Source organism: Eleutherodactylus coqui, chromosome 5 (genome assembly GCF_035609145.1).
Source record: "Eleutherodactylus coqui strain aEleCoq1 chromosome 5, aEleCoq1.hap1, whole genome shotgun sequence".
Lineage (NCBI taxonomy): Eukaryota > Metazoa > Chordata > Amphibia > Anura > Eleutherodactylidae > Eleutherodactylus > Eleutherodactylus coqui.
Genome location: NC_089841.1, coordinates 17,517,741 through 17,661,919, shown reverse-complemented (window position 1 = coordinate 17,661,919; position 144,179 = coordinate 17,517,741). Strand labels below are relative to the sequence as shown.

The 144,179-nt window shown below is 44.6% G+C and overlaps 3 protein-coding genes across 3 annotated transcripts in view; 1 reads left to right on the top strand and 2 right to left on the bottom strand.

The window, feature by feature from the left end:
• LOC136629017 (oocyte zinc finger protein XlCOF22-like) overlaps positions 1-12,813 on the top strand; it is a 23,098-nt gene extending 10,285 nt beyond the window's left edge. The window contains exons 2-5 of the mRNA XM_066605130.1: positions 336-479; positions 962-1,141; positions 1,224-1,347; positions 11,248-12,813. Coding sequence (XP_066461227.1) covers positions 402-479; positions 962-1,141; positions 1,224-1,347; positions 11,248-12,578 — 1,713 coding nt within the window. The 5' untranslated portion in view covers positions 336-401 and the 3' untranslated portion in view covers positions 12,579-12,813. The remainder of the gene's footprint in view (positions 1-335; positions 480-961; positions 1,142-1,223; positions 1,348-11,247) is intronic.
• A 10,290-nt stretch (positions 12,814-23,103) lies between these two features.
• LOC136629004 (oocyte zinc finger protein XlCOF6-like) lies at positions 23,104-42,780 on the bottom strand. Its single transcript, XM_066605106.1, has 5 exons — positions 42,640-42,780; positions 27,414-27,558; positions 27,036-27,215; positions 26,830-26,953; positions 23,104-25,651 (listed from the first exon to the last, which is right to left on the bottom strand). The coding sequence occupies exons 2-5, from the start codon at positions 27,489-27,491 to the stop codon at positions 24,150-24,152; spliced, it is 1,884 nt and encodes a 627-aa protein (XP_066461203.1). The 5' UTR covers positions 27,492-27,558; positions 42,640-42,780; the 3' UTR covers positions 23,104-24,149.
• Positions 42,781-61,205: 18,425 nt separating this feature from the next.
• On the bottom strand, positions 61,206-133,844 carry LOC136628710 (zinc finger protein 850-like). The gene is made up of 41 exons (XM_066604813.1): positions 133,767-133,844; positions 133,637-133,667; positions 133,516-133,526; positions 133,396-133,407; positions 133,227-133,238; positions 133,026-133,037; positions 132,752-132,763; positions 132,578-132,631; positions 132,454-132,480; positions 132,330-132,356; positions 132,048-132,059; positions 131,661-131,672; positions 131,288-131,341; positions 131,179-131,190; positions 131,065-131,091; positions 130,913-130,924; positions 130,789-130,800; positions 130,661-130,672; positions 129,890-129,901; positions 129,807-129,835; positions 122,670-122,748; positions 122,136-122,258; positions 121,729-121,793; positions 120,805-120,878; positions 117,508-118,448; positions 117,292-117,395; positions 110,178-110,351; positions 107,275-108,169; positions 100,763-100,774; positions 100,697-100,708; positions 100,534-100,545; positions 89,266-89,344; positions 88,507-88,571; positions 87,886-87,988; positions 86,599-87,274; positions 68,919-68,934; positions 66,529-66,708; positions 66,323-66,446; positions 66,175-66,239; positions 62,779-62,881; positions 61,206-62,324 (listed from the first exon to the last, which is right to left on the bottom strand). Exons 1-41 carry the CDS (start codon positions 133,842-133,844, stop codon positions 61,219-61,221), a joined length of 5,478 nt encoding a protein of 1,825 aa, XP_066460910.1. The 3' UTR covers positions 61,206-61,218.
• Between the last annotated feature and the right edge of the window lie 10,335 nt (positions 133,845-144,179).

The following is a 144,179-nucleotide window of genomic DNA, read 5'->3' as shown; positions in this document are numbered from 1 at the left end:
GCTGCTGCATCACATTGTTGACTCATGTTCAGTCTATGATCTATTAGTATACCCAAGTCTTTTTCACATGTGCTGCTGCTTAGCCCAAATTGGGATGCTTTGTGATTACTAGTTAAGATGGCGTGTTTTTTTGCATACTTAACATAGTTTCCATTTGTTTTGTTGTGCAGAGTTTTACCAATAGAATTTTTTGTGCACCGTTCCCTTTTACAATTTTCAAGCTTCTCCTGTAGTCATGTCACTCAAATGTTTCCCCCTTATTCTATTCGATAAATAAATTCTTAACATGGCAATATATGTGTTTTTTTATATTTTCTCATCTTCTCTCCATTCAGGTCGTACAATATAAGATCCTCTGATATCTTCTATGTAAGATATTTTTGCTGATTGACCCATTCAGGATGGAGAAGGACAGAAACAAGATGGCGGAGAGTATATTAAATCTCACCCTAGAGATACTCTTCCAGCTTACTGGGGAGGTGAGAGATTCTGATGATGTCACATTACATCATTCTTATCTATGGTAATAACAGATGATGTCACTGGAGGGGAGAGAGATTCTGATGATGTCACATTACATCATTCTTATCTATGGTAATAACAGATGATGTCACTGGAGAGGTGAGAGATTCTGATGATGTCACATTACATCATTCTTATCTATGGTAATAACAGATGATGTCACTGGAGAGGTGAGAGATTCTGATGATGTCACATTACATCATACTTATCTATGGTAATAACAGATGATGTCACTGGAGAGGTGAGAGATTCTGGTGATGTCACATTACATCATTCTCATCTATGGTAATAACAGATGATGTCACTGGAGGGGGGAGAGATTCTGATGATGTCACATTACATCATTCTCATCTATGGTAATGACTGATGATGTCACTGGAGAGGTGATGGACTCTGGAAATGTCTGTAGTGATAATTATTAATGTCTCCCCATATACAGGATTACACAGTAGTGAAGAAGACCTGTAGTGATGACTGTCAGGCCCCTGTGTGTGATGGATGGGGAAGACCTCTGAGCCCAATCATGGGGCCCCCACCTCACCCCCTGATACATGAGGACATCAATGTACAGAAGATTCTAGGACTCACTAACAAGATGATTGAGCTGCTGACTGGAGAGGTGACGCTGCAGGGAATGCTGGGACATTATACAGTAACAGCACTGGAGGCTTCTGGGTGATGACTGTATATTGTGTTGTCAGGTTCCTATAAGGTGTCAGGATGTCACTGTCTATTTCTCCATGGAGGAGTGGGAGTATTTAGAAGGACACAAGGATCTGTACAAGGAGGCCATGATGGAGACCCACCAGCCGCTCACATCAGCAGGTAATGGATGTGCCCCTGTCGCTTCAGGGCAATAGTTGATTAGAATCAGTATATAATCAGAAGGCCTACATATCAGCATCATACATTTACATATCACTGATATATAAGCATGTTGGCAGTACAAATGACGCTAGTCACTGACTCTGCGGCGGACGGCTGCTGTCTATTCTAATAGCAGGAGAATCGGGCTACAGAAGATATAAAGTATAATAAATATTCATCTACCATTGTATTATTTTTATTCCACATTTTGGTTTTATGTGCCTGTGATTTCTTTCATCAAGCCTCATTGTCTTCATTCACTTTAATGGTTATTTTATAAGTTATTACTTGTTTTCAAAGTAGTTTCCTTTATTTTTATTCTATTCTATTTTACTTTATTTGATAAGTTTTATGTATTTTCTATACAATTACTGTGACCGTATGTTTTCTAAGTGTTCATCCATTCCTTCTATCAATTTGATATTGATAGATTGTTTTAGTGTATTTATTGACATCAATAAGGAAATCTACAACAACAAGCTATCTATAAAACATAGTTCATGCAAAGTATATATACATGACTGAAACTATACAAAATGGAGGCTACAAGTAGGCATCTTCATCACTATTATCACAGGGCGTGACACCATAGATTACATTTTTTTAGCCATCTACAAAGACAATAATCTGGCACCTAGTTAGTTGAGGATCCCTATCCAATCAACAGTCCCCAATGATTCTTCCTTTACAGGTGAATGGACTCTGATGCTTCATCTTTTCGAATATAATATTGGAAAAATGGATTGATTGGCGTGAACTGTTGAGTCAACTAAATAATAATAATTTTATTTATATAGCGCCAACATATTCCACAGCGCTTACAAAACGGAAGAACAGATACAAAAAGCAAAGATACAAAAACCACTGTTACATGTAGTAATCGATTGATGGAAACAGTAGGGGTGAGGGGTCTGATCCAATGAGTTTACATACTACGAATGGTGGGGTGATACAGAAGGTAAAGGGCTGGAGATGTGCATGGTATAGTGAGGTGGAGAGTGAGGGATGCTGAACATAATGGTGAGACTTAAGCCATATGACAGCAGAAACGGTGTGACTGCAGGGGGCAGCTGATGATGGCTAGCAGTGATTGCAGTCAGAGAGGGCAGGGAGCATGTTATCAGGCGGAGTAAAGAGGGGTTTGGTTTAGGATATATGGTATGCCTCCCTGAAGAGGTGCATTTTTAGAGCACGTCTGAAGTTGTGTGAGTCAAGGATTGCCTGGATAGTTTTGGGTAGCTTGTTCCAGAGGACTGGTGCTGCTCTGGAGAAGTCCTGGAGGCAGGAATGAGAGGTTCAAATTACAGGTGCACCTAATCTGATTTCATTAGCAGAGCAGAGGGCGCAGACTGGGTGGTGGATTGAGATGAGGGAGGCAATGTACGGCGCCATGGTGCTATGGAGAGCTTTATGAATGAAGATAGTGAATTGAATTCTATATTTAACATGCAGCCAGTGCAGTGACCGGCACAGGGCAGAGGCATCCAAGTAGCAGCTGGACAGGAAGATGAGCCTGGCTGCTGCGTTCAGGATGAATTGGAGGAGGAAAGAGTCAGTTGCAGGGGAGGCCAATCAGAAGCAAGTTGCAAAAATTGAGCCGAGAGTGAATGAGGGCAGCGGTGAGCGTTTTTAGCATGCCCACGATGAGAAAGGGGCTGATTCTTGAGATGTTCTTGAGGTGCAGGTGACCTATTCGGTTGAGAGATTGGATATAGGGGGTAAAGTAGAGATCAGAGTTGAATATAACCCCAAGACAACAGGTGTGCTATCTGGAAGCCATGGATGGACTTGTTAGGATGAGGTCGGTGAGTAGAGGGTGAAAACACCAGTAGGTCAGTTTTTGAGAGGTACAGTTTTAGGAAGAGGGGAGTTAGAGCTAGCAAACGAGATGCTGAAGGAGCGGTCAGATAGGTAGGAGGAGACCCAGGAGAGAGCAGTGTCTTTTAGTCCAATGGAGGAAAGCCTACTGAGGAGTAGTTTGTGGTCAACAGTCCCAAATGCTGCATAGAGATCAAAGAGGATCAGTATGGAGTAGTCGCCCCTCTATTTAGCTGTCAGGAGGTCGTTTGACACTTTTGTAAGGGCGGATTCTGTCGAGTGCAGAAGGTGGAAGATGGACTGTAGGGGGTCAAGAAGAGAGTGTTCTGATAGATTGCTTATAAGGTGGGGGTAAACCAGGCATTCTAATAGTTTAGAGATGAAGGGGAGATTTGAGATGGGTCGGTAGTTGGCAGCATCAATCAAGTCAAAAGTCGGTTTCTTTAGTGGTGGGGATATGATAGCATGTTTGAATGAGGAGGGAAAAATGCCAGAGGTCAGAAAGAGGTTGCATATAGTGGTGAGGTGGGAGATGATAGCAGGGGAGAGGGACCGGAGGAGGTGTGAGGGAATAGGGTTGCTAGTGCAGAGCAGAGTAAAGCAACCTGGAGACTTCTTCCTCTGTCATTGCTCTGAGTACAGAGAGTGAGCAGGAGGTAGATGCAGTACTGACTAGACTAGGGTTGGGGCTAGTCTGAGATTGAGAGATTATTTCCTGCCAGATGTCGTTGATTTTCTTTTTGAAGTAAGCGAACAGCTCTTCAGCACTGAGATCCGTCACCTAGGGCTACAGTTTAGGGATGAGAAGGGAGTGAAAAGTGTCAAAGAGTTGTTTAGGGTTCTGAGATAGTGAGGGGACGAGAGAGGTGAAGTAGGCTTGTTTGGCATGGTGGAGGTTGTAGATTCTGAACATGAATTTGAAGTGGAAAAAGTCTGCTGACTTTTGAGACTTTCTCCACAGTTGTTTAGCATACCAAGAGCACCGCCAGATGATGTGCATTTAAGGCGTGAGCCAGGGTTACCAAGGTCCGCATCGGATAACTTAGGTCACAATGGGTGCTATGTAAAACTGTGTGATAATGACAACATTGAATTCACCTTAAGACATACAAAATCCTTGGAACTAGGTATTCTGTTCTGAAAAATTTTAAAAACGTACTCAAAATCTTTTTGACAATAAAAATCAGCTGATTCACTCATGGAAATACAAAAAAAAGTAGGAACACTGTCACCCACACACAAATACCCAGGGTCATTCTTTTGTATGGTCCATAAAAATAAAAATCTTTGTTAACAGCCATTACCAAAAATATCCCCATAGTAACTCCTTAACAAATACAACCGTACTTCCTACAGATCCTTCCAAGAGTTCCATCTGGTCCAGATCTTCTGTTTCTGATACTCCCACCCTTCCAATAGCATCTTCCAGAGATCCTTCTCTAACCTCAGTATACTCCTTAACCTCCTCTACCTCTACACCAACTGATGACATGGACAAAGTGTCATTCATGACCAATCAGAGGGCCCTTGAACCTTCTTCCTCTGTGCTGACTCTTCCTCCAGTCTGCACACAAGCCCATCTCATCCATCATCTTCTTCCTTTCACATCTGCCATGAAAACTGTAAATTTATCATGTTTCCATTCATAGTTTTTTTTAGACGTAAATACGATGACCCTTCCTCGCTAAAAAATTCAGAGTTAGACTCACCAGCTGTAAAACCTTTACAGTACATTCCTCCACCCTCCCAATACAACCTATCCTGAGAGTCTCCACCTCAGCCAATACCCTGCCAGTGGGAAGAGCCAAAATAACCCAGTTTTATCAACAAGTGCCTTTTGAACTGTAATGCTACGACAGATAAACAGACGTGAAAGCAGAAATCCAACAATAACTGACAAACACCTAAAACACTCACCAGAACACCAACACACAGCAGATGGAATAACGAATAAATACAAGGTAAGAGTGATTTGGCCAAAGTACAGAAGCTCACAAACCCACATCAAGGGTCACTACTCTAACAAGACAACTAAAACCCCAAGGGAATCCTACCTGCAAGTGGGGCGCTCGTCCCAATAGGGATGGCCGCATGTTGGAACCTAGGGGCCTGGCTTACCCTAGATGGAAACTGGCAGAAACACAAAACAAGGGAATTACAACATACAAATTGAACAGGACAGTTCACACCTAATATCTGGTCGCCTACAACAGGCACTGAACACATCGGTGTTCACACCAACAGACGAGGGAATCCCACCCAGAACCTAATGAATTTAAGCAACACCAAAGCAGTATATGCCTGACTCCAGCAAGAGGGGCTGGTATTTATATGAAGCAGACTAGTGTTGATTGGCTGGAGAACTCCATACCATCAGCCAGCCAAATCAACCACACCTGCAGGAGTGTGCTCCTGGAAACCCAGAGAACTAGAGGTCCAAGCAGCACAATGTGACACGATGAAGGAAAAGGACAGAGAAACGCCTCAATAAAAAGACCGAGCAGAACAACACTCTGAAGAAGTAAGCAATGAGAATTCACGAGATATGAAATTTCCAACTTGTCAAAACATATCCTAAAGAGCAAAGAAATTGAAGTCTTGAGTAAAGGGCTCTCAGCACTTCCAGAGGTCCCAACGTATTTGAATTATTTGTTGACTTTAACCGACTCATTAGAAAATTAAATTTTCCCTGAAAAAGGTGGAAGGCGCTCCCAACCAAGCCCCAATTCTCGCAGATAAACTCACATTAGGATCTCTGACGCCATATGTCGAGTTTGAGGATGTGTTGGACTCACTGCTTCAGGAACCAATCTCTGTTAATTTAAAACAATCGAGTAATTTTTATCTGTTGTAAAAAAGGAAAACTTCGGCAGCATCCAAGGTGCAAATTTAGTATCCAAAACTTTATTTCCCCATCACAAAAGAACAGGCAACGTTTCGGTCATGTTCTTTTGTGATGGTGAAATAAAGTTTTGGATACTAAATTTGCACCTTGGATGCTGCCAAAGTTTTCCTTTTTTACAACATATGTCTTTTTTGGTGACAAGGATCCAATCACCTGTTACTTCGGCTATTGCATATTTTGCGCCCAACCCCAGGTGGGGATTATAATTTGTGCTGCTGTCGGCCTTCTCTCTTTGGAGTAATTTTTATCTGGTGTAAAATAAGGGCCATTTTATTTAACAAAAATAAAATAGAGAAGCTCACCTTTGCAGAGAACTTGTGGGGGGGATCAAGAACTCGATAAGAGTTCAAAACACATTCTCTGTGTTGCGTCTTATGAACGCGCAACCTCAATAACATAAAAGAAAGGCACAACCGTGCAAAGAAAACACAAAATAAATGGGGAAATACTTTCCCTATACTCCCCTAGCCCGGGAGGGAGCCCTGCCTGCTCGGCAGACCGACCGCTCTGATAAGTGCGAGCCTGCACTCGTGCCTTGGCCACTGACCAGTCCCTGTCTGGGAGCCCTAGCACAAAACAAAAGGATAAACAAAACAAAACCAAACAGCAAGCACTTAGCTGATACTGGAGAGCTTCCACCACGCTGTGTTGCTCCGCCACTGTCCAACATGGGACTGAAGTGAATTGACCAGCTCAGAGGTCAAAGCTAGCATGGTTTAAATAGCAGCTGAGCTAGTCAGCAGCAGGTGCTGAATGACATCACTCTTGCCTCTACCACACCCCTCAGCTCTAGGAGAGGTAGGAATGCTGCTAAACCCTGGTCTGGCCTGAATGCAATGCGGGAACCTCAGAACGGCTGCAACACTCTGATCCTGACGTTATGCTACTTATGGTTTAATAAAGCAGGACACTTCCTTTTAATCAAACAATTTTCCTACACTGTTATTTGTATTTCCATTTTATTTAAACTTTTCACAATAGGGTTCCTTATGATTCTAGAAGGATGTCCAGAAAAAGCACAGATTTCATCACAACTTCAATAGGCATCTAAATAATCTCCTTAAATAATTGGCTGCAAATAAGGAAATTGGGATAAAAAGTGCCGATAATGGTGGCCCACAGTAATTATGGATATAGAGTATGATTTGGAGGCTTCGAGAATCCTGGGCGACTTGGAGTAATCCAACTATGAGCATGAAAAGTCCCTTCTGGCTTATGTTCACAATCACCTTACAAGAAATGAGAAGAACATTATTAGTATCAGAAATCCGGAGGTAAATTATTTTTCATTGAGAATACTGAATAGAAAAATTATTTTGTTTTGGCATCCTTGGACATTAACCCCTTAATGACACGGCCAATTTTGGCGTTGAGGACCAAGTGATTTTTGGTATTCTTTCATCTCCATTTTTCAAAAGCCATAACTTTTTTATTTTTCCGTGGACGCGGCTATATAAGGGCTCTTTTTTTGCGTGGCGAGCTGTAGTTTTTATCGGTGCCACCTTTGGGTACATAGACTATATCGTAAAACTTTTATTATTTTTTTTATTATAGCAGGGAGAGAAAACGCATCAATTCTGCCATAGATTTTTTTTTTACAGCGTTAATCATGCAGCATAAATGACACACTAAATTTTTTCTGCGGGTCGGTACGGTTACAACGATACCAAAATTCTTATATTTTTTTAGGTTTTTACACTTTTTTGCAATAAAAACTTTTTTTTTTCTAAATTGCTGCATTCAAAGTCCTGTATCTTCTTTGTTTTTCTATGTACGGAGCTCTATGAGGGCTTATTTTTTGTGGGACGAGCTGTAGTTTTTATTGGTACCATTTTGGGGAATGTACGGCTTTTTTGATCACTTTTATTGCATTTTTTGGGAGGCAAAATGCTAAAAATTGGCATTTTGCCTCTGTCTTTAGCGTTTTTTTAACGCTTTTTGACGTACAAAAAAAAAGCGTGTTCAACGTTTTGTACACGTCGTTACGAATGTGTCAATACCAGTTTCTGGATGAGGATCCCCTCATGCCTTACTGTTTACCTTGGATGCTATTCATTTCATTTTACCTTCAATAATCTGTTCTATCTGCAGTTGAAAGCTACTGTTATGTGGATAACATTTTCCCCAACTTACGCAAAGTTATAAATGAAGTGCCTTTGAGGAAAGAATCACAGAATAGTGTATTGTGTTTTTTTTTTTTTTATAAGAGATTCATTGATTATGTTTTAATCATTTGGGATGGCTTCACATCTGACCTCCAACTTTTTATTAATAGTCAAAATGACAATCAAGGGGGGCTTGGGTTCTCGGGAACTTGAAGTGCTTGAAGGGGTTCAAAGAAGGGCAACTAAACTAATACATGGAATGACGGGACTGGAATACCCAGAGAGGCTATCCAAATTGGGACTATTTACTCTAGAAAAAAGAAGGTTAAGAGGCAACCAAATAACCATGTATAAGTACATGAGGGGACAACACATGGATCTCTCCCGCGATCTGTTTACACCCAGGACCACGACGGTAACAAGAGGACATCCGCTACAATTAGAGGAAAGTAGGTTTCATCACCAACATAGAAGGGGATTCTTTACTGTAAGAGCAGTTAGACTGTGGAACTCTCTACCGGAGGAAGTGGTGATGGCAAAATCCATAGAGGAGTTTAAAAGGAGACTTGATGTCTTTCTGGAGAAGAAGGATATTACAGGATATAAATATTAGGTTAAGTGTCAATCCTGGTATATAGACAGGTAGGAACTATTAGGGGTTGATCCAGGGAACAGTCTGATTGCCATTAGGGAGTCGGGAAGGAATTTTTCCCCCAAAAGGGCTAATTGGCTTCTGGCCCTGGGGTTTTTTGCCTTCCTCTGGATCAACACAGTAGGATAGACAGGCTGGACTAGATGGACATTGTCTTCATTCAGCCTTACATACTATGTTACTATGTTATGTTACTATGTATGACATCATTTTTCTGTGTATCTCGGACAACACCACTTGTACTAAAATCAGTGGATTCTAACAGCCACCTTGCCTTCTCCAGTTGACATGCTAAAAGATGAAAGCTGAACATCACATATAGACCGTTCAGGAGTAACTCTACCTCAGATCAGGTTTTCATACAACAATCCGACATTCTTAAACAACATTTCAGTAAGTAGGAATATTCAGAGGAAATAATACAATCCTTTTTTTTAAGAGCATTGCTTCAGGGTTGCAATGCGTGACTGCAGAGCTCTGAAACAATTAGGGAGCACAACTCCAGGGAGCTTTTCATCAGCCGATACAACTCTTAGCACTCACAGTTAAAGACTATCATCTCCAAACACTTTGAGATATTGCGAGGAAATCCATTCTAGAACAAGATCCCTGAACACCCAAGGGGGATTTTCAGAAGAAACAAACCAAAGAAAAACATTTCGACCTTCTCTTGTCCCCACAGATGTAAATTATTTCTCCATTATAAGGAATATTTTAGAGGGCCCGAAAAGGAGCTCTTTGAGATGAGGGATACACAATTGCAAATGCTGCTCTAATATTCACCACAAAAGAAAGGAAATCACAATTTTTTTCTGTAATGCTCTTGTGGCATCAAATATACTGGAAGAACCACAAATAATCTTAGAATTAGGGCTAATAAAAACAATTTCCATCAACACGGTGTATCCTGACATTTCTTCTCTGATTCCTCTTGCTCGGTCCAGAATAGAATACAAATTCATCTACCATTGTCTTTTTATCCCACATTTTGTGCCCGCGATTCCTTTTCTTGAGCCTCATTGTCTTTATTTACTTTTCTAATGGTTATTTTATAAGTTTTTTCATGTGTTTAAAATGGCTTCTTTTATTTTCATTCTATTTTCATTCACTTTATTTTCTAAGCCCAAGTATTTTCTATTACAAGTGTGAAAGCATATTTTATGAGTAGAGATGAGCGAACGTACTCGTTTAGGGCGTTTTTGCACTCGAGCACCGCTTTTTCCGAGTAACTGACTACTCGGACAAAAAGATTCGCGGGGGGGGGGGGCCCCGGTGGGCGGCGTGGTGGAGCAGGGGGTAGCAGTGGGGAACACTCTGCAACCCCCCGCTCCCCCCCCCCCCCCCCGGCACCCCCCGAATCTTTTCGCCCAAGTAGTCAGTTACTCGGGTAAAGCGGTGCTCGAGTGCAAAAACGCCCTAAACGAGTACGTTCGCTCATCTCTATTTATGAGTGTTCATTCTTCCCTTCTTTGCTTTGAAGTGCACACCCTTCCCTGGAAACTGCTTCTTTCTGGTTAAGTGCTAATGCATGCTCAATATGGTGTTCACGAATGTAGGGAAACTATAGGGTTCTTGTCATTAGAACACATGACCATCCCGTAAACCGTATGTTTCCGGTCCCGTGTTAATGTGCAGGGATCGTGGTGAACACAAGTATGCACGGCTCCCCTCCTCCCATTAGCACCAATTAATACAAGGTAAATCTGTTTTTGATAAAGAAGAAAGTTTTCTCCAAAATGCGTTGCATGAATTCCTGTTTCTGTATCCACAAATAAAAAAGCTTTATTTCACAACATACGGATCAAGAACTCTGATTTTGGTGTCCAAACACCCTTTAGGCTGACCTGGATACCAAGAGGGTTTCATGCAGTTCCGAAATACCCACTCCCACTCCCCCCACTGCAATAAGTAGGTTTGTTGTAATTTCTCTATCTATTGCTTATGTGCCTGCACTCGGAGCACTGAAACATTTTTTTTCTTTGGCTATTTGATCATTGAATGGAGTTGGAGGCTGTTGGAATATTGTTCTTCCCACCTATTTCCATTCAGAGAAAACGTGGAGCCATTCATAGATGAAAGACTAGCTATTTACATAGGCCAGCAGTTGCTTGGTTTTTAGGAAAGCTCACTTGTCTTGTCAGCACCGATGTTCCTATGGGCCATCCGATGTCTATAATGGCTCTTTTGAGCCCTTTTTTTTTTCGTCTAGCAAGTGTTGGCCTGTGTAAAAGTTCCCTTAAACTATCATTACATTTTGCTACATGTCTTTTATATAGAAATTATGATATATAGTAATTTATATGGAAAATGTTATAAAAATTCTGTATCATTTTTCAGGTTTATATTATTTAAAAAATAATCAGCTTCATTCTTGGCAGATGACGGTATCGGGAGCTCAGAGGAACATCTTATATCTGCAGAAGATTGTGGTGTCACCGACGATACATATGAAGAACCTGCCATTATCCCAGATATCCCCTCAACCCTTCACAGTAAAGATCCATCATCTGATCCTCTTTTACAGATCCCATCTTCTCATTCATCACAGACTAATAAGCAGAAGAAAAATCACAGAAGGGGAGAACATCAAAAAGCTCACACAGGCAGGAGGATATCTTCATGCTCAGAATGTGGGAAATGTTTTACCAAGTTAGCAAATCTTGTAAGACATCAAAGAACTCACACAGGGGAGAAACCATTTTCATGTTCAGAATGTGGGAAATGTTTTAGAGAGAAAGCAGTTCTTGTTGTGCACCAGCGAAGTCACACAGGGGAGAAGCCGTATTTATGTTCAGAATGTGGAAAACCTTTTACTGTAAAATCACATCTTGTTGTTCATCAAAGAATTCATGCAGGAGAGAAACCCTTTTCATGTCCACAATGTGGTAAATGTTTTTCTGTTAAATCAGACCTTGCAAAACATCAAAGAATTCACACAGGGGAAAAACCATTTTCATGTTCTCAATGTGGGAAATGTTTTACCCAATTATCACATCTTGTCAAACATCAGAGAAGTCACACAGAAGAGAAGTCATTATCATGTTCAGAATGTGGAAAATATGTTTCTACTAAATCAGCTCTTGCAAACCATCAAAGAATTCACACAGGAGAAAAGCCACTTTCATGTTCAGAATATGAAAAATCTTATACAAATAAATCAAGTCTTGTACATCAGATAACTTGTACAGTGAAGAAGCCGTGTTCATGTTCAGAATGTGGGAAATGTTTTAAATATAAATCATGTCTTGTTACACATCAGAGAATTCACACAGGGGAGAAGCCATTTTCATGTTCAGAATGTGGGAAATGTTTTAACCAGAAATCAAATCTTGTTGCGCATCAGAGAACTCACACAGGAGAGAAGCCGTTTTCGTGTTCAGAATGTGGAAAATGTTTTATCCAGAAATCAAATTTTGTTGCGCATCAGAGAATTCACATAGGGGAGAAGCCATTTTCATGTCCAGAATGTAGGAAATGTTTTACCCATAAATTATATCTTGTTACACATCAGAAAATTCACACAGGAGAGAAGCCGTTTTCATGTTCAAAATGTGGGAAATGTTTTACACAGAAATCCAGTCTTGTTACACATCAAAGAACTCACACAGGAGAGAAGCCGTTTTCATGTCCAGAATGTGGGAAGCGTTTTACTACTAAATCCGAACTTACAAAACATCTAAGAACTCACACAGAAGAGAAGCCATGTTAAAGTTCAGAATATGGAAAATTTTTCTCAAGGAAAGGTCAATTTGTTAGACATCAGAGGGGAGAATAATAGTAGAAAAAAATAAACCACAAAAATAAGTAAAAGCAGAGCACTAAATGATGAATAAGAAATTTATGTAATTACTAATAAACATTTTAGCCAGAAAGCCAATGAAATCCAGATAACACTCCTTTATATCTACTATGTACAAAGAATGTCTCAGATTGATGCATATAACTGCGTCTCAAAGTTTGTTGCTAATTGTTAATTAAACTTTTCAATTAAAAAAGTGTACGTTTGTATTGGGCCAATACTTTCTTTAGACTTTAAGGTTTCTTTTCAGAATCTATAAATGTGAGGGAGAGCTAGTAGGCATTCTGGGGTACATTTATTACTGTTGCACCAGAATTCTAGGGTAAGTTACTTCTTTTTTGGGCAGAAATCAATTTCAACAAATTTACTTTTATCAAAAAGAAGTTGCACCTCTCACTCACTTTTTCCAAATTGTCAACAAAATGGGACAGGTTTGAGTAGAGTGAGGTTTGTAGACAGTTTGAAGAATTTAGACATTTCAAAAAGGTATTACATTTGTCACAAAACTCACTCCAGTAGCCTGACAACAGGTAGATTAACTGAAGAGAGGAGAGCAATGTCTGGTACAGACAGTGCAGCATGTGCGAAGGTTATGCATCGACCCAGTAAGCATTGAGCAGAGTCTGAAGGAGGCTTATCAGCCCTGTCACATCAGTAGGCTATAGGCTAAAGAGCACGCTGCTGTTTAGCACACAATCTCCTAAATGAGGGTAGGGAACTGGCAGCACAAATCTCAGATTACCATAAGCAGAAGCTGGGATGTTACTACTTCAAATGAGCAATCAGTCCTGGTCTTCAACACATATGATGGGCTGAAAGATCCAGTCAATCAGCAGGTGCCTTTCAGTTAAAACATGCATCTAATTGGATGTATTTTCCAACCAATCACGTGTGCTGAAAATTAGAGCTGACTGCACAATTGTATGTTGAATTCACATTCAAGTTACGATGGCCCAGAAGAGGCGATCATAATTTGAACATGTATTTAGTTTTGTGTGTTAGAAAACTACTTTTTTGTAGTAATATACACTGCTGCCATTACTATTCAAAAAGAAGACCCTGCAAAATTGCCACTTCAGAGAGTCCAAAAAGATATAAAAACTGCAACAGTACCAGATTAGAAACAGAACATCAGCAGCATCCATATACTGATATCTATGACATTGTCATGTAGGAGCTCTACCCATTTTAGCTTCTTACTCTTACAAAGTGGCAGATTCCATTAGGAAATATATAGGGGTCCACTGGTTCCACTAGGGAGAGCGGTGCCAGTGCTTTCCCTCTCTTAGCCAGCTCCCTCCCTTCTTAGAAGCAGGCGCAGTACAGCAGTAGAGGGGTAACAGGTTTTATGAACATTTTGTGGTTACTTGTGCATTATCAATTCTGCAGAAATTGTTTCATGCAGTAATTAAACCAAATGGAGTAATCTAACAAATGCATGGTTTATATAAATGTGATCTTTTGGTATCATTCGGTGGCTAGTATGGGAAATGGCAGAAAAAAGGTGTTTTTGCATGTTCAATCGACTCATTGATGGTCACATGGCACACAGAGAGAGGACAGAGAAAGGGGAGTGTTAGTGCATGCTTGGGAGGTTGGAGAGAGCAGCAGAAGGCTTGGTGCAGCTGTCTGGGGGATGAGGACTTGCTGTGGTGCTTAGTGCTTTTTAAGCAAATGCTGTGCTCAGGAAAGATTTTTAGGCTGGGTTCACACAGGGCGGATTTGCCGTGGAATTTCTCCGTGGCAAATCCGCCTGTGGCCGCTAATCTCGGTATTAGCCAGCCATGTGGACGAGATTTCTCAGAAATCTCGTTCACACGGGACGGCCAATCCGATGCGGTAAGCCCGGATGAAACTGCGGCTACGGCCGCCGCAGCCGCGGTTTCAGAGTATGCAGCATGTCTGTTTATCTTTTCTTTCCGCCGCGGCCGCACTCTCCTCTATGGGAGCACCGGCCGCGGTGGAAAAGCGAGCGGCCGGGCTGCTTCAAAGCCGCTGCGGGTTTTTCCGCGGCGGTTCTCTCGGCGGAAATCTCGCGGTTTCGGCTGCTGCCAAACCGCGGGATTTCCAACGGGAATACGCCCTGTGTGAGCCCAGCCTTAGAGGTGCCCGGTTGCAATAGGTCATGCTGCTGAATCACAGAGACTACAGCTAAGCTCACAGCTGCTGAAACCGCTATAGAGAGCGACACAGCTTTTTGGATCGGAAACCACCGAAGTTTTGAAGTCTGTTTACCACCAACACAGTACCAATGATGTCAGAGGTTGTTAGTGAGGACAGACCTCAATGAAAACCAATTGTATGTACATCAGTAAATTAGTGACAGACAGTAAGCAGGCCAGCTAGGAAGGGACAAAGACATATCAAGCCATATAGTCAGGCAGAAGTCCATTTGTTGGCTATTGTACATTGCTGGAGATGAGATAAAGCTTTGCTGGAACCTTGTACCAAAAATATATCCGGTTGTTATCTGCGGACAGAGTGCTCGCACAATTCCTTTGTTAGACAGACTGTATACAGCAAACTGTCACCTCTGAGTTAGTACTTTCTGCAGAAACATCATAGAGTTTGTTGTACGCAGAATCTTATTGTAATTGTATTCATGAACGATAAATTGCTTAATGTGTATATTAAGTCTTATGATAGCTAGCGATAGTCAGGACTGTAGGATATAATGTTAAAGATATGCAAGATTTACCGTTCACTATCTTTGCTTAAAGGGGTTGTCCCACGAAGCAAAGTTGGGATAAGCACTTCTGTATGGCCATATTAATGCACTTTGTAATGTACATTGTGCATTAATTATGAGCCAAACAGAAGTTATTCACTTACCTGTTCCGTTGCTAGCGTCCTCGTCTCCATGGTGCCGTCTAATTTTCAGCGTCTAATCGCCGGATTAGACGCGCTTGCGCAGTCCGGTCTTCTTCTTTTCTGAATGGGGCCGCTCGTGCCGGAGAGTGGCTCCTTGTAGCTCCGCCCCGTCACGTGCCGATTCCAGCCAATCAGGAGGCTGGAATCGGCAATGGACCGCACAGAAGACCTGCGGTCCACCGAGGGAGAAGATCCCGGCGGCCATCTTCACCAGGTAAGTAAGAAGTCACCGGAGCGCGGGGATTCAGGTAAGCACTATGCGGTTTTCTTTTTTAACCCCTGCATCGGGTTTGTCTCGCGCCGAACGGGGGGGCTATTGGAAAAAAAAAAAAACCCGTTTCGGCGCGGGACAACCCCTTTAAGTATATTTCCCTGCCATTATTAGTTGTAATATAAATCCACATTGTTGTATGTTTGGTGTTGCCTCATATCCTGAGCACTGTGTAGCCTACCACCTACCATCACACAACTACAGGAAATAAGTATCACAGATGTCTTGGTTAAACAGTTTGTCTGAGACCTCTTATTTTTATGTAAACGTACATCCATGGCAAAGATAATAAACCAACTAATACCACTCCCAGCCACCCACAAATCCCCGGTCCACAGCTCCGGGTCTCCTCTGACATACTGGCTGCAGCAGCCTGAGTGATAAAGGCAGATGTTGATGCAACAAATTTCACCAAGAAGTAAGTCATCTCCTGAAGTTACATATAGCAGGAGTCTTTGTTTGTAAGAAAACCTTCAATATTAGAGACCAGTTGGCTCAAAACTATTTAGAATTAAACAGTAATAAGTCTGTTCAGGCCACGGGGGATTTCACCTGGTGCAGTTCTTGTGTGGGATGCCAGATTTGCAAAAGTCAAAATAGAGTTAGAAGAACAAAAACTTTTAGATCTAATAGTTATTAAACAGAATACCAGCTTAATTTTAACTATTCTTATGAAAACACACCATTAGAGATGAGCGAGTATACTCGCTAAGGCACATTACTCGAGTGAGAAGTGCCTTAGTCGAGTATCTCCCCGCTTGTCTCTAAAGTTTCGGGGGCCGGCGCCGGTGACAGGTGAGTTGCGGGGGGAGAGAGGGAGAGAGAGATCTCCCCTCCGTTCCTCCCCGCCGGCCCCCGAATCTTTAGAGATGAGCGGGGAGATACTCGGCTAAGGCACTACTCGCTCGAGTAATGTGCCTTAGCGAGTATACTCGCTCATCTCTACACACCATGTAACCGGGCTTTGGTACTCAGGCTGTAACAAGTCTAGCTCATTGTGATTAACCAGAGATATTATCTACTGATGACAAACCAACAAGGAATATTGTAGCATTGGCCTTCCTTTTTCTACTCTTGACAAAACCTGTTTGATCGTCAGCTATTAGATCTGAGATAAGTTTACCAATCCTCGTGGCTAATAATTTGGCCCATATCTTGATATCTAGATTCAATAGAAATATTGGACTTTAGTTGTTACATTGTGTTACCTTCTTTATGAATTAGTTATGTGAGCTTCCTGTGACTGTCTTGGAAAGAGGGTTTCCTGTAAGATTGCATTCAAAATAAGCAACAATTGGGGTGTCAACGTTTGTTGAAGGGGTTTATAGTAATTCAGAGTCAGGCTATTTGGCCCTGAACTCTTACCTTTGGGGAAACTGTTTATCACCTCACAGAGTTCCTCCTGGCTGATTGGTGCTACAAGGGTCTCTGCTGTCTCTGGACCTAGTGAAAGAAAGTTGAGATTTTTTAAAAAGCGATTTGTCTCCCTAATTTTGTGCTCAAACGATTGTTGAGTTACACTCTTGTTTAGGTTGTATAACCTCCAAAGCAATCACCGAAGAAGAAGAAGAATATTTAAACCAACTAACTTTATTAAAGATCATTAAAAACTCGACAAAACAACACATATAGCAAGAATAGGAACCCTCGGAAATTTGGTATTCCTTGGTTCCAAATAGAAAACCCATATACAAGAAACGTATAGTATCTCAGATGATGGATACTGAGGGGCCGCTGTTTAACTTTCTAACTATAGGCCTCTCAAGTGATCCCAGTATAACATAGAGGGAGTATAGAGGGAGAAGAACCGAAATGCATAGAGCTTCTTCCAGCTGGTCTAAGACTCCCCAATGCAATGATCCCAGTGATCTTCAGCAATCTTCAGTAAGGAGGGAGGTCCAGTTAGCAGAGCCAGAATTGTCTCTTCTAGGCCCATTATTGTGTGTTCGTAGTGCTGGGGCCCTGTCTTCCACTCCTTGCTTTCTTCCAGAAACCATCAATGACCTCTCATCCAGTTCTCTCAACAGCTGTAAATTTCCCTGCTGTTAGGAGACTTTGCACCTCAGCAGAACCTTTCCCTGCTGGCTGCACAAGCTGCAGCAGGCAGAATCAGGCCAGGATAACAGGGCCGTGGACCCACCGCAGATGTCTCCTACCTCCTTTCCAGGTCAGCGCCCAGGCAAGGAAGCTCCATCTTGACCACTGGTGAGCAAATCTTACCTTTCACGGCTCCCAAATCTCCATCGCTTTGTGATCTGGCAGGCCTTCCTGGAACTCCAGTCCTCAGCTTCTTAGACTCCACTAGTCCGTGATCCTTTAGAGTGGCCAGCTGAGACATGAAGCCTCTCTTTTTGCTTCCCTGTAATCAGAGAAGGCGCTGGTGTTAGAATCTAGAGGTTTAAGGGCCCAGGAATCGAGACGCCAGCAGGATAAAGTTTTCGGGCTAAGGAGCTCCCACTCCATATGTCTGCCCTCATTGCAAGTTAAGCCACACCCTCATTCTTTCTACATATCTAAGGTTACACGGACATTTGATCATATAGACAACATAGGAGGATCGACATTTCAAGGAATAATTTAATTTGATCGTATCATTGTCCACAACTATTTCTCTTTGCTCGTGTTGAATATTTGCACAACATTTACATCTTTTTACTTCGCATCTAAAAAATCCCTTTTGATTTGATGGGATGTTTAATCCTATAGTTGTTATAAGTCGCGGACATGATGGGGGTAAAAGATTTTTAGGATTCTTATTTCTGAAAAAAATGACCCTATGTATTTAAGAAATCTCCTTACATAGAAATGGGTCATCTTTTAAAATGTTTCAATGTCTCTGTAGAATTTTTTTCAAAGAGATATGTTTGAGTTAAAAAGAGTACTAAAAAGTGTTAAAAGAAGGGGTTTCCTTAGAATTTTTATGTCTGTAGTACAACGATCACTGTAATGCTTTATTAAAAAAGACTCGACTAATTTGGGCGGATATCCTTTCTCTAAAAAAACATGTTTTGTTTTTTTCTAATTTTTGACTGTTCTTTAAATACTTCAGTAGCGAAACAGTTTTTCCTAATGTGTTGGAACTGCCCATGGGGAATGTTAGGCCCCCTGCACACGGGAGAAATTCCGTGGCGAGATTTCCCGCAGAATTTCAGCTCGTGACCACTGCCATAGAAATTGCATTAGAAAACGCAATCCTAGGCAGGTGAAATCACACGCAGAAAACAAATCGCAGCTTGCTCTATTTCTGTGCAGGTCTCGCAGAGGCCCGCACAGAAATGTCGGAGGTGACAGGATGGCTCCTCGCTGCGCATGCACCGGCTGGCCAGCAGCCAGCGCATAGCAGAGGGTGAAGACGCTGGGAGCGGGTAAGCCGCAGGCCTCTGTAGGGGCACGGGACTGCATCCCGCTGTGAGAATTCTCGAAGCGGGATCCGACCCGGCCGTCTGCAGGCGGCCTTAGTCTTTCAATGTTTGGCATAGCCACTAGAAAAAAGTAGCTGTTTGCATTTATTAGATTGGAATATGTCATGGTGTGTAGTTTATCATCCATGACATACAATTCCAAATTCAAAAAGGTAATTTTATTTGGTTCATAATTTCCGATGCCCTCAATACCCCAATTGTTATCATAGAAACAAATGTCTGGGTAGTTTAAATCTCCCTTGATCACTATGTCATGCTTCTTTGAGAGCTTGGTCATCTGATGTAGAAAGAGTTCATCAATATCTTCTGCTTGTCCAGGTGGCCTATAGTAAATGCCTACAATGGTGTCCTTTCTGTTGTTCTCTTTTTGTATTCTTACCCAAACAGTTTGTACAGAACTACCAGCTCTGAAGCTTAAATCTCACTGGAGATTAATGTTTTCCTAACATACAACACAATACCTCCTCCCCTTTTTTAGGTCTGTTTCTTATAAATAAGTTGTATCCTTCAAGCCTTGTAATCCAATAATGTGTATCATTCCACCAAGTTTCCATGATGCCTATGACATCATATTTCTCTTTTTGTGTTAGGAGCTCTAATTTTTCTTCTTTGTTTCCCATGCTCTGTGAATTTGTGTAGAAACATTTTAGTTTGTGATCAATGTCTCTTGCTTCTCCACTTGCCTTCTGAATTTTTTGTGTTTGTTCTTTCTTTCCACTTCTAATAACAAGGTTTTCGAATGTATTAATTAGCTGTGTTTTTTTTTTACCTGGCCTTTCACTTCCTTTCCCATATTGTTTTAGTTTAAAACTCTCCTATTGAGTGAAGCAAGGCGCCCACCAAATATATGCTTACTTGTTTTTGTAAGTTGCAACCTGTCTCTAGGGTTCCATCATTTGGGAATTCAACAAAATTTTCAGATTCAGTCATGTTCCCATTCCAGATTATTAGAAAATCATCAATAAAATGCTTGGAAAATATTATCCAAGGGTTACAGACACTCTCCTCAAATGCTTCCATGAATAGATTAGCAAAACTAGGGGCAAAGTTAGTTCCCATAGCTGTTCCTCTAACCTGCATGTTAAATTGTTTATGAAGTATAAACTAATTACTACATTAAATGAAGTTAATAGAATCTAAAATAAACCTCTTTTGTTGGTGAGGCTAAGTGGGCTCCTCCCTCAGGAAATATCTTATTGCTAGTAAACCTAGAGCATTGGGTATATTGGAATAAAGAGCTTTGACGTCTACTGAACACCATGCATGTTTTCTTACATATATCAATCAAATGTTCTGCATCACTTAGATAGGCAGGCAAGTGTCTTACAAACTGCTGTAGATGTTGATCCACATATTCTGAGAGTCGACAGGTGACTTAGCCTACACTTGATATTATTGGTAAGCCTGGAGGACTAAAGATGTCCTTCAAAGGGGAACATTTAGTATCCCCCAATATATTGTGGGCTTTAAACTGACAGAATATTTTGTCCATGAGGACAATGCCCCTCCCTTCTTTGTCAGCTTTTTTTAAGATGATGTCTTGATTATGGATAATTGTTTGAGAGTAATTTCTTGTGTTTTAGTTCAATTTTGGTGCTTTGGATATTTGCGACCACAAATTTCTTTGAAATCCCCCCAAACTCTCTGATAGAATGTTTCTAAGAAAGGTCCCCTACTTTCTGTGGGGTAAAAAAAGCTAGTTGGTTTTAAAGTAGTTGTAATAGGATCTTGTATTCCTCAGAATTTGGATCAAAAGGGAAAATGGATGCAATAGAGGGACCCTCAAATTTCTTTAAGGTAAAATGATGACTCAAAGTAAGCTTCCTAACTAATTTTTTGTGGATCCACCAACAATCTAAACAGATCAGGAGTTCAAGTGGGACTAAAGGAAAGGCCCTTTTTGAATAATTTTTCCTTACTTGTTAAATTACATTTAGAAATGTTGAAGATGCCTGATGCACGGGTTATGTCAAAGTTTTCATCTTCGTGACAAAGGTGGTTGCAGCACTTACCCCCTAAATGGTGGTTAAAAACCAACCCGCCGTTGCAAGCTGAATGCAGAGCTGGATCCAAGCTCCAAAGACAATAAGGCAAAAACGATAAGTATTCAGCAGCAATCCAGAAACCTTCTCTCAATCCATTGATGTCTTTAATGATCACTGGACATGGTTTTCATCTTCATTGTCAGGAGTCTAGGTTTTTTGTAGACACATTTTCCAACTCTTTTCCCTTTTCTCCTTGATTTACTCTTTTGCCGGATTTGGGAATGTGAGTAAGAAGTGGGTAATATTGGGTGATCTTGGATCTGACCACCAGTAGAGAAGGAATGAGCTTGGGGGGTGTACTGGAAAATGAGGGATGATAAATAAGGGTGTTGGTTGATGGTGTTTAGGCAATATGGAGAGTAACTGGGAATCTTTGGGAGGAATTGGTAAAAAGCAACTGTCTCGTGTTAAATAAAAAAAAAAAAATCAGTAGGTTGGCAGAGGTGGATCTTTTCTAAGGAGGTAGGAAAAGGAGAGGAAGGAGTGGCAGTGAGGGATGATCCAGATTGACCCTGCCGACAGAAATAGGAGCATGTGCCAGTGGTGTATAGTAGATGGATTCCCGGTTGAGTCACAATGAGGGAGCTTGGGGTGCATGGCCCAAGTAACCAGGAAATTAAATTTCTGTAGAACCGGGTATCGACTTAAGGGAATTGGACGGAAGTAGACTGGTGGTAGGTGAAATTGTAGATGTCCAAAGGTTTAGGAGGGGAAAGATTTTTGTTTTACCAGACCATGAAGAAGCAGAATGTGTTTTGTAATCTTTAAGTGTAAGGGGAACAGAGGGTAAAGAAGTTCTATCTTTATTTCAATATTTCTAGGGAAAGATCTCATTTTTATCAAAATCCCTGAAATCACATTTTTTAAACTTTCCAAATTTTCCAAAACAAAATATTCGTCTCAATTGCATTCGTAAAGCCCAAGATAAAATTAATGTCATCGGAACTATTTTGTAAAACTAAATCAGGAGGGACTTACTTAAAATTCTTATGTTTTTCAATAATTTTAGCCACCTTATGGTAAAGGTTTTCAACATTAATATCCATTCTTTAGAGAAAACCTTATCATCTGAAAAGACGGTTCTGTTTGGGATGCTTAAACTTCTCGGGGCGATCTGGCTCACCCCATAAGTACTGAAAAAAAAGCGAGTCCATGATGTTTCTCCATAGAGTCATCACCACACTCTTTCAATTTATATTTTAGGATCCCATGTGTCTTAATGTGTTCCATAAGAGCATTCCCCCATGACCAGTCATCATCAAAACAAGGAGGTATAGATGGAATGCCTATATAAAATTAGTTCTTTCTATCATTAATAAAGGATGCAATCATCCTCTTCAGAAGGGTTTGCCATTCTCTCTTGAGGAAATCTATATCCGATTCGCTGTGTCCAAAAAAATGTACCAAATCCTATAAGAGCAAGAAAGATATAAATAGGACAGTGCTTCTGGATCAATTAAGCAACAGAATAATTATGAAGTCTGGTGTGAACACCTGGACCCAGAGGCAGTACCAGCTGTCACACCTCCAATCCCTGTAGGCCTAAGGGACAATCAGGAAATATCCACCCTTGGAAGAGCCTCAAGGAATCTCTGAAATCCAGAAAAGAGCTTGGTGTTATAAAAAGCAGTGAATTAATTTAAAAAATCCTGCACTCAGGGTCTATCAGCGATAAGGTTTCACTAAGAACTTTAGAAAGATACTTACTTCGGGGAGGAATCTCATAAAAAAAACAACAAAAAACTGACCCCCCCATCCCCTCACCCAAATGACGATGCCAGAGGTGTACAACCAAACTCACAAGAGGTCCTTTATTCAGATGATGCTCAAACAAACACAAGGAAGGATAGCATGCAATACGTTTTGGGGGTTACAACTCCATTTTTGTATTATTCTGTTGCCTAATTTATTCATAGGCGCTGTCCTGTTTACACCTAAATATAAATTTGGGTTAACTGGCGAAGAGAAAAACATTCAAAACAAGCATCTCATCATCCCAGTGACGACTTCTGGGACCTCTGCCAAACGCCAAAGTCTTCAAGGACAGTTTGCACAAAATATTCTTCATATCAGTATTACAAAATAGAAGTATTGATAAAATTAGGGAACAAATATAGGCTGAAAAACATATATTTTAACACAGGCTTCCCCTGCAATCAACATGGTGCCCCCACTTCCCTTTACACACTGGCTGCACCCACCCCATGGACACCCATACTTTCATAATGACTCCACCTCACGGATCTCACACTTCTCTTCCTATACACTCAGTCTGCACCCCAAGGCCCCATCACCCTCCTCCACACACAGGCTGCACCTCATGGCCCCCATCCTTTTAACCAGGCAAACTTCACCCCTCATAGGCCCCCATCCCGTGAGCAGGATGCAAACCAAGGGCCCTTCATCTCCTCCCTTTCTTATCATGGAAAGATATACCCCACATGCCCCTCATCCCTTTTCTCCACATACAGACTGCACCTAAGAGACCCCCATCACCCTACTCTATGCACAGACTGCACCTTATTGCCCCGGTGCCCTTTACAAGCAGATTACACCACACAGGCTCCTCCTTCTTTACACACATCATTACTTATAAAGATAATGGATACCAGCTCTCCCTCATCTCCATCAGTTCTAAGAAAATATCATCTAAAAGAAAGAAGAAAGATCGGCCCAAATACAAACATGAGAGTTGTATAGGTAAACGTTTATTAACGATTAGTAACAAGTTTCCTGACGCAGTTATATGTATCAGTGTGAAATATTCTATGTACACAGGTGATATAAAAGGTGTGTTATCTGGATTCCATTTCTTTCTGGATAACAGATGTCTATTTTAGGGTTTGTCAAAACAGGTTTAAAAAAATGGCTTCTACACTGTGTGAGTTTTTTGATGTTTAGCAAGAGATGCTGTCTGGATAAAACACTTCCCACACTTTGAACATGAAAATGCCTTCTCCCCTGTGTGAATTCTTCGATGTATTACAAGAGCTGAATTCACTTTAAAACATTTCCCACATACTGTACAGGAAAATGGCTTCTCTTCTGTATGAATTCTCCGATGTCTAACAAGATTTGCTAACAGGGTAAAACATTTCCCACATTCTGAACAGGAAAATGGCTTTTCTCCTGTGTGACTTCTCTGATGTCTAACAAGAGCTGATTTAGCTGTAAAACATTTCCCACATACCGAACAAGAAAATGGCTTCTCTCCTGTGTGACTTCTCTGATGCTGAACAAAAGCTGAGTTTACTGTAAAACATTTCCCACATACTGAACACGAAAATAGCTTCTCCCCTGTATGAATTCTCTGATGCTGAACAAAAGCTGATTTCACTTTAAAACATTTCCCACATATTGTACAGGAGAATGGTTTCTCCACCGTGTGAGTTATTTGATGTCTAACAAGATTTGGTAACAGGGTAAAACATTTTCCACATTCTGAGCATGAAAATGGCTTCTCCCCTGTGTGACTTTTCAGATGTGTAACAAGAGCTGCTTTCTGGACAAAACATTTCCCACATTCATAACATGAAAATGGCTTCTCTCCTGTGTGAGTTCTCTTATGTGCAATAAGTGTTGATTTATGTGTAAAACATTTTCCACATACTGTACAGGAAAATGGCTTCTCTCCTGTGTGAGTTTTTTCATGTCTAACAAGATTTGTTAACAGGGTAAAACATCTCCCACATTCTGAACATGAAAACGGCTTCTCTCCTGTGTGAGTTCTCTGATGCACAATAAGTGTTGATTTATATGTAAAACATTTTCCACACACTGTACAGGAAACTGGCTTCTCCCCTATGTGAATTCTCTGATGAGTATAAAGACTTTTTTTTAAGCTAAACTGTTTCCCACATTCGGTACATGAAAACGGCTTCTCTGCTATGTCAGCTCCCTGATGCTGAACAAAGGCTGATTTCACTGTAAAACATTTTCCACATAATGTACAGGAGAAGGTCTTCTTCCTTGTGTGAATTCTCAGATGTGCGACAAAAACGGCTTTCTTTCTAAAACATTTCCCACATTCTAAACAGGAATATGGCTTCTCCCCTAAATGAGTTCCCTGATGCTGGACAAAAGTTGATTTCATTGTAAAGCATTTTCCACATAATGAACAAAAAAATGTCTTCTCGTCTGAGTGAGCTCCTTGATGTTCTCCCATTCTGTGATTTTTCTTCTGCTTATCAGCCTGTGATGAATCAGAAGATGAGACCTGTATGAGAGGATCAGATGATGGATCTTTGCTGTAAAGGTCTAAGCGGATATCTGGGATATTGGCAAGTTCTTCATATGTATCTTGTGTGACGCTACAATCCTCTGCTTTACAATCGGCAGATATCAGATGTCCCTCTGAGCTCCCGATACCGCCATCTGCCAAGAATAAAACTAACATTACTATTTTTGAACAATATAACCCTTAGGCCTTAGTCAGACGGGCGTTTTTTGCCGCGATTTGCGCATGCGCATGCGTCCGGTGATTTTATAAAACCATTGCTTTGCAATGGTATCGGACACATGAGCGCTTTTTATGTGCTCGTCCGATAAATTATAGAACAGAAATCGCAGATCGCACCTATCTGCGATCTGCGATTCCTGTTCTCTTCTCTATATGCGCTCAATGGGGCCGGCGGCAGCAGCGCCGACCCCATTGAGAGCATATACTAGACAAATCATTCTTCTCTGCCACAGCTGTAACAGCTGTGGCAAAGAAGAACGATGTTTGCCCATTGAATTCAATGGAGCCGGCAATACAGCCGACTCCATTGAAAGCAATGGGCTGCCGGCGTGCGCGGGATGAATTGTCAGGAAGGGCTTAAATATATAAGCCCTTCCCTGCAATTCATCCAGAAAAGTGTTAAAATAAAAAATATATATATACTCACCTGGTCCCGGCAGACGGAGTTCCTTGCGGCCGGCCTGCAGTGGGTGTGAAGGGGGTGTGAGTCATAACCTGCCCCCTGATTGGCTCAGCGCTGAGCCAATCAGGGGGCAGGTCTGACTCACACCCCCTTCACACCCACTGCAGGCCGGCCGCGCGGAACTCCGGCTGCCAGGAGCAGGTAAGTATATATATATTTTTTATTTTAACACTTTTCTGGATGAATTGCAGGGAAGGGCTTATATATTTAAGCCCTTCCCGACAATTCATCCCACACTCGCCCGCAGCGCATTGCTTTCAATGGAGCGGGCTGTATTGCCGGCTCCATTGAATGCAATGCGCTGGACAGCTCCGGCCCGTTTCTAATGAAACGCGGCTAGGAGCAGATTTTCGGGCGATTTTCGGGCACCGGTCACGCGATTTGCGGATGCGCATCCATCATGCGATCCGCAAATCGGCGAAAAAACGCCCGTCTGACTAAGGCCTTAAAGGGAAGCTATCATGTCCTCTATACTGTCCTCTTTCTGATTAGTAAATGTGTATTGGTAATATGTAGGCATTTTGATTATACGAGGACTCTAATCAACAATTGCTCTCCTACCCAGCAGTGTCCCGGGCACATGGCCAGCTTCCTTGCCAGATAGAGTTCACCGAATTACATGTCTATTACCTGGTGATGTGAGCGGCCGGTGGTTCTCCATCATGACATCCTTGTACAGATTCTTGTTTCCTTCTAAATACTCCCACTCCTCCATGGAGAAATAGACAGCGACATCCTGACACCTTATGGGAACCTGACAACACAATATACAGTCATCACCCAGAAGCCTCCAGTGCTGTTACTGCATAATGTCCCAGCATTCCCTGCAGCGTCACCTCTCCAGTCAGCAGCTCATTCATCTTGTTGATGACTTCTAGAATCTTCTGTACATTGATGTCCTCATGTATGAGGAGGTGAGGTGGGGGCCCCGTGATTGGGCTCAGGGGTCTTCCCCATCCATCACAGACAGGGGACCGGTGGTAATCACTAGAGGTCTTCTTCACTACTGTGTAATCCTATATATGGGGGGACAGTAATAAATATCACTACAGACATTTCCAGAGTCCATCACCTCTCCAGTGACATCATCTGTTATTACCATAGATAAGAATGATGTGATGTGACATCACCAGAATCTCTCCCCTCTCCAGTGACATCATCTGTTATTACCATAGATAAGAATGATGTAATGTGATATCATCAGAATCTCTCACCTCCCCAGTAAGCTGGAAGAGTATCTCTAGGGTGAGATTTAATATACTCTCCGCCATCTTGTTTCCGTCCTCCTCCATCCTGAATGGGTCTATTAGTAAAAATATCTTACATAAAAGATATCGGAGAATCTTGTATTGCAGAGACCTGAATGGAGAGAAGATGAGACAATATAAAATTCACACAGATTGCCATTTATACAATATATTTGCTAAAGAGAATAGGGGGGAGGGCATTTGAGGAGATATTAACCCCCTCCGGCTGCTGCTTTTTTTTTTTTTTTTTTCATTTTAATTTTTCCCTCTCTACTTTCAGATTAATCTACATGAGGGCTTGTTTTTTGTAGAACGAGTTGGATATTTAAAAAGTACCATATAATATAGTGAAAAACTTTTAACAATTTCTAGGCTTGGCAAATAAAAAAAAAACAACACAGTCACACCAATTAGATTTTTTTCTTTTGTTTATGACATTCACATTTCAGTAATAATGACGTTATCTTTATTCTGCAGCTCAGTAGGATTACGGTGATAGACAATTTGTTGTTTTTCTTTTATGTTGTACTCCTTAGAAAAATTAAATGTACTTTAAAAATTGCTCCTTGGTACTATCTTTTGCCCCTCCTATGTTAGTTATTTGTCCTTTGATGCAGCTGTGTGAGGGCTCATTTTTTGCAAGCTGACCTGTAGTTTTTATTGGTACCATTTTGGGCTAACTACAACTTTTTGATAGCTTTTTATGCTATTTTTGTCTAGAATCTGGGATTGCATTTTTTTTTCTTTTTTTAGACTGCGTTAACTGTGTGGGATTAATAATGTGATGATTTTACAATGAATGGGAAAACCAGGTTCATTTTTTTTTGCAACAATTTTGAAATTTTTAAGGAGGAGGTATATGCCTAATATAACATAATGTAATTGTAGTATACTCAAACAATATACCAAATTAGTTAAATGAAGATTCCATGGATGTTCTTCCGAATGATGAGAACTATCATATTACGTATAAACATCTTCATCCAGGAGATTGCTAATTCAATAATGGCATACCCAGGGCCAACCTGCTTAAGGCTGCATTCCCACAAACGTATATCGGCTCGGTTTTCACGCCGAGCCGATATACGTTGTCCTCGTGTGCAGTGGGGGGGGGGGGGGGGGGGCTGGAAGAGCCAGGAGCAGGAACTGAGCTCCAGTCCCCTCTCTGCCTCCTCTCCGCCCCTCTGCACTATTTGCAATGGGGAGAGGCGGGGCAGGGGCGGGGCTAAGTTTTAAGAATTAGTCCCGCCCCGCCTCTCCCCATTGCAAATAGTGCAGAGAGGCAGAGAGGGGACGGGCGCTTAGTTCCTGCTCCTGGCTCTTCCATCCTTCCCCCCCCTGCACATGAGGAGGACGTATATCGGCTCGGCGTGAAAACCGAGCCGATATACGTTCGTGGGAATGCAACCTAAGGATGAAGAGGAAGGGAGGGAGGGAAATCAGGATTGTGGGAGAAAGGGGGTCCTATTTCATGGTGTCAGTGCCTGGAAGAAGAGTACAGGGCTAGGTAGTTGTGTTTTTAACTAGTAACTTATACAGTGTTTGGGTACCGCTATTTTGGGAAGGGAGGGTATAGTTTATGTATAGGGTCCAAATTTTCTGAAAAACCTTCATGTCCATCTTCGACTGTTGATATTTATTTTTCATTAATTAAATAACAGCCTATTCAACTTTTCACTGCCGAAAAATCCAGGAAACCTTTTTCCACGATTGGGCGATTTGTTTTGTAACTAGGAAAAAAAGGATATTAGTTTCCTAGAGCCTGAGGGGATGTTCTCAGTCTGATCATTCAGTAAAGCCTCCCAGGGATTCTTACATATATTGCAGTTGGTTACTGAGTATATTAATGAGTAGTGTGTCAATCGGGGATGAACTACCTTGATAGCAGTTTGGAGAGTAGCCTGGCACTGCATGAGCTATTCGGGTGGGAACCAAGTACCAACGTAATAAAACTTTAAATTATATTTCTAGCATTAGCATGTTACGGGCACTTTTAGTAGTGGATCTCCAGATCCAGGACCAATCTTCACCTGAGAGGGTACTACCTATATCTTTTTCCCAGCATGATACATATGTTAATTGTGCATGATATGACGAATGGACAAGTCTAGAGTATATCTGTGAGATAAGGTCCTAAGGCAATAGGATTTAAAAGGGGGTTAAAGTCAAAGGGGATTTTGTATTTTTAAGGTAATAGTATATAAAGTGCTTTAATTGTAGGTATCTGACTATTTCAGAGGATGGCAGATTATACTTTCTCTGGAAGGTGGGAAATGAGGTAACACCCCCCAGTGAAAATAAGTGATATATTTTAGAGACCATTATCTGTCTTTGCTTTAAACGATTGAGGCAAATCATTGCCTGGAGAGAATAATGGGTTTTATAGAAATGGCAGGAGTGGTAAATGGGGAGAGATTAGGTTTCCAAAGTATTTAATGGAGTCCAAGATCGTAAGGGAGTGTTTTGTGATAGGGTTGGTGATAGTGGGTCTATGTATTGGTGGGGTCCATCATAATGAATCTATAGTAAGTGGGTAGACTTCGGTTGCCTCTAAGGACAGCCAGAGTGGGGCATTATTAGTAGTGGCCTATTTGTGCTGACTGATAATACTTTAATAAGTTTGGTACATCCAATCCTCCTTGCAGTCTATACTTATATAAGGTAGAACGCGGGACTCTAGGAATAGAGTTCTTCTAAGTAAAAGTGAAAGGCTATTTGTTGGAATATTTTCAAAATGTGCCCCGGCACATAAATTGGAAGGGTTCTAAAGGAATGTAGGAGTTTAGGAAGGAGTGTCATCTTCAGGGATTGTACTCCTCCTATCCATGAGATATGGTAGCAGTTCCAGCTTTCTAGGAGTAGCCTAAGCTTACAGAGGAGAGGGATATAATTCGGAGTATATAATGATGAATAAGAATTAGTTAGTCTTATGCCCAGGTCCAGTGACCCTAAAATCTTTTAAAAGGGGTAATTTTGTTTGAAGCTGGGAGACTAGATTTTGGAGTAGGGTGAGATTAAACACTTTAGATTTTGTGTTATTGATTGCCGGTCCAGAGATAGACCCGAACCTGGACAGGTCCGCCAATAATTTAGGGATTGTGGTGGGGGGAGAGAATACCATCATTAGAATATCGTCCGAGAACATACAGATCTTGTGATCAACCATTGCAATCTTAATGACTTTAATATCTGGGTCATTGCGAATTCTGATTGCAAGGGGTTCTATAGCTAAAATGAAGAACAGAGGGGATAGAGGGCATCCCTACTGAGTGCCTCGGTGAATTGTTATGGTATCTGAACCAAAGCCCTTGTAGCGGGTAAAAGCTTTAGGGGATGCATATAATACTTTTAGCCATGCAAGAAATCAGTAGGGAACTTCCAGTAGTTGAGCACCGAGAACAGAAATGGCCAATTCAGGGTGGCAAAGACCTTGTATACATCCAGAGAAAGCAGCATGGCACGAATGCCCCGAGACTGACAGATATGTGTAAGATGAGAAATTCGGTGAATATTGTTTGAGGCTGAATGACCCGGAACCCAACCTGGTCTCTATTAAACTTCAACTGTAGTCAGATGTGTTAGCGTTTTTACGTCAGGTTGCTAATTGGATGAAGTAGCTTCACAGGTTTCTTCATTTTACTTATTTTTACTTTTTTTTAGACCCTATACAAGATTTGAACTTGTGATCATTTTTTTTTGCTTGTAAACTATACTGGAATACTATAGTGTGATATACAGGACAGTATAAGATACTATACCATGCTATACTGTATTCTGAGAGACACATCTTGGTAGACAATGGCTCATGGAAGCCTTGATCTTCAGAACCCCCAGGCTGCCATGACATCCAGATGGCATCCCACGATTAGTGATGAGATTGTTGGAATAATCGGATGTGGAGTGATCGGTCTCATTTCCCCCAAATAATCTGTAATCTGAATGACCCGATCCTCTATTCCCATTAAAGTCAATGGGAGGAAAAAGCAAGTTCACCAATTTTGCCTCCACAGTAGGAGAACAAGAAACACAAAAAGAACATTTAAGCTCTATACAGCTGTTGTCTGTGGTCAGATTTGAATCTATGACCACAGCACAGCAAGGCAACAGCACTAACCACTCAACCACATCCATTAAAATACCACCACTACCTCAATATTCGCCATACGCCCACATTGTAAGTTTTCATGCTTTCAGCCCGCCCCCCACTACTACCACTCCACCCTATCTATTACAGCCATGACTTATTGCTTGACTTCACTGCTGTCGATGTATACACCCAACTCCACACCCCAACCAATCACTGGCCATCTTGTGTGGGTCAGAATAGGACTTGCGTTATTTGACTAGAGTAGAAGATGTGACATCCGTGCAGATCATGGGCTCATAATGAGAATGCCAGATTTCAATGCAAGCTTGTAGATTTGTGCATGCACCATATTACCACAGCTACATCTGGTCCTAACGCTCCACTACTCCACGGATTGGTGCAAAAGAAGATTGAGTAATGCTACAGATGTGAATATCAAGCAACAGGCGACTGGCTGTCAAACCCGGAGATCCCGACAAGTAAACAAAAAGAAGTATATTGTAAAGTTCTTGTATCTGAGATGTAAGAATGTAATATATGCAGAAAAGTGAAAATGGTCCCAGAAAACCCCTTTAATGGGTGCACTGTGGGAGTATCTCTATACTGAGGGTCCCAAAGCAACTTCTAGTCATGTGACCAACGACAGAGGAAGAAGTCTCCAGATTGCTTTCCTCTGTTTGCCCCACCACCTGCACTGGCGACTTTCTTCCCTCACACCTCCTCCGGTCCCTCCCCTCAGTCGTCATCTCCCACCTCACAACTACATTCAACCTCTCTCGGACCTCTAGAATCTTCCTCTCTTCATTCAAACATGTTCCCAATGCTTAAGAAATCGACCCTCAACTCAATGCTGCCAACTACCAACCCATCTCAAACCTCCCCTTCATCTCCAAAATATTAGAACGCCTTGTTTACTCCCACCTTGTAAGCTATCTATCAGAAAATTCTCTTCTTGACCCCCTACAGTCCGGCTTCCGCCGTCGACAGAAACCTGACTAAAGTGTCAAACGACCTCCTAACAGCCAAAGTGAGGGGTGACTAATCCCTACTGATCCTCCTCTATCTCTCTGCAGTGTTTCACACTGTCGACCATAAACTCCTCCTCAACATGCTCGCTACATTGGACTAAAGGACACTGCTCTCTCCTGGTTCTCCTCCTAGCCATCTGATCGCTCCTTTGCTGTCTCAATCTGCTCTCCTCTTCCCCTTGCTGTTGGAGGTCCCCCGGGGCTCGGTCCTCGGCCCCTTCCTCTTCTCCATCTACACAGCCCTATTGGACAAACTATCAGGAGCACCGTTCCTTTAAAATTCCGTCGCCTGTCTGTCTACTGTTTCTAATACTATGTCCTCACTCAACCTAAAAATGAACCTCCTAAAAAGTGACTTACTCGTGTTTACGCCCTCTGCTAACCGAACTCATCCTGACATCTTCATCTCAGTGTGCAGCACCACCATAGCTGACAGCACGCCCACTGTCTTGGGGTTATATTGTACTCCAATCTCTCCTTTAGACCCTACATCCAATCTCTTGCCTGAACATGGCACCTACACCTCAAGAACATCACAAGAATCCACCCTTTTTTTTTACCGTGGACACGTTAAAAATGCTCACTGTTGCTCTCATCTAATCTTGGCTTGATTATTGCAGCTCTTCTCTCCAATCCATCCTGAATGCGGCAGCCAGGCTCATCTTCCTGTCCAGGTGCCACAGGGACGCCTCTGCCCTGTGCCAGTCACTGCACTGGTTGCTTATCAAATACAGAATTCAATTTAAACTCCCTACCCTCATCCACAAAGCTGTCAGGAGCACCGCGCTCCCTCATTCAATCCACCACGCAGCCTGCGCCCCCTGCTCCACTAATGAAATATATATATGTTGTTTGCTCAGGTGGGCATGTGTTTATGTGAGGAATTTCTGGCTTGCAGGATTTTAATTAGTGTGAAGATAAGCCATTGTCCAGCTCCTGAGTAAACAAGTAGTCATTGTGTTTATGCAAGGCAAACAAACAATCACCTCTCCCCATTTAAATGAAGTGAAAAGCAAATGAACTAATGACCATTTTTATGCAGGCTGAAACTCAGCGATAAACGAACAAATAGTGCAGAATAGCTTTGAATTTACACGTAACGATTATCGCACAAATTCGTTAGTTTAAATTTTGAGCGATAATCGTGTGTAAATGGACCTTACTGTGACAATTAATCTTACCTTAATCCATTAAAACTATTGTTCTCTACTCTTAACACAACTAAACCATTGCAAAGCACGTAAAAAGTGTAAATAAATGACAGCAGAAAGTTATTATAATGTGATAAAAGTCAAGTTAAACTCTGATACATCTGTATTAGAGATGAGCGAGCACCAAAATGCTCGGGTGTTCGTTACTCGGGACAAACTTTTCGCGATGCTCGAGGGTTCGTTTCGAGTAACGAACCCCATTGAAGTCAATGGGCGACTCCAGCATTTTTGTATTTCGCCGATGCTCGCTAAGGTTTTCATTTGTGAAAATCTGGGCAATTTAAGAAAGTGATGGGAACGACACAGCAACGGATAGGGCAGGCGAGGGGCTACATGTTGGGCTGCATCTCAAGTTCCCAGGTCCCACTATTAAGCCACAATAGCGGCAAGAGTGGGCCCCCCCCCTCCCAACAACTTTTACTTCTGAAAAGCCCTCATTAGCAATGCATACCTTAGCTAAGCACCACAATACCTCCAACAAAGCACAATCACTGCCTGCATGACACTCCGCTGCCACTTCTCCTGGATTACATGCTGCCCAACCCCCCCCCCCCACGACCCAGTGTCCACAGCGCACACCAAACTGTCCCTGCCCAGCCTTCAGCTGCCCTCATGCCACGCCACCCTCATGTCTATTTATAAGTGCGTCTGCCAGAGGAAAAGCAGGCACACACTGCAGAGGGTTGGAACGGCTAGGCAGCGACCCTCTTTAAAAGGGGCGGGGCGATAGTCCACAATGCTGTGCAGAAGCAATGAGAAATCCAATCCTGTGCCACCTCCACCTGGAGCTGCACACGTGGGCATAGCAATGGGGAACCTATGTGCCACACACTATTCCTTCTGTCAAGGTGTCTGCATGCCCCAGTCAGACCGCGGTTTTTTATAAATAGTCACAGGCAGGTACAACTCCGCAATGGGAATTCCGTGTGCACCCACAGCATGGGTGGCTCCCTGGAACCCACCGGCTGTACATAAACGTATCCCATTGCAGTGCCCATCACAGCTGAGGTAACGTCCGATTAAATGCAGGTGGACTTCGGCCCACACTGCATGCCCCAACCTGACCGGGGTTTTTAATTCATAGACACAGGCAGGTACAACTCCTTATTGTGAAGTCCCTGTGGACCGACAGCATGGGTGGGTGCCAGGAAGCCACCGGCGGTACATAAATATATCCCATTGCATTGCCCATCACAGCTGAGGTAATGTCGTGCTTAATGCAGGTGGGCTTCGGCCCACACTGCATGCCCCAGTCAGACTGGGGTTCTTTAGAAGTGGACACATGCAGTTACAACTCCCTGTGGACCCACGGCATGGGTGGCTCCCTGGAACCCTCCGGCGGTACATAAATATATCCCATTGCAGTGCCCAACACAGCTGATGTAACGTCAGCTGTAATGCAGGTGGGCTAAAAATTCATTTGATTACACTGTAGGCGAGGGCCCCCAAAAATTGGGGTACCAACAGTACTAATGTACCTGAGAAAAATTGCCCATGCCCAACCAAGAGGGCAGGTGAAATCCATTAATCGCTTTGGTTAATGTGGCTTAATTGGTAACTAGGCCTGGAGGTAGCCCAGTTAAAATAAAAATTGGTTCAGGTGAAAGTTTCAACGCTTTAATGAGCATTGAAACATATAAAAATTGTTACAAAAATTATATGACTGAGCCTTGTGGGCCTAAGAAAAATTGCCCGTTCGGCGTGATTATGTGAGGTTTCAGGAGGAGGAGCAGGAGGAGGAGGAGGAGGAATATTATACACAGATTGATGAAGCAAAAAGTTCCCCGTTTTTGATGGGGATAGAGAATGATGCTTCCATCCGCGGGTGCAGCCTACGTATTGCTTACCTATCGCTGCTGTCCGCTGGTGGAGAAGAGAAGTCTGGGGAAATCCAGGCTTTGTTCATCTTGATGAGTGTTAGCCTGTCGGCACTGTCGGTTGACAAGCGGCTACGCTTATCTGTGATGATTCCCCCAGCCGCACTAAACACCCTCTCTGACAAGACGCTAGCCGCAGGACAAGCAAGCACCTCCAGGGCATACAGTGCGAGTTCAGGCCACGTGTCCAGCTTCGACACCCAGTAGTTGTAGGGGGCAGAGGCGTCACGGAGGACGGTCGTGCGATCGGCTACGTACTCCCTCACCATCCTTTTACAGTGCTCCCGCCGACTCAGCCTTGACTGGGGAGCGGTGACACAGTCTTGCTGGGGAGCCATAAAGCTGTCAAGGGCCTTAGAGAGTGTTCCCCTGCCTGTGCTGTACATGTTGCCTGATCTCCGCGCCTCCCCTGCTACCTGGCCCTCGGAACTGCGCCTTCGGCCACTAGCGCTGTCGGATGGGAATTTTACCATCAGTTTGTCCGCCAGGGTCCTGTGGTATAGCATCACTCTCGAACCCCTTTCCTCTTCGGGAATGAGAGTGGAAAGGTTCTCCTTATACCGTGGGTCAAGCAGTGTGTACACCCAGTAATCCGTAGTGGCCAGAATGCGTGTAACGCGAGGGTCACGAGAAAGGCATCCTAACATGAAGTCAGCCATGTGTGCCAGGGTACCTGTACGCAACACATGGCTGTCCTCACTAGGAAGATCACTTTCAGGATCCTCCTCCTCCTCCTCAGGCCATACACGCTGAAAGGATGACAGGCAAGCAGCATGTGTACCCTCAACAGTGGGCCAAGCTGTCTCTTCCCCCTCCTCCTCATCCTCCTCATGCTCCTCCTCCTCCTCAACGCGCTGAGATATAGACATGAGGGTGCTCTGACTATCCAGCGACATACTGTCTTCCCCCGGCTCTGTTTCCGAGCGCAAAGCGTCTGCCTTTATGCATTGCAGGGAACTTCTCAAGAGGCATAGCAGAGGAATGGTGATGCTAATGATTGCAGCATCGCCGCTCACCATCTGGGTAGACTCCTCAAAGTTTCCAAGGACCTGGCAGATGTCTGCCAACCAGGCCCACTCTTCTGAAAAGAATTGAGGAGGCTGACTCCCACTGCGCTGCTCATGTTGGAGTTGGTATTCCACTATAGCTCTACGCTGCTCATAGAGCCTGGCCAACATGTGGAGCGTAGAGTTCCACCGTGTGGGCACGTCGCACAGCAGTCGGTGCACTGGCAGATTAAACCGATGTTGCAGGGTGCGCAGGGTGGCAGCGTCCGTGTGGGACTTGCGGAAATGTGCGCAGAGCCGGCGCACCTTTCCGAGCAGGTCTGTCAAGCGTGGGTAGCTTTTCAGAAAGCGCTGAACCACCAAATTAAAGACGTGGGCCAGGCATGGCACGTGCGTGAGGCTGCCGAGCTGCAGAGCCGCCACCAGGTTACGGCCGTTGTCACACACGACCATGCCCGGTTGGAGGCTCAGCGGCGCAAGCCAGCGGTCGGTCTGCTCTGTCAGACCCTGCAGCAGTTCGTGGGCCGTGTGCCTCTTCTCTCCTAAGCTGAGTAGTTTCAGCACGGCCTGCTGACGCTTGCCCACCGCTGTGCTGCCACGCCGCGCGACACCGACTGCTGGCGACGTGCTGCTGCTGACACATCTTGATTGCGAGACAGAGGTTGCGTTGGAGGAGGAGGAGGAGGAGGAGGAGGAGGGTGGTTTAGTGGAGGAAGCATACACCGCCGCAGATACCAGCACCGAGCTGGGGCCCGCAATTCTGGGGGTGGGTAGGACGTGAGCGGTCCCAGACTCTGACTCTGTCCCAGCCTCCACTAAATTCACCCAATGTGCCGTCAGGGAGATATAGTGGCCCTGCCCGCCTGTGCTTGTCCACGTGTCCGTTGTTAAGCGGACCTTGGCAGTAACCGCGTTGGTGAGGGCGCGGACAATGTTGCGGGAGACGTGGTCGTGCAGGGCTGGGACAGCACATTGGGAAAAGTAGTAGCGACTGGGAACTGAGTAGCGCGGGGCCGCTGCCGCCATCATATTTTTGAAAGACTCCGTTTCCACAACCCTATACGGCAGAATCTCCAGGCTGATAAATTTGGCTACGTGCACGTTTAACGCTTGAGCGTGCGTGGCGGCGTACTTGCGCTTGCGCTCCAACGGTGCGCTTACAGACATTGGTGGATGGGGCCGAGGACAGCGGACGTGAGGGTGTGGGTGCAGGCCAGGAGACGGTAGTGCCTGTGCCCTGAGCGGGGGGTTGGATCTCAGTGGCAGGTTGGGGCACAGGGGGAGAGGCAGCGGTGCAAACCGGAGGCGGTGAACGGCCTTTGTCCCACCTTGTGGGGTGCTTGGCCATCATATGTCTGCGCTTGCTGGTGGTGGTGAGGCTGGTGGTGGTGGCTCCCCCGGTGATCTTGGCACGACAAAGGTTGCACACCACTGTTCGTCGGTCGTCTGCACTCTTAGTGAAAAACTGCCAGACCTTTGAGCACCTCGGCCTCTGCAGGGTGGCATGGCGTGAGGGGGCGCTTTGGGAAACAGTTGGTGGATTATTCGGTCTGGCCCTGCCTCTACCCCTGGACACCGCACTGCCTCTTGCAACCTGCCCTGCTACTGCCCTTGCCTCCCCCTCTGAAGACCTGTCCTCAGTAGGCGTAGCAAACCAGGTGGGGTCAGTCACCTCATTGTCCTGCTGCTCTTCCTCCGAATCCTCTGTGCGCTCCTCCCTCGGACTTACTGCCCTTACTACTACCTCACTGATAGACAACTGTGTCTCATCGTCATCGTCCTCCTCACCCACTGAAAGGTCTTGAGACAGTTGCCGGAAGTCCCCAGCCTCATCCCCCGGACCCCGGGAACTTTCCAACGGTTGGCCATCAGTCACGATAAACTCTTCTGGTGGGAGAGGAACCACTGCTGCCCAATCTGAGCAGGGGCCCGAGAACAGTTCCTGGGAGTCTGCCCACTCCTCAGAATGTGTCATTGTAATGGAGTGAGGAGGCTGGGAGGAAGGAGGAGCAGCAGCCAGAGGATTCTGAGTTGCAGCAGTGGACGGCGCAGAACTGTGGGTGGACGATAGATTGCTGGATGCACTTTCTGCCATCCACGACAGGACCTGCTCACACTGCTCATTTTCTAATAAAGGTCTACCGCGTGGACCCATTAATTGTGCGATGAATGTAGGGACGCCAGAAACGTGCCTCTCTCCTAATCCCACAGCAGTCGGCTGCGATACACCTGGATCAGGAGCTCGGCCTGTGCCCACACCCTGACTTGGGCCTCCGCGTCCTCGGCCGCGTCCACGTCCTCTAGGCCTACCCCTACCCCTCAGCATGCTGTATTACCAGTAATGCAGAAACAGAACGCTGTAATTAAATGTGCCGCTTATTGGCCTGTGGTTGGAGGCTGACTTCGCTTACGGAACGCCAGGAAATAATTTTGCGCAAGCCTGCTGTAACACTTAGCTGGCTGCGTATGAATTTGGAGGACTACTACACCCAGCAGAGACCCAGAACACTGAGGACAGTCACAGGCAGCCCAAATAGATTTTTTTCCCCAAATGTTTTTGCAAAGGCCCACTGCCTATATTCAATCAATATGTCTTCTGTCCCTGCCTAACCACCACTGCTGGCCCTGGAGTATGTCAAAGAACTGCAGAGTGTTGCACTGTGGACTGCAATACAGCGGTGATTTAACAGCCCAGACAGAGCCAGGAAATAATTTTGCGCAAGCCTGCTGTAACACTTAGCTGGCTGCGTATGAATTTGGAGGACTACTACACCCAGCAGAGACCCAGAACACTGAGGACAGTCACAGGCAACCCAAATAGATTTTTTTCCCCAAATGTTTTTGCAAAGGCCCACTGCCTATATTCAATCAATTCAATATGTCTTCTGTCCCTGCCTAACCACCACTTCTGGCCCTGGAGTATTACTGCAGGGCGCAATGCTCTGCACGGCCGATATACCCCCCCCCCCAAAAAAAGTGCAACACTGCAAAAAGCAGCCTCCACAGTACTACACACGGTTAATGTGGCCCTAAGAAGGACCGTTGGGGTTCTTGAAGCCTAAAATACTCCTAACACTCTCCCTATAGCAGCTCCACCAAGACAGCACTTTCCCTCCTCTATGTTAGAACAAATCTGTGGTGAGCCGCGGGAGGGGCCGATTTATATACTCGGGTGACACCTGATCTCGCCAGCCCATCACTGCAGGGGGGTGGTATAGGGCTTGAACGTCGCAGGGGGAAGTTGTAATGCCGTCTTTCTATTGGCCAGAAAAGCACGCTAACTTCTCAGAGATGAAAGTGAAAGTAACCCGAACATCGCGTTGTACTCGTTACGAGTAACGAGCATCTCGAACACGCTAATACTCGAACGAGTATCAAGCTCGGACGAGTACGTTCGCTCATCTCTAATCTGTATGTACTTTCTCAGCATGTGAAGTGGGTGGAACTCCAAGGGGTCTATATTTACTCACTTAACCTTGTGGTCACCTTCCACTTCGGTTCTTAATTGAGCATAAATTTCACCTCAATGTAGTCCACACACCGCCACCACGTATGGAGGAAAATAGAGCAAGACTCCCAAATACACTCACAGCTGAAGGGATAGTACCAGCGAGGCTATAGGCTCAGAAAAGAAATGTATTAACAAAAAGCAAAAACATCCAAAATAAAATGGCAAAAAGCTATAAAATAATAAGAGAAAAAATACAGAAAACCTAAAACTAACAGCGAGCCTTCAAAGTCTTCGTTCTGCAGAGTTGAGGTGAAACACCATATTTCAGCACTGGTTGCCCTCTCAAAATATTAACCCCTTCTTATTGTCCAAATGTTTGACGGTTCCAACAAAATTGACCATTAGCTCATCAAGCATATTCCGGGTCAGGACCGGACATGGAGGTAATGGGAGCGAATATTCAGCAGTCAGTCTCCCTATAACCCCTCACCATCAGGCCGTGGGATGTGATGGTCGGATGGACAAATGGTCATTTGTTCAACCTTCCTGCAGGTGACTAATGTGACACCTCTCCGGGGATGATAGCGCCCCCCAGAACTTCTTCCTGCAATAACAGTTCTTGGCCAGTTCAAAAAGATTATAGGATTACACTAAGTCATCCCCGAGGACAATAAATCTACACCAGGATAGTCATGTCACATTTTCATCAACCCTCCCATGTGCATTTCAATTCACCTTCCACCCTAAAGACTCCCCCTGTATCTCTAGTGCAGCTCCAATGACAACCCACAGCCGCCAAATGTCCTTCAGCTCAACCCGTGCCTCCTGTTAATCCAAGAATTATAACACATCCACCACAGAATAAAGAGAGGTGCCATAAGATAGTGGTGACGGTAGTGACAGAATAGTGACCGGTGACATCAGATAGTGGTGACGGTAGTGACATAATAGTGACCGGTGACATCAGATAGTGGTGACAGAATAGTGACAGAATAGTGACAGGTGACATCAGATAGTGGTGACAGTAGTGACAGAATAGTGACCGGTGACATCAGATAGTGGTGACGGTAGTGACATAATAGTGACCGGTGACATCAGATAGTGGTGACAGTAGTGACAGAATAGTGACCGGTGACATCAGATAGTGGTGACAGTAGTGACATAATAGTGACCGGTGACATCAGATAGTGGTGACAGTAGTGACAGAATAGTGACCGGTGACATCAGATAGTGGTGACAGTAGTGACATAATAGTGACCGGTGACATCAGATAGTGGTGACAGTAGTGACAGAATAGTGACCGGTGACATCAGATAGTGGTGACAGTAGTGACATAATAGTGACCGGTGACATCAGATAGTGGTGACAGTAGTGACATAATAGTGACCGGTGACATCAGATAGTGGTGACGGTAGTGACAGAATAGTGACCGGTGACATCAGATAGTGGTGACGGTAGTGACATAATAGTGACCGGTGACATCAGATAGTGGTGACAGTAGTGACAGAATAGTGACAGGTGACATCACATAGTGGTGACAGTAGTGACAGAATAGTGACAGGTGACATCAGATAGTGGTGACAGTAGTGACAGAATAGTGACAGGTGACATCAGATAGTGGTGACAGTAGTGACAGAATAGTGACCGGTGACATCAGATAGTGGTGACGGTAGTGACATAATAGTGACCGGTGACATCAGATAGTGGTGACAGTAGTGACAGAATAGTGACTGGTGACATCAGATAGTGGTGACAGTAGTGAAAGGTGACATCAGATAGTGGTGACAGTAGTGACAGAATAGTGACTGGTGACATCAGATAGTGGTGACAGTAGTGAAAGGTGACATAAGATAGTGGTGACAGTAGTAACAGAATAGTGACTGGTGACATCAGATAGTGGTGACAGTAGTGACAGAATAGTGACAGGTGACATCAGATAGTGGTGATAGTAGTGACAGAATAGTGACAGGTGACATCAGATAGTGGTGACGGTAGTGACAGAATAGTGACCGGTGACATCAGATAGTGGTGACAGTAGTGAAAGGTGACATAAGATAGTGGTGACAGTAGTAACAGAATAGTGACTGGTGACATCAGATAGTGGTGACAGTAGTGACAGAATAGTGACCGGTGACATCAGAGAGTGGTGACAGTAGTGACATAATAGTGACCGGTGACATCACATAGTGGTGACAGTAGTGACATAATAGTGACCGGTGACATCAGATAGTGGTGACAGTAGTGACAGAATAGTGACCGGTGACATCAGATAGTGGTGACAGAATAGTGACATAATAGTGACCGGTGACATCAGATAGTGGTGACAGTAGTGACAGAATAGTGACCGGTGACATCAGATAGTGGTGACAGTAGTGACAGAATAGTGACCGGTGACATCACATAGTGGTGACAGTAGTGACATAATAGTGACCGGTGACATCAGATAGTGGTGACGGTAGTGACATAATAGTGCCCAGTGACATCAGACACTTCTTCTATGGTCTAAATGGCGGATAGAGTTATGTCGCTCACCGGCGGATCCTCCGTGTTGCTCCCTACAATTTCTGCGTTCGCTCCGGACGTTCCGCAGGTTTTTCTCCTCTTCTACAACTTCTGACTTGCAGTGAATGTAATAAACAATGGCGCTGCTCTCCATAGACGGCGCTTCCCTGTGTGGGAGACTGACAACGACCTACAGATGACAACGTGCCGCCTTCTTCCAGTCACTGCAGAAAGCCCCTGAGCTGCCGTCTGTCGGAGATCCCTCAGTGGGCCCCTTCCTCACAGCCCCTATAGGACTCAGTGGCCAGTGCAGGGTTACAGTGATTAACCCTTAAACTCCTAATTGTCCCCCCTGTGGTGTGAGGAGCAAATGTCACCTCTCAGGCAGTGAAAGGGTTACAGCTGGTAACTTCCAGCAGCGACTCCCATCATCCACCAGGGGGCGCCGGCTCCTTCATGAGGGCCCATCATAAGGCCTGCGGATGGCAGAAGGTCTCACAACCCTCCCGTACCTCCATCGGGGTAGATGCTGGAATGGAGGGGCTCCTAGGAGGTCTGAGGACAGGAAGTCACATGGTCTGAGGTCATATGACTGAAAGGGGAGGAGCTTACTAATAATACAGTTCTATAGAGAAAGTACAGGAAAGATGCTAAGGAGCTGAAAGCTTAACTTGTCCTCCTTCTGGATGAGTGCGAAGCGAGGAGCCCTGATGACCTGCAGTCCTTCATATCTACTAGCCGGGGTCAGCAGGACCCTCTAGAGCCACATCTGCCCCCCTGCATGAGTGCAGAGCAAGGAGCCCTGATGGCCTGCAGCCCTTTATATCTACTAGACGGGGTCATCAGGACCCTCTAGAGCCACATCTGCCCCCCTTGATGTGTGCGGAGCGAGGAGCCCTGATGACCTGCAGCCCTTTATATCTACTAGACGGGGTCAGCAGGACCCTCTAGAGCCACATCTGCCCCCCTGCATGAGTGCAGAGCAAGGAGCCCTGATGGCCTGCAGCCCTTTATATCTACTAGACGGGGTCATCAGGACCCTCTAGAGCCACATCTGCCCCCCTGGATGAGTGCGGAGCGAGGAGCCCTGATGACCTGCAGCCTTTTCTATGTACTAAACAGGGGGGGATCAGTAGGACCTTCTAGAGCCACATCTGCCCCCCGGGCCGCCATCCGTGGAGCCGAAGAACAAAGATACCGGAGCTGCCACATCTGCACATGGCGCCCCCAAGTGGTGATGAATGGACCCCATCGACTATAACCTCTGATACAAATGCAAATGGTGCTTAAAGAAACAGTGTCACCTCCAAACATCAGAATAGTCCAGGTTATGCGCTTCCTGCGGTGATCCCCGGTGAGGTCCACGTCCGGTCTGTAAATGTGATTTTGCTCAAACCATTGCTCATGCACCCCCCGTAGACCTCTATAGGTGACTGTGTGCACAGAGGTCTGAAGAGAACCAGATTTTCAAATCGTCAGCAGACACCACGGGAATATGAGAGCGGGCGAATACAAAAAATGCATCCCCCAAGCTCCCTGAACAGCACCATACTGCTAATTTCACACATGTGATGTCCCCACAGAAGTGAGGCGCTTTTGTGTTAAACCCACCTTGCATCACTTCAGGGAAGTAGTGATCCTCCGCCACGGCTCTTAGCCATAACGGAGGAGCGCAGAGTATTGCCCATTGTTTTCAATGGGTAAAGCTCACATCCAGTTGCCATGGATGCCCATCGGCCTTCTTTGATTACATAACAGAGGGCCGATGACATCACAGGGGGAGTGTGTTCCCTCTGTGAATCCTTTATATGCCGTGATCTACATTTATTGCGGCATGTGAAGGCGTTAACAGCTGGGACCGTTGTTCTTACCTATCCCCACTATTGTAGCCGGCGGCCAGCAGATCATTATTGTTTTTTTCTCCGTGACAAATCTGAGGGCGACGGCTCAAGAATACGGATAGCTTACAATTCTATCGGACAGTGTACTTGGAGGGTATTTCGTTGTATTCAGGATATAATCATCATACCTGTGAAGAACTATATGGCACCCGAGAGGGTCGAGGACCTCATTTGGTCCACCAATTGCTGGAATGTGTTTGGGTTGTGGTTGATGAGCCGTACCAAATTCCCCACATTTTATAGAATTTATCTGGACGCTTTCTATGTTTATAGCGTTGGGTGCCTGGCCCCTATGACATTGGGTGTTGGGGGTTCTATCATCTTATAGAGTCTGCTGGGTGTCAAGTAGGGATGAACACAACAGTATTTATGTTCAGTTTTTTGTGAGCCCAAACCATAAGTTGGTCCAAAATACAGAAGAAGGGGGGCGTGGCCTAGCCAGCAGGGGGAACAGACACCATGTCAGGAGCTCCAGTGTGGGGGAGGCCTTTTTGAGCATTTCTGCCTTCCTGAACACCTGTGGGTCTCTTAGTGGAGGTGCAGGAGCACGGCCTTCCTTACCAGGTGCATCCCCGGGCTGGAGTTCAGGGCACAGCTGCCCGGAAGTGAGGGCAGCGGTCCGTCCGCAGCCAGGTCCAGCGGCCGATTACAGCAAGCTCCCGCTGAGAGGAAGCAGAGAAGGAGGCACAGCTGCTGGAGGGTGAAGAGGAGAAAGCATCGGAGGGGAGGGGAGAGAGTCCCAGGCCTGCCTGCAGCACCAGGAGGGCAGAGACTGCTGGAGCAGCGTGACAAGGGCTGAGGAAGTAGGGAGCTGTTTGAACTGAGGGCCTCCGTAGGGAGTGCTGTCCAGGGGGCTTCTAAGGCAGAGAAGGGGGCCATTCTCAACCCTGGGACAGTTAGCTGCTGGGCTCCGCCACATATATACAGTGGTGAGAGGAGGTCTCACGAGTGCTGCCTGAGACCCGAGTGGCTAGCAGGGAGACGCTGCAGCAGACAGAGGTGATTTCTGACTGCACATAACATCAGCAGCGGTGCGGGAGACACCCTGTGAGGAGCCCCCCAACCTGTATAAGTGGAAAGGACTGCATCAGAGGACAGAGGGAGCCCTCCATTACTGCCATAAGGCTGGGGGTTAACAGAAGCAGCTTCAACTCTGCAGGCTGCTCCCTCCCCCTCCCCTACCAGCTCCTGCCTGTCAGCACTGGGAGTGCAGTCAGAGCAGGGAAGATAACAGCTGGGCTCAGAGAAGCAGCCCAATACTGCAGTCACCCCCCTCCTCAGCCTCATACAAGCTAACAATCACCCCCCTCCTCAGCCTCATACAAGCTAACAGTCACTCCCCCTCTCCTAAAACACAGATATAGAGGAGAGCCCACATATCCTGAGTAGTTGAAGCTGCAGAGCACAGCTCCATCTCCATCTAGATCCTTACATTAAGGACATCACCCACGGACTAAAATCTATTACCTGTGGGAACATCTGAAGTCTGGGGTTGTCCCATTACTTACTGCTCTCCCCATCTTCCAGTCTCCCCCCAGTGGTAAACAGTTTAGTTGCTAAAATTAAATTCTGCTATAAATAAAAGGAAGAGTTCTGCCTGTCTATTAGTGGCAGTATTCCTTCCCAGACAAAGCAAATGAAGAACTGCAGATCCGTCAGAAAATTCTACACCTGGTGGGATCAACCTGACAGCACGCCACTTATTTTGGGTGCACCCATGCAGCTACCTACTGTGGCCATGTAGTCACAGAGCTTTGTTGCTCCGCACTATGATATTCAGCTACCAATAGTGTCAGCTTCGAGAATTTCTTGTAACTTCACCCTTCAATTTGCCTGCCACTCTCTTTTTGTGTGAATGGCCAGAGGAGGCCGCAGGAAGTCCAAATTTCCACCTAATTGCAAAGAACGTTCGTCATAGAATTCCTAGATATAGCAACCACCCATGCTAGTATGCAGGATAAGCAGAGACCACTGACAAAACAGCTAATAGGTGTGACACGGAGATCCTTCTCCGCATCCAGCCAAAATGACCCCTGATCCCTTCTCTCTATCTCCACATAGCCCCGATTCAGAGTCTCTTTCTCAAGATCTCTATGACCGTGAGGGAATAGACCTCACATCTGAAACCTCATCTGCTACGTCAGTGCCTGTTCTAACACACCAACCAAATTACTCCCCAGACGCCATACTCCTGTCAAGATATAAAGAGATGCTATCTAGTGAGCTCTCCACAACTACAGCGACCATAACCCAAACCCTCAGCCAGGACCTATCAGATATCGGGAGAAGACTGGACTCGTTAGACGTCAAAGTAAGCTCCACAGTATCGAGAGTAAACCAGAACTCAAAAATGGTGTCTGACCTACAAGATTGCAGGGAAGCCGCCAACATGAAAATCGAAGATCTGTAAAACAGATCCAGAACAGAGAATTTCCGGATTAGGGGCTTACCTGAAAGCATCACGGATATACCAAAAGCTGTCTCTGAACTTCTTCAATCTCTTATTCCAGACATCGGGTCTTCCCATATGGAATTGGATAGAGCCCATCAGGCCCTAGCAGCACAGTGTAAAAATGGTCCCTGGCGAGATATAATTCTGAAACCTTTACTACTACTCTATTAAAGAGAAGGTAATCCAAGCTTCCAGAGCTAGAAATTCCATCACCATCAAAAGCCATGAGGTTCTACATTTTTGTTGATATTTCCCAAGGGACAATACAGAGGCGCAGGGCGCTGAAACCCCTCTTGCTTTGTCTGTCAAATAGAGACATTCGCTATCAATGGTCCTTCCCCTTTTGTCTTTGCTTTTCCTACAGTAAGAAGCAATATGGATTCAACTGTTTCACAGAAGGCAAATCTCTTCTCCTTCAACTTGGCCTCCTATCAAATGAGCTTCCTCCACCTGAGACCAATCTCGCCACTTTGGAAGACTGCGACAAAACAGAAGGCAAGACCCACAACCTGAATTGCAATGGCCAGGCCTCACCAGGAGGGGTCTCTTCAACTTTGTTTCATCTACTGAGAGTTGACACTTTCCTGAACTGATCATCATGCGATATCAGTCAACTCTTTATGGTTGGGCATGCCCTACGGGTGTCCTTCTAGTTATTAGTTTTGATTAGTTGTTTACAGATGGGTTTGTTTCTTATTTTTTCTTTACATCTATACCGGAAGCTGATATAATTGCATTTTAAATGTCATATGTGCTCCAGGAGCATCTGCTCCCTACCAAGATGGATTGGCGGTCGATAGTTATATTCACCGTCTCTCTGTTCGTGGTCACATTTGTGACACCGAGCTGTGGAATTTTTCCCCGTAAACTTTTTGTTTATTTTTTTTATAGGCATTTGTTTCAAGAATCCTTCTATGTTGTGTTTCTGTTTTCTTTCCTATTGTCTTTTCCCCTTCCCTTTCCCCACAGAGCTTTAGGCTTTTTCCTTTATGGCTGGTTAACCTGGATGGATCTCTTCAAGGTATTACTGACCTCTGGCTTTCTACTATGTATCCTTATAGGCATTGTACTATCTGGCGCAAATATATCTACTAAACCTATTGCCTTTATTTCACACAATGTACAGGGATTAAATTCTCCTATCAAAAATGCAAGGCTTTTGAATGCTACCATAAGAGTTGGGCAGACGTGGTTTTCCTCCAGGAGACGCACTTTGCCCCTCCTTCCACTCCGGCATTCTTTCACCGCAGCTATCCAACACACTACTTGGCTTCTGCACGGGAGAAAAAGAGAGGTGTGGGGATATGTATATCCAGATGAATATCATTTGCACTGCAGAAGATCCACAGAGACCCTGAGGGTACGTTCTTAATAGTCTCAGGCACACTTAATGGCTCTCTCGTTACACTGGTAAATTATTATGCCCCAACACTAATCAACTTCCATTCTTGCATAATCTACTATTCACTTGGCTCCCTCGCTTTGAAGGCCCAATTATTGTGGATGGGGATTCTAATGTAGCTCTGCATATTTCCCTTGATAAATCAAACTTGGATAAATCTACACTCATTCCCCCATCAGCTTCTGCTCACCGTTTTTTGACCATGTAGACATTTGACGGAACTCACATCCCTTGGAAAGAGATTATACTTATTATTTGTAGCTCATAATCTATATACCAGAATAGATTATGTTTTCAAACAAATCAGACTCATCCCCAAAATTGCTCAAGCAAAAATTCTAACATGCCCCTAGTCAGATCATCCCATGTATCATATATCCTTTACTGAACTCGCCAGCTATAAAACTATGGGATATTGGCGGTTAAATGAGTCCCTCCTCAATGATGAAACGGTGCAAAGGGAAGTTCTTGACACTATTGAGGACTTTTTTGCACATAACCCCCCTGTAGATACCTCATTTGCTACCAATTAGGAGGCACATAAGGCGGTGGTCAAAAGGAGATTCATCCAATTGGCTTCCAAGATAAAGGCTCAGAGGGCTGCGGAGCTTCAGCAAAAAGAGGCCCATTATTCGGCTTTAATTGAAAGGCATAAGGATAACCCCTCTCCAACTCTGTTGTCAGAGATAACTAAAGCTCATGCTGAGCCTAACCTTTGCTTAACTATGATGGCAGAAAAACAACTAAGATGGTCCAAATATAAATTTTTCTCACAGGGAGACCGACAGGGTAGACACTTGGCTCGATGTCTGGCTTCCAGACCTTTCCTACCATCTCTCCCTAAGCTACGTCTCCAGAATGGGACTCTACATCAAAACCCAGTAGAGATTGGTAGAGAATTTGGTCGTTTTCACAATAGCTTATATACTAAAGGACACTTCCCACAGCAAATGTACAAGAAATTGTTAGACAAGGACCTACCTAGACTAACACCAGAACATAGGGACATTCTGGAAGGGGAGGTGTCGGTTGAGGAAGCATGGGAGGCGATTAAAGTCCGGTAGGGCCGTGCCTGCCACATCTTTTGGGCTCTATAAGGTTTGCAGACACAGCTTCGCTTTGGACCTTCCCCAGATGAAGGAGGTTAATAGTGAGTTGGTTTTATTAGTACCACAAAAGTTTTTAATCATATCTGCATGTTCCCGGCAGTACAGGAAGTTTAGGATGATTATTATTTTAATAAGACTAAGGCCTCATGTCCACGGGGAAAATCAGATCCGCTGCAGATTCTCCATGTAGAATCTGCAGCGGGTCCCTCCTGCCCCGCGGACATGAGCGCCGAAAATAGCAATTTAAAAGAATTTACCTATCCGGCGCGGGCGACGAAGCTCTGCTCTTCCTCACGGCCGGATCTTCATTTTCGGCCGGCGGATGAATTCCTGACGCCGGCGGCACGTCGCCGGCACGTCGTCGACGTGCCGCGCGCATGCGCCGGGCACATCCGCCGAGCCGAAGCAAGGGAGATGCGGCCGTGAGGAAGAGAAGAGCTTCGCGGTCCGCTGCGGGTGAGTAAATGCTTTAAATTCCTATTTTAGGTCTCCCGCGGATCCGGACGGCTTCCATAGGCTTCAATAGAAGCCCGCGGGAGCCGTCCCCGCGGGAGACCCGCATGAAAATGGAGCATGGTCCAGATTTTTTCATGCTCCATTTTTTTTTAAATCACTTTTATTGACGATCCGCGGGTATTTATGTACCCGCGGGTGGTCAATGCATCCCTATGGGGTGCGGATCCGCATGCAGGAAATCCGCTGCGGATCCTAAATCCTATTTTCCCCGTGGACATGAGCCCTAACTCGGCCTGCTACAGGTAGGGGCAATGAACCCCAAATCTTACATTTATTCTGGAGAAAGGGGCGGACTGAAGCCACATTCAGATTGAGCAAAGTCTCTAGATATGTGAATTCTCAGGTATTTAAAGCTTAGGGAGACTGGGAGGTCACACATCTTATACCCCATGGTTCAGTCTCTTGTGCGCAGCGGCATAAATGTGGATTTTTGCCCATTTTTTTCATATATGCCCGAAAAACGCACGAAAAAATAGCATGTGGCAGAGTTTTCTTAGGGTCTGACATATACAGAATCATGTCATTTGCATATAATCTGACTCAGTTTTCCCTTGAGGATATTACTATGCCTTCATAAATGGGATCTTGATGAAGGAAAAGCAGTCACCAGAAATTGTGTCACCTCAGGGGTACCATCCCAATGAAAATCAATTAAGGTGAAAGGATAGAAGAAAATCTATTATGACTATAGATGCATCAGATATTATGTCTCCCAAAGGCTCGAAAAAAAATGTGCTGCTCATATAAGCGGAAAACGTGTGAACGGGCAAAGTTGCATATGCGTGGTGCATGAAACTTTGCCAGTTCACTGGAGCATCTGTGCTTGGAGAAGCGCAGCTGCTCCACAAAGGTCCCCTCATCACTGAACACTGTGACGGCACTGTCACGGTGTTCAGTGATGACGAGACTCTCCACGGGGATGAAAGAATCCCCTGCCACAGCTGTTGCAGAAGAGCGCGATGCTATCCTATTGCTTTCAATGGTGCTAGTGCGGCTGCCACCGCACTGAGAGCAATGGGATTAGGGCAACCCCTGTAGCGATGATTTATGGGGGGGGGGGGGGTGACAGGATGTGAGGCTTGAAATATAAGCTCTACCTCGAAAATCATCCCTAGCTGCAGAAGAAAAAATCATAACTCACCTAGAACCAATATGCACCATGACAGCTGGATCCTCACAAGCCCCTCCCAGTAATCTGTCAACCCAATCCGTGATGTGCCGAACTCGAGCGCCAGAAAGACAACACAGCGTTTGACAATCCTGGTCTTTATGGCAGATTGCCCTATCTGTCCCCCTTATAATTGAGTCCCCCACCACTAGGACTTGTCTAGCTTGCCCTGCGCTCCCCTTCTCCTTCTTACTGGAGCAGTCATCTCCCTGGCGATCAGAGGGAATGTCATGCTGCAGCAGTGCTAACCTTGAAATGACATCCCTCTCATCTGCCAACATTGCAAACTTGTTGGGGTGTGCCAGTTTAGGACTAACCTCCCTGGTTCTCTTCGCTCTACCCCTCCTTCTATCTGTCCCCCAGGTAAGCTGCCTGCTCCCCCTGCTCTTCCGAACTACCATCCACCCCCGCCTCTACCCCAGTGAGTGCTCAGTGAGCAGCAAACTCCTTTCCATATTGTCAATGTATCTCAGTGTTGCCAGTCACTTAATTTAGATCCAGCATTGGGCTTGCAAATGTGCGACGTGCACGCATCTTACACAACAGTATGCACCCTCCATCAGCTGATCAATGACTGCATATATTGCACAAGTAGCACACCGGATGGCATTGTCAAGCATAACTGTCATCTAATCTAATCAGTATAATATAGTAAGCAGTATTAAGATATGAAACTGATTGAACAAACTATAAATTAACTAGTTATGCATTATTAATAGAGATGAGCGAACGTACTCGTTTCGAGTACTTACGCACCCGAGTACCGCCATTTTCGAGTACTTCAGTACTCGGGTGAAAAGATTCGGGGGGCGCCGGGGGGCGGGGAGAGGCGTGGCGGTGCGGGGGGTAGCAGCGGGGAACAGGGGGGAGCCCTCTCTCTCTCCCTCTCCCCCCCCCACTCCCCACTGCTACCCCCTGTGCCGCCACGGCGCCCCCCGAATTTTTTCGCCCGAGTACGGAAGTACTTGGAAATCGCGGTATTCGGGCGAAAAAGGGGCGTGGCCGAGCACGTTCGCTCATCTCTAATTATTAAACAAAACAAACTATAACATGATGTTACTCGTGATCTATGAGGTAATGAGGGGCACCTGTGTAGAACAAGATCAAATTCTGTATGCATGTGGTACTATAGTAGATTTGGTGCTATGAATAGCTAGACTGACACTATACTCATAAAGTATTAAAGGAGTTCCTTGCTTAAAGCAAATATAGAACATAGGGAAAGGACAAAACCCCTTGCAGTATTTTCAGAAAGCAGGCAGGCTGTCCCTATCTAAAACACAATAGGATTGCTTTCTCAATAGGCAGTCTGTCCTTTCCAACCAACATGTATGAGGCCACCCAATAGTCAGGACTCATGGACTCTGCATTTCTGAGGACCACCAACAATATAGAAGAGGCATAACAGGGTCCTAATTTACAAAAGCACTTGAGGATTAAACAGATTAACTCACTGCAGTCCCATGTTCTCAACTGGAAATCGGCAGATAGATGTTAGGGCCTCTCGGCACGTCATCTGGTAAGCAGACATTCTTCCGCCTCAGCTGGGGTCATGAAGAACTTTGTGCTGTCGCCGTGCACCACTCTCAGCTGTGCAAGATACCCCATGGGGTAGGGTAGCTGGAGATCTCGCGCATTGCGTTTAATCCCATTGAAAGATGTTCTTTTCCTTGGGGGGGGTCTGTCATAAACTGAGGAAAAATCGATACCGATGTGTTGTCTTGGTGGATCGAGACACGTTTACGGACCATTTGAAGGATCACATCTCAGTCTCTGCAGTTGAGGAATTGTGCCTGCAGGGATCTCAGAAGGGTTCCAGGCATAAGAGGTTTCATGGGAACTTGATGTGCCTGTTTGATCATGTAAGCCGTGGATAAAGGAATCTCAGGAAGTAGCTCACGCAGGCAACTGTCCATGAATTCCTCTGAATGTCACCCTTCAATATATTCTAGAAGGCCCACAATTCAGGGGTTGTTATGCCTGGAGAGATTTTACAGGTTGTCCACTTTTTGCTCAAATGTTTCAACCTTTTAAGTCAGTTCCCGAAATGTTTCAGGCCTTGTCATAAGAGGCCAACATCTACTTTGACCTCATTGATTTCAAACAAAGGCTGGACAAAAATCTGCACTGATCAGGGGGTTGGACCCGATGACCCTGGGAGTCCCTTCCAACTCTACCATTCTGTGATTCTATGATTTTTCCTGTGAATGCCATGGTGGATGCCTGACTGGCTCAAAGGAGTTGATCAGACGGTGCAAAGTCAGATCCATGCTCACAGAGGTTTTGACAGGGCTGGGAGACCCGGAGGTATTGTTGCTTGAAGTAGTTGAAGAAGAATCTGGGCCTGGGTCATTCTGGGGTCCTCCTCTGGTGTAGGCTTTAAGTCTGTTTATGGAGGGAGTTTGTCTTTTGGGACCCATGTCAGGCTGATTTCCACTTTTTTTGTTTTCGACAGGATCTTGTTTCAGAGATAGGAGGCCTGCAAATATCTTGATATGTAAGTAGGGATATAGGCTCAGTATCTTCTGGGTTCTTAATAAGGAAAAAAGTCCTCTATACACACTGCAGCTGTATATATGTGTATATACGGTTCAGCAGCAAAAAGCCCATGTGGAGGCTGTGCAGGTGCAGCAGGAGATAAACCAACTCCTCATGAGGCTGACAGCGTCCATTAGAGTAAAAGAGGCTGCAGTCTTCTCCGACCAAAGCACTGGTGTAGATCCGCTGAAAGCAGTGAGAGGGGCTTTACAAAAGATGACCCCAGTGTATCATATGGAAGCCTTCTTAATAGTGATGAGCGAGTATACTCGCTAAAGGCAATTGCTCGAGCGAGCATTGCCTCTAGCGAGTATCTCCCCACTCGAGACAGAAGGTTCGGGTGCCGGCGCGGGGGAGCGGTGAGTAGCAGCAGTCAGCAGGAGGGAGCGGGGGGGAGAGAGGGATCTCCCCTTCGTTCCGCCCTGCTCTCCCCCGCAGCTCCCTGCCCGCTGCTGGCACCCGAACCTTCTGTCTCGAGCCGGCAGGTACTCGCTAATGGCAATGCTCGCTCGAGCAATTGCCTTTAGCGAGTATACTCGCTCATCTCTACTTCTTAACCATATTTGAGAGAATAGCAGAGAGGGAAAAAGTGCCCTCTGAGCGGTGGGCAGATGGAGTAGCCCATTACCTAGCTGAAGAATCTCAGATTCTGATCTGACCCAACAGGACGCAAAAGAGTATAGTAAGCTAAAAGTGGAGATTCTTGCTCGTTTGGGAGTAAATATGGCAGTCCAGGCTCAACATGGCCGCCAATGGATGTACAGTGATAAATGGTCCAGGTCACAAATATTTAACCTATTCACCTTGTTCCAAAAAATCTGTAGCCTGAAACTTCCTCCTCTTTGCAGATTATAAAAAGAGTGATATTTGACCAATTTATTCAGGCTCTATCTAAATCCATACAGCGTCAGGGAGACCCTCAGAACGCCGATGGATTAGTAAGCCTGGTTGAATGATATGTCACTGTGGAGGATACTCTAGTCTGTTCTACTGGATGAAGACTCCCACTAGCCCCGTTATTTGCTGGAGTGTCAGGCACTGGTCCATGTTGCCGCTCACTGCTCAACCCTTATGGAACCACTGGATTGCACTTTTGTGTGCAAATGTTCTTGGTTTGCACACCCTGTGTACAGTGCAGTTACCCCCTTTGAGCAACAGCCCCAAGTATATCAAGTGATCGTTAACAATGTGGCAGTCATCACTCTTCTAGACTCCGGGAGTTTGGTCACCTTGGTGTCTGCTTCCCTTCCCCATGTGTTGATTCTGGGGGAACACTTGAAGGTGTTGTGCATTCATGTGATGCCACATAAAGTTGGGGTGGTGCTAAATTTGTTGCACCCCATAGTGATTGGGAGAGACTCTCCTTTATTCTGGGACTTGTGGCCAAAGTTACACTTCCCTGGGGCCCTGGGTGAGCTAAAGGACCTATTGACACTACTTTGAGAAATGGAATAATGACCCCGGTCAGATTATCAGAATTTTCATTGACATTATTAATAGGGAATAAAGGGGGACAATTATCCTTGGAACTCACTGTACCTGGTTTGGAGGTATCTTGGGAATATTTTGGTTCTGAACAGCTAACTGACCTTACTTTGAAAAATGCTCGCGAAAATGTCTCTGTGGTGAATATGGTCCCCCAAGATCCTGGGGTTAAGAATCCCTTTCCTCATTTCGCCATTAAAAAAAGGGTGTCACATCCAAGCAGTACGTGCTGGATCTGTTACCTGAAATACTCATGCAACTGCACACCAAACAGTGGTAAACAATAAAGCTAAACGCAACAAGGAAAGCACTGTCCCTAACGAACCTTACCCAGGAAAAGAGCTTGCCTATATGCAGGAAACATGCCCTGACAAGTACGAATCTGACCATGTACCTAGGCAGACCTTACGTGGGATAGATTACCACAGTAAACAAGATGTAAATTAATAATAACTGCAGTACTTCGCTTTGAGAAGACTCTACCACAGTCCGGGAAAGCCTAAAATTAAACAGCACTGAAGCCCAGCACCAGGCCAGGGTAAATAGCCCTGACAAATTACAAACATGTGAGGCCAAGCACGTCTCACCTAATACCACTCGCACCAGAGCCAAATCATAAAGAAACATATACAAAGCCTGAACTAGATTACTTAGAAAGGAAAAAGTCCCAGAACCACTGCAACACAGGGTATGTTGTATCGGGAAACAAAAATTAGAGAAGGTGGTCAAACAGCTTCTAGAACAGACTTGTTATAGACGCATAGTGTTAAACATGGCCCACTCTCATTTGTTAGGAGGGCATTTGGGAGTCAAAAAGTGCAGGAAGATATCCTGCAGAGATTTTTTGGGGCTGGTTGTCACAAAGAAATATGAAATTTTTGCTAGGGCTGTCCCACTTGCCAGCTAACCTCACTGATTTCCCACTTTAAATGTCTGTAAGTTCCATTACTGATAATCGAGGTACCATTTCACCATATTGCCATGAACCTTGTAGGACCATTCGTAGAGTCTACTAGAGGTCATTTTAGTAATAATGGACTGTGCAACCAGGTATTCTGAAGCAGTTCCTCTAAGAAATACCTTGTCTAAATGTATTGTGAAGGAATTGTTTTCCATGTTTCCTAAGGAGATATTAACAGGTCAAGGAATACAATTCATGTCCAAAGTCATGAAGGTGTTGTGTAAAAATGCTAGGAATTAAACAACTGTGCACCTCCATCTATCATCCTCAAACTGATGGTGTAGTGGAAAGATTCAACAAAACCCTTAAGAATATGTTGAGGAAAGGGATAGAGTAGGATGGCCTTGACTGGGATTGTTCCTCAAGCATCCACTGGGTTCTCACTGTTCAAGTTGTTGTATGGTCGGCACTAGAGATAAGTGAGAATACTCGCTAAGGCACATTACTCAAGCGAGTAATCAAATTCTCGAAACCCGCTGGGAGATAGTTTCTAAGGAAATAAAAAGAATGGTGGTCTGGGAGTGATTGAAGAATCCAGGAGTGAGCGGTCAAGTCGAATAGTCCTAGTACCAAAATCCTTGGAGTGGCGGTTCTATAACGATTATAGAAAGCTCAACGAGGTTTCTAAATGTGATGCCTAGGGTAGAGGAGCTTATTTAACGGTTAGTTCCTGCTTGGTATATTATCACCTTAGACCTCACAAAAGGATATTGCCAAATTCCCATGTCTGAGAGTGTGAATTTAAAGACAGCCTTCTCTACCCTTGAGGGCTGTTTTCACTATGTGAGAATGCCGTTTGGGTTAAAAGGCAAACAAAAATTTGGGGGGCTCAAAGACCCACTAGGGTTAAATTGTAACCAATCCACAGTCTTTGCCATAAGCTGAACCCCATAATTGGGTCCTCTTAAAAAAGTAACTTTAATTGATATGAATGAAATGAAAAAATCAGAGTCTCATTGTAGTGTGTGAATGTAATACACAAGAGAAACAATATCCTGCCTTGCTGATTATGCACAAATATCAGGGTCACTCCTAACACACTTGCTGCAGATAGTGCGTGCTACCATGCAGCAGTACACTGCTATGTGCTAAAGACATGGCAAGTGATTGGATCCCTGCATGAACTGCCAGCATGTGTGATAAACGCTGCCAGATAAACTAAGTCTGAGATGAGCTTTTGCAGGATATGAGACTCTGTGCTAAAAGAGCAGCTCCCCCAACTAGTTTTAGCAGAACTCTGGCGTCGTCAGGGGTATAGGAGCTATTTGACTAAGGTATAGGAGCCAGTTTGGGTTAAAAGGGGCCCCTGCTACTATCCAGAGGGTGATGGATAGGATTTTAGGTTCTCACAAGGAGTATGCTGTGGCCTACCTAGATGATATCATTATATTTAGCCAGGATTAAGAGAGCCACCTGTATGAAGTTCAAGCTGTTCAGAATTCTATCAGAAAATCTGGGTTCACTATAAGCACTAGGCATGGAGGAAGTAAAATATCTAGGCTTCATAGTAAGAAGGGGGCTGGTCAAACCCCACCTCAACAAAGCTGATGCAATACAGACCTCTAACAAAAAAAACAAGCAAGAGAGTTTTGGGGATTGTAGGCTATCACAGGTGTTTTGTCCCGAACTTTATCACAATAGGGGACCCATTAACAGAGCTCATAAAAGGAAAAACAAGAAAAACAAATTCGGTCAGTGTTCCATGGTCCCCAGAAGCCCAATAAGTATTTGGGAAACTGAAGCTAATGTTGTGTCAGCAACCAGTGTTGGTGGCCCTCGATTTTGTGAAAGAATTCATAATTCAGCAGATGCCTCAGGCGTGGCCTTAGGAGCTGTCATAGAATCATAGAATGGTAGAGTTGGAAGGCACCTCCAAGGTCATCGGGTCCAACCTCTGCTCAGTGCAGGATTTACTAAATCATCCCAGGCAGACATTTGTCCGGCCTTTGTTTGAAGACTTCCATTGAAGGAGAACTCACTACCTCCCGTGGTAACCTGTTCCACTCATTAATCACCCCACACTGTCAAAACGTTTTTTTTCTAATATCTAATCTGTGTCTCCTCCCTTTCAGTTTCATCTCATTGCTTCTAGTCTTTCCTTGTGCAAATGAGAATAGGGCTGATCCCTCTGCACTGTGACAGCCCTTCAGATATTAGGAGACTTAATAGCAGTCTACAATCAGCCTTCTCTTCTGCAAGCTAAACACTCCCAGATCTTTTAACCGTTCCTCATAGGACATGATTTGCAGACCGCTCACCATCTTGGTAACTCTTCTCTGAACTTGCTCCAATTTGTCTATGTCTTTTTTAAAGTGGGGTGCCTGTCTCAATTAATCCCATTCTGTATGTGCTTTCTTCATTTTTCTTGCCCAGATGTACGACTTTACAGGTCATGTCTCAAGAGGTCAATGGGGAAGGGCACCCGGTCATGTTCTTAAGCCGATAACTTACGACTTGAAAAAAATGATTCTGTTGTTGAGAAAGAGGGTTTAGCAGTAAAATGGGGCGTTGGACCAATACTATCTCCTGGGTAGGAAATTCAAATTGATCTCTGACCATGTTCGCTTAAATGGATGAGCAAGCAGAAACGGAATAATGCTAGGGTAATGCGGTGGTTCTTAGCATTGCAGGATTTTAATTTCCATGTAGAACACAAGTCAGGGAAATGCAGATGCCCTGTCAAGGGCACATTGTGGGCTGGCAGTAGATGCCCAGCCCCTCGGCTTTTGGCAGAGGTGGGTATATAGTGAAGTAAGTCCTAGATTTTATGTATCACAGAGATTTCTGAACTCCATGATATAACTCTAGAGTTTGCGGGTGACTGTCAGGGAGTTACCTGAACCTAGAGCGCAGCTGAAGCCTAATTTTTGTAGAGGAGCAGTGAAAAGCGCAGTAAGAGGTGTGCCGGGAAATGAGAAGCAAGTCCAAAGAAACAGAGTGAGAGGGATAGTCTCTGTGCAGAAGCTCTGAAAAGCTGGGTAGAACTGACCGGGGAGAGCTGAATACTGTTAACCCTGAGAAAAGGTCGGCCGAAAACCACTCTTTAAAATTACAAGGACTATAAACTGTTGGAATTGTAGACATTGCTCTTGTTGGAGAAAGCCTGTTTTTAAGTTGGTTATTAAGACTTTTGCAATAAACTACCCTAAGTTATAGTCACTTCCCCCTGCTGCTGCCTGATTTTTGACGTGGAAATAGACCTCTAATATGATCCTGTGCAATATATATATATTATAGTCGCTTATAGCTTTAGGTTGGGAGCTTCTTGTCCCGCTCTACAGCCTCATCAGTTCTCTCTATACTGACTCTTCCAGTTTCACTTCTCTGGAGTCCTTTTAAGGACTGGCTGTAATGGCTGTTCTCCTCAGCCTCTTCTCAGAGCCTGTGTATTTAGAGATTCCGCAGCCACAGCCTGCCTCTTCACCATTGCAGCCCAGCTCTTTATAGCAGGAACTTCGTCTGCCCTGTGGCTGCTCCACACCAGAGGGTGCTCCATGTTGGCTGCTCTAACCAGCCCCTCAGCAGCTTCAGAGGACTTTAACACCACCACAGCACACTGTCAGAGGGTCAGTCTTCTTTCAACTGTCAGCGCCTGCACTTCAGAGTGCTCACCTCCCGCTACTGTGATGTGCCTCTTCCCTGCGCTGGCTTGTTCAGGATGATAGACATGGCCTCAGACCGCTGCTACTCTGCCACAGTACGGCTCCAGCCGACAGCAGCCTCTGCTGCGGGGATCAGGATGCCGACGACCACACCACGGAACGCTTACCTTCAGCGCCAGGGCGCGGGAGCCTCCTCTCACTGCCCTCAGTCTCATTTGCTTGCAGAGAAGATGATGAAGTGGATGCCCAGTGGTTGGATGTTGCAGGTGTCCCAGGATTAGGGTGAGTATTGGTCAAGAACGGGAGTTCTAAAACCATACAACCATTCTCACCCATTGCTGGCCACCCCCCACCAAAACTCTATTAGTACTGAAGAATTATCTTAACATCTAAAGTAAAGAAAATATCATCCCAAAACACAAGAATAAGAGAACATTTTTATTAACAATTCCTGACAAGTTTTGAGATATATGTTTGAGTTATATGTATCAATGTGAAATATTCTATGCATACGGGTGATATAAAAGGTGTTATCTGGGCTTAGTTTGCTTCTTGAAAAAAACGTTTATTGATAATTCTATACATTTTTAATTCATTGTGAAGAATTAGGGCAATTTTACTTAGGTGCTAAAAGTGAAGGCACCTAATGGAAAGTTTGCACCTCTTCGTATTTTGGATCCATTCCTGGATGTGGCTTATAAATATATCCCAAAAATTTGGTAGCTCCAGCACCCGCTGTCAGTGTCGGTGTACAATGGGGTTAGAGTGGAAACCGCTTCTCCAACCCATGTAGTGGCAAGGGTTTGTAACTACAGCTGCAGTACACATTAAAATCAACAGGATCTGCACCTGTAAGTTATAAGCACTGGCCACTACACAGGAGTTGGAGCCGTGCATCCCAATGTTCATGAGTTAAACTGCTAGGCTGATGCCCTCTTTCACCTCAGTTACGACTGAACCCAGGGCACATGCCCCATCTGCCCCCCCCTTTCCAGCTACACCCTGCTATGTTATTACACATATCAAAATGTATTCTGAATGTTCACCTGCACAACTAAAACTACACCAGATAGATTATACCAAAAAACAACACATTCAAGCTTGGCACTAATTCCCTTTGGAACGTGAGATTCAAACTCAAAATTTTTCCCGATTCTGCTTTTGACATTTTAGCAATAAAATTCCACTCCTCTCACAAATCTTTACATACAGTATGAATTGCCTAATAACTTAATTCTCTAGTGTTACATTCATGAAACTTCTTGATATGCTGGGAAAAACTGAAATTCTCTTTTTCAAACACCTGGAAGTCCTTCCACTGTACAGGTGAGACTGTTTTATCACTAGTGATATTAAGACATTTCGAAAGCCGTTTTTTTGGCTTACAAATGCTGATGTAAAATATTGACCAAATCCTGCTGGGTGATTAGTGCCTGTTTTTTTTTTTTTTTTTGCTGTACTATTAGTCAATAAAACTAGTTACAGGAAAAAGAAAATGGTGAACTCCCCATGTGAAGTCTTTCATGTTCAAAAAGATGTGATTTGTGGGTAAAACATTTTTCACAATCTGCACATGAAAATGTTTCGCCTGTGTGGGTTCTTTCATGCGCAGCTAGAAATGACTTTCGGCTAAAACACTTTCCACATACGATACATGAAAATGGCTTCTCTCCTGTGTGAATTCTCTGATGTTGAACAAGAACCGATTTAACACTGTAGCTTTTCCCACATTCTGAACATGAAAATGGTTTCTCTCCTGTGTGAATTCTTTGATGCTTAATAAGATTTGATTTAACAGTATAACATTTCCCACATTCTGAACATAAAAATGGCTTTCCTTCTGTGTGAATTCTTTGATGCACTACAAGATTTGATTTCACCGCAAAACATTTCCCACATTTTGGACAGGAAAATGGCTTCTCCCCTGTGTGAATTCTCCAGTGTTTAATAAGATCTGATTTCACAGTAAAGCATTTTGAACATTCTGGACATGAAAAAGGCTTCTCCCCTGTGTGAATTCTCTGATGTTTAACAACATCTGATTTCACAGTAAAACATTTCCCACATTCTGAACATGAATACGGCTTCTCTCCTGTATGAATTCTCTGATGCTTAATAAGATCTGATTTACCTGTAAAACATTTCCCACATTCATGACATGAAAACGGTTTCTCTCCTGTGTGACTTCTTTGATGTACAATAGTTGGTTTCTTGCTGAAACATTTGCCACATTCTAAACATGAATATGGCTTCTCTCCTGTGTGACTTCTCTGGTGTTTAACAAGAACTGATTTCCAAGTAAAACACTTCCCACATTCTGAACATGAATACGGCTTATCTTCTGTATGAGCTCGTTGTTGCTCAGCACACATTCTGTGACTTTTCTTCTGCTTATCAGTCTGTGATGAATCAGAAGATGGGACCTGTATAAGAGGATCAGATGATGGATCTTTGCTGTGTTTGGCTGAGGGAATATCTGGGATAATGGTAGGTTGTTCATCTGTATCTTGTGTGATACCGCAATCTTCTGCTTTACAATCTGCAGATATCAGACGTCCCTCTGAGCTCCCGGTACCGTCATCTGCCAAGAATAAAACAGATTGTACTATTTTTGAATAATTGTTATGAATTGTGCTCCTTAATGTCTATGGTAGGTCTAATCATATGTAATTGGTATAAATTAATTTGAAGCATTGATAAAATGATGCTCATGACTCTTGCTGAATCAAATTAATACAGATTCCAGTTAGATCTGCTAAGGCCTCGTTCACACGAGCGACAAAGTCGCGCAATTTTGTTGCGTTGCTACAAATCGTATGTATGTGAAGGCCATGCTTTTCCATGGGTTTGCTACATGTGCTTTGTTTTGTAGCATGCAACAATGCGACACTAGAACCTCACAGGTCCCACGATATGCCCACGACTCGTGACGTTTTGTAGCCCATGTTTCCCTATAGAGCCTTCCTCTCTGTTGTATCGCATCGCACGAAAACATGATTTTCTCTTCTCAGCTGTATTTAGTAGATACTTCTCACCTGGGCTGTTACCTGTAGGAATCTCCTCTTCAAGCTCCTCTTTCACTGTTACAATTGTCATTTTATCATCAATATTGGTCATATCTTCATCCTGATAGAAAAACTGAGACACAAATATTGCAAAAGTCAGATGAAGGTTGGAGAAGACATGTAAAATGTTTTACATGACTAGAAAAGATCATTAATGCTCTTGACAACCAAAATGACCTGACAATCAGCTTTGCCAATTAGTTCGCCTTTTCACTACAAACTATTTTATTTCAATATTATACCACCATTAACTATTAATAACTATATTATTTAAAAAAATCTATGGTATTGGAAGGACATATTCCATGGAACTTAGAAAATGAACCACAAGTTTCTTCATTGGGACACATCACCGAACCCTCGTTTCTGTGATTTCCTACGATGTGATGTTCCTGGAGATTTGCGATGGATGCTCCAACAGCAGTCTGCCATCATATGTGTATCCCGTCGCTCACGTTATCATTCTTCTAGGATCCTTATTTCTTGGTGAAATCGTTTCTCCATTCGTCACTGTGCAGTAAATGTGTATCCATTTAGTGTGGTGTATCCATCCTGTATGCTTCAGTCTGTTATTTTCCTTTAAGAGAACTTTGCAGATGTACCGCACAACCTTGATTGTTCAGCAGCTTGAAACAAGAAAACCAGACTGCCGTCCTTGGTGTTATCAGCACCAGTTCTCCAAGACAAAGCTGTATCTTATTTCGCTCATGTTTGTTTTGAGAAGCTTATTATGCAAATGCATAGAAAATACATTTGTTTTACTTTAACCTATAAAAATGTTATACCAGTTCTAATAAAGGTCAGATGACTTCTTTTCACATTCTAAGTATGCGTGATTTGTAAGCTGCTTCAAGCTCAAATTTGAACAGCTAATTCAGATACCTAAAAACATACCAAGTAGCGAATATTTATGCTAACATCTGGAACCCAACGGGAACTTGACCGGAATATCTCACTCCAGAGCCTAGCAAAGAATTCAGTGATTTTCTCCAGGAAGGACAGACAGAGCACTCTATAAACAAAAGGCTAGAAAATGGAGATGAGCAAACGTACTCATTTAGGGCGATTTTGCACTTGAGCACCGCTTTTTCCGAGTAACGGACTTCTCGGGTGAAAAGATTCAGGGGGCGCCGGGGGATTGCAGAGGGGAGTGGGGGGAGAGAGAGAGAGCTCCCCCCTGTTCCCCACTGCTACCCCCGCTCCACCACGCCGCCCCCCGCCCCCTGAATCTTTTCATCCGAGTAGTCAGTTAGTCGGAAAAAGCGATGCTCGAGTGCAAAATCGCCCTAAACGAGTTCGTTCGCTCATCTCTACTAGAAAACTTATTTCTTACAGAATTATCTGTCCTCCCCGGAGGTTGAGATTGTCCTACTTTGCTAGCCAAGGAGGGCAGTGCTGTCATGCCTTAGGATCAGTGTCAAAGAATCTGACAGACAGTATGTTTTTGGGTAAGAATTCTGTATGTAAATGGTGAACTGGTTTCCAGAGTGTGTATATAGTGTGAACCTGTCACAAAAAAAAAAAATCACCAAGACAAAAGCAAAATCTATCCAAAATGACTGTACAGATACTTGATACTCATGTTGCAACCAAGAGTACAAAATGCATTGAGCATATTCTCCACAAGGGCATTGTAGTTAGCGACCTTGTTGTTTCCAAGAAAATTCTTTTCAACCATACAGAATGACCACGCACGTGCCTCTATATTAGTCCTAGAATCTGGAAAACGCTAGTCTTTTGTGAGGTCCCTGATTTGCGGCCCATCGAATAGACCTGCTTTTAGTTTCTCCATGCTCAGCCCGGAAAATTTTCTACCTATGTAGTCAAAACACATTTCATCTCTCCTGAGAGCCTTTAAAATTTGCTTCATCAAGCCAAATTTATTGTGCAATGGTGGCAATATGGTCTTTTCTCTGTCCACCAAAGGTTCTATAATGAAATTTTTTCTCCAGGAACCATGTTTCCTCTCGAAGGCTGCTGTCTTCTCAGCCAGTTTTGATCTTCAGCTCTGCTGTCCCATAGATATAGAAATCATGGATACTTCGTGTACCCACCTTGCTGCCCTAGAAGGAAATTCACCATTTTGAAATCCAAACAGATGATCCATTGGTGATCATGATACGCTTCTGTAGGACTGTGGCTACTGTTGCCACATACTAACTGAGGGACCAATAGGAATTGACCTAAATCTGTTTCCGTTGTATATTTCTACATATTTGGGGAGCTATCTAAGAACAAGTGCCATTTGCTTGGTGTGTATTGGCTCCCATTCAGTTTCATGAGTAACCCTTGCATGCTGTTGGAAAAAACAAAACCATTTTCTTTTGTGAAGAATGTCAGAGACTCTTCTCCTCTGTTGGGGTATACTGTGATTTTAGTTCCCGGAAACAGTAAACTTTTTTGCCAGCTGGGGAGCTAACGAATCAGATACTTTCTTTGGAAGATTTAGGCCTTCTATGAGGTCATTCAATTCTGTTTGATTGAAACCTGATGCAGCTGATGAAGGTCCTTGGAAATCACTGTCTTGTAGCTTTCTTTCTCACCAGCCAGTTCATCTGTTTGTTCGGAGAGCTCTGGAAGGCTGCTGCATGTTGGAATAGGTCTATCTTCTAAATGCGGTACAGGGCATTTAGCAGAAGCCTAATCCGGATATGTCTACTTACTCCATTTTTTTCCCATTGATGCCCTTTATATTCACCAAACAAAAGTAACAGTCATCGCTATGGTTGCTCCTCTCATGCATCACCAATGGTATACCAAATTTCATGCACTTCCTTTTTCCGTTCCACCATTGTGGCAGGCGCTCTGTACATGTTTTGCACACAATATGTGGTGCCCAACATTTGCCTTGGTCCCCAGTTTCACTGTGAAGTAAAATAAATAAGCTGTTTTCACAAAGTCTGTTTCTCTGATGAGGGAATGAAACAAAAAGCATGAAGATTAGGGACACATTTTCTTCTTGATGTAGCCATATCTATGTCTGTAATGGAAGCAAAACACATATGAACATCACCAAAAATCAAGGATGTAATTACACAAACAGTAAACAAATTTTGCAGCAAAAATAGTGATAATTAATATCAGTGATATCTCAAAAACTAGAGATCCTACAAAGAAAAGAATAGCATTTCTGGACTCGGCAGCATAGGAATACCTAGAATCAGGTCAAAAATACCAAGCACCAAGAAAAAAATATTTTTTTGTTCCCCAGTGTATTACATTTCTTTGGTTAGAAATACAGAAACAGAAGCGCCTCATCTGTGCTTCAATGGTCTGAAGAAGGTGGCAGTCCGAGGCGGTGAAACACGTTACTGAGCCTGTAGAGCTTCACAGCCTTCTACAGATCAGAGGGACATCTCCATCTACCTGATGGTCCTGTGGAAGAAGAGGATGGGGACATCTCTCTGGGGTTCTTCTCGTACTGGATGGAACTGCAGGAAACACAGACGGACACTGAAGTCATTCTTCACATACAGATAATAAAGTCCCCGTGGGATTTAGTCCTGTCTATTACCTGGTGATGGGAGCGGCTGGCGGGTCTCCATCATGGCCTCCTTGTACAGATCCTTGTGTCCTTCTAAATACTCCCACTCCTCCATGGAGAAATAGACAGCGACATCCTGACACCTTATAGGAACCTGACAACACAATATACAGTCATCACCCAGAAGCCTCCAGTGCTGTTACTGTATAATGTCCCAGCATTCCCTGCAGCGTCACCTCTCCAGTCAGCAGCTCAATCATCTTGTTGGTGAGTTCTAGAATCTTCTGTACATTGATGTCCTCATGTCTCAGGTGGTGAGGTGGGGGCCCCAGGATTGGGCTCAGGGGTCTTCCCCATCCATCACACACAGGGGCCCGACAGCCATCACTAGAGGTCTTCTTCACTGCTGTGTAGCCCTGTATATGGGGAGACGTTAATAAATATCACTACAGACATTTCCAGAATCCATTACCTCTCCAGTCATATAATCTGTTACTACTATAGATAGAAATGATGTAATGTGACATCGAATTGTATAGAAAGGGAGCAGCCCTAGGGTATACCTAGCTAAATAGGCATAATTTCCAATAGATTGCCAAAGGCAAAAAAATAGCCTAATGGTTATACCCTCCCAAAAGAGAATAATATAAAACTATATACTTTATTGACATATGTGTACTCAAAACAGACTTTTTAAATTTGAGCAATAGGTGGCTGAACTAAATCCTTACCGAGTCCATAAATTAACTTAATATATATTGCTAGGCAGGCTGTGAGGGCAATTGTCTTTAGCCACTGGTATATTCACACAGCATGCAGCGTTTCAGGAAATGATTTAACTGCTGCCAACCAATAATGAGATGCACAGGGTATGAGTTAATAGAGGTGCCATATACATAGCTGAATTATAAGCTTCCAATGAACTGCTATGCTGATTATTAGTTGTGACAGAGGCTGGAGATGTCAGAGAGGTCTCTGTCAGACCATAAAGAACAGCCTTAATACCTAGCTATCTATAGTCAGTTTTTGCATAGCTGAGCCATCCCTAAATCTTAACTAAAAACCATGTGACACATGCCCTTCCAACATGATTCACCACAAAGGCTTTATCAAGGGAGCTCAGATATTATTCTTGTTACGTTCGTGTGGGCAAATAACCACCAGGCCCACACAAATGTGACACGGGTTAGGGGAAGCTGACCCTGTGCTGAAGGGGAGATAGTGAGGCCCTACCTAACAAGTGCAGCGATCGCCTCAATAAAGGTGGCCCTACACTGGAACCTTGGCCCCGGCTCTCCCAGAACAGGTGGTGCACAAAACCAGGACAAGTACAGACAAACCCAAATGCACAAACTCACCACACAACCTCACACACTAAAGCAAATGGTAAAGCTGAATATTGGTTCGTGCTTTGGCCAATGAACTTAAGCTGCAAGGCTCCTCGTGTCATGCAGTCCCTACTCAAGCAAGACACAAAACAGGCAGCAAAGGACACCAAACACCCAGCAAGCTGACCAGACACTACACACACACAAAGCTGCAAACTGACATGACACATACACAGGCAGAGAAGACTGAGGAGATACAGCTTCCTCTTGCAGAGGAGCTTGGAAATATATCTACCCCCAAACCCATGGGATTGGCTGACCAGAACCACCACACCCAGCCAGCTCAATTAACCCTTACCTGTGTAGATGGGCTCCTGGAACCCAGAGTACTACAAGTCCAAGAACTACAACCTAACAATTCTCTTTTGGGAGGAAATAACCATTAGGCTATTTTTTTGCCTTTTGAAATTTTGTGGAAATAATGTGACATCATCAGAATCTCGTGCCTCTCCAGTGACATCATCTGTTATTACCATAGTTGAGAATTGTGTAATGTGACATCATCAGACTCTCTCACCTCTCCAGTAAAATCATCTGTTATTACCAGAGATACGAATGATGTAATGTGACATCATCAGAATCTCTCACCTCCCCGTGGCATCATCAGTTATTACCATAGATAAGAATGATGTAATGTGACATCATCAGAATCCCTCCCCCCTCCAGTGACATCATCTGTTATTACCATAAATAAGAATGATGTCATGTGACATCATCAGAATCTCTCACCTCTCCAGTAAGCTGGAAGAGTATCTCTAGAGTGAGATTTAATATACTCTCCGCCATCTTGTTTTTGTCCTTTTCCATCCTTTACTGGTCAATGGTGAAAATTCTCTTGTCTAGAAAATATCAGAGGATCCGGTATTGTAGGAGCTGAATAGAAGGAAGATGAGACAATAAAAAAAAATTGATGTAAAAAAATTTACAGGAGAGATTTTTAGGAGGCAGCACTAAATCTCGACAGACTTTGCAGACATCTATTCCTCCTATGAAATTCTGCAGAGTTTCAGAGAATAAAAACTTTTAAAAGCAACGAGGAACGGCTAGAAGAATCATCCGGATGGGATCCTGCCAGCCAAAATGTAAGACTTCTACCCTCAGAAAACTGAAGAAATTTGATTAAAAAAAACCCATAATGAGCCCTTTGTCTCCTTCAAACTTAATTACAATTTCTCTCTTTTTGTCTCTTCCCTTGTTGGCATTTTTGTGTTATTTTAGATGTTTGTGAATTTTTTCACAGACTTCTCTTTAGAACTTGAAAAACAACAGAAATAATTTATGTATTAAATGCTAGAAAATTAAAAACTTCCGCTAAAGAGGTTTGTAGCAAGAACTCCATGACCTCAATATGAACAGCAGATTTAACCCCTAATGGTACAGGATGTAAGTATATGTCCTGGCAGGGTGTTACTTAATGCACCAGGAAATAAATGTACATCCTGTGGATGGCATGAGCTCAGAAGCGAGCCCGCAATATCCAGCGGTGGAAGCCGGATATTACTGATAGGTACAAAACTGAAGACTGATGAAAACATTGGTTTCCGCTGTTAACCCCGTACATGCGCTCCATGTGTGACGTCATTGGATTCCAGCAATTACATCGTGGAGGGCCGATGGGTTGCCATGGCAATCGGATGCCAGATACTTGTTCCTGGCTTGCCAATGCTTGCTATTGTTAGTAACAAGGCAATGCAGTATAGAAGTCCTGCAGTGCATTATCATAGCGATCATAGCTGCTATGGTTCAAGTCCCCTATAGGGACAAAAATTTAAAAAAATTGTGTAAAAAATAAAAGACAGGAAAAAACCTTTGTGCACTTTCCCTAATTTGTATATATACATCCCATATTGTTGGTATTGTTATATTTGTGCCGACCTGTACAATTAATTGAACAAACTATTTATCCTGCACAAGAAAAACTGTAAAAAATAAAATTTAAAAAATCATGAGCCAAAATACTTACTTGTTTTGCCTTGCAAAAAATGTTATAAAGATGATCAAAAAAGCTGCACGTACCCTAAAATAGTACCAATTATAACTGAAGCCCACACAGCGCTCCGCTCATAGAAGCATAAAGAGGTTATGGGACTTTGAATGCAGCAACATAGAAAATGTGAAAAAAAAAATTTATTGCTCAAAAGTGGAAAAACCTATGATTAATGATTAATATTTAAAAAAAGAAAAATGGCAGAATGTTTTGTCTCCCCGCTATAAGGCCACATCTCTTCAGAAAATGCTGCGAAAAAGCAAACAAAATAGAACATACAGCGCTTGAAAATTGGGGGTTAGAAAGCTGGTCTGCGAGGCTCTATTGATATCATTGGTGGTGTTGAACTGCGGTTAATGTGGCGCTCAGGACGCCGCGCTAATCGCGGTAAAAAGCGGTGAGTGTGAGAGCGGCCTAAAGAAAAAAAAAAAACTTTTTACAATACATTATATGCCCTTAAGGGCTTATTCACACGAGTGTAATACGCTACCATCTGATGCACTGGATTCCAATGGATCAGATCACACAGGTGTATTCCCACGGCATAAAAGCGCTTGGTAGGGCGCTTTTACGCCGGGCAGGAAGCCATCTTCCTTGCCGGACTACAGCTCCTGCCATTGACTGCTATGGGAGCAAATGAGAGCGTCCGGAGAAGGGAGGTGGTAGGGAGTTTAGCAGCGTTACTGCTAAACTCCCACCCCCTTCTCCGTTCCTTGCCGCTGTTTGCAATGGGAGGCGGCGGAGTTAAGCCCCTCTCCTCCCATTGCTGGCTGCAGACAAGGGGTGAGGAGGGGGCGGGAGGTTAGCTCCGCCCCATCCCATCCACTCCCATTGCAAACAGCCCGAGAGGAGGAGAGAGGAGGCGAGCCGGTGAGGTAGAGGGAAGGGGGAGAGAGCATAGCAGAGCTAAGCTGTCTCCCTCCACCCCACGGCATATACGCCGAGCCCATGCATCACATGGTAGCGTATATCGGTTAGCCATCCTAAATACACTCGTGTGAAGAAGCCCTAAATATGAGACCAATGAACACTATGGTTTGCCACACAAAGAAGAAGACGGGATTGTCCCCAACAAATACTAGTCAGCAGGGCTCGTCACGGCCAACCTCTGTCGGGTCCCCGGCACGGCCAACCTCTGTCGGGTCTCCGGCACGGCCAACCTCTGTCGGGTCCCCGGCACGGCCAACCTCTGTCGGGTCCCCGGCACGGCCAACCTCTGTCGGGTCCCCGGCACGGCCAACCTCTGTCGGGTCCCCGGCACGGCCAACCTCTGTCGGGTCCCCGGCACGGCCAACCTCTGTCGGGTCCCCGGCACGGCCAACCTCTGTCGGGTCCCCGGCACGGCCAACCTCTGTCGGGTCCCCGGCACGGCCAACCTCTGTCGGGTCCCCGGCACGGCCAACCTCTGTCGGGTCCCCGGCACGGCCAACCCCTGTCCGGGCTCCGGCACGGCCAACCCCTGTCGGGGCTCCGGCACGGCCAACCTCTGTCGGGGCTCCGGCACATGACCGTGTCTTCATCGTGTGACCAAGGTGAATGAAGTCAATGAAAGCCAATAGTTTTCCAATGACCCATGAAGACTGCGCATCACTACACGAGAAATAGATGGCAGCACTATGTACATACGCACCGTGAGCCGTATGTCCGTGTGATACGTGGCACTCGCAGCATGCGAGGTCTCTGCTGGCAGAAGCGATGTTTACAAGTGTTATTATGCGTACGCCCATGGGCATGAGCCTTTATCAACAAACTGGCAGCGCCATTCTTTATGGCGCTATGGAGCCCTCTCAGTGATCACTCCTCTTTGGCCCCAGTAGTAATAGCACCACCTCTGTGACCCCGGTAGTAATAGTGCCCCCTCTGTGGCCCCTGGTAGTAATAGTGCCCCCTCTGTGGCCCCGGTATTACTAGTGCCCTCTCCACCCCTGAGTGTCCAGTCAGGCAGCCATGTCACCAAGCACTTTAACTCCCTCTCAGGGTGCCGCTGCGGCGCTCAGAGAAGATCCTCGTTCCTCCCCGATGTCAGCGCTGTAAACAATGTAAGGTGGAGTGGAGGAAAGCCGCCGCTACCAGGTTAACTCATGGCCGGGATGTCTTATCTCAGACAGCTAGTGTGAGGGTTAATCCTCCCCTTCTCACGGCGGTCCTGATGGGCTAATGCTCCCCTTCTCCTGGCAGCCCTGATGGGGTTAATCCTCCCCTTCTCCCAGTGGTCCTGATGGGGTTAATCCCCTGCCTCCCTCGGCGGTCCTGATGGGGTTAATCCTCCCCTTCTCCCAGTGGTCCTGATGGGGTTAATACTCCCCGCCTCCAGGCGCTCCTGATGGGGTTAATCCCCCGGCGGCCCTGATGGGGTTAATCCTCCCCTCTTCCTGGGGGTCCTGATGGGGTTAATCCTCCCCTTCTCCCAGCGGTCCTGATGGGGTTAATTCTCTCCTCCCCCCCCCCTACTGGTCCTGATGGGGTTAATCCTCCCCTCCCCTGGTGGTCCTGACATGAGGCAATACACAGACCTGTAGAGCCGGACAGCAGCCGTGTGCTTCCAGGACCTATGATGATGCCACCGTCATGTGATTGTGTGTGGGAGGAGTCAGGGATCACATGATCGGGGGGGGGGGGGAGGAGCAGTGCTGGTTGTGATCCCTGCTGCCTGAGCTGAAGTAATGTGAAGCGCTGCCGCCGGCCCCATTGGCCACAAGGATTTGACAGTATCCAGGGGTTTCACATCCAAAAAATCCTGAATGCCGCAGTTATCCTGAATGCCGCAGTTATCCTGAATGCCGCAGTTACTTGCGTTTTGAATTCCTCTCCCCTGTAGTTACGGGTGCAAATTTTCATGTGCAGGTAAAAAAAAAAAATCGGACATTGACCGCTGCCATTGAAAAGCATTGGTTCTGGTAAATGCAAATCGCAAACGCAAAAAACATGCGCAGCAAAAAGCGCCCGTCTGACTGAGCCGACAATATGCAGTGGAGAGAACCCTGTGATTGCAATGGGTTTATTCACAGGAACATATCTTTTCACGCAATTTGTGATTGTGTGAAAAAATGGTGGCGCTGCCTCTGTTGGGTCACACACCGCAAGAGCCCATTGCAATCAAATGGCTTGCATCAAAAAGACGACATACACAGAAAACAGCGTCCATGCTGGGCGTATTTTTTGTGCACATGCCAGAAAGGGTGAAATACGACAAGGTAAGTGCATTTCGGTCATGCAAACATGCGGCATATTTGCTGAAATGCGCTTACCCCTGTGTGAACAAGCCCCCCGTCTGGGATACAAGAGGTTTGTGAACGTCTCGCAATACAACAATGCGCCCTGGCAAGTTTCTTTCTGCGCTGGTGAGAAACTATAAATCTATCACAGTAGGTCAAATGTATATATCTGTGTAACGTCGGGGTCCAGGATGGACAATAAGAAGATTTTAGGTTAATCAGATACAGAAAGAATACATATATGCTCAGGTGACACGGGGAGATAAGCAGCTGCTCTGCTATTGCAGAAATGACGTAAGTCCTAGCCCCCCCACCTGAGATAATCATAAGAAAATAGAATCTTAGTACATAATTCACAAGAGGGGTACGCCCAGGGTGCCATACGGTTCTGTGATAGGGGTCTTAACTCAGGCGCTGCTTTCATCCACCTTTGATCCGGGGTAACTAGGGAGCAGAGTTCTGCAGTGCCTTATCAGATGTAGTAAGTCCTGCCCCTAATATCTGCTGAGTGGCAGGGCCATATATTCTGTGGTGTGCCCGGTCGCAGGCCTGGAACATCGCGAACACTGGTCACTGTTTCATCATGAACTGTTATTGAACACTGAAGGTTAGTCCTCTGACAAGTCAGATACTTAAACGTTACCTAGCTGAAGATAATATATACAGTACCCTAGGTTAGGCCTCCTCTGGGTGGTACCCCGTGATACAAAGAGGAATCCATTCAAAGTTAGTCCTTTATATTTCTCTCTCCCTCTGATGGGAGCAGCCCACTCCCCAACAGTTACTGATTCTGTGTCTCGGAATAGACCACAGGGCCAAGGAGGCCAAGCATAAAGCTCCAACAAATTAGTTCAGGTCTTTTTTCTGGATCATCTTGGTCAGCTTGGACATCAGTGTTCAGTTCCTTATGCTCCACCGTCCCAGCAGCCTGGCGATAGTAGGGAACATGGAAACATTGATAAATTCCCAGCAACACACATAGATGAGGGAGAAAATGTATGCACTGGCACTGAAAGCATTTAGAGGTCTTCTACACAATTAAATCCCGTGCAGCACAACCTCCAGTTCTACTCTCTGAGCTGACACATGACCAAGGAGTTCTGCAGTGTCTTCTGTCTAATGTCTCCTTCCCAGACCCTGATGGACGTAAGGAGACGCTGCTGTAGTAGTACTGTATAATGTCTGCTCCTCCACAGACACTGACAGACATGAGGAGACGCTGCTGTAGTAATACTGTATAATGTCTGCTCCTCCACAGACACTGACAGACATGAGGAGACGCTGCTGTAGTAATACTGTATAATGTCTCCTCCACAGACACTGACAGACATGAGGAGACACTGCTGTAGTAATACTGTATAATGTCTCCACCACAGACACTGACAGACATGAGGAGACGCTGCTGTAGTAATACTGTATAATGTCTGCTCCTCCACAGACCCTAACAGACATAAGGAGACGCTGCTGTAGTAATACTGTATAATGTCTGCTCCTCCACAGACACTGACAGTATTGAGGAGACGCTGCTGTAGTAATACTGTATAATGTCTGCTCCTCCACAGACACTGACAGACATGAGGAGACGCTGCTGTAGTTATACTGTATAATGTCTGCTCCTCCACAGACACTGACAGACATGAGGAGACGCTGCTGTAGTAATACTGTATAGTGTCTGCTCCTCCACAGACACTGACAGACATGAGGAGACGCTGCTGTAGTAATACTGTATAATGTGTGCTCCTCCACAGACACTGACAGACATGAGGAGACGCTGCTGTAGTAATACTGTATAATGTCTGCTCCTCCACAGACACTGACAGACATGAGGAGACGCTGCTGTAGTAATACTGTATAATGTCTGCTCCTCCACAGACACTGAGACATGAGGAGACGCTGCTGTAGTAATACTGTATAATGTCTACTCCACAGACACTGACAGACATGAGGAGACGCTGCTGTAGTAATACTGTATAATGTCTGCTCCACAGACACTGACAGACATGAGGAGACGCTGCTGTAGTAATACTGTATAATGTCTGCTCCTCCACAGACACTGAGACTTGAGGAGATGCTGCTGTAGTAATACTGTATAATGTCTGCTCCTCCACAGACACTGACAGACATGAGGAGACGCTGCTGTAGTAATACTGTATAATGTCTGCTCCTCCACAGACACTGACAAACATGAGGAGACGCTGCTGTAGTAATACTGTATCATGTCTCCTCCTCCACAGACACTGACAGACATGAGGAGACGCTGCTGTAGTAATACTGTATAATGTCTCCTCCACAGACACTGACAGACATGAGGAGACGCTGCTGTAGTAATACTGTATAATGTCTTCTCCACAGACCCTGACAGACATGAGGAGACGCTGTTGTAGTAATACTGTATAATGTCTGCTCCACAGACCCTGACAGACATGAGGAGACGCTGCTGTAGTAATACTGTATAATGTCTGCTCCTTCACAGATACTGAGAGACATGAGGAGACGCTGCTGTAGTAATACTGTATAATGTCTGCTCCTCCACAGACACTGACAGACATGAGGAGACGCTGCTGTAGTAATACTGTATAATGTCTGCTGCTCCACAGACACTGACGGACATGAGGAGACGCTGCTGTAGTAATACTGTATAATGTCTGCTCCTTCACAGATACTGAGAGACATGAGGAGACGCTGCTGTAGTAATACTGTATAATGTCTGCTCCTCCACAGACACTGACAGATATGAGGAGACGCTGCTGTAGTAATACTGTATAATGTCTGCTGCTCCACAGACACTGACGGACATGAGGAGACGCTGCTGCAGTAATACTGTATAATGTCTGCTGCTCCACAGACACTGACGGACATGAGGAGACGCTGCTGTAGTAATACTGTATAATGTCTGCTGCTCCACAGACACTGACAGACATGAGGAGACGCTGCTGTAGTAATACTGTATAATGTCTGCTCTTCCACAGACACTGACAGACATGAGGAGACGCTGCTGTAGTAATACTGTATAATGTCTCCTCCACAGACACTGACAGACATGAGGAGACGCTGCTGTAGTAATACTGTATAATGTCTGCTCCTCCACAGACCCTGACAGACATGAGGAGACGCTGCTGTAGTAATACTGTATAATGTCTGCTCCTCCACAGAGTATACTAATAAAACTTTGAAGCGAGTAGTGTTTGCAGCCTGACCCTGGTGTTTAGGTCCTGGGAGCGCGGGCGACTTTTTTCATCATACTGATATACGAATTTCCTCCACAGACACTGACAGACATGAGGAGACACTGCTGTAGTAATACTGTATAATGTCTGCTCTTCCACAGACACTGACAGACATGAGGAGACGCTGCTGTAGTAATACTGTATAATGTCTCCTCCACAGACACTGACAGACATGAGGAGACACTGCTGTAGTAATACTGTATAATGTCTGCTCTTCCACAGACACTGAGACATGAGGAGACACTGCTGTAGTAATACTGTATAATGTCTCCTCCACAGACACTGACAGACATGAGGAGACGCAGCTGTAGTAATACTGTATAATGTCTCCTCCTCCACAGACACTGACAGACATGAGGAGACGCAGCTGTAGTAATACTGTATAATGTCTCCTCCTCCACAGACACTGACAGACATGAGGAGACGCTGCTGTAGTAATACTGTATAATGTCTGCTCTTCCACAGACCCTGACAGACATAAGGAGATGCTGCTGTAGTAATACTGTATAATGTCTGCTCCTCCACAGACAGACATGAGGAGACGCTGCTGTAGTAATACTGTATAATGTCTCCTCCACAGACACTGGCAGACATGAGGAGACGCTGCTGTAGTAATACTGTATAATGTCTGCTCCTCCACAGACACTGAGACATGAGGAGACGCTGCTGTAGTAATACTGTATAATGTCTGCTCCTCCACAGACACTGAGACATGAGGAGACGCTGCTGTAGTAATACTGTATAATGTCTCCTCCACAGACACTGACAGACATGAGGAGACACTGCTGTAGTAATACTGTATAATGTCTGCTCTTCCACAGACACTGACAGACATGAGGAGACACTGCTGTAGTAATACTGTATAATATCTGCTCTTCCACAGACCCTGACAGACATAAGGAGATGCTGCTGTAGTAATACTGTATAATGTCTGCTCCTCCACAGACAGACATGAGGAGACGCTGCTGTAGTAATACTGTATAATGTCTCCTCCACAGACACTGACAGACATGAGGAGACGCTGCTGTAGTAATACTGTATAATGTCTGCTCCTCCACAGACACTGAGACATGAGGAGACGCTGCTGTGAAGTAATACTGTATAATGTCTGCTCCTCCACAGACACTGAGACATGAGGAGACGCTGCTGTAGTAATACTGTATAATGTCTCCTCCTCCACAGACACTGACAAACATGAGGAGACGCTGCTGTAGTAATACTGTATAATGTCTGCTCTTCCACAGACACTGACAAACATGAGGAGACGCTGCTGTAGTAATACTGTATAATGTCTCCTCCACAGACACTGACAGACATGAGGAGACGCTGCTGTAGTAATACTGTATAACATCTCCTCCTCCACAGACACTGACAGACATGAGGAGACGCTGCTGTAGTAATACTGTATAATGTCTGCTCCTCCACAGACACTGACAGACATGAGGAGTTGCTGTGTGATAGACATGATGATTGGTTGGTGTAAAATGTCTATCGATTTGCACTAGACGTATTATGTGTGTTTTGTGACTTCAGCCTAATGTGGAACTCTGCTGCATAAGGAAAGAGTTAAATCACAGTGTTATGTTATTGCTTGAGTGTTTTCCCAGTCCTCCCCATCCCCCACACACAGAATCTTCTTGAACAAAGGGATATCTACTTTCACTTTCAGATTTGGACACATGTTAAAGACAAAGGCTTCTACTTGAGAGAGGTGGGGAGAAGGGGAGGCGGGGGGTTCTATATGATCCGACAAATGAGAATCCTATATGTTACTGATGTAACCTGTTGCACGCCCATTGTGTGACTGTACAATAAAAGGCCCTGTCTGGCTGTTTCTGGGCAGAGAGCCATTTTGAGCATGAGTGTTTGACTTGGTCAGTGTGCGCATACTGCTTCTACACAATTAGGAAGCTGCAAAATACCCCGAAACCTGCTGGAGAAAACTATAATCCAGTTCAGTGGCATCTCCTGGGTGGACCGAGTTAAGAGATTTTGATTTCTTTCATTCTGGAAAAATACAGAGATCGGCGGATGGCACGCAGAACTCAGGGGCCCGAAAATCTACAGAACACGGTAAGATTGCTTTATGTAAATCTACCGATGTGATCTGGGTTCTGACTGCTTTTCTGCCTGTTCCTGATCCAGAGTGATAAATCAATGAAAGGCAGGTAATATAGTTCTTTCTTACTCGGAAAAGACCACCGTTTTAACCTGCTTAAGGGGTATTTTGTATGCTGTGGCTGCTATGTCTGACACGGTTAAAAATTGTTTATGCAAGACCAAGAGATAAATTCTGTGAGGGTTAATGTGTCGGGAGGGCGGACTCGGCTGTTTAAGTCTGAGGGAACACGCCAGTGACACATGCTCCTAGGTAATACTAGTGTGAGGTTAGGAAGATTTATGATACGTATACTTACATTTTATGATTGAGCGTGTTATGTTCTCATATGTGAAAAGGTATTTACGGGTGAATATAGCCGTGGTGTGACGGCTGGCTCCAGAAACTCTTGGTCATTGAAAATAATCGTCAGTCTCTGTGTATAGCTAAATGTCCTGTCTAGGACGTGTACAGGAAGTGCTCTTCGGGATTGCTAGTAGACCTTGGGTTGATATAAAGGTGGATGAGATATATATATACCCTGAGCCGTTGTGGGTATTCTCCAGTAATCCCGTCTGTCTGCTATTATAGAAAGAATGTGCAGTGTTTATTATTGCGGGGAGGGGTGCTGATGAGAGTGAACTGAAAGCTTTTTTCAATTAACCCTTTCTGTTTCCTTTGTCTTTTCTGAGTGGGAAAGAGGTTATATTGGAAGGATTTGAAGAAAGCAGATTTTACAAAAGGAACACTTCGAAGTTTCTGGACACAGTATACAATAGAATAAGCAGGCAGAATAGAATGAGGGATCAGTACAGGATGTTTTGGAATATGCAAAACATATAGAAATGTTATACAAAGAGAAGGATCAGGAAAAGTTGCAGAAAGGAATGTTAGGTCATGGACAGATAAGCAGAAATGAGTATGGTAAGATAGACTGTAGAAAGTTTTCAGAAGATAAGCAGGAAGCCCAGCAGAAAGAAAGGTGTTTTTAGATTGCTAGGAGGAGGTATAACGTAGTTAAGAGATTGAAGAGGGGAAAGAATGTAGTGGGGTATGTGTATTGCTAATGAACAATGTAATGCCTTTGTGTTGACTACAGCCCCTCCCTGTAATGGCGGCCGCGCTTGCAATGTTTACAGCTCCACATAGTGTGACCCTGAAGTTACTTCCCCCCATGTGCTCACTTTCAGGGTGTGTGATGTTACTTCTGGTCCCTCCCCATCCGGGACAGGACCTGGCCCCGCCCCTTCCTCCTCCAGCGGCCATCTTGCCTCACCTGGAAGTGCTGCTACTCCTGGCCCCGCCCATTCCTCCAGCGGCCATTTTGCCTCACCTGGGAGATCTGTAGCCCCGCCCCTTTCTGCCTCTGGCGGCCATTTTGCTGCACTTGGGAGGCCTATATTCCCCAATGCCACTGTATCCAGTGCTAACATCATGATTGTCTGAAGTAAGGTTTTGTTTGACCAGCCTTTGTTACACTCCAAGATGTGGCCACTTTGGATGTGTGATAAGTTCAGGGAAACAAACCTTTGTGAAGATGCAGCTTGGGACATATTAGATGACTAAGCTGGTTTATAGTGCATGGAAGATTGGAGTTGATGCATGGGGGGCAGAGACCAGGAATACATGACAGGGGACGCTCTCTCATGTTCCCAGGGGCTCTGTTTTCCACTGCCCGCTTCTCCAATGGATGCTCAGACAGATGATGTTATGGAAGGCTCCTACAGATGGAATAATTTCCCTATAGTCACCCAGCAAACTTTTTCATGCAATTTGGTGAAGTAATTTTACTTTTTATGTGAAGAAAGAGGGACTGAATTGCCCAGAGTAGGATGTTAATTCATCCGTATTCTTTAGTTTTTCTTTAAGTCTTTTGTATATTCTAGTGTCAGTCTACACTGAAGCTATAATTATATTCCGACAGGAGAGTAAAAGCTAAACGCTGGCCATACCCTGAAATACTATTACACTGGGTGACGTAAAATTTGAATCGTGTGGCGCCCCCTTGTGTTAAAAAATGCTAACTGCGACCTGAAAGGAAAAAAAATTTTTTTTGTAAGGAGATTTTCGCTCAGACTTCGCTGCATATAATGTCACCTTGACCTACAAAGTGCTTGTTTTTGTGCCTCTTGGTTTACTAGTTTGAACGCAATTACTCTTTTACCATTGAGTATTCCTGTTCAAAAGGGGGGAGGCAGAGGTGATCTGGGCCATAGATGATCTAGGTGTTGTAGATCAGCGATTGGGTTTAAAAAAAAAAAAAAAAAAAATGATTTTGTGCTACAAGATTCTGAGCCATGTGAAATAGAACATCAGCACGATTATTTAGTACTAATACAGTAAGAAACTGCAGGTATGCAAACAGTTATCAGAACCTCTGTTGATAATGCATATGTTGAGCTTTTTGCAGATGGTACCAGGGTGAGGACTGATGACTCCACATCGGATATGCAGTGGTCACACAACAAGATGTCCTAGAAGCAGAAGCTCTGCCTCCGCATGTCACAGTACAAGAAGCGGAATTGAAGGCCCTCACTGAGGCGTGTAGAGTGGCGAGAGGTAAGACGGCAACCCTTTACACTGACTCCTGGTATGCATTTGGCATAGCTCATGATTACGGCCCAATATGGAAGGCCAGACAGTTTTTTTACCTTAGCAGGACAACCAATTGAGAATGGTGCAGCGGTACAGAGTCGCATGGAGGCCCTACTTCTACCTGACAAAGTTGAGAGTTCGCACCGATTCCTACACTGGAGAGGCGAGAGACGACACCCTCGCTGACAGCGCAGCAAAGGCAGCAGCCCTCAAGCCGTGGAAGAAAGAAGAAAGATACTGACGGCATGAGTCAGTGGTAATAACTTTGGACATTGACAAAAATTTGGACTTTGATATGCTAAAGACTTTTACAGTTACAAGCCAGCAAGGAAGAAAAGAATAAATGGACTAATATGGGAGCAGCAGAAACAGGACAGCGTGTGGTGAACAGTCAACAGCACTTGCCCACCACAGTTCCTGTATCCCATGGTGGCCCAGCTGGTGGACGGAAAGACCCACCTAGTGAAGCAGCAATGACGACGACGCTTGAAAGAGGATGGGCGACTTCTGGGTTCTCCGTAGCTGCTGCATCATTTGTCCGGTTTAGCATGATCTATGCCATGGGTGAGACGGGGCAGAAGTAAATTTGCCACATCACACTTGCCTAGACCACTCTACCCATTTCAGGGATTGCAAATTGACTACGTTCAGCTCCCACTTGTTGGGAAGTATGAATACGTGCTTGTTGTTGTTGATGTCTTTGCAGGTTGGAGGCCGACCCTGTTACCAAGGTAAACAAGTAGGTAACCGCAAAGAAGCTCATGAACGAGGTAAACTGTGAATATGGGGTACCAGAAGTGACTCAGAGTCAGACAGAGGTATAAACTTCGCAGGTGAATGTAACATGTCATGTCTGCTCTGGGTGTATCCCAGGCCTTTTACATACTCTACCACCTTTAGTGTAGTGGAAAGGTGGAGAGACGTAGTGGCACGCTAAAAAGTAAGATACTTAAAAATGACGCCACTTTGGAAAGACTGTCATCCAATAGCCTTATACAGTGTTAGATATGAACCCAGGGGGGATTATACATTATCTCCCTACGAGATTGTTTGGGCTAGCCCCGAGGCTAGGTCGTTACTATCCTCAGTAGTTACAATTACAATCTGATGTGTTGACTGAGTATGTGATTTCTGTTGTTAAAGAACTAACCAAAGCCTATGCACAGGTGTTCTCTTCCAGACTCAGAGGCAGACACTGGGACACATATCTTGCAGCCTGGGGATTGGGTGTGCGTCAAGAAGTTCCCCAGGAAGCACCCTCTTGAGCCCCGATTTGATGGCCCCTACCAGGTGCTTCTGACTACTGCCACAGCTGTGAAACTAGCCGAAAGACTTACATGGATCCATGCTTCATACTGTAAGAAAGCTTCAGATCCGGGAGACCAGTCTTAGTTGTGCCAAAGACATTACTCTGGTTAGGGCTAGTGAGAGAGGAGGGTGGCAACTGGAATCCTTAGTCGGAAGAATATGGGGGTATGGTTACCTTCTAGTATAACTCGTCCAATGCTCAAGTAGCCGCATATTCCTTCGACTATTGTACTGTGGTCCCGTGTCTAGGCGCAAGATCCCACCGCAGGCCAGATTTAGCTCAGTCCAGCTGGTTATATGACTTATATACCCGGGGAATACAATATGTTTGCGCCACTGATAACGTCTGGGGAGAAGACTGCCGTTATTGGGAATTAGTGGGATGGAACACAGGAACAGACTAGTCCTATAAACCGCGAAGTGCCTTAAATAAGAAAGATAGGAGCGGGAAATCCCTAATTAGTCGTATAACCCTCCTTGAGAGTAATAAGGACAGCAGGTATTGGAAGGCTGAACTTAGTATGCTGCTTGGTTTTAATGCGGTTGTTACACTAACCATGGGAGATCCAAGCCCGGGGGACGGGGGAGACTTATAGTCTGGGGACATACCGGTACGGGAGGACAGATCCCTTAGGGAAGTTTAAAATAAGGGGTATGGTAGATGCAGCCGAATGGAAGCCTTCACTTAGTCCCGTGCCCATAATTAACCCCCTCCGCCGTAAGATAAAGACCTTGACGAACATGATGATCATAGCCGACCCTACCTTTTGAGGACACCTTGACAGTAGCGACTGGCTACTCTGACCAGAATCTCTGGTTGGAGTTGATGAGGTACAATGCTAACAGGAGCAACAAGTCTAACTGTTGCGTGTGCGGTAGTGCCCGACCACACTCGGGGATGGTCCCCCTAAATCTCCCTGTAGATGCTGAAGAGTGGTTTATTAGTCTCTTCACGAACATTTCCGCTAATTACACTGTCCGTGAGAAATGGAAGAAGGAATACTCTATAACTACTTAAGTGTTTTGCACCGGAGAGAGTATTACTGACTACCCTGGAAACTACACCTGCCAGGCAATTAGGCAGGGTAGAGGGAGATTTTTGGGGAACTCACCAATATTTCCCTTGTTTAAAAAAGGATGAAGAGCCAGTTCCGATAATGCCAACCACATACGCTACCAAAGAAAAGGAGAAATGTACTAGTACTGTGCCTGCCCCGATCTCCTAAGATGGATTGTCAGTGGAATTCCCATTTGCCAAGGGATAGTGCAGAAGACCTTAGGTTCCAGCGAGGGCACACCCTGTGGGGTGTTAACTTGTACAGATAGAGGGTATGGATGCCCGGAAATGAGCCCAGGGAATCCATGGGCTCCCTCTGAGGTGAGGTAGGGATCCCCCCCTCCTAGGAGTAGGGACTTGCGGGCAGTGGGAAAACCCTGACGCAAGGGTGAGGCGACTTGGACGTGTTCACCATTAGGACTATCTCCAGGAGGGACATTGGTGTGGGTGAAGATTAGGGAGTCCCACACCGTGCGTACCTGTGCACGCTACTAGTATTGTAACATTATACTAGAGCGAGAAGAGAGACCCCTGGTGGTAGTTTTGATCTACACGTATACATTGACGTCATAGGATAGCCAAGGGGGGTACCTGACAAGTTTTAAAAATTAGAGACCAAGTTAAAACTAGATTCGAGTCCATTTTCCTGATCATTAGGGTAAATAAATGTTGACTGGATTAATTATGTTTATTATAATTAGCAGTGGTTTATAAATTATACTAGAGACGCCTTATAGGGACTAGTCGACCAATAGGACCTACCTCGACTATGACTTTTTTAAAAATAGAGTGACCTTAGATATGACTTTAGCTAAAAAGGGGAGTGTCTGTAAGATGATAGGGGAGACTTGTTGTACCTACATCCTAGACGACACGTGACCCGCGGGTAAAGACGCAGTTGCCATTAAGAAGCTGACCGCACTAACTAAAAAGAGCTAACTTTTGGGACCAGCACTCGCCATGGATGAGCGGGTGGTAAAGGATCCTGGCACAGACGGGCGTTGCTGTTGTATGTGAACTGATGGTTACCTTTTCTGTTCTAGTCTGCTGTGTTATTCCCTGTGTCAGAGAGACCTGTGAAACTGATGCTGGAAAAGCCGCTCCCACCATGAGTTTGCTGGATGCATCCCCAGAAGGAGTGGACAAGTCCTACACCCCCTTGAAGACCCTAAAACGAACCTTCAACGCGCTCCGGTTATAGGCTCACGCGCAGAGAACTGTGAAAATTAGATAGAGAGTTAGAGGATAGACATTTTAAGGGGGGATTGTGATAGACATGATGATTGGTTGGTGTAAAATGTCTATCGATTTGCACTAGACGTATTATGTGTGTTTTGTGACTTCAGCCTAATGTGGAACTCTGCTGCATAAGGAAAGAGTTAAATCACAGTGTTATGTTATTGCTTGAGTGTTTTCCCAGTCCTCCCCATCCCCCACACACAGAATCTTCTTGAACAAAGGGATATCTACTTTCACTTTCAGATTTGGACACATGTTAAAGACAAAGGCTTCTACTTGAGAGAGGTGGGGAGAAGGGGAGGCGGGGGGTTCTATATGATCCGACAAATGAGAATCCTATATGTTACTGATGTAACCTGTTGCACGCCCATTGTGTGACTGTACAATAAAAGGCCCTGTCTGGCTGTTTCTGGGCAGAGAGCCATTTTGAGCATGAGACTGATACCTCGTGTTTGACTTGGTCAGTGTGCGCATACTGCTTCTACACAATTAGGAAGCTGCAAAATACCCCGAAACCTGCTGGAGAAAACTATAATCCAGTTCAGCTGCTGTAGTAATACTGTATAATGTCTGCTCCTCCACAGACACTGACAGACATGAGGAGACGCTGCTGTAGTAATACTGTATATTGTCTGCTCCCCCGCAGACACTGACAGACATGAGGAGACGCTGCTGTAGTAATACTGTATAATGTCTGCTCCCCCAGAGACACTAACAGACATGAAGAGACGCTGCTGTAGTAATACTGTATAATGTCTGCTCCTTCACAGACACTGACAGACATGAGGAGACGCTGCTGTAGTAATACTGCATAATGTCTTCTCCACAGACCCTGACAGACATTAGGAGACGCTGCTGTAGTAATACTGCATAATGTCTTCTCCACAGACCCTGACAGACATGAGGAGACGCTGCTGTAGTAATACTGTATAATGTCTCCTCCACAGACACTGACAGACATGAGGAGACGCTGCTGTAGTATAACTGTATAATGTCTGCTCCACAGACCCTGACAGACATGAGGAGACGCTGCTGTAGTAATACTGTATAATGTCTGCTCCTCCACAGACACTGACAGACATGAGGAGACGCTGCTGTAGTAATACTGTATAATATCTGCTCCCTCACAGACACTGACAGACATGAGAAGATGCTGCTGTAGTAATACTGTATAATGTCTGCTCCTCCACAGACCCTGACAGACATGAAGAGACGCTGCTGTAGTAATACTGTATAATGTCTGCTCCTCCACAGCCACTGACAGACATGAGGAGACGCTGCTGTAGTAATACTGTATAATGTCTGCTCCTCCACAGACACTGACAGACATGAGGAGATGCTGCTGTAGTAATACTGTATATTGTCTGCTCCCCCACAGACATGAGGAGACGCTGCTGTAGTAATACAGTCTAATGTCTGCTCCTCCACAGACACTGACAGACATGAGGAGACACTGTAATAGTATCATATAGTGTCTTCTCCTCATACAGTGACAGACATGAGGAGATGCTGCTTTAGTAATACTGTATGAGGTCTGCTGCTCCCCAGAGACTCAAAATACTTTGGTTTCAAAAACCAAAACCCTAACTGAGCCCCAACACAAATGTGAATGGGGCCTTATCTTGTTGGAATAATAACAATCTCTTCATTTTGGGCACAACGATAGACTTGTATATGGGTTTTATTTTCTTTTTGGGTAACAGATGTTTTTCAGTAATTACATGGCTTACTCATCATTCAGTGTTCTAAATTGCTTCCCTTTGGGTGAATGCCCACGAACATATTTGCACCGCATATCCCACCGCGGAAATCTGCGTACGAATTCCGCAGTGGCAAGGTTCTATTGAAGCTAAGAGCTTCCTGCCTGCCAACGCACACATGCGGATTTCCACTGTGGGGGAAAAAAAGAAAAAAAATCGCAGCATGTTGTATCCTACCGTGGATTTGCGCAGCAGGAGAGCTCCATTGATATCAAGGAATAGAGACCGTGGAAATCCATGTGGAAAAATGCGATTACTCACTGGCACTTTTATAAAATTTGAATCACGGGGCGGAAATTTGTGCGCGTATTCGGCATCGCTAGTGGGCATGAGCCCTTTCTCCTCTGTGACATCTCACTTTACATTGGTGGTAATTTGTATTTTTAACTTGTACTTTTTGTTGATAAAACAAGTTTGGAGGGAAAAAATGGCTACCTATTTGTGTGACTTCTTTGATGTGTAACAAGATAAGATTTCCTGCTAAAACATTTCCCACATTCTGAACATGAAAACGGCTTCTCACCTGTGTGACATCTCTGATGTACGATCAGTTCTGTTTTCTCAGCAAAACATTTTCCACATTCTGCACATGTAAATGGCTTCTCTCCTGTGTGTATTCTCTGATGTCTAACAAGATGTGTTTTCCGATTAAAGCAGTTCCCACATTCTGCACATAAAAATGGTTTCTCTCCTGTGTGACTTCTCTGATGTCTTAAAAGATGTGTTTTCCTGCTAAAACATTTGCCGCATTCTAGACATAAAAATGGCTTCTCCCCTGTGTGAATTCTCTGATGTTTAACAAGATCCGACTTCCACATAAAACGTTTCCCACACTCTGAACATGAATACGGCTTCTCTCCTGTGTGACTTCTATGATGTGTAACAAGATATGATTTATTACAACAACATTTCTCCAGCTTATCAGTCTGTAATGAATCAGAAGATGGGACCTGTGTAAGAAGATCGGATGACGGATCTTCGCTGTGAAGGGCTGAGTGCTTTTCTGGGATAATGTCAGGTTCTTCATATGTATCTTGCATGACAACACAATCTTCTCCTTTACAATCTGAAGATATCCGACGCCCCTCCGAGCTCCTGGTATCGTGATCTGCCAGGAATAAAACCGATTTCATTATTTTAAGTTATATTGATATTATATAACAGCATGGGTGGTGGCTTTCTGGTTAGTACTGTTTTCTTGCAATGTTGGGGTCCTCTGTTTAAATCTTTGGACTTCATCCTCATGTGCTTTATATGTTGTTAGCGAGTTTGTGGGTTTCCTACAGCGATTTTGGTTTTCTCTCACACTCTAAAAACACACGTTCTGTCTGGGATTTAGGACAATTCTGTATCCTGTTACCTGGGTCTATGTCTCCACATTCTGTATTCTGTTGCATGAGTCTATGTCAGTAAAATGATAGGAATTTAATAGGAACTATTCTGAACTCTGAAAATTGTGCAGTTTTTCCTGATTAGTACTGATTTGATGAAAAAGGAAGGATCCATCACAAATATTTCATTTTCATAATTTCAATGCTCATCAGGTGTTATTTTCTATAGCATGTCAGCCATATTTAGTTTGTACTCCGGCTGAATGGGGGAATATACAGCAGATAATCTGACAGATCCCAGAGCTTATAAATCTACATAACTATCTGCAGCCGGTGACCGAGGAGAATCTGTGACTCTTCTCTGCTGTATTTAGTGGTTACTACTCACCTGGGCAGTTACCTGTAGGAATCTCCTCTTTACACCGCTGATCGCCCCTCACATTTGTCTCTGTAGTATTAATATCGGTCAGATCTTCATCCTCATACAAAAGCTGTGAGACAAATATTGTAAAAGTCAGCAGACGGTTGGAGAAGTCGTGTGGAAGGTTTTACATGACCAGAAAAGATCATTAATCATCATGATGACCATAAATGGCCTGACAGGAGTAGCTATCTAAGTCACATAGCTACAGGTCTAGAAGCTGGACATAGATATTAGATGGTGGCTCAATGACCCCTTAGGAACCTCATACACATGTATATCCGGCATGGCTAGACACGCTGCACGTTGTCTTAGTGGAGGAGATCAGCGTCTACCAGACAAGCAGTGGATGTGTCTCGGGGGAATAAAGGAGCAGATGGATATAAATCAAACCTGTTGGCTCCTTATTCCCACCAGCAGTCTCCACCGCCAGAAAACTGGGAGAAGATCCAGACAAGATGTAATGTCTCTGGTCAGCGGTAATCCTGCCATCTCCACCGGCCTCATCACACAAGGAGAAAACATCTAATAAGACTGAAGACAAGAGCTTCACAGCCTTCTACAGATCAGAGGGACATCTCCATCTACCTGATGGTCCTGTGGAAGAAGAGGACGGGGACATCTCTCTGGGGTTCTTCTCTTACTGAATGGAACTGCAGGAAACACAGACGGACAATGAAGTCATTCTTTATATACAAATCATTAACCCATTCCCACATATAGAAGTATAGCAATATCCAGTTGATGATAGAAATGCAGGAACCAGATCCTGCCAACAGCAGCAGGTGCTCTGTAATACAATTATGGGCCACTAGTCAGTTGCCATGGCATGTACGGGCCTAAGTGATATTCCTATTGGGACATGCCGCAGCCTGATATTGTATATTACTAAGTTCATCAACGAATTACAGAAGAAAACAGTAGATCACATTTCAAATTGTATTGTCTCCTAATTAAACTAAAAAAGTAATAAAGCTTATAAAAAAAAAAAAAAAAATCACAGAACATATATATATATTTTTTTTCATAAAATTAAATTATTTTGTAATAGTTGTAAAAAGTGAATTTAATAGCTGTTGTTATAAGTATGACCCATGTAATAAAGTTCATTACTTAAACCAAGCCCTAAATAGTGCAAAAATGCAAAAAAATAAAATAAAATAAAAAATGTATTATCCCCCTTATCAAAAGTACATGTCAGTAAATAAATTAGTATATAAATTTGACTCATTCTGGTCTCTAAATGCAACTAAAAAAACACAAATAAAAATCCTGCAATTTAAAACACCAAACTAGGCTTGTTCCTGAAGAGGTTAAAGGTTGTGTGTATTTAGTCCTGTCTATTACCTGGTGATGTGAGCGGCTGGCAGGTCTCCATCATGGCCTCCTTGTACAGATCCTTGTGTCCTTCTAAATACTCCCACTCCTCCATGGAGAAATAGACAGCGACATCCTGACACCTTATAGGAACCTGACAACACAATATACAGTCATTACCCAGAAGCCTCCAGTGCTGTTACTGTATAATGTCCCAGCATTCCCTGCAGCGTCACCTCTCCAGTCAGCAGCTCAATCATCTTGTAGGTGAGTTCTAGAATCTTCTGTACATTGATGTTCTCATGTATTAAGGGGTGAGGTGGTGGCCTCGTTATTGGGCTCAGGGGTCTATCCCATCCATTACACACAGGGGCCCGACAGCCATCATTAGAGGTCTCCTTCACTACTGTGTAATCCTGTATATGGGGAGACATTAATAAATATCACTACATTTCCAACACCTCTCCAGTGACATCATGTTATTACCATAGATAAGAATGATGTAATGTGACATCATCAGAATCTCTCACCTCCCCAGTGACATCATCAGTCATTACCATAGATAAGAATGACATATGACATCATCAGAATCTCTCCCCTCTCCAGTGACATAATCTGTTATTACCATAGATAAGAATGATGTAATGTGACATCATCAGAATCTCTCCCCTCTCCAGTGACATCATCTATTACCATAGATCAGAATGATGTAATGGGACATCAGAATCTTACCTCTCCAGTAAGCTGGAAGAGTATCTCTAGAGTGAGATTTAATATACTCTCCGCCATCTTGTTTCTGTCCTTCTCTATCCTTTAATGGTACAGTCAGTATTTCCTTATATTGATGTTATCAGAGGATCTTATATTGTAGGACCTGAATAGAAAGAAGATTTAAAAAAAACACATCAAATACCATGTAAAACGGAGCGGTGAGCGGGCGGAATTGACATCTGACGCCAGTAGCAGGCGGCGAGGCAGAAGCAGGAGTGGGGGGCAGAAGGGGACACCGGAGTGGCGCAGGAGCCGGAACCGGCACCCGGAGGCCACCAGGAGTTTGAGGGAGAGTGGCAGGAGGATTGCCCGCTGCAGATCCAGCAGGCAGAAGCGGAGCAGCAGGTCCCAGAGGTCCCCGAGCGGCAGGAGGGCAGAGAGTGCGGCCGCCGGGAGAGCGGTTGGGCAGAGGCGGCAGCGCGTGAGCGGTTGGGCAGAGGCGGCAGCGCGTGAGCGGTTGGGCAGAGGCGGCAGCGCGTGAGCGGTTGGGCAGAGGCGGCAGCGCGTGAGCGGTTGCGCAGAGGCGGCAGCGCGTGAGCGGTTGCGCAGAGGCGGCAGCGCGTGAGCGGTTGCGCAGAGGCGGCAGCGCGTGAGCGGTTGCGCAGAGGCGGCAGCGCGTGAGCGGTTGCGCAGAGGCGGCAGCGCGTGAGCGGTTGCGCAGAGGCGGCAGCGCGTGAGCGGTTGCGCAGAGGCGGCAGCGCGTGAGCGGTGCTCGTTCGAGTAATTACTCGAAACGAGTATATTCGCTCATCTCTACTATCTATCTATCTATCTCATATCTATCTATCTCATATCTATCTATCTCTCATATCTAGCAGCGTGTGAGTGGAGTGTGAACAAGTCCATCTTCACTACTCTCACAAGTAAATTGTAGATCCCCATTAGGATGAGCTCCATGTCTGGCAATGTCATCCAGTGTGCTACTTGTGCAATGTATACATTTCTTGATCAGCCGATCGAGGGTGCATACTGTTGCACAAGATGCATGCACGTTGCACATTTAGAAGCCCAAATCCTGGATCTAAATGGGCAACTGGCAACACCGAGAGCCATTGACAGCATGGAAAGGAGTTTGGTGCTCACTGAGCAGACACTCGCTAGGGTAGAGGCGGGAGCGGATGGTAGTACGGAAGAGCAGGGTGAGCAGGCAGCTAGCTGGGTGACAGATAGAAGGAGGGGTAGAGGAAAGAGAATCAGGAAGGCTGGTCCTAAATTGGCACAACCCAACACGTCTGCAACGTTGGCAGATGGGGGTGCCATTACAGAGCCAGCACCGCTGCAGCACGACATGCCCTCTGAACACCAGGGAGATGACTGCTCCAGTGAGACGGGGAGCATAGGGCAGGCTAGACAGGTTCTAGTGATGGGGGACTCAATTATAAGGGAGACAGATATGGCAATCTGCCATAAAGACTGGGATCATCGAACGGTGTGTTGTCTTCCTGGCGCTCGAGTTTGACACATCGCGGATCGGATTGACAGATTACTGGGAGGGGCTGGTGAGGATCCAGAGGTCATGGTGCACGTTGGCACCAATGAACAAATTAGAGGTCAATGAAGGGCCCTCAAAAATGATTTCAGGGACTTAGGGTCCAAGCTCAGGGCGAGGACCTCCAGGGTAGTTTTCTCGGAAATACTACCTGCAGCTAAAGCCACACTAGACAGGCAGCAGGATCTTAGGGAGGTAAACAAGTGGCTTCAAAGTTGGTGTAAGAAGGAGGGATTTGGGTTCCTGGAGAACTGGGCTGACTTTGCTGTCGCCTACAGGCTCTACCGTAGGGACGGGCTGCATCTTAATGGGGAGGGTGCAGCTGTGCTGGGGGAGAAGATGGCTAGAAGGGTGGAGGAGTGTTTAAACTAAGGACTGGGGGGGAGCGCAAAAGAGAAATAGTAGGGGAGTCAATGTAGCTAACGACCCAGGACTAGGCAAGGGGAGTGGGGGTTGAGCAGGGGATGGGGTTAGTACAGTTAGAACTGTTAGATCAGCCAATAGTACGAATAGCAACAAAACGAATTAAAAGAACAAAAAAAACGGTATTAATTGTATGACCACGAATGCAAGAAGTCTGATCAGTAAAGTGGGTGTGCTTGAAGCGAGAATGACTGATGAAAATTATGATATAGTCGGGTTAACGGAAACATGGCTTGATGATAAGTGCGATTGGGCGGCAAATTTGCAGGGTTACAATCTCTTCAGAAGAGACCGTAGGAACCAGAAAGGGGGTGGGGTATGTCTGTATGTTAAATCGTACTTAAAGCCGAGACTACGGGAAGATATAGGGGCAGGAGAAGAACACGTGGAATCTCTGTGGGTAAAAATACAGGGAGAAAAAAATAACCACCAAAAGCAACAGAAGAAACTGAAAACTTACTACTAATGCCGCCTGCAGACAAGCGGGTCGGATCCGGCAGCGAGAAATCTCGCCGCGCGATCCGACCCCAGAGCCTGCAGGGACGAGCGCGTACTCACCCGCGCCTGGCGGCCCCGGCTCTTTGATGTGCCGGCTGCCGCGCAGCCGGCGCATGCGCAGACCGGAGCCGGCGGCCAGGTGAGTGCGTGCCCCGCAGAAAATTAGAACATGCCGCGGTTTGGCCGCGCGAAATCTCGCGCGGCGGGATTTCCGCTCGTCTGCAGGCGGCCTAAGGCAGATAGAAGAGGTGTCAAACCGCAATGAATTATCATGGGGGGCTTTAATTATCCAGATATAATATGGGAAAACGAAACCTGCAAATCTTACAGGGGTGATAAGTTCTTGAGAACAATTAAAGACAACTACCTTACCCAACTTGTGCGGGAGCCAACGAGAGGGAGGGCCATTCTGGACCTAGTACTAACTAACAAACCGGACCAAATAATGGGGGTACAGGTTGAGGGGCGCTTGGGGGAACAGTGACCACAATATAATCAATTTCCAGCTGTCATTCAATAAGAAGCCTTATCAGGGAGCGACAAAGAAACTAAACTTTAGTAAAGCAAAATTTGATCCGCTTAGAACTACTATCGGTAACATTAATTGGGACAACATCCTCAAAAATAACGGTACAGAGGACAAATGGGAGGAGTTTAAAAGGATCCTAATCACCTCATGTGAGCAGTTCATTCCCTTTAAAAATAAAAGAACTTCAATTAAAAGGAAACCAATGTGGCTCGACAAGATGGTAAGAGGGGCAATAAACGAAAAAAAGAAAGCGTTCAAACTACTAAAGCAACAAGGCAGCGAAGAAGCGCTAAAATCATACAGGGAAAAAAACAAAATATGCAAAGATAGGATCAAAACTGCCAAGGAGGAGGCAGAAAGACGGATCGCCAAAGAGAGCAAAAACAACCCGAAGCTATTTTTCAACTATATTAACAGCTAAAGGATTTCCACCCATAGAGCGCTGACCCTTTAACAAATAATGCAGGAGAAATCATTGAAGATGACGGAGGGAAGGCAAATCTATTGAATCGTTTCTTTTCAAGCGTATTCAAAAAGGAAATGCCACACGAGATGCAGGGGAATAAAACGAACCCCTCACAAAATATCTCATACCTAACGCAGGAGGAAGTGCGGAACCTGTTAAAGAAGATTAAAATTGATAAATCGCCAGGCCCAGATGGAATACACCCAAGGGTTCTAAGGGAACTAAGTGATGAGATAGCTAGGCCGCTATATCTAATATTTCAGGATACTATCAAGCATTGCCAACGTGGTTCCAATTTACAAAAAGGGGACCAAAGGCGAGCCTGGAAACTACAGACCGGTAAGTCTCACTTCAGTAGCTGAAAAAATAGTCGAGGGGTTTCTGAGAGACGCCATCGAAGAATACCTCAAGGAGAACAACGGAATAACTCCTCACCAGCACGGGTTCATGAAGGGACGATCGGGTCAGACAAATCTGATCAGTTTCTACAATGAAGTAAGCTCTAGGCTGGACCTGGGAGAATCTATTGATCTCGTATATCTGGACTTCTCTAAAGCCTTTGACACCGTGCCACATAATAGGCTAATATACAAAATGAGGCAGCTCAGATTGGGTGAAAACGTGTGTAAGTGGGTAAAAAATTGGCTCAATGATAGAAAGCAGAGGGTGGTAATAAATGGTTCACACTCTGATTGGGCCACCGTCGCTAGCGGGGTGCCACAGGGTTCAGTATTAGGCCCCACTCTGTTCAACATATTTATCAATGACCTGATAGAGGGGCTGCACAGCAAAATATCAATATTTGCTGATGACACAAAATTATACAATATAATTAATGCAACGGAGGACAATGTGCGGCTACAAACGGACCTGGATAAGCTGGGGGCTTGGGCAGAAAAATGGCAAATGAAGTTCAATGTTGATAAATGTAATGTTTTGCACATGGGCAGGAGAAACGGATGTCACCAATATTCACTTAATGGGGTACTGCTAGGGAAAAGTGAGGTGGAAAAAGACCTGGGGGTACTAGTGGACTGTAGATTTACCTGGAGTAACCAATGCCCGTCAGCTGCTGCAAAAGCTAATAAAGTCTTGGGGTGCATTAAAAGAGGTATAGGGGTGAAGGACGAGAACATTATCCTCCCACTATATAAGGCACTTGTCAGGCCTCACATGGAATACTGCGTACAGTTCTGGTCAGCGGTGCTCAGGAGGGATGTTATGGTATTGGAGGGGGTTCAAAGAAGGGCAACTAAACTAATACATGGAATGACGGGACTGGAATACCCTGAGAGGCTATCCAAATTGGGATTATTTACTCTGGAAAAAAGAAGGTTAAGGGGTGATCAAATAACCATGTATAAGTACATGAGGGGACAACACATGGATCTCTCCCATGATCTGTTTACACCCAGGACCACGACAGTAACAAGAGGACATCCGCTATGATTAGAGGAAAGTAGGTTTCATCACCAACATAGAAGGGGATTCTTTACTGTAAGAGCAGTTAGACTGTGGAACTCTCTGCCGGAGGATGTGGTGATGGCAAAATCCATAGAGGAGTTTAAAAGGGGACTTGATGTCTTTCTGGAGGGGAAGGATATTATAGGCTATAAATCTTAGGTTATTTGTTAATCCTGGTATACAGGCAGGTAGGAACTATTGGGGGTTGATCCAGGGAACAGTCTGATTGCCATTAGGGAGTCGGGAAGGAATTTTTTCCCCAAAAGGGCTAATTGGCTTCTGCTCTTGTTTTTTTTTTTGCCTCCCACTGGATCAACAACACAAGAGGATAAACAGGCTGAACTAGATGGACATTGTCTTCATTCGGCCTTACGAACTATGTTACTATGTAATACAATTACAGGGCAGAATTAAGAAGTATTTACATGGGCAAGTGCAATATTGGTCCGAAATACTCTGACCGACCTTGTGCTTGTACAAATCGATTTTCTATGCGAGTACAATGCTACTAGGACATTTCTCCCACGGGTGAAAATTGCATTGCTTTCCAATGTACATGTGAGTGTGATGCGATTTTTATCTTGTCCATAGGAAATTATGGGCGAGTTTTCTGCATCCTTGCAGTAAAACAGGACATGATGCAGTTTTCTGTCTCGTAGTGTGTGATTGTTCTCAGTGAGAGAAATCAAGTAATCTTGTAGATATGATACCTTTTAATGGCTAACAAAAATACATGATGTTACAGCAAGCTTTCAGGGATATCTCGCCCCCTTCGTCAGGCTCACAGTATCACTGCATAGGGAAAATTGCACAGGTTAATAAACCCTAGGGTAGTGATGGCGAACCTTTTAGAGGCAGAGTACCCAAACTGCAACCCAAAACCCACGTATGCATCACAAATTGGCAGCCCGTCAGGGGGCGGGGCTTATCACGACATATGATTTTACCTCTGTCGTTACAAAAAGGACAGGGCTTTTTAAAAATAGACGGTGCAGATTTTGACTGCCGTTTGGATGCAGAAATGCTGGTGACTTTTTAATGGAAATTTCCACTGGGGACATTCTGCAGCATTTCGATCACTTATAAGCATATTTCAGTAGTAATAGTGACCCCAAAAGTGGCCTCAGCAATAATAAGTGACCCCCATAGTGGCTTCAGTAGTAATAGTGACCCTCCCACAGTGGCCTCAGCAGTAATTGTGACCCCCTCAGCAGTAATAGTGACCTCCACAGTAGCCCCAGTAATACTAGTAACCCTCACAGTGGTTTCAGTAGTATTAGTCTCCCCCACAGTTGCCCCAGTAGTTATAGTGACTCCCCACAGCAGCTTCAGCAGTAATAGTGACCCCCTCACAATAGCCCGAGTAGTAATACTGCCCCCTACAGCGGCCTCAGTAGTAATAGTGACCCCCACAGTAGTTTCCGTATTAAAAGTGACCCCCACAGTGGTCTCCGTAGTAATAGTGACTCCCACAGTGGTAATAGTGACCTATACAGTAGCTGTAATAGTGACCCCCACAGTGATTTCAGTAGCAATAGTGTCCCGCACAGTGGCCCCAGTAGTAATAGTGATCCCCATAGTTGCCTCATCAGTAATAGTGACCCCACGGTAGTAATAATGACCCCCATAGTGACCCCAGGAGTAATAGTGTCCCACACAGTATCACCAGCAGTAATAGTGTTCCCCACAGTGGTCCTAGCAGTAATAATGACCCCCACAGCAGCCCCAGTAGTAATAGTCACCCCCACAGCGGTCCTAGTAGTGATGCTGTTACTAATGGAGCCAATATAGGGGACAATATTCCTAATAGTATTCTCTATATCAGCCCCAATAGTAAAAGCGCCCCCCCCCCTGAGACCCATATACTTACCTTCTCTTCTTGTTGAAGTGCCACTGCACCTTTGCTCGACGTTCCTGCTGGCGCTGATCCCAGGTGCACACTGTGACGTAAGTGTATGCATCTGGACCCCTCCTTCCTTCTGCTCTCACGGAAAAACGGAGGAGACATTGCAGTGTGCATCAGGGATCAGCGACAGCAGCTGTATCGCTGAGTGAATACCGTCAGGGGAGCCGCGGCATCCCGACCAGTATTCACTACCATGATGAGCAGCCACTGGCGCGTGTGCCAGCAGGGAGGGTTCTGTGTGCTGCCTCTGGCACGCGTGCCATACGTTCACCACCACTGCCCTAGGGGAAAATATTTGAAGAGACATTAAGGAAAAGCTGTCCAGATTTTAAGGGTGTAAAAACTACAGCAAGCAAAAACCTTGTGGCTCCTGCAATATACCCGCGACTCGTGAGGTTTTGTAGCCCATGTTTTCCTATGGAGCTCTCCTCTCTGTTGCATCACACCAAAACACGATTTTTGTGCAGGGCGATGCAACTTTGGCAGTAGGAAATCCTATTGTCAAAGCTATAATCTAAGCCCTGGCTGCAGGAAAAAATAAAAAAAAACTGTATACATCCCCTTAGAAGTGCTATCAGCCCGGCCAGATCTTCTCCCCGAGTCCCGGCACTGTTTCTCTTCATCATTTTCTGTCTGGGGATTGAAAAATCCCCACCTCCTGGAAGCGCTGACTGTGATTGGCTGACGCTTAGCCAATCACAGTCAGTGCTCGATGAACCAATCATAGACATTCATCGAGTGCTGGCTGTGATTGGCTAAGTGTCAGCCAATCACAGCCAGTGCTTCCAGGAGACAGGGATTTTTCAATCCCCGGCCAGAAGAGAAGAAGATAAGTGCCGGGGACCCAGGGAGAAGCTGCAGCGGAGCCATGGGCAGCACTTCTAGGTGATGTATACTTTTTTTCCCCCTTTTTTTTTTCAGCTATGGCTTATTTTCGGTGTTTGGCTGATATTTCAAGCCACCGCCCCCCACCCCCGAAAATCTCATGAGGTCTACAAAGCTGCAGAGAAACCGCAGTGATATATCGCACGGACCAACGATATGATATCGCTGTGATTTTCTTGCGCAGATGCTGTGTCACCCATGTGAAAGAGGCCTAAATGGCAGATCACATGGCCGTATTCTCGCAACGTAAAAGCGCCGGGTGTTTTTACGTCAGGCCCAAAAGATAGTCCTGGAATTATCTTTTTGGACAGAATACGTCCACCACTGCATGGGCTCCTATGGGAGCCAATGACAGCGGCCAGAGGTGGGAGGGAGTTTAGCAGCGTGGCTCTCCTCGCCCCGTGCAGGCTCACCTCTGCTCTCCTCTCCTCGTGCAGGCTCACCTCTGCTCTCCTCTCCTCGTGCAGGCTCACCTCTGCTCTCCTCTTGGCTCATTCTTTGCAATGGAAGGGAGTGTGGGCGGAGCTAAGCTCCCGCCCTCTACCTGCCCCTTGTCCATAGCCATCTATAGAAGGAGGTGGGACAGCGCTTAGCTCCACCCCAACCCCGCCGCTCCTATTGCAAAGAATGTGCAGGGAGGCGAGCAGAGGTGAGCCAGCGATGGGAAGGGAAAGGGGCGATGGCATGGTGACGTCGGTGCATATGCATCGGGGCCCATGCCATTTGACCAGGCGCACAATCGTTAGATGATATACGCCCCAGATGACAGCGTATACCATTCGTCCGTTAAAACGCCGGTCGATATACGCTCGTGGGAATAAAGCCTTAGGAAGGGTTACTACAAGAACATGTTGGTAAAAACTGGCACTTAGAACAGTTGGTGGAAATGAAGAGGCATTTGGTGCCACTTTTTGGCGCTCTTGTTTTACTGCAAAATGATCTACATGGATGGGGGGGGGGTTATTATCATTATTTTGTCTGTTGACTTATTATTTTATATTAGATGATGCAGAATAACATTTTTGGAGCAAAACCTATTTCCAGATATAAACTGGCGCATGTTTGCCGCATTTAGTCGTGTTATTATGGAAACTGGCACATTTTCTGGCACAAAATGAACTACACGGGGGGGCGGGAGGAGCGGGTTCATGTTTCTGCCACATTTGGCGCACGCAGCAGTGCTGTGGAACAATTGGCGTATTTTGTTGCATCTTTCTGTTTTTTGGTGCAGCATAAATTGTAAATTCTCACGCGCGTTAAAAAAATAAAGAGCGTCAGCCCCATTGTGTCACATAATAAGCCCACTCTATGATCTGCAGGTGCATAAAAGGTGCAGTGACAGGTGTATTCCCTGCGGAGTTTATACCGGCTGCCAGGAAACCTGAGAGCGACAATTCGGACATTTCAGCTGCTTGCCGTTTTTAAAGTATATATACAGGCAAGAGGTGTGCAAAAACCTGCAGAGATGTTAAATACGCAGAAAATACGCAGATCCACACAGAGTAGGGAGCTGCGTATTTTGCACACCAAAACACCCGTGTGAGCCAGAGGCTTACCTCTCACAGGCGAGCCCGAGGCTTACCTCTCACGGGCGAGCCCGAGGCTTACCTCTCACGGACGAGCCCGAGGCTTACCTCTCACGGACGAGCCCGAGGCTTACCTCTCACGGACGAGCCCGAGGCTTACCTCTCACGGGCCAGCCCGAGGCTTACCTCTCACGGGCCAGCCCGAGGCTTACCTCTCACGGGCCAGCCCGAGGCTTACCTCTCACGGGCCAGCCCGAGGCTTACCTCTCACGGGCCAGCCCGAGGCTTACCTCTCACGGGCCAGCCCGAGGCTTACCTCTCACGGGCGAGCCCGAGGCTTACCTCTCACGGGCCAGCCCGAGGCTTACCTCTCGTGCACGAGCCTGAATCTTACCTCTCGCAGACGAGCCCGAGTCTAACCTCTCACGAGCGAGCCCGATGCTTACCCCTTGTGGGCGAGATCCGGCTGTGATTCATGGCCTAATATTGTATATTCCATCATGTGAAAACAGCGTTGCATCACTGCAGGAATCCCAACATCCGAGGTCAGTGGGGCAGCAGCACCGGCCTCATAAAGCGGGAGGAGAACTCCGCGATCCTCTGTGACAGCAGCGGCAGGGGATTCCTTCACCCCTGCCACGTTTGAAGGGATTCCCCCACGGGGGTGAAGGAACCCCGTGCCGCTGCTGTCACAGAGGATGGCGAGTCTTCCTATTGCTGTCAGTGGAAGATAGGACATGCATGTGATTCTCGCATCGCGGTGCCGTTCAGGAAAACATCACTCATGTGTATAACTCCATTCAGATGAATGGGCTCCATATTTGTGCAGCACGCAAATCTCTCTGAAGCTAGGAAACATATAGACCTGTGTAGTGTGCGCTGTATGCCACAAGATGGCGCAGGAGGAACACAGATATGAGACTAGGACAAAATTGGAGAAGAGCCACTGCAACCAGTCACCTCACAGCCAGGACGTCTCATCTCAGGCGGGTAGTGAAGGGTTAATAATACCAGCATGAGGGGCACACATACCTCCAACCGCAGAGCCAGACCGCAGCCGTGTGCTTACAGGACCTGTAATGATGTCACTGTCATGTGATCAGTCATAGGTGTGGGAGGAGTCAGGGATCACATGACCAGGGGATGATCTACAGATGAGCATAAGGCCGGACTCACAGGGTGACAGTTACCTCAGAGATTACCAGAGAGAGAGAGAGAGAGACACAGCTACTTCACAAATTACCTGATAGAGACGGTTACCTCAGAGATTACCTGAAAGAGAGACAGTTACTTCCCACATTACCTGAGAGAGACAGTTACCTCAGCGAGAGAGACAGTTACCTCAGAGATTACCTGAAAGAGAGGGACAGTTACCTCAGAGATTACCTGAAAGAGAGGGACAGTTACCTCAGAGATTACCTGAAAGAGAGGGACAGTTACCTCAGAGATTACCAGAGAGAGAGAGACAGCTACCTCAGAGATTACCAGAGAGAGAGACAGTTACCTCATAGATTACCTGAAAGAGAGGGACAGTTACCTCAGAGATTACCTGAAAGAGAGGGACAGTTACCTCAGAGATTACCTGAAAGAGACAATTACCTCAGAGATTACCTGAGAGAGACAGTTACCTCAGAGATTACCTGAGAGACAGTTACCTCAGAGATTACCAGAGAGAGACAATTACCTCAGAGATTACCTGAGAGAGACAGTTACCTCAGAGGTTACCAGAGAGAGAGAGAGAGAGACAGACAATTACCTCAGAGATTACCTGAGAGAGACAGTTACCTCAGAGATTACCTGAGAGAGAGACAGTTACCTCAGAGATTACCTGAGAGAGAGACAGTTACCTCAGAGATTACCTGAGAGAGAGACAGTTACCTCAGAGATTACCTGAGAGAGAGAGAGTTACCTCAGGGATTACCAGAGAGAGAGACAGTTACCTCAGAGATTACCTGAGAGAGACAGTTACCTCCGATATTACCTGAGAGACAGGTACCTCAGAGATTACCTGAGAGAGAGAGACAGTTACCTCAGAGATTACCAGAGAGAGAGACAGCTACCTCAGAGATTACCGGAGAGAGCGACAGTTGCCTCAGAGATTACCTGAGAGAGAGACATTTTACCTCAGCGATTACCTGAGAAAGACAGTTGCATCAGAGATTACCAGAGAGAGAGAGAGAGACAGTTACCTCAGAGATTACCAGAGAGAGAGAGAGAGACGGTTACCTCAGAGATTACCTGAGAGAGACAGTTACCTCAGAGATTACCAGAGAGAGAGAGAGACAGTTACCTCAGAGTATAGTGCTCACAGGATCGGGGTATGAGATTCAGGGATTGACGAGAAATAAATCGTTCATCCTAAAAGCGATCAATTTTATCCTCAAGAATAATTATTTTTCGTATAAAGAAAGTTTTTATCCCCCGTCACTCGGGCAGCAAATTCACCGTCTTTTGTTAATTTGTATTTGGGAGAATTGCTTTTATAGATCCCACTATTAGATTTCACCGTAGGTATATAGACGATATATTAATCATATGGGAGGGTCCAGAAGACCGCCTCAGGCACTATCTGTAATCTTAGTATTAACCATTTTAATCTTCAATTCCCTGATACCATAGATAAACCCCAAAACAGCTTTTTAGATCTTGTCTTGAGAGAGAGAGAGAGAGAGAGAGAGACAGAGAGACCGCATTATGTCTTGTATCCAAACTAGAGGTGGGACAACAGGGTACTAGAACCTCCATGCCTGTCTGTATCACATCGTGTATCCAAACTAGAGGTGATACAACAGGGTACTGGAACCTCCATGCCTGTCTGTATCACATCGTGTATCCAAACTAGAGGTGATACAACAGGGTACTGGAACCTCCATGCCTGTCTGTATCACATCTTGTATCCAAGTTAGAGGCTGTACAACTGGGTACTAGAGCCTCCATGCCGACTGTATCACATCTTGTATCCAAGCTAGAGGCTGTACAACTGGGTACTAGAGCCTCCATGCCGACTGTATCACATCTTGTATCCATGCTAGAGGTGGTACAACAGGGTACTAGAACCTCCATGCCTGCCTGTATCACATCGTGTATCCAAGCTAGAGCCGGTACAACAGGGTACTAGAACCTCCATGCCTGTCTGTATCACATCTTGTATCCAAGCTAGAGGTGGTACGACAGGGTACTATTCAGGGATGAGCGAGCGTGCTCGTTTAAGCCTGCTACTCGAGTGAGTAGCAGTCTTTTCGGGTAACTGTGTACTTGCCGGAGCAGCATGCGGGGGCGGCGGGGGCCAGCAGGGGGAAAAGAGAGAGAGATCTCTCTCACTCTCCCTCCTGCTCCCCCCCCCGCATGCTGCTCCGGTGAGTACACAGTTACCCGAAAAGACTGCTACTCACTGTAGAGCCACCATGTCAAGGCCCAAACTCTACCCCGCTGTCTCCTAGGCCTTGGCCCGCTTCTTGAATACTGCAAATGCAGCCTGCCCCCCGACAGTAGGAGATCTTGATGCAAAGATAAGAAGGGTTATATCTTTGGAAAGAGGGATTTATCAAAAAGAGGCTGTCAAACTAAGGCCATGGTCAGACGACCGCTTTTTGCCACGATTTGCGGATGCGCATGCGATCTGCGCATATATAGAACCCTTGCTTCGCAATGGGATCGGTCACATGGCCGCTTTTTATGCGGATGTCCGATAAATTATAGGACACAAGAAATCGCAGATCGCGCCTATCTGCATTCTGCGATTCCTTGTGTTCTATATATGCGCCCAATGGGGCCGGCAGCAGCAGCGTCGACCCCATTAAGAACATATACCATAAAGATCATTCTCCTCTGCCACAGCTGTTACAGAACGATGTTCGCCCATTGAATTCAATGGAGGCGGCAATACAGCCGGCTCCATTGAAAGCAATGGGCTGCCGGCGAGCGCGGCATGAATTTTCGGGAAGGGCTTAAAAATATAAGCCCTTCCCTGAAAAACATCCAAAAATGTGTAAAAATAAAAAAAATATATATACTCACCTTGTCCCTGCAGCTGGAGTTCAGCCGCGGCCGGCCGGCAGTTCTCCTGAATTGCTCTGTGTAGTATTTAGCAGGCGGGGATTTAAAATCCCCGCCTGCTGAATGGGCTGCCTCTGATTGGTCACAGCCCTCACCAATCAGAGGCAGCTCTCACTCACCCATTCATGAATTCATGAATGGGTGAGTGAGTGCTGCCTCTGATTGGCTCAGCGCAAGGACCAATCAGGGGCAGCTCTCAGCTATTAAATGACAGCTGAGAGCTGCCTCTGATTGGTCCCACATATAGTCGCATCCGTAACAACGCATACAATAAGATGCACATGCTTTTGACTGTGCACGGAAAAAAACACAAAAAAAAACGCTAAAAAACTGAGGCAAAATGCTAATTTTTAGCATTTTGCCTCACTAAAAACGCAATAAAAGTAATCAAAAAAGCCGTATGTACCCCGAAATGGTACTAGTAAAAACTACAGCTCGTCTTGGAAAAAATAATCCCTCAGAGAGCTCCGTACATCAAAAAATAAAAAAGTTACGGACTTTAAATGCAGCGATTTAGAAAAAAAAAAGGTTTCCAAAAAAAGGGTTTTTATTGCAGAAAAGTGGAAAAAAATAAAAAAATGTAAGAACTTTGGTATCATTGTAACCGTACCGGTCCGCAGAAAAAAACGGAATGTCTCATTTATGCTGCATGATTAACGCTGTAAAAAAAAAATAAAAAAAATCTATGGCAGAATTGATGCATTTCTCCCTGCTATCATAAACAAAAAAATAAAAGTTTTACAATATAGTTAATGTACCCAAAAATGATGCCGATAAAAACTACAGTTCGTCACGCAAAAAACAAGCCCTTATACGGCCGCGTCGACGAAAAAATAAAAAAGTTATGGCTTTTGAGAAACGGAGAAGAAAATCCGCCAAAAATTGTTGCGTCCTTAAGCCCAAAATAGGCCGTGTCATGAAGGGGTTAAAAAAAAAATGAACAAAGCTGTCTGCTTTCTGCAGAAATCAGCTCAGTGGAAAACTGCTTTGGCCTGGTGAATGGCTGCTCAGAGGGGATCCTGGGTGGCAGATCCTCGCTGATTTATTATTAATGGCCCATTCTGCAGATAAATTATCAATAGTCTACAACTGGACAACCCCTTTAACCCCTTAATGCTACAGGACTTCCAGTTATGTCCTGCAGCTTCAGGGGTTTGTATAAATGGAGATCGCAGAGCAACCTTGCTCTACACATCGCGGCTGCCAGCTGTTTCTTCTTACAGCCGGCATCTACCCACAAAAGCTCCAATAAGCCTCGCGACTCATCGGAGCTGTTAATCCTTTAAATGCCGTCGTCAATTTTGACAGCGGAATTTAAATCCCCTGATTAATGTTCCAGGGTCCTGTATGGCCCCCCACGATGAAATCGCAGGTTGACTCGTGGGTGTCAGGGCAGCTGGTGGCCTGTTGAAAGGCCCCAGGGTTGTCATAGCAGAATGCCTATCGAACCATGCCTGTGGGGGGGTCTTGATAGACTGCCTGTCAGATCGCAGTATAATTTAATGCTTCGGCATTACATCATACTGCTGGAGAGTTCAAAGCATCACATGTTTTTGTCTCCTCTGGGGTCTAAAAAAAAGTAAAAATAAGTTTAAAAATGTTTTACTAATTATTTAAAAAAATGCAAAGGTAATAGAAGTTTTTAAAAAAAACCCTTCTGCCATATTTATAGTAAATGAATCGAAATAATGAAAGAAAAAAACACATATCGTATCGCTACGTCTGTAAAAGTCCTATCAAAATAATGTGTTATTTACTCCCCATTGTGAACATCATCAGAAAAAAAAAATAAAGAACGCCAGAATTGTGCTTTTTTGGTCACCCCATCTCCAATAAAAAATGTAATAAAAAGAGATCTAAAAGTCATATGTACTGCAGAATGGTAGCAACGGAAACTACAGGGCATCTTGCAAAAAAATGAGCCCTCACAGAGCTATCTCGATGAAAAAAAAAAGTTATGGCTGTCAGCAGATAGCGGCAGAAAAGAATTTTTTTCTTTTTTTAAATCAATGTTTATTAGGTTTTTTCGATACATACATAGACAGAGATAACAATGCAAAGAAGTCCAGATGTCACCTGTAAGGAAACAATTTGTACCGCCTTTAGTCGTCGTGGCCAGAGGAGGCTAAATATAGCAGGTGGTGAGTCTCTGGTAGACAGTATGCATAGTAAACATGAACATCATCTACAACGGGAGGCTGTATCCGTAGCAAAAACGGCTATAAAAGGCTCAGCCTGCCACTTATAACTTTCTATCCAAACAAGACAGACAGCGGGGAGGGGGGGGGGGGTGTATGGTAAGAGGGAGAGGGTGAAAGAAGGGGGGGGGATGTAATAGGTAAAGGGAGGGGGATTAGTGGTACCAGAAAGTGATTAATACCAGGATGTCGGTCTGGAGGACCGATCGGTAGGTTCTCCCTAAAGGCTGAGGAAGGAGGGGACCCACTCGGGGGTCATCTATCCCAGGAGGAGGGGGAGGCTCAAAGTCAGAGGGGGAGGTTGCTATAATCTAGGATCGTAGTCGCCGCTCCGCGTGTAGTCCCTCAGGAGCTCAGCGCTGGTCTACTCTCCTGATGCCACGCCAGGGTCCCCAAATCTCCAGGAACCTGTCGTGCGTTCCGCTGGTCCAGCTTGAGAGCTCCTCTAAGTTTGCCAGCAAGTCCACTCTGGTCCTCCAAAGAGCCAGCGTGGGGGGTCCTTCTGTTTCCACATCACCGGGACAAGAGATCTGGCTGTGTCGATCAGGAGAGCAATCAGTCTGTGCTTAATCGGGTGGAAGGCGGGGGTAGGTCTCCACAGGAGGACCACCTCAGGAGAGAGCTTTTTCATCTCCTCGCCTAGATCCCTCCAGAAGGGGGCTATAATCGGGCAGTCCCACCAAATGTGTAGGTAAGATCCCGTGGACTCCCCGCATCTCCAACACTCGTCATGCGCCACCAATTTGTGGTCATGCAGCCACTGCGGGGTCCAGTACCACTGCGCCAGGAGCTTGTAGTGAGACTCCTGGGCGGTGACACATGGGGAGAGCCCAAAGGCCATCTTCAAGATAAGTTTGGTCTCGCTTTCTGACAGGGAGATGTGGAGCTCTTTCTCCCAGGAAATGAGGAAGGCAGGTTTCGTGGAGGTAGAGGGGGATATAAACTTCTTGCAAATATGAGATATTTTCCTCGAAGAGGGGGTGGTATGGCCTCCAATCACGGTTTCAAAAGGGGTGAGTGGCCTAGAAGAGTTGTGGGTTTTTAAAAAATCGTTTAGGACCCTAACCACATGGGTGGATACCAAAAAGGAGGGAGAGATTTGGGAGGAGGTCTTCTAGAGTGGTGAGGGGGCCCTCATGCTTGAGTGCGAGAACATCTTGGAAACGCTTCCCTGAGAAAATCCTCCAGACACGCGCTGAGCAGGGGTCTAGTGGGAGATTCATAAATTTATATAGAGCGGACAGGGGTGTGCAAGGGGAGGGGGGCGGAGCCAGTGTCTTCCTCTGGTCGTCCCAGGACTCCATCGCTCCCTCCAGGAGAGGATTATTTCTGCGTTCCCTGCTGCCTCTCCTCTCTGGGAACCAAAGGTCCTCGAGTAGGGTAGGGCCGTAGGATACTTTTGCCAAGCATTGGATAAGTGGATCTCTATTTGGGTGCGTTAATTCCATCCAATGGTTCAGATGGGTGGCAAGGTAAAATTCCTTGGGGTTAGTGATAAGGAAGATGATATCGTCAGCATAGGCCGCTGCCGAGAGGGTTTTGTTACCTATTCTTAGGCCTTGTATAGCGGGGTCTAGTCTAATTTTTTGGAGGAATGGCTCCAGGGCAAGTATAAAAAGAGTGGGGGAGAGGGGACACCCCTGCCTAGTGCCGTTCTTTATGTCAAAAGGGGGGAGAGGGAGTTATTAATCTTAAGCCTTGCGTGGGGCATAGCATAGAGAGAAAGAATCGCCGATACAAATTTTGGCGGGATATTAAAATGCAGCAAGACATGTTCCATATAGAGCCAGTTCACACGATCAAACGCCTTTTCGGCATCTGTACCTACTAAGGCGAGTGGTATGTTGTGGGTTTGGGAATATCTTGCTGCATGTAGGAGTCTCAGACAATTGTCTCTCCCCTCCCTGCCCCTGACAAAGCCCGTTTGACCGGTATTGATTAATCTGGCAATGTGTTTTTCCAGTCGCTTTGTTAGTATTTTGGCCCATAATTTCATGTCGAAGTTGATCAGGGAAATGGGGCGGTAGCTCCCACAGGATTCGGGGTCTTTATTTTCTTTGTGCACTAGGGTGATGTGCGTTTCCTGCTCTTGTCTAGGCAGGGGAGTCCAGCTTAAGAGTGAGTTATAGAGAGCTGTTAGTCTCGGGATAAGAGAAGTACTTAGGGATTTATAATAGACAAGGGGATGGCCATCTGGGCCCGGGCTGTTGCCAGGGGGAGAGGATTTTAGAAGGTCATCTACCTCCTGTGGAGTGATTGGAGACAAGAAGGATGCGGCATCATCCTCTTGTATTTTGGGGAGGTTTAAGTCTTTGAGGAAATATTCGATTTGTTTTTTGGCGTTGGAAGTATTTTCTGGGGTGAGCGGGTCTCTGAGGTTATATAGGTGGGAGTAGAAGGTTTGAAATTCTTTAGCAATTTCCGATGTAGAGGTGACTCGATGACCCGCTGGGGATCTGATGGCTTTTATAAGGTTTCTAGCTTGGGCTTTTTTGATAAGGCCCGACGTAAATTTGCTTCCCATGTTCCCTTGGGCATATGAGATATGTTTGAGGTATAAATGTTTTTTATTAAATTTAGACTCCAGGAGGAGTTTGAGTTCTGTTCGAAGGGTAGTTAGTTTCTCTGTAGAAGCTTTGCCTTGGGATAGTTTGGTCAGACGCTCAAGTTTGGCAATTTGGGTGAGTTTGTCATCAATATATTTTTGTTGCTTCTTTTTCGCCCTGGAGCCAGCGGCAATCAGAAGTCCTCTCATAAATGCCTTATGGGCCTCCCAGACTAGCGGGACTGACAGGTCATCTGAGTTATTGAGTTGGAAGTATTCCTCCAGAGCTTTGTTTAATTGGGACCTGTCTTCTGCCGAGTCGAGGAGAGAGGGGTTGAGTCTCCATCTCCATTCACGTGGGGGAGAATTTGACAGGTGGAGGGTTAAGTGGACCGGGGCATGGTCTGAGATGGCCATGGTATCTATCAAGGCTTTTTTTGTGTGTTGCAGGAGGGAAGAAGAGACAAAGACATAGTCTAAGCGCTGGAAGGAGGAGTGGACGTGCGAGAAGAAAGTATAGTCCTTAGAGGACGGGTTGAGGCATCTTCAGGCGTCGAGTATATCGAGCTGAGAGAGGCAACGGATGAGCTTACTCAGTTTTCTTTGCGATATCTGGGATTTCCCGGACGATGAGTCCAGCCAGGGGGAGAGAGTGAGATTAAAATCTCCGCCTAGGATGATCTGACCGGTGGCGAAGTGTTTGAGCGCTTCTAATTGTTTCGTCAGCCAGATTATCTGATTTTTATTTGGAGCATAGAGGTTAGCAAGGGTTATTTTAGTTTCATTAAGACGTCCTCTTAAAAAAAGAACCCTGCCTTCCTCATCTGCGTAGCGAGCCTCATAGATAAAATTGAGGGATTTATGTATTAGTGTTGACACTCCTTTGGAGGCGGAAGAGGGATGGGAGCTGTGGAAAGCCACAGGGAACTGTCCACCAGGTAGGGACAGACACGTGTAGCTTAGCTGGATTCAGCACCAAAAGTTTGTGGTATATTACAGTGATCACTGGGTTTATTTAGCACTCTATCCATATTGGATACTAAGATTATCTAAGGCTAGCATTTGTGTAATAAATAACTAGTTATGTGATCAAAAATTGCATGGCGAGTTCAGGTGAGCCACAAGCTTTGGCTTAAGATGATCAGAATATCATTGAGTGTTGCATAATGATTGTGGTATATTACAGTGATCACTGGGCTTATTTAGCACTCTATCCATATTGGATACTAAGATTATCTAAGGCTAGCATTTGTGTAATAAATAACAGTGATCACTGTAATATACCACAATCATTATGCAACACTCAATGATATTCGGACCATCTTAGGCCAAAGCTTGTGGCTCACCTGAACTCGCCATGCAATTTTTGATCACATACGTTTCTTGAGCACAAAAAGTTGTCTCATTCCAAAAATAATTTACCTTCTCATGATTTCTAAACTAATTATACATCCATGCAAAACTTACACTTATTTTATTATTTGACCTCCGCGAGTGCATAGGACCTTCACAGGCATTGATATTTTCCCATCTAGAAGGTCTGGGAACAAAATGAAAAACATCGAATCTTGTAGAGCAAAAAATTCTCTTCCAAATAGAACAAAAATGAAAAAAAATAAAAATGGAGTACATTCCGATTTTTGCCTTTGAAAAAGTGTTTTTTGCCATTTTTGACTCATTGTATCTTAAGAGCTATGCATCCTTTTGGGTCCATAATGTGAATAATGAGAACCATTTCTATGGAGTACACATTGATAAATCCAGAGCTGAGTTGGATTGCATTGATTATGAGTTATTACTGTTTAAAATATGAGTTTTATTTTGCGCGATAGAATTTTTTAGCTACTTTGACATGCAATGGTGGCAGAATGATGATAAGAGTGGCAGTCTGAGTAGCTTAGCTGGATTCAGCACCAAAAGTTCTCCTAGTGTGTGAAGTTTCATTGCTCTAGAGTCATTGGAACTAGCTTGGCAATGGATTGAAATCGCCACTTTTTTCAGGTTGCGCGCTGTAATCACATGACAACCCCCTAGATTAAGACCTGTAGCTCGTGAACCAAAGCACTTTGAAGCCTAATATTCTGGCTATCTTAGTTTAGGGTCAGGATCTATCTTTGTGCAAAGTTTCATTGAAATCTGAGATGGTTGACTGGGAGCGTTGGTTGAACTGACATGGAATGACCCACCTGTCCCCCTTAAAGTGGGTCTCCTGTAGAAACACCACCCCGGAGCCATACCTTTTCAGGAGAAGGGCAACGTGGTGCCTTTTGTTCGGAGAATTCAATCCATTCACGTTAAAGGTGGTGATCTGGAGGGGTTTCTCCATATCAGTATCGTGGAGCGGGTCGACGGTCTCCTTGCTAGGGAAGGAAGAGAAGGAACAAAGTTATGCAAATAGGGTGCTTCTGTAGATCGAGTCCTATACGCTGCCTCCTGGGTTAGAACAAGGAGTTAGGTGGAGAGGGGAGAGGGAAGTGGGTAGATGGAGAGAGGGGGGGCAGGGAGTTTATACAAAAGGGTAGGTCGGGTGCAGAGAGCTTGTTGCACACCGCAACACTAAGATAGTAATTTTAAATCAGCGGGTCCAAGGGATATGGGCCCTGCTGGGATGGGGGGGGGGGCGAGTTGTCTGGGCCTCACCAAAGAAGGTCCACCAACTACGTGAAAACAGCCTGATCAGACAGGCGCCCACAGGAACTCAAATTTGGAGATCCGGTGCTGTAACCGCATATCAACTGCTAAGGGAGAGAAATCAAAATTTAAGCAGTAGTCATACTTAAAGGGGTTCTCCCGCGAAAGCAAGTGGGGTTATACACTTCTGTATGGCCATATTAATGCACTTTGTAATGTACATTGTGCATTAATTATGAGCCATACAGAAGTTATCAGAAGTTATTCACTTACCTGTTCCGTTGCTGGTGTCCCTGTCTCCATGGTGCCGTCTAATTTTCAGCGTCTAATCGCCGGATTAGACGCGCTTGCGCAGTCCGGTCTTCTTCTCTTCTGAATGGGGCCGCTCGTGCCGGAGAGCGGCTCCGTGTAGCTCCGCCCCGTCACGTGCCGATTCCAGCCAATCAGGAGGCTGGAATCGGCAATGGACCGCACAGAAGCCCTGCGGTCCACCGAGGGAGAAGATCCCGGCGGCCATCTTCACCAGGTAAGTAAGAAGTCACCGGAGCGCGGGGATTCAGGTAAGCACTGTCCAGTTTTCTTTTTTAACCAGTGCATCGGGTTTGTCTCGCGTCGAATGGGGGGGCTGTTGAAAAAAAAAAAAAAACCGTTTCGGCGCGGGACAACCCCTTTAAGGCAACAACAATAAGAACATTATGTTAATAATAACAATGGCCCAAGTCTGCCAATAGGAGGAAGGAAGCCCAACGAAGGCAAGCCTCCTGGGGTGTTTATGAACACAAAAGGCTGCCATGTGGGAGGATGGCGAAGCCGAGGAGGCGTCAGGAAGAAGGTAGACGGGGAGTGCTGGATGATTCCCCTTTTCAGCCGTCGGTGTTAACAGGGGGGTCTTTAGCCTTCTTCTTCTTCCCTCTAGGCGACTTGGGATTGCCCGCCAATTGCCAGGTTTCCGAGAGAGTTAGCTTTGGAAGCTTGGGGAACCCTGGAAGGGGTAGCCAATTTGGTAAGTCTATCGGGTCCAACTCGAGGTGTTCCCAGCAGCTGCTGAGGTCGTCCGGAGTGCGAACCATCAGTCTGCATCCCTTACAGGAGATATTAATGCCAAAAGGGAAGAGCCATGCGTAACGAATGTCTCTTGCTCTGAGAGCTTCTAACAAAGGTCGCAGAATACGTCGCTTCGTTAGGGTGGCTGGAAATAGGTCCTGGAAGATTTGAATTGGAGAGTCCCCATACGTTAAATCTTTGTGGAGTCTTGCAGCTTTCAGGACGGCAGAGGTGTCCTGGAAGGAGAGGAGCCTGCAGATAACATCCCTGGGAGGCTCTGTTGGAGGGGTCTGAGAGCACGGTGAATACGTTCTACAGAAATTGTCGCTGCTCTTTCCAACCCCAGTAACTGTCCAAATATTTCAGTGGCAACTTTACACAGGGCCTTCGCTGCCCAGGATTCGGGTATGCCCTTAAAGCGGACATTACACCTCCGATTGCGGTTTTCCAGATCTTCCTGGAGAATAAGGGCTTTGTTTAAGTTATCGTGTTGGTCTTTTAATATTTTGGCTATGGTCAGGGCATGGGATGTTACAGATGCGGAGGCAGTCTCTAGGTCTTCAACCCTGCGCCCCATCTGCTTTATATCATCTTTTATTTCTGTCAGGTCATTTATAAGGGGGTGCAGAGCGTTTGTTATCAGCTTCTTCATAAACCCCCGAGACACAGTCCCCGAGTCTTCCTCATCAGAGGATAGTTCTCCCTCCCCCTACTTACTGCAGGCAGATGCAGCCTCATGGGCCGGCGCCATCTTGAAGGTCGGGTGAGGAGAGCGGGAGCCGCGTTCCTCCAGAAAGCGCTGCATCCCCGTCTGATTCTTGGTTGTCCTGGGTGTGCAGGGTTTTTCTCCTCCTTTGTCCCTTAAGTATTTGGGCATTTTAGCAGCTGTGAGCGATGCTGTGAGTCCTCTGCTGGCGCTGTACTGTGGGAGCTCCGGTCTCAAGCGGCCATCTAGCTCCGCGGTCAGGCTCCGCCCCCCTGCAGAAAATAATTTAAAAAAATTAAAGATCTTTGAAAAAATAAAAGTAGTACCGCAAAAAACAAAACACTATATCAATTTGATATTGTTAATACCATAAGATAGTGGAATTTCGCTCTTTTTCCCATTTCACACGACTCAGAATTTTTAAACTCATACAACTCATTAATGGGTGTGAAGCAGCACAGCAAGAGTAAAGAAAGTGAAAAAATACTTAGCTTTATTGGAACATCCATTAATGGACTGTACTGTTTGAGCCCACTGAAGTCTGGACTCTGTTGAAGCGTGTGCTGCGATTTACTTTTCTCACCCCCACTAACAGTGGTGTTTATTCAGGATCGTTGCTGTTCCCCTATTGATTTCTGAACAATACAACTCGTACCACAAAATTCAAGCCCTCATACAGCTACGTTGATGGATAAATAAAAGAGTTATGATTTTTTTTAACAGGGGAGTTTGGGGGGGGGGGGGGGGGAGGGGAATGAGGAAAAAATATTTCCACGGTAACAGGATGCTACCTACAGGCGTCCTGTATTACCACTGCCTATGATCACTATAACAAGACATAAGCCCAAAATAGGCCATGTCCTTACGGGGTTAAATGCGCCTTGAAATGCACTGAAGCTAGATGTTTTGAAGATGGGGGAACAGTGAAAGTAAGTTAACCTAACAGGACAAGAATGTGCATCTAGACCAAATATTTTGTTTTAAATAGATTAGTCAACTCTTTCATATCCTTGGAGTTTGAGTTTCTGCTGAGTAGGACAACTAGGCCAAGATAGTGTAGGTGATCAGTAATGCCGTTTGGGACCATCTAGAATAATACAATGGGAGAGTTGGAAGGGACCTCCATGGTCATCCATTGAAGGGGAACTCACCACCTCCCATGGTAACCTGTTCCACTCATTGATCACCATCATTGTCAGAAAGTTTTTTTCTAATATCTAATCTGTGCCTCCTCCCTTTCAGTTTCATCCCATTGCTTCTAGTCTTTCCTTGTGCAAATGAGAATAGGGCTGATCCCTCTACAGTGTGACAGCCCTTCAGATATTTGTAGACAGCTATTAATTCTACTCTCAGCCTTCTTTTTGCAAACTAAACATTCCCAGATCCTTTAACTGTTCCTCATAGGACATGATTTGCAGACCGCTTACCATCTTGGTAACTCTTCTCTGAACTAGTTTGTTTATGCCTTTTTTAAAGTGGGGTGCCAAGAACTGGACACAGTAGTTCAGATGAGGTCTGACTAAGGAAGAGTAGAGGGGGATAATGACCTCACGTGATCTAGACTCTATGCTTCACCTCATACATCCCAGAATTGTGTTTGCCTTTTTGGCTGCTGCATCACATTGTTGACTCATGTTCAGTCTATGATCTATTAGTATACCCAAGTCTTTTTCACATGTGCTGCTGCTTAGCTCAATTCCTCCCATTCTGTATGTGCTTTTTTCATTTTTCTTGCCCAGATGTAGGACTTTGCATTTCTCCTTGTTAAATACCATTCTGTTAGTCGCTGCCCACTGTTCAAGCTTTTCAAGATCTTTTTGAAACTCTCTCTCTCTCTCTTCCCTTGCAGTTGGTGATGCCAGAGCCAACAGAGCAACAATGGCTGGATATTGCAGGTGGTTTTCTATCTGTAGTGCAGTTTTCTAACTCTTTCAGGGCCCTGGATGGAGAGCACATCCATGTGAAGATGGCACAGCACTCAAGGTATTGATTCTACAGTTACAATTTTTAATAGAGATGAAATAATACCTCCACAGTGCCACCTACTGGAAGCCAGCATTCCTTCAAGCCAAAGTCAGACTCTTTATACAAGCCTTGCATCAATGACTGGGAATTAAAAGCAAAGCCAGACTCCATGCACAGACAGCTGTTTCAGGGTATTTGCCCTTCATCAGTGTAAGGCAGGAGTCTGGCTTTGCTAGAGAGAGGCCTGGGATGGGGGTCAGAAATGCTATCTTTTCTCCTCAGGAAGAGCACCTAGACGGTGAGTGAGAAGACTCAAATGGCCATGCACGCTCCTCTGGGAAATATGCAAATAAGGGAGATGGAAGCAAACCTCCACAGTGCATATGTATATAACCCAGAGGAGCATGCATGGCCATTTGATTCTCCTCACTCACCATCTTAGTGCTCTCCCTAAGGAGAAAAGATAGATTTTTAATAGAAAAACAAACTATAAAACCTCAAGAAAGCAGTCACCACAAGGGGTACTACAGTACTGTGCAAATGTTTTAGACAGGTGTGGAAAAACTGCTGCAGAGTAAGAATCCTTTCAAATTAAAAATGCTAATTTATTTTTGTCAATTAACAAAATAAAAATTGACCAATCAAAAGAGAAACATAAATCACATCAATATTTGTGACCGCCCTTTACCTCCACAACTGCATCAATTCTTCTAGGTAAACTTGCACACAGTTTTTGAAGGAATTCGGCAGAGACGTTATTTCTAACATCTTGGAGAACTAAGCACAGATCTTCTGTGGATGTCGGCTCGCTCCAATCCTTCTGGATTGCAGCTCTAACTTAAAAGCCTCCATTTATGACTTATTTATCTGCTCCAGCCTTGAGAAACCATTCTCCAAGAGCCCCCTGGTAGATAAAGCCCTGAGATATTCTCTAAGGTCCTAGCTGGTGTTAGAAGCTGTTAAGGAAAGACTGCAAAAGTGAATAGTGTGGGCTTGGAGCTGGCTCTGGGAAGGGAGACCCAACTGTGATCTCGGAAACCGTACTTGAGTTATTTGGGAGCCAAGATCATCTCTGAATTCTAGTATTTCTTGATTTTGGAAGGAGAAAGCACTTGTTTGTTTTGAGACTCACAGTGAGTAGCTGGGCAATGCTGGCTAAAGATTTAACAGTGGTAAGCACCGAGGGAGGGAAAGAGCATATCAGCAGAGCTCCTCCCTGTTCCATAAGTAAACCACACTGCCCTATCTGACTCATAAGTTGATGTAGCATCTAAGGGTTTAACTAAATGTATTGGGTTTGCTCATCCCATACCCATTTTGGGGATTCTTGCATTTAAAGTCATTCACAGTAAGGCAAAAATGATGTGTTAACTCACAGAATAAAGTTAAGGCTCATTTAGCCATCTTTTGAGCGATAATCTTTGCATGTAAATGCTCCCATCTTTCATTCTTCGGCTGAATGATGATTTTCAGCTGTGCATTTAAACCATCATTCAGCCAGAGTGAAGATAAGGCAATGCTGTGTCTGCTGTCCATGGTGCTGAATTCTCAACGAGGAGCTAGATATGACAGTTTCCTCTTATCAGCCCATGGCTGAACAATTTATCTAATTACAGAGCTCAGACCTCCTGCTGAGTTCTGCAACAGCTCCCTGAAGCTAATTTGTATGCAAATGAAGCTGATAAAGCACTAATAGCAGTTAGTGCCGATTAGTACTTTATGCAAAATGATCGCTGACCTTTTAATCTTTTGAAAGATTATCTTTGTGTGTCAATGGGCCTTTAGTATGATGACAGCAATCCCAATTTTACTTTTTAAAAACAATAAACTTTCAAGAAAAAAAATATGCCCATTTGTTGCCACATTCTAGTTTTCTTAATTTTCTGTTGATGCGGTTTTATAATACCTTATTTTTTACAAGGCGAAGTATGAAAGAATAATTTTCAAAGCCAAAATGTTTCCTATTAAATTCCACGAAGTCTGCATCTGCAGTGTGATTCTCCTCTCACTATTAATGCACAAGATACTGTAAGCTCTCCCTCCTCTCCTTTAGTTATCAGGAAAAATCTTAACATCTAAAAGGAAAAAGAAATATCGGCCCAGATGCAAGCCTATACGTTTTTAAATGCAAAGTTTTATTAACAATTAGGAATGAGTTAGTAGAATATTTCACATTAATACATGTACCTGCATCTACCCTGTTTCCCTGAAAATAAGACATACCCTGAAAATAAGACATAGCATGATTTTCCAGAATTTTTGAGGATGCAAAATGATTTTTCAGGCTTTTTGAGGATGCTTGAAATATAAGTCCTACTCCAAAATGAAGCCCTGCTAACAGTTAATTAAAAAAGTCAATTTAAATAGTGTCCAGGCAGCTATACATGTAAAAAAGTTAAACCCTTTTGAACAAACATTAATATAAGACACTGTCTTATTTTCGGGGAAACACGGTATGCACATTTGACTTAACTAAGGGGGCTCCAGGCACGCCGTCTCCACCCAAGTCCAGTATGGAGGAGAGAAAACCTGCCACTGAGGTCCCATATCTTCATGCAGCTCCTGGATCAGCTACTTTGAACTCTAGATATAATGTAGTTGGATAATTGCTCAGTCTGATGCTTTATAACCCCATCTTATCTGACCAAATAGCGCTCTGATTTTGCTGTATGTCACTTTATCATCTTCCTGGAATAGTGATAGTCTTCATAGTTGGAGAAGCCGCTCTATAATATTGCTATCCACAACAATAAATGCTATCTGGATTCCATTTGCTTTCTGTATAACAGATGTTTATCGGTAGTTACATGCAGTTCTTATTCATCATTTAGTGCTCTAAATTGCTTCCCTTTCTCTTTTATGACATCACACTTTACTCAGGTGGTAACTTGTTATTCAAACTTAAACTATTTATCAGTAAAACGAGTTATGAGAGAAAAAAAGAAAATGGCTACTTCATTGTGTGAGTTCTGTCATGTCCAGGAATTGATTTCTGAGTAAAACATTTCTCACATTGTGAACATGAAAATGGTTTCTCCCCATGTGAATTCTCTGAGGTCTAAAAGGATCTGTTTTTTAAAGAACATTTCTTGCATTTTGTACATAAAAAAGGTTTCTCTGCTGAGTGTGTTCTCTGATGTTCTGTTAGAACACACATTCTGTTAGGACACTTTCCAAAGAGTACATAAAAATGGCTTCTCCCTTGTGTGAATTCTCTGATGGCTAACAAGATGTGCTTTCTGAATGAAACATTTCCCACATTCTGAACAAGAAAATGGCTCCTCTCCTGTATGAATTCTCTGATGTTTTGCTAGATCCGATTTCTTTATAAAGGATTTCCCACATTCTGAACATAAATATGGCTTCTCCCCAGTGTGAATTCTCTGATGCATAAAAAGAGTTGATTTTACAGTATAACATTTCCCACATTCTGAACATGAAAATGGCTTCTCCCCTGTGTGAGTTCTCTGATGTCTAACAAGATCTGCTTTTGCAGTAAAACCTTTCCCACATTCTGTACATGAAAACGGCCTTTCCCCTGTGTGAATTCTCTGATGTGTAACAAGATGTGATTTCACAGTAAAACATTTCCCACATTCTGTACATGGAAATGGTTCTGTTCCTGTGTGACGACGTTGATGTACAACAAGATGTGGTTTCTGAGTGAAACATTTCCCACAGTATGAACATGAAAATGGCTTCTCTCCTGTGTGAATTCTTTGATGTCTAAGAAAATATGATAAATGGGTAAAACATTTGTCACATTCTGTGCATGAATATGGCTTTTCTCCTGTGTGAATTTTCTGATGTGTAACAAGATCTGATTTTTCTGTAAAACATCTACCACATTCTGGACATGAATATGTCTTCTCCCCTGTGTGAGCTCCTTGATGTTCTCTCTTTCTGTGACTTTTCTTCTGCTTATCAGTCTGTGATGACTCAGAAGATGGGACCTGTATAAGAGGATCAGATGATGGATCTTTGCTGGGAAGGGCTGAGGGGATATCTGGGATAATAACAGGTTCTTCATATGTATTTTGTGTGATACCACAATCTTCTGCTTTACAATCTGCAGATATTAGACGTCCCTTTGAGCTCACGGTACAGTCATCTGCCAAGAATAAAACTAATTTTACTATTTTTGAGCAAAATGAACTTTGAAAGAAATCTATCATGTCTTTTCTCTTCTCACTGAAAGCAGCATAAAGTAGTAATGAATGCCAATTTCAGTGAACTTGAAAAAACACTGCACATTACCTCATAAGTGAAAGACATTTCAGGCCATTTTTGCAGCTCCCAGAAGAAATAAGTCAAGTTTATTGATGAGGTGCTGCTAGCCCCAGCCACCTACTGTGATAGTTTTTTCAGTATGCAGTATAATAGGGCAGGTGGATAAGGCTAGCAGCACTTCGTCAATAAACTCCACTCCTGTCTTGCTTTGAGCTACAAAAACAACATGTAAGTTGTTAAAATCATTACACATTACCCAATAAGTAACAGACCACTGAACTTGGCCTATATCTCCATGTTCTGTATCCTGTTACCTGGGTCTATGTCTCCATGTTCTGTATTCTGTCATCTAGGTCTATGTCTCCATGTTCTGTATCCTGTTACCTGGCTCTATGTCTCCATGTTCTGTAGTCTGTGATCTGAATCTATGTCTCTACGTTATGTATCCTGTTTCCTGGGTCTATGTCTCCATGTTCTGTAGTCTGTGATCTGAATCTATGTCTCTACGTTATGTATCCTGTTACCTGGGTCTATGTCTCCATGTTCTGTATTCTGTCATCTAGGTCTATGTCTCCACGTTCTGTATTCTCTTATCTGGGTCTATGTCTCCATGTTCTGTATTCTGTCATCTAGGTCTATGTCTCCACGTTCTGTATTCTCTTATCTGGGTCTATGTCTTCATGTTCTGTATTCTGTTATCTGGGTCTATGTCTCCATGTTCTGTATTCTGTCATCTAGGTCTATGTCTCCACGTTCTGTATTCTCTTACCTGGCTCTATGTCTCCATGTTCAGCATTCTGTCATCTGGGTCTATGTCTCTATGTTCTGTAACCTTTTACCTGTGTCTAAGTCTCCACATTCTGTATACTGTTATCTAGGTCTATGTCCATATAGCTTTATTAATGGTGGAATCTGGACACCCAATCCGGATTATGCAGCAAATACCATGTATAGCATGCTATGGAAAAGCATTCTTTCCTGCACACGAGCGGAAATCAATTGCGATTTTCCACTCGTAGAGGAAAAATCGCAGCATGCTCTATTTTAGTGCGGATTCCACACGGACGGCTACCATTGAACTCAGTGGAAGCTGTCTGACCTGTGGTGCTTCCACAATGATATTGGGGAAAGGTTGCGGCTACCCGCGTCAACCCCATGGTGACTGCTTGGGAAACCCGGGGATTTAAAATTAACAAACTGCACTTCGCATGTCCGATGCAGTACAGAAAGAAGAAAGAAATGCGGATGCTGGCTTGGTACAGGGTCGGATTTCGCATGCTGGCTCCCATGGAATATGACCCAGTTGTGTGTAGCCAGCCTGAACTTGCAGGCATCTGATTGCTTATTCAGTATATTGCATTATACAGTATGCGGACAGGCAATCATTCATAGCTGCCCTTCAGAAGGCTCTCGGCTGCCATACCACCCCGATGGAATGCTACAATCTCCTAATGGGGGAAGACCAATAGGGATACCTTATTCTCCATTGGGAAATGAAAATGCTGTCGTCAGAATTGATGGGGGTATTGAAGGATTAACAGCTGCAATTGGAGAAATCTGCATTCACGGCTCTTGTGGGCGAGTGTTAGCTGTGATGTATTGTTGACACCTGCCAGTTCTGGAGTGGTCTTGGCCCCCAATCCTGCTCCATGCAATTACACCTGAAGTGCATCACATATGTCTCCACGTTCTGTATCCTGTTACCTGGGTCTATGTCTCCATGTATTCTGTTACCTGGGTCTATGTCAGTAAAGTTATATGAATTTAATAAGAACTATTGCTTCTGAACTCTGAATATTGTGCAGTTTTTCCTAATTAGTACTGGCAGCAGATGATGAAAAAGGAAGCTTCCATCACAAATATTTCATGTTCATAATTTCAATGCCCATCATGTGTTATCTCCTATAACGTATCACATTGTCAGCCATATTTAGTTTGTACTCCGGCTGAAGGGGGGAATATACAGCGGAAACTGACAGATACCAGAGGTTATAAATCTACATAACTATCAGCAGCCGCTGACCGAGGAGAATCTATGACTCTTCTCTGCTGTATTTAGTGCTTACTACTCACCTGGGCGGTTATCTGTAGGAATCTCCTCTTTACACCGCTGATCGCCCCTCACATTTGTCCCTGTAGTATTAATATTGGTCAGATCTTCATCGTGATACAAAAGCTGTGAGACAAATATTGTAAAAGTCAGCAGACGGTTGGAGAAGTCGTGTGGAAGGTTTTACATGACCTGAAGAGATCGTTAATCATCATGAGAACGAAGAATGACCTGACAGGAATAGTTATCTGAGCCACATAGCTGCAGGCAGGAGCAAACCTAAAGGTTCAGGGGCCCGGGTGCAAAGGTTCAGCTCAGGGCCCCATCCCCCGCTTCCACTCCCCCCCCCCCGTACCCTGACCTAGATCGTGCTGCATACAGCTGCACATGATGACATCATCACTCCCTACCAGCCAGTGTGGCTGCCTCTCTCCTCCTCCTCCCCACTCCTCTACTCTGCTTCTTCTTAAGCTGGCAACACTGTCTGCCCTGTGATCGGTGCGGTGCTACAGACAGAGCGGCCAGCTGGTAATGCACTGAATGTGTATGGTGGATGGCGGCCCTGGAGGCCCCCTGAGCGCAGGGGCGGGTCACCACCGCAACCTCTGACAGTACGCCTATGGCTGCAGGTCTGGAAGCTGGACGGAGAATTAGATGATGGTTTAATGACCCCTCAGGAACCTCATACACATGCAGAGGCAGACACTGAGTGCAGAGGGCCACTGTCCAAAGAATGTTCCTACATTTGGTCCCAACCTAAATCAGCCATATAGGTTTTATATCCACCCCTATACACATATATATCCGGCATGGCTAGTCACGCTGCACGTTGTCTCAGTGGAGGTAATCAGCGTCTACCAGACACATCCACTGCTTGTCTTGGGGAAATAAAGGAGCAGATAAATATAAATCCAACCTGTTGGCACCTTATTCCCACCAGCAGTCTCCACCGCCAGAACACTGGGAGAAGATCCAGACAAGATGTAATGTCTCTGGTCAGCGGTAATCCTGCCATCTCCACCGGCCTCATCACACAAGTAGAAGACATCTAATAAGACTGAAGACAAGAGCTTCACAGCCTTCTACAGATCAGATGGACATCTCCACCTACCTGATAGTCCTGTGGAAAAAGAGGATAGGGACATCTCTCTGGAATTCTTCTCTTACTGAATGGAACTGCAGAAAACACAGATGGACACTAAAGTCATTCTTTATATACAGATAATAAAGTCCCCATGGATTTAGTCCTGTCCATTACCTGGTGATGGGAGCGGCTGGTGGGTCTCCATCATGGTGTCCTTGTACAGATCCCTGTGTCCTTCTAAATACTCCCACTCCTCCAAGGAGAAATAGACAGCGACATCCTGACACCTTATAGGAACCTGACAACACAATATACAGTCATCACTCAGAAGCCTCCAGTGCTGTTATTGTATAATGTCCCAGCATTCCCTGCAGCGTCACCTCTCCAGTCAGCAGCTCAATCATCTTGTTGGTGAGTTCTAGAATCTTCTGTACATTGAGGTCCTCATGTATCAGGGGGTGAGGTGGGGGCCTCGTGATTGGGCTCAGGGGTCTTCCCCATCTTTCAAACACAGGGGACCGGTGGCAATCACTAGAGCTCTTCACTACTGTGTAGTCCTGTGTATGGGGAGACATTAATAAATATCACGACAGACATTTCCGGAGTCCATCACCTCTCCAGTGACATCATCTGTTATTATCATAGATAAGTATGATGTAATGTGACATCATTAGAATCCCTCCCATCTCCAGTGACATCATCTGTTATTACCATAGATGAGAATGATGTAATGTGACATCATCAGAATCTCTCCCCTCTCCAGTGACATCATCTGTTATTACCATAGATAAGAATGAAGTAATGTGACATCATCAGAATCTCTCCCCTCTCCAGTGACATCATCTGTTATCACCATAAATAAGAATGATGTGATGTGACATCATCAGAATCTCTCCCCTCTCCAGTGACATCATCTGTCATTACCATAGATAAGAATGATGTAATGTGACATCATCAGAATCTCTCACCTCTCCAGTAAGCTGGAAAAGTATCTCTAGGGTGAGATTTAATACGCTCTCCGCCATCTTGTTTTTGTCCTTCTCCATCCTTAATGGTACAGTCAGAAAAATGTTCTTATGTAGACGTCATCAGAGAATTTTATATTGTATGACCTGAATGGGAAGACGATTTTTAAAAAACACATAAATTCACATGTAAAGCAATACAATTATAAGGCAGAATTAGGCCGTATTTACACAGAAAACCGCAACATTGGTCAGAAACACTTGGATTCATATTGTGGTTGTATAAAATGGGGTTTTCTATGTGAGTACAATGTGACTCGCACATTTTGCGTACATTTAAAAATGTGATTATAACTCCATAGAAAAACAGGACAAAATGCATTTTTCTGCCCCGCTGTATCACTGCGAGAGGAAATCGCACATGTAAAAAGACCCATTGAATTCGAGGGGTTTTATATCCGTTTAGGTTTTGTGTCTTACAACACACTGAGCTCACAGAGGAAAATCGCCCACGTGAATACACCGTAAGGGAGAGATCTGAAGAGAGATTAAAGCGAAGCTGTCCGGAGTCTTCTGGTGCAAGAACTACAAGCAGCATAAAATCCCGAGAGGCGCACATGTGCTTTAGGAAAAACATACTTTAACCCCGTCACATATGTGATGCACTTCAGGTGTGATTGTATGGAGCCAGATCGGGGGCCAAGATCACTCCAGAAATGGCAGGTGTCAACTATACATCACAGCTAACACTCGCCCATAAGAGCAGTGAATGTAGATTACCCCAAGTGCAGCTGTTAATCCTTTAATCCCCCCATCAATTCTGACGACGGGATTTACATTTCCCAATGGAGAATAAGGCATTCCTATTGGTCCTCCCCTATTATGAGATTGTATCATGCCATCGGGGTGTTATGGCAACTGAGAGCCTTCTGAAGGACAGCCATGAATGATTGGCTGTCCGCATACTGTATAATGGATAATATAGCATAAGCAATCAAATGAATGCAAGTTCAAGTCCGCTAAGGGAATAAGGATTAAATAATAATAGGTAAAATAAAGATTTTATAATTACAGCAAGAATAAAAATACTAAAATTTAAAAAAAACTTTTTCCATCGTCCCATTAAAAGAAAAAGAATAAGAAATTTTACCAAAATCTAAAAATTAGCATCATTGCATCTGTAAAAGTGGAATTTATGAAAACATCACCTCATTTGTTCGGTACTGTGAATGAAGTAAAAAAAAAAAGCATTCCAGAATTGCGCCTTTTTTTGGTTACCGCTTCCAAGAAATAATGAATAAAAAAGTTTAAGGTGCTCCAGAAGGGTAGCAATAAAAACTACAGGGCTCGTTGCAAAAAAAAACAAGCCCTCCCACATCAGCACTGACGGAAAACTAAAAAAAAGACATATAAATATCATTTCCATATTGCTTTATTATAGGATAATGATCATGTGATTTTACTGCAAAGTGAACAGTTCAAAAACAGCCCCTCGCTAAAACGAAAAAAAACCCAACAAGCTCAATTTTGCCACTTTTTGTTTCACCCCATTTAGAAATTGCAAAAGTCATCATTAGTCGGTCAGTGGGGGTCAACCACTTGGGATCACCGTAATCACCTGATTGAAGAGGCCAGTGAGGTCACGAGCATTCATCATGTGGCCGTCCCATTCAAGTGAACGGGATGGAGATTTGATACCAGGAACAACTGCTATACAATATACGGCGCTGTACCTGGTACAGACTGAAGCGGCGCTCACCTGATCAGCTGATCGATGGGGATCCTGAGCGATGGACCACCACCAATCAACTATTGATGACTGCTCCAGAAGAGGGCTTGTTTTCTGCATGACGGGCTGCAGTTTTCATTCATACCATAATGGGGTTCATACAGCTTTTTTTAATCATTTTTTTGGTATTTTTTGGGAGGAAAAATGAAGAGAAATAAGCGTTTTGGCTATATTTTTCATTTTATTCCATGCAGGAAATATAGTGTGTAGAACGCGCTACCTTTGTGAGATCTTTACATGCCGCGATCTACACTTCTGAGCCCATGTCATCCACAGATCCTAAGTTTATGTCCTGTTGCTTTTGGTACCATCCAGTCAGGACATACTTACATCCTGTGGCATTAGGCCTGTTTCCCCGAGGCGACAAAATCGCACAATTTTCTCGCGATGCGACAGTGCTACAAATTGTGTGTATTTGAAGCCCATGCCTTCCTATGGGTTCCTTCACATTAGCAATGTTTTGTTACCTGCGACATTGCGAAAAACAAAAAACTGTGGGTAACTAGATATGCCCTTGACTTGTGATATTTTGTAGCCCATGTTTCTCTTTGGATCCTTCCTTTCTGTTGCATTGCTTTGCACTAAAATGCAATTTTCATGCGGTGCGATGCAACTTTATAGTAGGAAATCCGTGTGAAACAGGCCTTAAGGTGTTTAAAAAAAATTAAAGTCCCAGTATGGGAGTGGTCACTCTATTCGAATTGCAGTGAAAACTGACACGCGTGTAACTAGTCTTCATAGAAGGGCTAAGTTGGATACCCTGGGGTCCTTCATTGGGCCATCGGGTACAATGGGAACTCCTGAGTATCTCTGGTCACTTTCTGGAGGCAATAAGGGAGAAATAGAAACCCTGTTTCTATCTGACTGCATGGAAGCTAAAAACACTGTTGACCATGGCATGTAAGGGGTTAAACAGCCTGGATTGAATGATTATCCCATCTTGATGAGCCATCTTTAGTGGGTGTTTGAAGTTTGTTGCACTATCCATTGGTCTAAAGTGACAGGGCATCCAGATATCGGAGAGGCCCTTGTTTATCAATGTGTTTTCAACAGATTTGTGTCTAGAACTTCCCCAGAATTAAGGCGTGCGGAGATTTAGACAAATTTACAAATACTTTGCGCCAAAATAGAAGAAACAGGCTTGCCAACTTTTTTTTCCCTCACAGCAGGTGTGGAAGCTTCTATCTTACTGACACATTGAGGAAGAGTTACTACAACAACGTGTTGGTAAAACCTGGCGCTACTAGCAGTTGGTGTAAATGAAGAGGCATTTGGTGCACGCTTGTTTTAAATAAACTTCCTGTGCAGTGGCCTGGAGAAATGCACTACAATGCGCTGTTTAGCTATGGGGACCAGTAATATAATAACCAGCCCTAGAGGTTTAAACTGAGTCAGTTTACACAAGGGATGCAGGTAACCTAGCAACCAGATAGGCTGTGATTGGCTGTGTCTGGTCAGGTGACAGAGGTAATAAATAGCCGGACAACGGTTGCAGGAGGCAGAATAAGTTTAAGAAATAAGGAAAGAAGGAAGGAAAGAAAGAAGGAAAGAAAGAAAGAAGGAAAGAAAGAAAGAAGGAAAGAAAGAAAGAAAGAATAGCCGGACAACGGTTGCAGGAGGCAGAATGAGTTTAAGAAATAAGGAAAGAAAGAAGGAAAGAAAGAAAGAAGGAAAGAAGGAAGGAAGGAAAGAAAGAAGGAAAGAAGGAAGGAAAGAAGGAAAGAAAGAAGGAAACAAGGAAAGAAAGAAGGAAAGAAGGAAAGAAGGAAAGAAGGAATAAAGGAAAGAAGGAAGGAAAGAAAGAAGGAAATAAAGAAGGAAGGAAGGAAAGAAAGAAGAAAAGAAAGAAGGAACGAAAGAAAGAAAGAAGGAAGGAAAGAAAGAAAGAAGGAAAGAAAGAAGGAAAGAAAGAAAGAAGGAAAGAAAGAAGGAAAGAAGGAAGGAAGGAAAGAAGGAAAGAAGAAAGGAAGGAAAGAAAGAAGGAAAGAAGGAAGGAAGGAAAGAAAGAAGGAAAGAAGGAAAGAAAGAAGGAAAGAAGGAATAAAGGAAAGAAGGAAGGAAAGAAAGAAGGAAATAAAGAAGGAAGGAAGGAAAGAAAGAAGGAAAGAAAGAAGGAACGAAAGAAAGAAAGAAAGAAAGAAAGAAGGAAAGAAAGAAGGAAAGAAAGAAGGAAAGAAAGAAGGAAAGAAAGAAGGAAAGAAAGAAAGAAGGAAAGAAAGAAGAAAGAAGAAAGGAAAGAAAGAAGGAAAGAAAGAAAGAAGGAAAGAAAGAAGGAAAGAAAGAAGGAAAGAAAGAAAGAAGGAAAGAAAGAAGGAAAGAAAGAAGGAAAGAAGGAAGGAAGGAAAGAAGGAAGGAAAGAAGGAAGGAAGGAAAGAAGGAAGGAAGGAAAGAAGGAAGGAAGGAAGGAAAGAAGGAATAAAGGAAAGAAGGAAGGAGAGAAAGAAGGAAATAAAGAAGGAAGGAAGGAAAGAAAGAAGGAACGAAAGAAAGAAAGAAAGAAGGAAAGAAAGAAAGAAGGAAAGAAAGAAGGAAAGAAAGAAAGAAGGAAAGAAGGAAAGAAAGAAAGAAGGAAAGAAGGAAAGAAAGAAAGAAGGAAAGAAGGAAAGAAAGAAAGAAAGAAGAAAAGAAAGAAAGAAGAAAAGAAAGAAAGAAAGAAGGAATGAAAGAAAGAATGAATGAAAGAAAGAAGGAAAGAAGGAAAGAAGGAAAGAAAGAAAGAAGGAAAGAAGGAATGAAAGAAAGAAGGAATGAAAGAAAGAAGGAAAGAAGGAAAGAAAGAAAGAAGGAAAGAAGGAATGAAAGAAAGAAGGAATGAAAGAAAGAAGGAATGAAAGAAAGAAGGAATGAAAGAAAGAAGGAATGAAAGAAAGAAGGAAGGAAAGAAAGAAGGAAGGAAAGAAAGAAGGAATGAAAGAAAGAAGGAATGAAAGAAAGAAGGAATGAAAGAAAGAAGGAATCAAAGAAAGAAGGAATCAAAGAAAGAAAGAAAGAAAGAAAGAAAGAAAGAAAGAAAGAAAGAAAGAAAGAAAGAAAGAAAGAAAGAAAGAAGGAAAGAAACAAAGAAAGAAAGAAAGAAGGAAAGAAAGAAAGAGGCTGCAGGCATCTACCTTCAGGGCTGGAGCTGCTGCCGATTCTTCTTTTTTTTTTGGTTCCTGTCCAAATATCTTGACGAATGATCAGCATTGAGTCATGAGCTAGGGACAAAGTAGTTAGGGCATTCATTGGATACTCTAACTGTTGGTCTTACCAACCTTAGGGACCTCAGAGCTAGAAGATAGCAATTTTTTGAGGTCGAGGCTTGAATATCCGACACTCATAGTTAAGTTATCGTACTTCACTATCTCTTAAGAAATCGGTCTGGCAACATCTTTTCTAAACCTTCCAGGCATCAGCTATTGGGATTATTCTGGTTTATCGTGACCAGGATATCTGGCCTGGCTGATTACGGATGGTTATATACTTACTCGGCACCCATCAGTTGAGGGGCACATTGATTCGTCGAACTGTTTTATGACTTGGCTGTACGATCTATCTAGAACCTTTAGAATATATAGACGTACACCATTTCACCTATCCCCCCAGTTCTTTTGGGTTCTATTTCTTCATTTGAATATACGGCTCCTGATGAATCGTGTAAGCGATAGAAACGCGTCGAGCTAAACATCTATAGAGCCTACATAAAAAATTAATAATTTTTTTTTTCTTTTGGACTAATGAATATGTCCTTGAAATCAACCATCGCTTGAGTTGAATACTCTTAGAGCCTATTTGTCCTGGACTGATAGATATGTCCATAAAACCATCTATTTTAATTATATGGGTTTAAATAAGGGCAAGCACCCGTGTTAGACATAGCCGGACAACCGAGACGGCATATGACCACATTATATCGGTCCAGTACACTCTAACTATTCCCTACTGAGGGGGGATTTGATGTTGAGGGACCTCTTGACCCTAATCAAATCCAACACTGGTGCATACCCTATTAAACCAAGTGTCATTTATGCCAAAACAAACGTTATGAAGCCCTGTTCTATGTATAAGTCTTTAACTTTGTAATTAAGGGTTACGTTTTATTTTTTGAATACAGGTCTTCACTAAAACTAAGCCTTAGCTTTACTCCAGGAAGAAAAAAGGGAATACTTACCCAAAATGCTCGGTCCGGACCCCCCGCTGCTCTCCCGAGCTCCGCTGGGCATCCTGCAATCATCGTTCGCCCACAAAAGATCACTTCCTGATTGAAGGATTCATAAATTCGGCCTTTAGAAAGCGATGGCTCTGATTGGTTCATGCAGCACTGCTCAGCCAATCAATGCAGCGCTCGATGAACCAATGCGATGACTGTTTATGAATTGGCCAGTCAATGCCAGGGCTCAGCCAATTCACAAATCCCGCCTCCACAATGTGCTGGCTGGTAATTGGTTCTTTGGCCACTACTCAGCCAATCAGTGCAGTACTGGATGAAATAATCACAGCCATTGCTTCCTGGAGGCGGGATTTATGGATCCCTCAACCAGGAAGTGAACTTCTGTGGGTTAACGAGGATTGCAGGAGGCCCAGCGGAGCTCCGAAGAGCAGCGGGAGGGCCGGACCGAGCATTTAGGTAAGTATTCCCTTTAGTTTTTGGGGTAAAGCTAGGGCTTGGCTTCGGGGCGGAGCTTAACCTTCTCGCGCCAAAATCTTTATTGTGGGCAGCAACAATGCGATACGCGATTTTTCACATGAAAACGCATCTCTGTAGCTACAAAATCGTGGGAACAAGGCGGCGATCTTGTGTCACCTGTGTGAAAGAGGCCTAAAGGTACGGGACATACAGATCTGTGTAGTGTGTGCTGTATTCCACAAGATGGCGCAAGATGAACGCAGCTACTGAAATAGTACAGAAGAGGAGAAAAGCCACGGCTCACCTCACAGTCAGGACGTCTCATCTCAGGCGGGCAGTGAAGGGTTAATAATACCAGCATGAGGGGCACACATACCTCCAACCGCAGAGCCAGACTGCAGCCGTGTGCTAACAGGACCTGTGATGATGTCACCGTCATGTGATCAGTCATGTGTGTAGGAGGAGTCAGGGATCACATGACCAGGGGTGATCTACAGATGAGCATAAGGCCGGGCTCATAGGGTGCTTTACAAGGTGAGAGAGGGTGAGAGAGACAGTTACCTGAGAGATTACCTGAGAGAGAGAGACAGTTACCTCATACATTACCAGAGAGAGAGAGAGATAGAGACAGTTACCTCAGAGATTACCAGAGAGAGAGAGACAGTTACCTCATACATTACCAGAGAGAGAGAGAGAGACAGTTACCTCAGAGGTTAGCTGAGAGAAACACAGTTAACTCAAAAATTACCTGAGAGACACAGTTACCTCAGTGATTACCTGGGAGAGAGAGAGACAGTTACCTCCGAGATTACCTGAGAGAGAGACAGTTACCTCCGAGATTACCTGAGAGAGACAGTTACATCAGAGATTACCAGAGAGAGACAGTTACCTCAGAAATTACCTGGGGGAGAGAGACAGTTACCTCAGAGATTACCTCAGAGAGACACAGTTACCTCAGAGATTACCTGAGAGAGACAGTTACCTCAAAAATTACCTTAGAGAGACACAGTTACCTCAGAGATTACCTGAGAGAGACACAGTTACCTCAGAGATTACCTGGGAGAGCGACAGTTACCTCAGAGATTACCTGGGAGAGCGACAGTTACCTCAGAGATTACCTGGGAGAGAGACAGTTACCTCAGAGATTACCTGGGAAAGAGACAGTTACCTCAGAGATTACCTGAGAGAGAGACAGTTACCTCAGAGATTACCTGAGAAAGACACAGTTACCTCAGAGATTACCTGAGAGAGACAGTTACCTCAGAGATTACCAGAGAGAGAGAGAGTTACCTCAGAGATTACCTGAGAGAGACAGTTACCTCAGAGATTACCAGAGAGAGAGACAGTTACCTCAGAGATTACCTGGGAGACAGTTACGTCAGAGATTACCTGGGAGAGAAAATGTTACCTCAGAGATTACCTGAGAGACACAGTTACCTCAGAGATTACCAGAGAGTGAGAGAGAGAGTTACCTCAGAGATTACCTGGGAGACAGTTACCTCAGAGATTACCTGGGAAAGAGACAGTTACCTCAAAGATTACCTGAGAGAGAGAGAAAGAGAAACAATCACCTCAGAGATTACCTGAGAGAGAGAAAGTTACCTCAGAGATTACCTGAGAGAGAGAGAAAAACTGTTACCTCAGAGATTACATGAGAGAGACACAGTTACCTCGGAGATTAGCTGATAGAGACAGTTACCTCAGAGATTGCAAGAGAGAGAGACAGTTACCTCAGAGATTACCTGATAGGAACACGGTTACCTCAAAAATTACCTGAGAGAGACACAGTTACCTCAAAAATTACCTGAGAGAGACACAGTTACCTCAGAGATTACCTGGGAGACAGACAGTTACCTCAGAGATTACCTGGGAGAGAGAGAGAGAGACAATCACCTCAGAGATTACCTGAGAGAGAGAAAGTTACCTCAGAGATTACCTGAGAGAGACAGTTACCTCAGAGATTACCAGAGAGAGAGAGAGAGAGAGACAGTTACCTCAGAGATTACCTGGGAGACAGTTACCTCAGAGATTACCTGGGAGAGAAAAAGTTACCTCAGAGATTACCTGAGAGAGACAGTTACCTCAGAGATTACCAGAGAGAGAGAGAGAGATACAGTTACCTCAGAGATCACCTGGGAGAGAAAATGTTACCTCGGAGATTACCTGAGAGAGACAGTTACCTCAGAGATTACCAGAGAGAGAGAGAGAGACAGTTACCTCAGAGATTACCTGGGAGACAGTTAACTCAGAGATTACCTGGGAGACAGTTACCTCAGAGATTACCTGGGAAAGAGACAGTTACCTCAAAGATTACCTGAGAGAGAGAAAGTTACCTCAGAGATTACCTGAGAGAGAGAGAGGAACTGTTACCTCAGAGATTACCTGAGAGAGACACAGTTACCTCAGAGATTACCTGATAGAGACAGTTACCTCAGAGATTACCAGAGAGAGAGAGAGAGACAGTTACCTCAGAGATTACCTGATAGAAGCACAGTTACCTCAAAATTACCTGAGAGAGACACAGTTACCTCAGAGATTACCAGAGAGAGAGAGAGAGACACACAGTTACTTCACAGATTACCTGAGAGAGAGATACAGTTACCTCAGAGATTACCTGAGAAAGAGAGAGAGACACAGTTACCTCAAGATTACCAGAGAGAGAGAGACAGTTACCTCAGAGATTACCAGAGAGAGAGAGACAGTTACCTTAGAGATTGCCAGAGAGAGACACAGTTACCTCAAAAATTACCTGAGAGAGACACAGTTACCTCAGAGATTACCTGGGAGAGAGACAGTTACCTCAGAGATTACCTGGGAGAGAGACAGTTACCTCAGAGATTACCTGAGAGAGAGAGAGAGTTACCTCAGAGATTACCTGAGAGAGAGAGAAACTGTTACCTCAGAGATTACCTGAGAAAGACAGTTACCTCAGAGATTACCTGATAGAGACAGTTACCTCAGAGATTACCAGAGAGAGAGAGACAATTACCTCAGAGATTACCTGGGAGAGAAAAAGTTACCTCAGAGATTACCAGAGAGAAAGACAGTTACCTCAGAGATTACCAGAGAAAGAGAGACAGACAGACTGTTACCTCAAAAATTACCTGAGAGAGACACAGTTATCTCAGAGATTACCTGGGAGAGAGTGAAAGAGAGACAATCACCTCAGAGATTACCTGAGAGAGAGAAAGTTACCTCAGAGATTACCTGAGAGAGACAGTTACCTCAGAGATTACCAGAGAGAGAGAGAGACAGTTACCTCAGAGATTACCTGGGAGACAGTTACCTCAGAGATTACCTGGGAGAGAAAAAGTTACCTCAGAGATTACCTGAGAGAGACAGTTACCTCAGAGATTACCAGAGAGAGAGAGAGAGACAGTTACCTCAGAGATTACCTGGGAGACAGTTACCTCAGAGATTACCTGGGAGAGAAAATGTTACCTCAGAGATTACCTGAGAGAGACAGTAACCTCAGAGATTACCAGAGAGAGAGAGAGAGACAGTTACCTCAGAGATTACCTGGAAGACAGTTACCTCAGAGATTACCTGGGAGACAGTTGCCTCAGAGATTACCTGGGAAAGAGAAAGTTACCTCAGAGATTACCTGAGAGAGAGAGAGAAAAAGTGTTACCTCAGAGATTACCTGAGAGAGACACAGTTACCTCAGAGATTACCTGAGAGAGAGAAAGTTACCTCAGAGATTACCTGAGAGAGAGAGAAAAAGTGTTACCTCAGAGATTACCTGAGAGAGACACAGTTACGTCAGAGATTACCTGATAGAGACAGTTACCTCAGAGATTACCAGAGAGAGAGAGAGACAGTTACCTCAGAGATTACCTGATAGAAACAGTTACCTCAAAAATTACCTGAGAGAGACACAGTTACCTCAGAGATTACCAGAGAGAGAGAGAGAGAGAGAGAGAGACACAGTTACTTCACAGATTACCTGAGAGAGAGATACAGTTACCTCAGAGATTACCTGAGAGAGAGAGACACAGTTACCTCAAAATTACCAGAGAGAGAGAGAGACAGTTACCTCCGAGATTACCGGAGAGAGAGAGAGAGAGAAACTGTTACCTCAGAGATTACCTGAGAAAGACAGTTACCTCAGAGATTACCTGATAGAGACAGTTACCTCAGAGATTACCAGAGAGAGAGAGACAATTACCTCAGAGATTACCTGGGAGAGAAACAGTTACCTCAGAGATTACCAGAGAGAAAGACAGTTACCTCAGAGATTACCAGAGAAAGAGAGACAGACAGACTGTTACCTCAAAAATTACCTGAGAGAGACACAGTTACCTCAGAGATTACCAGAGAGAGAGAGACACAGTTACCTCAGAGATTACCTGAGAGAGACACAGTTACCTCAGAGATTACCTGAGAGAGACACAGTTACCTCAGAGATTACCTGATAGAGACAGTTACCTCAGAGATTCCCAGAGAGAGACAATTACCTCAGAGATTCCTACAGAGAGACAGACAGACAGACAGTTATCTCAGAGATTACCTGAGAGAGAGAGAGACAGTTACCTCAGAGATTACCTGAGAGAGAGAGACAGTTACCTCAGAGATTACCTGAGAGAGAGACAGTTACCTCAGAGATTACCTGAGAGAGTGACAGTTACCTCAGATATTATCTTGACTTTTTGGGGGGTCGGCACTACATCCCCATAACATCACAGCAGAGAGCAGAACAGCCGCTCACCATCACCCCATTATATGGTATCCAAGAAAATCCCTTGTAGAGCAGCGCACAGCGATTTAAGAGAACGTCCAGTTCCATCAGGTGTCTCCTTTATTGGTTCTCCATTTGTAAACTAGTGCAAAACACGACGACGTTTCCGCCCCAACTGGGCCTTTGTCAAGCATAAAATCAAGTTAAGCAGTGCTAAAATATACTCTTTAGCGCACCAATCAGAATAGCTGACAGATATCCCTCCTCCTTATTCCACTCAGAAGATATTGGACACATCTGGTCACAAGCTCCATAAGGTCCAAATATGGTCATAGGTGAAATTAATAGGCAAACAAATGGGGATGTGGACTACACATCTACGCAGACCGCGCCTACCTCCCACATCTCACGTCATCAGATAGCGCCTCGACGTGTGTCTGACCCGTCAGGAGCAGCTGAAGTCCCATATGGGAACACCGGAGCTTTAGACCATCACGTCATAAGTCACATGACCCGGAGTCACACGACCCACCTAGGCCGTCCATCATGTCCCATAACCACAGTGGGGTGGCCTGTCTGTGGTTATAGCAACAGAGGACACTACCACGTGCATCCACAGCTCTGTTGTAAAAGAACAACCACAGACAGGCAAATCCCCCATCAATCAACCTCAGTATCTGGATAGATGGAATAATGTGTCTACACCATACAGGTATATAAGTGTGTTCCTGTGCGGATGAAGAAACAACTAACTCATTAGTGTCAGGTTAAACTGTCACTATATTTACATTCACTCATAGTTTATAATAAATCATTTCACTGATATATCAGACCAAAGTAACCACCGTCATAAACAGGGTACTGACCTGAGCAGAGATGAAACCCGCACACAGGCAGCGTCATAGGGGTGTATTGAACCCAAAGGATGTGCACACACATAAGCCTGCTACTATATCCCCTGTAAAGCCACTCCACTGGCAGGATGAGATGATGCATGCGGCACACTTCGCACCCAAACATCTGGATGGATGTAAAATGTATGGGAATATACTGCATTCGGACCCAGATGTTCCCAACCTCCTCCCGTGGATGAACAAACAAAAGAAATACAAATCAACACAAAATAACCAAAAATAATCAACCAAATTACACATCAGAAACGGGGGGTAGGATTATATTCCACATTAAAGGGGTTCTGACACTAAAAAAAAAAAATTGTACCCACCTTGCCTGGCCAGGTCCGATCGCCAGGCATGTCCCTTCCAGCCGGCATCTTCTTCTGTGGCTTGTAGAAGCAGAGCAGGAGCGGTCAAAATGACCGCTTCCTGCTCTGCTCCGTCCGTCAGCCACTTCCGAGGTGAACGGACGGGCCGCCCACAGCAAGCACGTCACAAGCAGTGCTTGCTGTGGGCAGCCTGTCCGTCCTGGCTGAACTCCGAGATTCTGCACGTGCGCAGTGGAGACGCGGCCCGTCCTGACTCCTGTCAGAGGGCACCTCTCCACTGCGCATGCGCGCAATCTTGGAGTGGCGCGGCTTGTGGAAGAAGCAGAAGAACAGCGCCTGCCGGGAGATGACCCCCCGATGTCAACAACGACAGGAGACAAGGTAAGTATCATGTTTTTATGTTTTAACAGCCATTAAATCGTGGGTTCCCTGTGTCCATTAGGCAGACTAGGGAACAATGGCTGGTAAAGCATAAAAACATTATTCATGTCAGAACCCCTTTAAGTCCAGCGGGTTGTAGTGAATTGAGAACGAAGATCCACCTCAGTGCTCATAATTTAAGTTGTTTGTCCCTGTCACCACCTCATACAGACCTAGGGAATCCATCGATGATCCGAAACCTCAGTTGTGATATAGCATGGCCCCTCCTTATAAAATGTTTTGCTACGGGAACCTCTGTATTACCAGTTCTAATGGTGCTTTTGTGTTTCGATGATATCCGACTCTTCACCTCCGTGGTGATCTCCCCAATGTAAATCAAGCCACACGGGCAAATAATCATGTAAATAACAAAGTTTGAGAAACAAGTATATCCTCAGCGGATGGAGAAGGTGGCACCAGTACCTGGGTGGAGAAATGTGTTCCCCTTGATGAGGTTGCCACAGCTGGCGCAACCCAAGTAAGGGAAACAACCCCTTCCATCACCAAGCATAGATATCTGTCCCGATAGTGTTCGTCCCCTAGTAGCATTAGTTCGCATCACTTTATCTTTAATGTTAGGTCACCTCCGATGAGAAAAAAGGGGAGGCATTTTAAATAATTCTATATCCGGATGACACGTCTGTAGTAGGGGCCAATGCCTTTTCACAATCTATGAAATGCGTCCACTATTAGCATCATAGGTGGACACAAACGGAATCGGTCGCTGTTTCTCAACCCTATATTTCGGGACAAGTAGAGAGTCCCTAGAAATATCTGTAATCCCATTACAGCAACTATTCACCAGAGCAGCTGGATTCCCCCTCCTGATGAATTTCTCACACATGGTCTTAAGCCGCACATCCAGAACATCGACCTCCACAATCCTCCTTACTTGTAACATTTGACTCCAAGGAAGGGAGCAGGTCATGTTAGGAGGGTGGCGACTTTCAAAGAATAGTAAATTATCCCGATCAGTGTCTTTCACAAACAAATTGTTTTTTAGCGTGTGACCAGATATTGTAACGAGTACATCCAAAAATTGAACTCGATTTTTGGAGAAATTCAAAGTGAATTCAGTTCATCAAAAATATTGTTAGTCTCCTGATGGAAGACATGTAGCTCACACTCGGAGCCCTTTTTCTGCTGTTGGACACATTATGTAGTGTGACTGACTAGAGAGTGGATTAACACACTAACAACGACCAACCTGATGGAAATTACTGCCAGTACTGTGACAAGTGACCGGTTACCTCACCCCTCATCTCTCCCCCTGACTCCTGGTCACCACACTGTAAGGGGGATTACTGCCAGCACTGAGACAAGTGACCGGTTACCTCACCCCTCATCTATCACACAGACTCCTGGTCACCACACTGTGAGGGGGATTACTGCCAGCACTGTGACAAGTGACTAGTTACCTCAGCCCTCATCTGTCACCCCGACTCCTGGTCACCATACTGTGAGGGGTATACTGCCAGCACTGTGACAAGTGACCAGTTACCTCACCCCTCATCTATCACACAGACTCCTGGTCACCACACTGTGAGGGGATTACTGCCAGCACTGTGACCAGTGACCGATTACCTCACCCCTCATCTGTCACCCAGACTCCTGGTCACCACACTGTGATGAAATTACTGTCAGCACTGTGAGAAGTGACAGTTACCTTACCCGTCATCTGTCACACAGACTCCTGGTCACCACACTGTGAGGGGGATTACTGCCAGCACAGTAACCGGTTACCTTACCCCTCATCTGTCACCCCGACTCCTGGTCACCACACTGTGACAGGGATTACTGCCAGCACTGTGACAAGTGACCGGTTACCTCACCCCTCATCTGTCACCCTGACTCCTAGTCACCACACTGTGAGGGTATTACTGCCAGCACTGTGACAAGTGACTGGTTACCTCACCCCTCATCTGTCACACCCACTCCTGGTCACCACACTGTGATGGGATCACTGCTAGCACTGTGACAGGTGACTACCATATTCCCATCCACCTGACATACCAAAAATATCTCAGATTTGCAATTTAAAATTAGCTCAAAAGTCATGTCTGTCTGCCCTTTGGTATATCTTCTGCTCCTAGATTTTATTCCAAGGTAATGATTGAGCTGATTGGCTTTCTCAGGGGTGAAGGAATTAACATTATTCCTTATCTGGATGATCTCCTAATTCTTTCGGACAGCTTGGACTCCATGAAGAGTTACCTGGGGCAAACAGTTACATTACTATCCGAGTTGGGTTATCTTATCAACTTTGAGAAATCCAGCCTAAATCGGGACTCTCAAAAGATTTTTCTTGGGGTTCTCCTCAACTCCTCAAAAGGTTATTCCTTCTTTCCTCAAACAAAACGAGAAACTCTTATCCTTTCCATCAGGAGATTTTAGAGTAAAAACTTCGCCTCTATAAGAGAAGTCATAAGGGTACTCGGTCCCATGACCACCTGCATACTGATGGTCCCTTGGGTGCAATTCCACTCTAGGCCCCTCCAGCAGGAAATCCTGTCCATATGGGATAAAAGGCAATCATCAGACAAAAAGTTTAAATTGTCCACTTAATTGAAAAAATCCCTAGAGTGGTGGCTGTTGCCCTGAACCCTAAAAAAAGGGGCTCCAGTGGTCTCTATCTCCATTTATTTCAGACTCTGCCAATGCTAGTGTGTCTGTCTGGAAGACATAGGTGGCAGATTGGAAACTTCAGAGTTCCTGGCCTTCCCACATTGACTCTCAATCCTCAAATGCTAGAGAACTTATATTAGTATAGGAAACATTGATCCAAACACAAGACATAGTACCTGGGGAACACTCTAAGATATTTTCAGACATTACAACAGAGTCTTTTATTTGTCATTAGAACGGCACCAAACATCCTCATCTTCAACACCTGTCACAAAGAATATTCTCCTGGGCAAAAGACAAAATAAAGTCCTTATCGGTTATTAATCTAAAAGGCTCCCAGAACACTATAGCAGACTTTCTGAGCCGACAAAAATTAGACCCAGGGAAATGGTCTCTGAACTCAGAAGTATTCAATCTGCTAATGTCTCAGTAGGGTTACCCAGAGATAAACCTCTTTTCTTCAAGAACAAACTTAAAGTATCGCAAGTTCTTCACCTTAAACCCAACAGACAATCCTCTGGCCCTGGACACAGTCTACAAGGAATGGGACATGAACTTGGCGTATGCTTTCCCTCTTTTCCCTTAATCTCCAGAGCCCTGCAAAAAATTCTGAACTGCCGAACCAGGGTTATCTTCATTGCCCTAGCATGGCCAAAAAGGCCCTGGTTCCAATTGTTCTCCTCACTGATGGTTCAGACTTCAATTCCACTACCTCTCAAGCAAGACCTTATGTCCGAGGGCCCGGTGTTCTGTCAAGAAAACCACAGAATGAAGCTGACAGCTTAGCTCCTGAGAGGCAGAGATTGAGAGATCAATGGCTGTCGTCCAAGGTAATAACCACTTTTTAGGAAGCTGAAAGAACTCTATCTCTGCTATATACTCCAGGGTATGGGAGAAATTCTGTAGCTGGTGAGGATCAGATAGACCAGACTTGAGCAGGCTGGACTTTACGAAAATCTTAGAATTAGTTTTGGTTAATCAAAGTTAATCCATTATTTTTATTCGTCATAACTTGTTTAATTATTCTTTGCTTTTATTTCAAAATACATTTGAGACATTTAAATAAAAACTGGAAAAAAGTGGTTTTCTAAAACCTTTGACTGGTAGTGTATAACCGGCTTTCCCAAGTCAGTGCAATGGAGCACTACATGTATTTTCTTGTCTCAAAATTTGTGTTATGTATGAGCTGCTCGCAGAATCATTGACTGGTCACACAGCATTTTGTGTAATTATCTGATTCCCGCTTTATTTGTTAATAGATGGCAATTCTTATAGATTTTAGACAAAGACATTGAAAACGAGGCTAGAAGACACCTTATTAATACATATACATAGTTTGTTGTAATCCTATTATTAGTATTGGTCATTAAACCTTAGCATGAGCAGCGACACCAATCTCCAGGTCACTCCCTGCCTGCATACTGTTAGCTGGTTAATCTTGAGTTAACTTGTCTCTCATCACAGTAGCTAGCTGAAGGGTCGTTAGTTGGTATATATATGTATTGTTATATATTTAGTAAACATTTCTAAGCTTGTAATTGGCAGTGTTTGGCAATCATTAGTCAGTTAAGGTTTGAATGAAGGTTATGAATTAATATGTGTTTTATATATAAAAGTACATTAGTCTACGTGTTATATAGAGATATATAAGAGCTTTGTGTGGCGCAGAGCGCAAGCTCTGCAAGTTCAATCCCCGCATGGTTCAGGTAGCCTGTACTCAGCCTTCCATCCTTCCGAGGTCGGTAAAATGAGAACCCAGCTGGGTGGGAGGTAATAAATAATAATTACTTAAAAGCGCTGCGGAATAAGTTGGCGCTATACAAATAACAAGATTTATTTTTTATATACACACATTTATGTATATATTGCGTATACTAGCTTTTGCCTGCGACTTTGTCAGTGTGAAATTCGCATTACGCTTTCTAGAGCCACAATAGTTAAACTTGTATTAGACCTTACACGAAAGGACCCCACAGAACATTGGGTTGAACTAGAGCAAACAACCAAACAGATACAAGGCTTATTTTGGCTAAAAGGAGGGCTAGGGAGACGCGGTGTCAAGGTATCCCCCCTATTGAGCTCAATACTGAAAATCTGGGACAGTTTTGCAATTAAATGTGGACTGGTAAGAGTGCTGGGGCCATGGACGCCCCTGACGGGGAACCCAGACTTCCATCAGGGAGAGGCTGGACTACCTCTGCTGGAGGGACTGAGATTGCAGTGCCCTAGGGTGCATAACATCACGGATAAAGATGGAATCCTGCGAATAGAAGCACTCCTGGGAGAGGGGACCGTGGGCAGGCGCGTGGTTCCAGTACCATCAAATCGCTCATTACATAAGAACCTTGGGTCCGATAACCAAACTGACATCACCATAGACTCCCTTTGAGGAGCTAAGTGAAGCGCCTCAGAAAAAGAAGGGCGAGATATCCGCGGTCTATGGCATGCTGGTCGCTGAGGGGGGCCGGGACGCCGGAGAGGGAGTCAGAAAATCCTGGAAGAAGGAGCTGGGGCGAACCGTGCCAGACAAGGACTGGGCGAAGGCTTGGTGCCTGACGCATAAGATGACAATGTCAGGTAACCATCAAGAATTAAATTACAAACTGCTTACACGATGGTACCGCACCCCGGTACGATTAGCCAGATTTTATCCGGGTGTTTCTGATCAGTGTTGGAGATGTCTGACGGAAACTGGGACACTCATGCACATCTGGTGGTCGTGCCCTCAGATATCACCACTCTGGAAGGAAGTCGAGAGACTGCATAATGCCCTGACCAGAGGTTCTCTGGTCTTTACCCCTGAAATTGCTCTTCTGTCTATCTTACCGGGGTCAATAGGGATAAATAAGAAATGAATCCTTCAATTTTTCCTTTTGGCAACAAGGGTTATAATCCCTCGCCTCTGGAAATCGCAAGTCCCACCCTCTAAGCTGAAGTGGGTAACTGCTTTGGATGAAATAAGTCACATGGAGGAGCTGAGAATAGGCGATGAAAATAAATAGATAACCTATCCTGCGATCTGGGAACCATGGTAGACATTCCGCAAGTCAGCAGATTTTGACGGGTGGCTCCAGAGGGGCGAACTACCCGATCAATAACAAGTTCTGGGGCCAATGGGCGCGCTGAGACATCGTGAGGTTCTATCTACCTTTCTACTCTTCTACTATTTATCTATAACTCTCCTCTTTTCCCCAAATTTCCCGTTACATTTCACTCTTTCACCCACTCTTCCCTACACCCCCCAAGATTAGACTGATTAGACTTGTCATTAGTATACTCAAAGTTACATACGGTGCCGGCGTGCATCGCGCCCTGGTCTACACCCGGGGCGGGATGACCGCCGACCAAGAGAATACAAGAAGATTATACGGTTACATTGTTGGTTTTTTAGTAGATAAGAATTAAGATGCAACATTAGTTTTGAAGATCCGTACAGCTGGAGGATAATACGGAAGTTAGTAGGAGATATTCAATGCATGAAACAAGACCAGATAAGCAGTATATGTTTTATTTCAGTTACAGTTGAATTATTATAAGTATGGAAATACAAAGCACGTACTTCGGCGTGACGTGATTTGACAATGTTGTAAGTTGTATGCTGCAAATAAGTTTAATAAAATACTTTTGAAGACAGAAATTAGGTTCCTTAGTAACATAATTGGTGTGCTAATCTTAAGAATGGGGTTATGCAGGGGGAGACCGGCTGGGTTGAGAGTGTTTAGGAAGCCTTTGAGACACGGAGGGCCCTCTTATATTTGGATACCTACCATGGCAAAAAGAATATCCTCCAAAGCCTTGCCGCAGTGGCTGACAGATTCCTTTGTGACGCGCCAAGCATGATCAAGCCATTTAGGAGACGTACAAATTTAACATTAATTATTAACATTTTGAGGAATATTTTGTTTTCCCACACCAAGCCAAGCTTGCAAAGCTCATAAGTGTCAGAATGAAAGATACCCCGAGAAATAACCCTATTTTTAAGAAAAATGCACATCCTAATGTATTCACTGAGGGGTGCCATGAGTATTTTGACCTCATAGTTTCTTTTTAGGAATCCATAAATGTTATTTTTTTCTCCTCAAAATTGCATTATTTTTGCAAATACAGTGATACCTTGGGTTAAGAATGCCTAAACTTACAAGCTTTTTGACTTGAGAGCAGGCTCTCTCCTGAATTTTTGCTTTAACAAGCTACGTATCGACCCCACACAGGTTTTTGTCAAGGTCCCAAGGAGCTTGACAAAGACCTGTGTGGGGTCGATACATGGCTTGTACATCCCCTCCTACCATGGACGTTTAAAGGAACTTCTTTTATACATTGATGCTGCCCTGCTGTGATCTATTTGATACCAGGAATCCTCCACTATCATTATGTCCCCAGAAGACTCCCTTAAGGCAATCACCGCTAGCAACCAGGCAGTGTCAGAAACTTTTCTGAATGAAGCAATGCTGGCACTATGCAGTTCCACCTCAAATGACATCGCCAAACCCATAGCCAGATTCTCAGTTGCATAGATTCCCTGGAAGGTAGAGTGGACCATACCGAACAAAAGATGGGAGAATACTCTGAGGTTCACAACTCACTGGCTGACGCACACAATTCATCAGCAGAGAAGATGGAGGTATTAAAAGCCAAAATAGCCAACATGGAAGACAGAAACAGGAGAAATAACATTAAACTCAGGGGCATACTTGAATGAGTAACATGTAAACACCTATCTACCTATATACAAAAGATGATCCGGTCTCTCCTTCCAGACTACTCTCCTCATGAGCTAGTCATTGATCGTGCCCAAAGACTCCCTAAACCAAAACATATTCCAGATGCAATCCCAAGGTATGTAATTGCACAAATCTACTTCTACACTATGAAAGAGCAATTCATTCTAAAATCCAGTAAACTACCCAACCTCCCAGATCCCTACCCAGAACCCTACCTCAGACAAGAGTTACCAAGATAGTAAGCGGTCTGCAAATCATGTCCTATGAAGAACGGTTAAAGGATCTGGGAATGTTTCGCTTGCAAAAAAGAAGGCTGAGAGGAGTCCTTATAGCTGTCTACAAATATCTGAAGGGCTGTCACACTGCAGAGGGATCAGCCCTATTCTTATTTGCACAAGGAAAGACTAGAAGCAATGGGATGAAACTGAAAGGGAGGAAACACAGATTAGATATTAGAAAAAACTTTCTGATGGTGAGGGTGATCAGTGAGTGGAACAGGTTACCACAGGAGGGGGTGAGTTCTCCTTCAATGGAAGTGTTCAAACAAAGGCTGGACAAATATCTGCCTGGGATGATTTAGTAAATCCTGCACTGAGCAGGGGGTTGGACCAGATGACCCCGGAGGTACCTTCCAACTCTACCATCCTATGAAAATCACATTGTTTGTTGACCTATCACAAGCAATAATCACAGCCAGGAATAATTGTCCCCCATTATTCAATCCTTAAGGAAACACCTTAAAGGTGATTATCTCCAGGAATGGCTCTAATTTCAGCTTCGGCTTACTCGATAAAGGATTGGATCTACTCCAACAATGGGGACTCTCACCACCTACTCCTTTGGCTAAACACTTCGGACCCAAACACTTGACTCCTCCCAGGTTGGTGATAGAATGGAGCTCAGCGGCTAAATAGGGTTGAGGAATCATTAGCTTTATCATTCAGTAGGCCTAGGACCAGAACTGCTCTTCCTACTATGTACCCCAATAAATGGCAGTCAAATGCATTGCAAACCAGGTTAGTTTGTAACTGAAGGTATTGACAGGGGTAGGCAATATTTTTGCTTTTTTCCTTTTTTAAGCTTTCTTTGTATTGTTCGGTGTACTATAATTCTAAAGAGCCAAATTAAAATTAACCAACTCTCAGGGGCCTTCAAAGAGACAACCCACCAATCATGTCAGTGCCATGCTTCAACCCCAAAATGACAATTACAAGATTTCATTAAATGTCAAAGGGATCAACAGCTCACATAAACACTCACTATTTTGGAAGGAAGCCAAAAAGATCCAACGCAGATATTATATGTGTGCTGGAAAAACACTATAAAATTATCCCTACCAAAATTTTCAAACCCCCACTTCCTACACATATTTTTCTCCAATGCAGAAAGGCGGCTGCTGTGTGGTGCAGGGGAGCCCGATCCTAATTACCTCCCCTGGGTGTACCTGGCTAC

Bases quoted from the DNA above. Each gene is read 5' to 3' on its own strand.
- LOC136628710 (XM_066604813.1), bottom strand. From the start codon at position 133,844: ATGGAACTGGACGTTCTCTTAAATCGCTGTGCGCTGCTCTACAAGGGA. The intron at 88,572-89,265 runs GTAATAGACAGG...TGTTTCCTGCAG, and splicing joins CCAGCCGCTCACATCACCAG to TTCCATTCAGTAAGAGAAGA. The intron at 62,325-62,778 runs GTGAGAAGTATC...TATTCTTGGCAG, and splicing joins TCCTACAGGTAACAGCCCAG to ATGACGGTACCGGGAGCTCA.
- LOC136629004 (XM_066605106.1), bottom strand. From the start codon at position 27,491: ATGGAGGAGGACGGAAACAAGATGGCGGAGAGTATATTAAATCTCACC. The intron at 27,216-27,413 runs GTGAGAGATTCT...CCCCATATATAG, and splicing joins TCTTCCAGCTTACTGGGGAG to GATTACACAGTAGTGAAGAA. The intron at 26,954-27,035 runs GTGACGCTGCAG...TTGTGTTGTCAG, and splicing joins ATGAGCTGCTGACTGGAGAG to GTTCCCATAAGGTGTCAGGA.